This window comes from Scatophagus argus, chromosome 4 (genome assembly GCF_020382885.2).
Source record: "Scatophagus argus isolate fScaArg1 chromosome 4, fScaArg1.pri, whole genome shotgun sequence".
NCBI lineage: Eukaryota > Metazoa > Chordata > Actinopteri > Scatophagidae > Scatophagus > Scatophagus argus.
This window is the reverse complement of record NC_058496.1, coordinates 24,517,240-24,621,336: the sequence shown is the minus strand read 5'-3', so window position 1 is coordinate 24,621,336 and position 104,097 is coordinate 24,517,240. Positions and strand designations below refer to the sequence as shown.

The 104,097-nt window shown below is 39.1% G+C and overlaps 6 protein-coding genes across 16 annotated transcripts; 4 read left to right on the top strand and 2 right to left on the bottom strand.

The window, feature by feature from the left end:
- Positions 1-6,245: 6,245 nt before the first annotated feature.
- rufy3 (RUN and FYVE domain containing 3) lies at positions 6,246-24,853 on the top strand. 5 transcript variants are annotated; one of them, XM_046385968.1, is made up of 18 exons: positions 6,246-6,818; positions 11,803-11,976; positions 12,311-12,428; positions 12,660-12,761; positions 12,904-13,027; positions 14,315-14,379; positions 14,810-14,875; positions 14,972-15,041; positions 15,147-15,236; positions 15,649-15,732; positions 18,260-18,427; positions 18,970-19,067; positions 20,193-20,312; positions 21,931-22,054; positions 22,143-22,228; positions 22,324-22,351; positions 22,620-22,697; positions 23,077-24,853. In XM_046385968.1, exons 1-18 carry the CDS (start codon positions 6,557-6,559, stop codon positions 23,218-23,220), a joined length of 2,001 nt encoding a protein of 666 aa, XP_046241924.1. In that variant the 5' UTR covers positions 6,246-6,556; the 3' UTR covers positions 23,221-24,853. The 5 variants fall into 5 exon arrangements, with proteins under 5 accessions (XP_046241924.1, XP_046241923.1, XP_046241926.1 ...); XM_046385967.1 differs by having other exon boundaries at positions 22,140-22,228; XM_046385969.1 differs by lacking the exon at positions 6,246-6,818 and adding an exon at positions 9,083-10,049 and having other exon boundaries at positions 22,140-22,228.
- Positions 24,854-25,701: 848 nt separating this feature from the next.
- Positions 25,702-32,446, bottom strand: grsf1 (G-rich RNA sequence binding factor 1). Its single transcript, XM_046385966.1, has 10 exons — positions 31,878-32,446; positions 31,444-31,588; positions 31,031-31,186; positions 30,652-30,780; positions 29,667-29,805; positions 29,416-29,489; positions 28,881-28,966; positions 28,650-28,785; positions 25,950-26,001; positions 25,702-25,787 (listed from the first exon to the last, which is right to left on the bottom strand). Exons 1-10 carry the CDS (start codon positions 32,088-32,090, stop codon positions 25,784-25,786), a joined length of 1,134 nt encoding a protein of 377 aa, XP_046241922.1. The 5' UTR covers positions 32,091-32,446; the 3' UTR covers positions 25,702-25,783.
- Positions 32,447-35,223: 2,777 nt separating this feature from the next.
- LOC124057563 (tripartite motif-containing protein 16-like) lies at positions 35,224-37,522 on the top strand. Its single transcript, XM_046385962.1, has one exon. It carries the CDS (start codon positions 35,298-35,300, stop codon positions 37,038-37,040), a length of 1,743 nt encoding a protein of 580 aa, XP_046241918.1. The 5' UTR covers positions 35,224-35,297; the 3' UTR covers positions 37,041-37,522.
- A 579-nt stretch (positions 37,523-38,101) lies between these two features.
- Positions 38,102-39,647, bottom strand: LOC124057564 (E3 ubiquitin-protein ligase TRIM35-like). The gene has a single exon (XM_046385963.1). It carries the CDS (start codon positions 39,645-39,647, stop codon positions 38,244-38,246), a length of 1,404 nt encoding a protein of 467 aa, XP_046241919.1. The 3' UTR covers positions 38,102-38,243.
- A 2,819-nt stretch (positions 39,648-42,466) lies between these two features.
- mapk1 (mitogen-activated protein kinase 1) lies at positions 42,467-67,222 on the top strand. The gene is made up of 9 exons (XM_046385964.1): positions 42,467-42,849; positions 57,684-57,866; positions 58,927-59,116; positions 59,471-59,587; positions 59,847-59,961; positions 60,508-60,639; positions 61,422-61,531; positions 61,779-61,907; positions 63,774-67,222. The coding sequence occupies exons 1-8, from the start codon at positions 42,704-42,706 to the stop codon at positions 61,893-61,895; spliced, it is 1,110 nt and encodes a 369-aa protein (XP_046241920.1). The 5' UTR covers positions 42,467-42,703; the 3' UTR covers positions 61,896-61,907; positions 63,774-67,222.
- A 3,037-nt stretch (positions 67,223-70,259) lies between these two features.
- Positions 70,260-102,163, top strand: ypel1 (yippee-like 1). 7 transcript variants are annotated; one of them, XM_046385959.1, is made up of 6 exons: positions 70,260-70,277; positions 73,115-73,210; positions 79,781-80,065; positions 93,572-93,615; positions 95,817-95,925; positions 97,264-102,163. In XM_046385959.1, exons 3-6 carry the CDS (start codon positions 79,949-79,951, stop codon positions 97,351-97,353), a joined length of 360 nt encoding a protein of 119 aa, XP_046241915.1. In that variant the 5' UTR covers positions 70,260-70,277; positions 73,115-73,210; positions 79,781-79,948; the 3' UTR covers positions 97,354-102,163. The 7 variants fall into 7 exon arrangements, with proteins under 7 accessions (XP_046241915.1, XP_046241916.1, XP_046241912.1 ...); XM_046385960.1 differs by lacking the exon at positions 70,260-70,277 and adding an exon at positions 71,556-72,220 and having other exon boundaries at positions 73,119-73,210; XM_046385956.1 differs by lacking the exon at positions 70,260-70,277 and adding an exon at positions 71,556-72,220.
- The last annotated feature ends 1,934 nt before the right edge of the window (positions 102,164-104,097 follow it).

Genomic DNA, 104,097 nt, shown 5'->3' with positions numbered 1-104,097 from the left:
CTGTTTAACTTGACAGGTGCAACAGCAGTCAGCTTATAGAAAAAAAGTGATGATTATGATTGATGATTATTCAATTTGTATTCAGTGCAAAACTGAAAACCGTGGAAAGATAACAGGGATCTAAAGAGCAGCATCGCTACTGCCCTGCTTTCACTCTTAACCACAACATCATATTATAAATGCTGAAATGAAATGCCACAACTTTTAATATGAAAAAGACACGACTCAACTCATTTATTTATTAAATGAGATAATTCGACATCTTATATCTTCTTAAACCTTTAAATAAAATAAATGCACCCATTGACCTTTGCTTTGTGTTAATTGATTTCTCTCACTCCAAACGTTTTGTGGAAAAATGTATTCTAGCTAGCGAAGTCTTTCAGGAAGATTTTCGCTCCACCTCTTCTCTCATCTTTGCCAATTTCAGTATAACAATTTAACTTCGGTATGCTTTGCAGATATTCAAACGGTTTCACTTGACTTTTAAAACAGTGTAGCCTATGAAATATTGTCCACATGATGAGTGGCACTACTTTTTTTATTTAACATTCTAATGTTATTCAGAAAAATAAGGGGCATATTTCAGTTAATTTACTGACCATTAACTTAAATATTACATCTGCTACAGTTATATTTGCAATGAGTTAGTATACTAGCTACTTAGCAATTATATGCCAGGACACCCAATCATTCAAAAGATAAAATAAAATATTTTAAAATATTAAATTAAAATATAGATAGAAGATAAAATATTTTAGTGGCTATCCTGACAATGATGTTAGTACATCACGGTACTATTTGTTTGTGGGGGGGTTGTTTTGTTTTTTTCTGCAAACTTTTTAAAACTCTCTGCATACTTCAGTAATGCGCTTCAGTCTATTATCTCTCTTTATCTTGACAGTGCCTCTATCATCTCTCTTATAAGAAGAAAATGAAACAAAAGATGACATGACATCTTTAAACAGCATTATTGCTGCAGATGTTATTTATAATCAGAACTCAAGCTGACAGACACACACACCCATGATGGTTAACATGTTGCTTACATACACAGGCTTTACATCCAGTAGACACCTCAGGATCAATAAAGTATCTATCTATCTATCTAGTATGTAAGGAATTTGACTCCAGTTTTGTGTCCACAGTGTTATGCACTGATCCAAAAACTATTTTTGTATCAAACTGTTTCTGTATATTTTAAACAAGACAGTGCAAGGGAGCTGAGTGCAAAAAGTACTGGAGTTTATGCCACAAAAGTGCAAGTTGAATATTAATTTTGACCTACTTTTTAGCTCTGGTTTGATCTCCACAAACCAGTTGCACCAACTCTTTAACTCCTACGTGTGTTCAACTTCCTCAACCAGTTTTTAACTTTGGCTCTGATAAACCCGATGAACTTGAATTAATGGATTTATCAGAGCTTGTTTGCTGAAAACAGCTGCCCGCTAACACCAGCAAGACTGAACATCCAGCAAATGAGCTAACCGTCCACAGCCATGAAGCTCTACATAGCCACACATGGGCAACCCCTCTTTGATTTTGTCACTATGAACAACCTGCTTTAGGTTACGCTTGGTCATATGATCTTGTTAGAGTTCAAATATTTGATTAGTGAGGCTTAAAAGAAATGTTAAACGGTTTGTAATGGGGCTGTGCTTTAATAACATGATTGTTTCTTGATTGTTGCCTTTAACCTGCCATTAAGCATTAAGAAGAGAACATTTCAAAATTAGAAAGGACACATTCAGAAAGAGCCTTACACTGATGTTCTTAATATTCGATTGTTCAATAGCAAGAAACCTATTTTTGTGTGAGTGTGTGCGTATTATGCAACAATAAGGCTGAACGCTGCACACTAAGCTTGGTTGCTGTGTAACATTTTGTCCAAACACTGCACTGAGCTCCCATTTCTCACACTTTGGCTAGATTATGTGTAGAAGCCTCAAGGTAACATTTAACTTGTATGAAAGTCCAGTTTAAACATTACCTGCTTTGGATGTTAAATGTTTCAGGCGTCATTTACAGAAAGATACGCTCCAATAGACTCTTTTCTTGGGATACTTTTTGCAAATCTATGGGCAATTGCAGAAGTATATCCTAGATTTACATATATGTGTGGTGGTGGATGGATCATGACAATTTCCCCACTGCGGTACTAATAAAGGCCTAGCTTATCTTATCTGAACTGAAACCTTTATTTTTTATTAATAACTTACATGGTGAGTTTTGGGACATTTAAATATATTGCTTGTTGTTTAGATGTGAAGATGTTTGTGTATAATAAAATCCTATACTGCAGACTTTGGTTGCCATTATCTCATTATCATTATTATCATTATCAGAACTGTTTCTTTGGTATGGATGATTATAAAAGCGAATAATGTATCATATTTTGAATTTGTATATATTGTGATATAAAGTAAGTGTGTTCATTCATTGTCTTTTCAACACTTATATATGTACCTCAAAATGCCATAGCCAAAGGTGAGCGGCTGCTGTCTTGTGCTTTTATCTTTACTGCTTGAATTTTCCATAGGTTGAGATTTGTTCTCAAAACAATGTTTTATGTTTTTATCCATAACACAAAATATTTTTAAGGCTAACATCAGTCCAACATATCTGAGACTAGTTAGTGTGTGAACAGATTGTCCCTCATACATGAGTGTATAATGCAAAACAGCTGCTGTTTTACACATTTAAAACTCAAAGCATGTCAGCATTTTCATGTTTTCCCCCATGTACAACAGGTTTTATTCGTGGAAAAATGGCAGTTGAGAGAGAAGTAAAGGCAGAATTACATTCAGTTCACAGTCCACCAGCCTTACTTCAAATTCACTTTTAAAAGCCTACTAAGTATTTCACTTTATTCTCCCGTTACAGAAAGGTTTGCGAGGTATTTGCATCAAGTCTTTGTAGTTTGGAATGCATTCGATTTCACTACCTGATGCTGCTGCTTTGATCCCTGTTGTCTTTCCACAGGTTTTATTTTGTGCCAGCTCGTGCCTTTGATGTGAAATTGTTCCAGGAAATGTAGTTCCACCTCCTCTCTTCCACCTTTTCTCTAAAATTCTTCAAGGCATACCGTGACATTAAAATAGATAAAATTGTATGTACTTTTATTTTCAAACAATTCAAGAATGCACGCTTGCTAGCCATTAAATTAATTACTTTTTAATTCAAATGTATCCAAACAATTGTCATTTTATTGTTATTTGGATAAAATATTCAAAAAGGAAAAACATATTTTTTCTTTAAAATTTATCATCAGTTTCAGTGTTCATTGCTTTTTAGCCACACCACGCCTTGCAGTGGAATTTGCACCATCAAAAACTGGGATGTCAAGTTCCATTCTTGCTCACATCTTTGTTTTCCAATGTTGTTATGTTTCCTCCTTATTTCTTCGTAATCCTAATGCCCTTTTAGATTTCATATTCTAAAAAAGATGGGAGAAGGATATACCAGGGCCATGCTTTTAATGCTATTTTACTGGCTATAAAACTGAGCTAGACCTGGCGAATTAACACTAACATTTTCAAAATGTCAGTGTTGATCAATGTGCAATGTCTCCTATAAATTAATAAATAATCAATAAACAACAGTTATTTCAAATTAAGTCAAAATTGTTGGTTTAATTTCTCCAAATCTTTGTGTGGTGCCTTTGACATAAACAGAAACAAAACTCCATTCATAAAAGAGGACCAGTTGCAGTTGAAAGTATCTCAAGGTCAAACTAACAAACTCATATCGAGATAATTTGCTTATGCTAGACTGTTATTACAATACTGAAGCATTTATGCTAAAAGGCTAAAGGCATCTTCCAAAGAGGTTATGTTCAGCACGGTGCACTTATCTAACTGATGTTTCGAATTTTTGACTTCTTCCTGACACGCTGGCCATCATCTCCACGTTCAGATAAAATGAGTTCTAATATCTGCTTTTCCAGATGGCTATGACACAAATGTGTCGACCTAAAATCAATAAAGCTGTGGTCTTAAGCAATAGCTTTTGAAAGAACATCCTTGAGAGATGGATTCTGGAAAAGCGGGACATAAACATATATGACAGGACAAGTGCTTGATTAATGTTCAGGAATTCCATGAATTTCACAAAAAGTGCAAGGTCTGGAGCTGCACTGAACACTGTCATGCAACTTGATACTTTTTGACAACACATTAAAATCAAGTCATACTAGAGTCCTGATTATAAATGTGTACTATAGAAAGATAGTAAGAAAAACGCTGAATGCTTTAAATGTGTGCATTAGCTGTGGGGAAGAAATTCTCATCCAGATGTGAGGTTTCAGGGTACAGTAAGTTATGTGGCAGAGACCTGTGAGGGGAAAAAGAGAAGCTGAGCCTCCTGCTGTGGTCAGATGCAGCATTGGGCCCAGTGTTAACTTTAAAACACGCGAGCAGAACTTATTTTCAGGCCATATATTTCAGAAATAATCATTTTTAAATTCCTAATTAATGTACTTTCTGCTGAGCACATTATTCCTGTTTAATGTGTGTTATTTTTTTATTTATCATGCTTGTACTCAGCAGACTTTTTTACACTAACTGTTACGATTACAGAGTCGCTAATAAATTAGGTTACTGTCTGTTGGTTAGATGGCCAGTTAATACTATAGCCTATGTTGTACGCTAATATGCTGTATTACAATAAGTGCATGTCCCACATGTACATAATCAGTAGCAGTTAGATGCCAATATCACCATGCTCACACGCTCACAATGACAATGCTAATATGCTGATGTTTAGCAGGTGCAATGTTTGTCATGTTCCCATCTTGGTACAGCATGTTAGCATGCTAACATTTGCTTTTTAGCACTAAAGTCAAAGTAGCCTTCAACTGAGGCCTGTCATCAATTTTGTGGGTATTTGATTTTAAACTTAATAAGTGGACTAATTATATATTTTTTCATCTGATCACCAATCATCTATAAACAATGTTACTGATCCATGCATTCATGGCAATCTATCCAATAGCTGGGGAGACATTTTGTTCAAAATTACACATCAACTTCGTTGTAGAGCTAAGAGAAAAGTCAGAGGAGCACCAGGTAGGATTAAGGTAGGACAACTCTTGAGATATTTCAGCCTGGACCAAAGTAGCAGATTGACTGACAGAGCAACTTTGCCATCCCTGGTTGGCTGCTGCCTGCTGCCATCATGGGGCCTGAAAATGTAAACAAAAGAAAAGATACAAATGTATCTGAAAGATATATCCAACACTTCATTTCTTGTGTTTGAAGTTACCTGCAAACTCTACAAACTGGTTTTACAGTCATGAATATGTGTTGCTAAAGGAGTATTTCCTGATACTGACATACATGCATGGAGAAGTTTCTAGGTGGTGGCATTCCTCTGTGGACTGACTAATCAGTGCTCAAGTCCTTATGTTGCTGTTAATCTGTGACAAAAGACAGCCACATACAGATCAAAACTATATGTAATATGTTATTAAGATTACGTAATGCAGACTGTATGGTACTGTGTAAAACATCAGCTTACTGTTTCAATTAAAAAGCTAGTTCTTTCACATGCAGTAGAATATGTACCAAAAAAGTACAGAATGTCTTATTCTGCAAGAACTAAATTAAGATACTCCAAAAGATTGGAAAACACATTTCAAAGGCTTGAATGGCAAACCAATAACTATGTTTTTGTGATTTGTTTAATACTGGTCTTTTATAATGTCCTCCTGTCAGGTAAAGGACAACTTCTGCCATGTGTCCTGCATCTCCTCCAACTGCCCTGTTTATAGGCCATACGTCTACACCTAAATATTTATGATAACTTTAAACCCAACTGCAACCTTATCACATCCTTAATAGAACTCATTATTTCCCTTTTACACTCTACATTATTTGTAACACGGTAACTCTGAGGCAGCTTTTTTTCTTTGCTTTTTCTTTGCTTGTGTTGAATTGTTGTTTGTAATTTGCAAAATTTCAATCTAAACAGGTATCCTATATATGTTTTTACTGTGGTACAGAATCTTCCTTCAGGGTGAATAAAAGTGTGCTTTGTCTAAGTTCATAAATCATAAGCAGCCCTAAGTAGCCCTTAAGTTACAGGTTTCTTACAAATTTCCACAAAAAAAAAGATCGCTTATCAGAGAGTCTTACAAAGAAGAGATGCACAAGAGCGCCGGCATATATCGCAATGCATCATGGGAGCTACCAGGGGTTTAACGTTATGGATCCACTGCTGGTGACTCACATCTCTTTGTTTGTATCATCTCTGATTATCATGTCTACAGATTGCTGGACCGATGACGCACACGGCCCGCAAACTCTCGCGAATTTAGCAACAGATTTGACCAAAATTGCGAATGCATAGCTATTTCCGGGTCAGGAGGAGGCTCTGGTAACGAGGACGAAAGGCAGAGTGTTTACTGGAGAGATTTTGGAGTTATCTGACTGGTCCATTGATTGTTTTGCTAGTTACAGCGGTGCATGGCCGCAGTTGCTCAACGCACGTAGTTAGCAGACCCGCTAACTGACAGCCCACCCGCTGGTCACATGAAGTGAATTTGATCGGAGGGAGGATGGCGGAGCGGGATACGCCGCCGCCAGGAGACCTACCTCTGCAGTCATCTTCAGAGGTTTCATGTGCTGACAGACAAAATTCCTCAGATGAAAACGGACACGTTGACAGTCCAGATGAGACTCTCTCTCCGACTTCGGTGATATATTTCAAGGAGGCTTTAAACTCCTCTAACTTGAGATTTGGCAAGGCTGGGTCGCTGTCACCCACTCAGCTTCGACAGTATGACTTCAGGATCGAAAGAATCGACTCAAAGCGCAGAAGTAAGTGCTAACGAACTTCAGAAAAGTCCGGACAGTTACCTGAGTAATGTTAGCTAACCTCCTCAATAACCCAATGTATTTTGAATATCAGCTGTTCCTACAGTTTGTTGCTAGCTTGTTAGTGGTATTAGCTCACTTTTGACTGTCTATAAACAACTTCGTGAACGTAAACTAATGTCAACAACAGGTCTAAACTTCGTACAGTCGCCTTGTTAGCATTTTTCTGTGTCAGATCTCCCATGTGTGTCATGAGTTGTTTTGACTTGATAATCGCTTTGCAGCGCCAGTTGTGCTTGTGATACATGTTTGTCACCCATACGTACCATACATTTCACATGAACTAAATCAGCATTTCACACAAATGAAGACTGTAGCTTACTTCCGTAGTTTCTGACTGAGTTTCCACACTTTACATTACTTTCACATTGTCATTGTATGGTAAGAGCATTGTCTTTCTCGTTGCCGTATTCCATAGGTAAAAGCCACAAACATGAGCTCACACTGATGTGTCAGTAAGGAGTGTACCCTGCCTGTCTGTGCTGCTGACACCAAACCATTGACGCCAGGCTATTGCAATATGAAACTAAATGTTTGCCCAAACTCTGGATGAGAGTGTTTGTTACTGAAATTATAGGCATAACATGTAGTAGGTCCACAAAAAACATACATGTCTTGTGATTGCAAAAAATGCTCAATATTCAGCGGTGCTGGATTTGCCAGGATTTACAGCCTTTCCTCGTTGCATAATTGTAAATTGGATATCCTTGTGCTTGAGACTGTCACTCAGGCAACACATGCAATTTGAATATGTCATCTTGGACTCTGGGAAATGGTGGGCACACAATTTTTGGACACTTTATTAATTGAAAATATAATCTAACCAGATCATTACTGGCTTTTTGAGGCCAGTATTACATCTGTGCTATGGACTTCTGATAATGGAGGTTAAGTTGTTTTTAACATACAGAAAACTTTCCTTTCTTTTAAGAATTCTGACCTGGGACATTTTGCCACTGAAAAACAAATTTGTGTTCTCACTGGTGGACAAACTATACAACAATATATATGATGATATCAATAATGTCAAATAATCAGCTTTATACTGGCTTGGCTGAGTTATTGCTGCAGCTCTTGAAAACGGTCAAGAGGTGATTATTGATAATGTTAAGATAAACAGGAAACATGAGGAGACATGAAGGGAGGGGGTAAGCAACGAGGGTTCCTAGCTTGAACCAGAAATGTTGCATTGATTTGTATTGTCTTTTCCACAGGATTAAGAATTAGATTTTAAGAAACGGCAAATCTGATGCAACAGTTTGACCTACAGCAATTCTTTAATTAAATCAACTCATCAGGTAGTCAAAGAAATCTTGCAATTGTCTTTTTAAAGGCATAATATGCTGAATACTTTGGTTGCTGTTTGTGAAAACATAATTTAGAGTTCACCACTTCTCTGCAGCTTAGCAATGAAGAGCAGAGAATCAGAAAAATAAAATGTTACTTATTTATTGTTTCAGGTTTTGTGTGAATACAGTCGAAATGTAGGCTTCATCCTGCCTCTCTGCTCACTCAGACAGACCTGCAGCTCTTTGTTACAGACTGAGTGATGCACATAGTGGACCTGGTTGTTACATTTTTATAGAGTCCCGACCTCGCACTGGTATTGGCTCTGGGCTGCACAGAGCTACACAAAGGCTGATGCCCAGAAACGTCCAGACACAGCAAAGTACTAAAAAAATATAGAAACCCAGGCACAGGGCAGGATGTCCTCAGATACAGACACCACCACACATTTTAGAGGCTCATAAGTGATGACTGAGAGAAAATAATTTCGTATTTATACAATTTTTTAGGAAATTGCTGCAGTCTTACCCATTGAAGCCTCCATAAGACATTAGCATTTATATCATAAGTGCTCTGCAAATAGCTGGACACCTAAAACATGGCTGAGCTTAAGGCTGGTTCTTAAGGCTTCTCTGACAGAGTGAAATGGACAATGAGTGCTCTGAATGTTGGCTTGGTCATTTTGTCCACAATTAGAAATGTAGTGTTGGGAAAATTATTTTGTTTTCCTTTTTTATGTTTTGTTTTATTCGTTTCCTCTGATAGTACTGAATCTCATCCCCAAAATTTAATCTCCTCAAGTGTGGCTTCTAATTTTGTCAACATGCACTGGGTGTAGGAACCGTCTGTAGTATGGGCGTTTGTCTTTTAAGAGGTGCATTACTTGGTTTGCAAGTGAAAATAAAAAAAAAAAAAACACAAGAAGCATTCATATCCAGGATCTTTGGCTTTGTAGCCCTCTTTACTCTGCTGTTGCTGTTTTGCTATTCTGCTGCAGCCAGCTCAATAATTGCATTGTCAAATAACAGGCCTCTGTTTCAGGTCAGGGGACATGCTGTTGATGCTTGAGAGACAGATGAGTCCTCTGCTGCATCATTAGCATTGGCTGAGTACTCTAGGGGCCCCCCTACCCCCACCCCCTTTTCTTTTTGTTTTAACGCATGCACCATCTGCTCACGTGACATTGTGTTGCTGTACCCAGCACTGCTGTCAGCCATCTTGGTCAACACCCACCCAGTGCATTCACTGCGGTGCACAGTCCAATCAGAGCAAACCGGTGCTAAGCTGACCAGAGGAGGTCTGTGATTTTCAGCACGGTGCTCTCTTGCATTTTAAATCCCCAGTCTGCACAAAAGAGGGATAAGAGGTTGAAAAGGAGGAGGAGGTTTGGAGGAGGAGAGGGCAGGGCAGCCTTCCCCAAGACAGCAGCATATTTCACTCAGCTGTAACGAAGAGGAGAGGAGGATGCAGGCTTGAAGAGGAGGAAAAGCAGCTCCCTTTCAAACACCTGCTGAAAGCTGCTCTGGGCCTTCCCTGTCTTGGCCTTTTATCCTTTTTTGTTGCTCATTTCATCCTCTCTGATTTCTTCTTCTCTTTGACTCTTTTTTTTTGGGGGGGGGGGTCCTTTTACCGGTTTCTGGAACAAAAGCTGCTGCGCCTTTTTTCCCTCCTCGGTGGTGTTGGTTTTGCCTCACATCAGCTGAGTCATCATGTCTGATCTGACGCCTCAGAGCGAAACCCCGACTCCCACCACCGACAAGATCACCCAGGCTGCGCGGGAGACCATTTATCTCTGCAACTTTCGCGTGTCTGTCGATGGCGAGTGGCTTTGCCTTCGCGAGCTCAACGACATTTCCCTCACCCCAGACCCAGAGCCAGCCCATGAAGGTAATGTGGCAGATTAGCTCAGCGTCAGAGGAGGTTTATGGGCACAGCATGATCTCTGTTAGGGTGTGGTGATGCACAAGGTCCCCAAATGCTACGCGTTTCATCGAGTGATCTGTGATAATGTGTCCTGTTTGAGCTGTGTCATGATCGATTTCAGGGGAGACGGTTTGATGTCTGTTGGCAGGATGACGCTGCTTGTAAATAAGCAAGGGCCGGCAACAAAACAACCAGGAAGTACCGCTTGTTTTTGCCATGAGAATTTCTTAGTTTGCTGTGACAACTAACAGGTCAAACTCAAAACAATAATATATTTTTGTTTGTTTTCCCTGATCTTACGAAATATAGTATTCAAACAGAAGAAATAGGCGTGTTGTTGTTTACATGTTTTTCAGTCACTTGCAGAAGACCATTATCAGACAATGACAGAACCGTTTGTTTTGTCATGCTAATAATGTTGTGAGTTAACGATTCAACAGCGTTTATTATCAGGGATATTTGATACCGATATCTGATGTTTTTCGTTTAAATGCAGTACTATTACACATATGCACTCGCTGGCCACTTTATTAGGTACACCTTGCTAGTACCGGATTGGACCCCCTTTTGCCTTCAGAACTGCCTTAATCCCTCATGGCATAGATTCAACAAGGTACTGGAAACATTCCTCAGAGAGTTTGGTCCATATTGACATGATAGCATCACGCAGTTGCTGCAGATTTGTCAGCTGTACATCCATGATGCGAATCTCCCGTTCCACCACATCCCAAAGGTGCTCTATTGGATTGAGATCTGGTGACTGTGGAGGCCATTGGAGTCAATGCATCTGACTTGTTTGTTGAATATAAATGTCAGATGTGTTTATGTGAATTGCAGATTATTTTGTTAAATATCTGTAGCACTTGACAGTGTCACTATTGCATGCAGTTGTTTACAAGTTTATGTATCTGATTTGCATCAAATGTTAAAGCATGTAAATCATGTTGTTACATTCTGTCTACAAAGCTACTTAAAGAGCGCAGAAAACGTTCCTCATTAATCTTTATCCAGCTGTCTTCTGTTATCCCACTATATCAACTGTGTGTTGTGATTACCTGTACTGAGGAAGGCTTCTCCTAGCAATGACATATAGCATTTATATAAAATATAAATGTATTATATCTAAATGTATTAATAATCTAAACAAATATCATAAGCCTCTACTGTAGAGGTCCTCTTCTGAAAGCCCTGTCTGTGTCTCTGAACTGCTAATGTAAATAATGGATTAGGCCATGATGTATAGATGGATCATACCAGGAATTAGAAGAAGTACTAACATTATTAGGTTTGACAGATTTGAATCCCTAACTCTTCCATAGTTTTTGGTGTATATTAAAAATATTGAAAATATTTTTGCTATGTTTGGTTCTAAGTTACATATAAAACAATTTTTGTGATAAAAACATAACTTTTCTTGTTTTCCAATTTTGAATTTCCATATTATGACTATTTATTTTCAATTAGAACAGGGCATACAAAAAGAAAATCATACAAAACACATTTTGGACAGCCTCTCTCCAGGATAGAGCAATCATCCTCCTGGCTTGCAGGAGGCCAAAGTTTCCATATCATAACTTCTTTACTTTTACTTCCTGGAAAAATTGAATCTCGGTAAATTTAGCTCCTGACTGAGTGATTCCTGCTGGCAGACCACAGGAGGTTGTGTCATTACTATGAGGGCTTTAAGGACCTTTTCCTGTCCTTTTTTTAAATTTAGATCCCAAGGACCCCATCGCGATTGAAAGGCTTAACTTGATGAATATGGCCAAACTGAGCATCAAAGGCCTCATTGAGTCTGCTCTCAACCTTGGACGCACGCTTGACTCTGACTATGCACCTCTCCAGCAGTTCTTTGTTGTGATGGAGCACTGCCTGAAACATGGATTGAAAAGTAAGTAACGTACACACATGTCACCCTGTCATCTGTTCTGCACAAGTGGTGGATCATACAAGTCTGTCATGTTTGAGAATGGAATTTTGAAAATGTCCCCTATGATTGTTTTTGTACAGTTCAGTCCCAGAAGACATAAAAAACCTTCAGTTTTTGTAGTTATGAGGAATATTTTCCATCTGATTTTTGACTGATTACATGTTCTGTATAATGTAATTATTTTTAGTCATGTGTGTACGCTTCTAGTTTCTGGCGCTCATTATTATATGATGACTCTGTGACCCAAATTCTTCAAAATAGAGTAGCTCAGTCAGTACTGTGTTTCAATCGTTAGCCAAGAAGACTTTCCTGGGGCAGAACAAGTCATTCTGGGGGGCATTGGAGCTGGTCGAGAAGCTGACGCCTGAGGCAGGAGAGATCACTGCCAGTGTAAAAGACCTGCCCGGCCTCAAGTAAGTGTCTATCCTCCCCATTACAACTTAAGATTTTACTAATATTATCAATATGCTTTACAAAGTGTTTGTGCACAAAACAGTGAAACAAAAAGATTTGACTGCACATGAGTAACTCATTAACCCTTACGGGTTGTCATTGTTTGGTAACGATTGTAAGAAGTTGTTGTTTGATGTATTGTGTAAAGTTTCCAGTGTATTTATATGCAACCGTCCTGTGTTTGATCCCAGAACTCCTTTAGGAAGAGGGCGTGCCTGGTTACGACTGGCTCTGATGCAGAAGAAGCTCTCTGACTACATGAAGACCATCATCAACAGAAAGGACCTGCTCAGGTCTGTTTGTATCATACTGTGTTGGGATCCACTTGCATCGAGAATAAAAACCCAAAAACTGTTTTAGCACATGATGCTCGTTTAGAAATGAACGAAAGCCGTTTCCTGCTGAGTATTCGTTACCCTCATCTCCTCTCTGCAGCGAGTTCTATGAGCCGAATGCGTTGATGATGGAGGAGGAGGGAGCTGTCATCGCTGGGCTGCTCGTTGGGCTAAATGTCATTGATGCCAATCTGTGTATGAAGGGAGAGGACCTGGACTCTCAGGTGACTTTGCTTTCGTCTTCATTTCTGCCACCAATCAGAGCTGCGGTACTGAAAAAAAGACCAAATTCAGATGACACACAACATGACATTTGTGTTAACTGAAGTGCTATAAATACATATATTGGCAGCAGTATGCGAGACAGAGTAGAGGAAGCTATCACTGTCATTCAAGTTGTTCTGACTTTCAGCTTTTCAAGAATAAGAAACTGAAGTAAAGTGGTCTAATAGAGGTTTAAAGGTTTATCTTACTGTATAAGCACACAATTTTGCAGGTTGTAGCATTTACATTGAAATCACTTTAAACTTCAACACCTAGAGACAAACAAACCTCTGAGACCTGTGTACCATTGGTCTTCATAAGCCGTGCTTACTCTGTTCCCCCGTTCTGACAATCGTACAAGAAATCTAGTATCAGTGTCAGTACCAATGTTCAGCCCACATCATCTGGTAATATGAAGCATTTACAGATCCTGTCTTAAACTTTCCTATTTGTTCGCAAATTGGATGTCCCGAAGCAGCTGACAAAGCTGCCAAGCAAACTGTAAACATTCTGAGGCAACCGTTGGCTAGCATACCTCTGTTGACACAGAAACTGAATGCCTCTCTGGAGTAAACAGCCTGTTGACTGTGTCATCCCGACCATTTTCTCACTCAGACTCGTTTAGCCTTCCGCTTCTGTTTTTTTTTTTTTTCCCTCACTGCGAAGTGTTACTACAGCAAGTTGTTGCACCAAGTCAGTCTCAATTTTGTTTACATCTGCTTCCCCCCATGAGGCCATGTGAGAGGTCTGCTGGTGATTTACTTCCTCAGATCATGACACCGTAATAATTTCCTGTAGGTAGTGATGTACCATCAATTTAAAAAGTATAAAAAAGTAATATTACTATCATTTTTAAACTCCTATAGTCTGAGTCTGGCTTTAGTAATCTTCATATTCCATTAAAATGACATTAAAAACAAGCAAATGGCTGTGTTAAACTCAGAATTGTTTCTTTTGTAATTTGTTGCTTAGTAAACACTTACCATATAATTCTAAGTACAGGGAAGTGAAACCTCTTCAGTTACAAAGCTCTTGTTAAATGAATGTTGTACTTACTGATGAACTGACTGCATCAAAGCCGGGATGAAACATTTTGTATTCGAATGAAAGCGCACACATTAGCACGGATCTTCCAGAAGCACCATGTTGTCATGTTATTTAATTTTTTCCCTTTGTTGACACAAGAGCTGCAGGGTACCTTCAGTTGTCATTGATTTCCTGTTTTTATTTTTAAATGACTTCTGCAGGTTGGCGTGATTGATTTTTCAATGTACCTGAAAGATGGTGGACACAGTAGTAAGAGTGCAGAGGGGTGAGTGGTGCTTTCCCATCCATTTCCATCCACTTTAGTTGTCGTAGCATTGCTCTGCAGCTCTAAAAATGCAAAATACATAAAGTTATTTAAGATTACATCTGTTGCTCATCTGCTTTTTCTGAACCAACACCATCTGTTGTGTCCTTTTGTTTGAAGTGTGGACTTTCTGTGAGGATGAATCAGTAGGACGTATAACAAAAAAAAAAAAAAGGAGCAATGTATATATTTGTATTCTGATGCTTCAAACTTAAACCTATTTCTCATTACAAAAGTAACAGAAAATATTAGACGTCGTCCAGTGGGTTTCTGTCACTGATAAACAAGTCTTATTGTTATTAAAGTATTATGTATTAATTCAGACTTAAGTGTCTAACAGCAACATTTTTTAATGCTAAGATGGTGTCTTTCTGTCTTTGTGCTCCATCAGCGATGGTCAGATCACAGCAATTCTCGATCAGAAAAATTATGTGGAAGAGCTGAACAGACACTTAAGGTTTGTCACAGTGACCGCCTTCTGTCTTCGCTTTGTGCACCTTGTTTAGCAGCTTGATGAGCCGATGACTCATGCGTTATTTCTGTCTTTTCATAGTGCATCAGTAAATAACCTCCAGGCCAAGGTGGATGCTCTGGAGAAGTCCAACACAAAGCTAACAGAAGAGGTGAGAGATATTCAGAGCTGAACTTCAAAGAGAGCATTTCACGTCCGCACAAAAACGTTGTCTGCTTTTCTGCTTCTGGTTTACTGTTTATCTTTGCCTCCACAGCTTGCAGTGGCAAATAACAGGATCATCACTTTACAAGAAGACGTGGAGAGAGTAAAGGAGGAGAGCTCATACCAGCTGGAGTCCAGGAAGGTAAACATGTCATCAGTCAAATGAAATTGGGTTTTTTTTTTCCTCATTCAGTGTTAATGAGTTATGTTAATAATCATCACAAAACTCAACCAGAAGCTGTGAATTCAAAAACCTAAATGTGACATATAAAATAATAATTAGCTGAACTAATGTTTTAGAATCAGCTTTATTTTCATCATGCAATGCAGTACTGCACAATAAAATATAACATTTTTCACTGCATTAAGCGTCTGTTTGTGATTTTTTTTTTTCTATTACTCTCAAAGGCAACTTGGTCAGCTTTAAAGTTAACTATTTGTACGTTATAAATTTACAATGAAAATAAAAATCTTTGTTTTTTTTCACTCTGTGACATTTTCTACTGTTATATTCTACTGTCTACTTTTATTTTATTTACTTTTATCTTTTTCAGGCCTTAAGAAGTGACTCAACACCAGATGGACAAGCACTGGGTGAAACACGCAAGCAGCTCAAAGAGGAAACTTTGCTTCGACTGGTGCGTTTCAGGCTCTTAAAAATACTTTTCGACTCTTACTTACATTTTCATGGAATTCTGAGAGTATTTATATGTCATTTATACGTTCTTTAAAATATCAGGATAGGTGTTGTGTTGGTGTTATTATTATTATTATTATTATTATTATTATTATTATTATTATTTGTGTCTGCCTTCAGAATCAGCTTTATTGGCCAGGTTTGCATACAAACAAGGAATTTGACTCCAGTTAGTCTTTGCTCTCCAAGTACACAACAGACACTTAACATATTAGTGTAAGAAACCACAAGGGGCAGTAAGAAACATAAAAGATATTATATACAATAACGATAAAAGATAAAAAATATTATATACAGTAACAATGAAGAGAGAGATGGAATAGTGCAATGACAGTGTAGGTAGATTAAGATTTTGAAAATAAATATAGTGCAAGGCAGTTCAGTGCAGTAGATGCATAATAATATACTGTGTGGTCAGAAATAAATGATGTAGATGAGCAGGACATTTGTGATTGTCTTGTCCAGTGTAAGGATGGGGGGCTATTTCAGAGTGTTCAACAGAGTGACTACTTGGGGAAAGAAGCTGTCTTTGTGCCGGATAGTTCTGGCAAACAGTGACCTGTACCGCCTACCAGTTAAACAGTTTGTGACCGGGATGTGAGGGGTCTGCAGAGATTTTTGCTGCCCTTTTCCTGACAGGTCCTGGATGGAGGGAAGGTCAGCTCCAGTGATCCTGTCTGCGGCGCTGATCGTCCGTTGCAGTCTGGCGCTGTCACGTTGGGTGGCTGACCCAGACAGTGATGGAAGTGCAGACTGAATGATGGCTGAGTAGAAGTGTTCTTAGGCAGACTAACCTCTACTGGGCCTTTTTCTGGATTGAGTCAATGTGAGGAGACCACTTTAGGTCCTGTGAAATGGTAGATCCCAGGAACCTAAAGGAGTCTACAGTGGACACTGTGTTGTTCCGGATGCTGTATCAGTATCCTGGATCAGGCCAGTGACGATTGTGTCATCTGCAAACTTCAGAATTTTCACAGACGGGTTCTCTGAGGTGCAGTCATTTGTGTAGAGGGAGAAGAGCAGTGGGGAGAGGACACACCCCTGGGGGGCACCAGTGCTGATGGACCGCGCTTTGGATGTGATGCTCCCCAGTCTGACATGCTGTTGCCTGTCAGTCAGGAAGCTGATGATCCACTGACAGGTGGAGGCGGGCACAGAGAGCTGGGTGAGCTTGTGATGTATGGGTTTAGGGATGATGGTGTTGAGCGCCGAGCTGAAGTCCACAAACAGGATCCTGACATACATCCCTGAGGTCAAGGTGGTGCAGGATGTATTGCAGTCCCATGTTGACAGCATCGTCCACCGACCTGTATAGACAAACTGTGCTTCAGGTGACACCAGTCTTTCAAAGGATTTCATGACCACAGACGTCAGTGCGACAGACCTGCAGTCATCTAATCCTGTGATGGAGAGTTTTTTGGGGACTGGGATGATGGTGGAACATTTGTAGCAGGAGGGTTCTTCACTCTGTAGCTGCAGCTTCAAAAACACTCCAGGCGGTGCAATCAGAGCAAGCCTGCAACTCCAGCTTTGACTCCCTTGTCCATTTCTTCACGGTCTTTGCACAGGTTTAGAAGTTTCTGCCTGTAGGTTGGGATGAGATGAAGCAGACAGTGGTTGGAGAGTCCTAGAGCTGCCCGGGAAACAGCATGATAGGCATCCTTGAGAACTGTGTAACAGTGATCGTGTGTGTTATTTTCCCTGATGGGAATCTTGATATGCAGCCTGTACTGAGGGAGTTCCTGGTTGAGTTTGGCGCTGTTAAAATCACCAACAATAATGGCAAGGGAGTCTGGGAGTTTTTTTCTCTATGTCTGTTATCTGGTGGGCTAGCTGTTGTAGCGCTTCTGCTACACAGGCCGGCGGTGGAATGTAGACACCGACCATAACAAATGAGGAGAACTCTGGCAGAGAGTAGAAATGCTTGCAGTTTATAAAGAGAGTCTCTGAGTGAGGGCTGGATGACTTTTTCAACACTGTAACATTTGTACGTTTAATTAGATGCAGATTCCTCCGCCTTTTGTTTTTCCTGAAAGTTCTGTGTTGCTTTCCACACGGAAGAGTTGGAAGCCAGGCAGCCGAAGTGCGCTGACTGGGATGCGTTCACAGAGCCAGGTTTCAGTGAAACACAAGGCGACAGATCTGCGACAGTCTGAGTTCACCAGCGCTCCTGCTCCTTTCCCACGTCTGCATCTCCATGAGATTCCATGGAGAACCGCAGCGTCTCCAACCGAGATTTCTGTATAACTTGCTGGATATGTGACAATCGGAGAAAAAGTTCCTGTACAGGACTGCCTGGTGTTTAAGAGTTCCTCTCTGGTGAAAGTTGTTGGTGGAAGACTGCAGATAACATAATAAACGCACAAAAACAAACTAAGTACTAGAGAGCGTAGCACCTTTTGTATTTAATATCAGTGGTCTTCTGTTTGTGAAGTGTGTATCTGAGGTTAAAGCTGATCTGTGCGCAGGATGTGGAGAAAGAGCTGGAGGTGCAGATCGGGATGAAGCAGGAGATGGAGCTGTCCATGAAGATGCTGGAGAAAGACATCTGTGAGAAACAGGACGCTCTGGTTGAGCTCCGACAGCAGCTGGAGGACCTTCGTGTCATCAACCAACAGCTTAGCCACAAGGCGCAGGTGAGGCTTGTTTTCTCATGTTTGTGCAGGAAACATGCAGGATGCTGACCAATTTATGACTGGCTGGTGTGTCTTCTTTACAGGGCAAAACGACAAAAAGTCACCTGGTTTTCTTGTTTAAATATTTTATCAGTGAAACATTGGTCATGCATCGGATGCTAAGCTTCCCTTGCTATTGTTTTTCTACACTGCACTTTGCAGAAATCACTGGGCAGTCGGATCCTAACAAACACTTCTGCCTGTGTTTGAATGGTCGAACTGTGTCTTTTCCTATAAGACAGAAAATATTTGTTTTTAATCTCTGGCAGTGATGATTTAACCAGAAGAGGTTTATGACAATCAAAGACATGAATGTGCTTGGATCTTTTACTTCTGGAATCAGTGACGCTCAATTCACAAACTCTGTTGTAGTTACAGCCGGAAACCAAACTGAACTGAAATAAAAATCAATAAATGTGAACACTACTGAACTAAACTCTAACTAAACGCTACTTAAAGTAAACTATTGTTTTCAGTTGGCTAACATTTGTTATCCTCCTCAGAGTGCAGATGTCAGCTCAAAACAGAAGGGTGAAGCTATCACTCACCTGGAGGAGAAAATAAACCAGATGACAGGGACTGTGAAACAGATGGAGACCAGGTGAGGTTTTCTACAGCCGTGATTTCATTTCTGAATAATAATTACTACGGACAGAATCACAAACCTACAACAACCTCTTACTGTCCTGTTTTTCTCTCCCCACTTTCATTGTCATTATTTTTTATTGTCATGATTTTTAAAATCATTTAATCAGTGAGAAACATTTGGTGAAGCAGGCCAGAAACCTGAACTCAGCAGCAGGGAAGCTGCTGCAGCTGCAGCAGTAGCTCCCCTCCTCCCTTTCATAAGCCTGAATACATACAGCCCTGCCTAATATAGAAATAACCAAACTACGATGTTATCTTTTCTGTACGATGCTCCTTTGTTGTTGAAAATAAAACCAGTTTCCCACAACCTCCTGCAGTGGCTCTGCAGCATCAGCTTTGAGTAGTGTGGACTGAATTGATCCTCTAAGCAACCCTTAATCCTTGTGTTCTCTGACAGATGTGTTTGCCACATCAGGTTTAGAATTTTGTTTGGTAGGCATTTCTTACAAATACCCCATTAATGCTTTCTGGCAAAGGTAAGACGAGTAGGCATCAGGGTGTCTGAAAGTCCTCTGCGGACAGTCTTAAGATTTCATGGACTGTCAATTAATGTGCTAAAGGACATGTCCTGGATATTTTGGTGGTGGACTTGCTGTAATCTTATTCCAAAGAATTCAACCACTACCAGCTTCAATCTTTTCAACCAACAAAGACTGAGAGAATTAAAAAATAATAATAGAGAATCTGAACTGATGTTTGGGGGCTGATATCCAGTGTTGTCTTTTGGTGATTCGCAGTCAGTTGTACATGTCCAGGACAGGAGCAAGATAAAGCAAGAAGAAAAGGGCAAAATTAATTTATTAATTTTGAATTGTATGTGAACATAACATTGGTGTAAACTGTAGTAATCATTAGGCTAATAAAACAATAAACAAACACAGCCTGCTTCATCTTCTTTGGCTTAAGTTTCCCTGTTGACCTCGTTAGGCTTCAGTCTACAGACACTTGATCTTTTTGTCATTTTTACATTTTATTTAATTTTAGTTGCCATCTCTTTCTAGTCATGTGTTCTTTTTTTCATCAAGTTTTCATTTTACCATGAGTTTATGTGACACCCCACACCCACTCCCTAAAACAGATGCAAACAGGCTGAGAGAGAGAGGGATCTGGCTGTAGAGGCCAACCGACTCTTCAAACAGGACTTTGGAGACAAAATAGAGAGTCTTCAGGCGGAGGTGGAGCAGCTGAGGAAGCACAGGTAAAGTCTGAGTGTATGATAATGAGAAGCTTGGATGATAAGACTGGTTTTGTTCTTTATTCTTCTTCCTGTCAACTGACTAATCTTATGAAAGAAACCAACAATTAATTGCTCTGCTAAGTATTGCCTGAGACATCTTATTCCCTTGCGCCATAAAGCTTCATTGTTGTCCAAAAACAAATCAGTGTGAGCAACACTGCTGCTCTGGCATGTTCCTCCGTTACCATGAACACACCAGCTGAAAGTCACAAAGTACATTTTCTCAAGTACTGTACTGCAGTACACTTCTGAAGTACTTGAATGTTAAGATTTTATTTTTTTGGTTTGGGAATTTACTTCAACTTTTTAAAGGTGCCACAGGCATGGTAGGATAATCAAAAGAGGCCAAATTTCCAGCAATACTTGTACCATATAAAACAAACTTTATTGTTAGACCAACACGTTTTGGCTTGTGGTCTTCATCAGGGTCATACAGGGTTGGACAGCAGAAAGTATTGATAGAAGGACTAACGCAGTGTTGGTTTTGGTTTGATTTAGTGGCAAAAAGTAAAATCTGGAATATCGCCAGCCTCATCAATTGAACCGATGTCAAATTACTTGTGATTTCTCTTTATTGTTGCTGTTTAAAGCAACCATTACGGAGCTTCTTTCTGTAATATCGTGATACCATGATATTTTGTGAGACATTTATCATACTGTGAGAATTCTATATCCGTTACCTGTTGTGAAAATGATTTTGTAGCTGTCATCTGAGGCTTCCTCTCTGGCTTTGCTGAAGAGGATAAACTTTGGACTTGGTCTGGTTCCCAGGGCCAGAAGTGTCCTGTTCATGTTCTCTCTCTACTTTCTAAAACTCTCTGTGTAAAGATTTTTAAACCATTAAACCAGTGCTGTGTTGGAGCTCCCCCACAGTCTGGTTATACTTATTATTCTCCCAAGCAAAACCCCATCCAGTCGCTGACTTTGATGCTCAACCTGACCCCATTCTTACCCCTATTATTAATTTGCTCTGGTGTGGCTGAAATTTTCCACTTCAAAATGGTTGACATTGTTATTCATGGGGAACTCTGGAATAAAACCTTTTCAAAACTGAATTTTTGGTGCTTCGGTAAGCAGCCCACACACATCATGTCACACTCTTATAGGCCAGAAGAAGTTTGCATCATTGGGTCTGCATGTCACACAAGTAAATGGCCTTCTAGATCAATTTTGAAATGCAGTAATTATACTTTTACCATGTTTACTTATTTGTGTTTGGGTTATTTATCTTGAGAATAGATCAGGCATGTCAAACTGGTCCACAGAAGGGCCGGTGTGGCTGCAGGTTTTCTTTCCAACTAAGTAGCAGCACACCAGACTTGACTCATTTAATCAACTGATCTCCGTCTTCAGACAGCTGATTGGTCAAACGGTGTGCTCTTGGTTGGTTGGCACAAAAACCTGCAGCCACACCGGCCCTCCTGTGGACCAGTTTGACATGCCTGGATTAGATCATTTGAGTTTTGCGCTTCCTCCTTCCTTGTTTTACTTATTGATTATTTTTTTTTGTTCAAATGAAGCATGATTATTATGAATGTTGTCAGTGTAATCTTGAGTGCATTGTTTTGTCATGTTTCAGGTATAATCTGGAGCTGGAGCTGAGAAAAGAGCGAGAGCGAAGGAGTGAACATCATGTCAGCGCTGCTTCCAGACAGGCCAGCACTCCTCGGAGGGAGAGGAGACTCCCAGAGAACATACCAAAAGTAAACCTGTGATCAGAATTGTGCCGAATTGATCTTGTTACAGCTGTCTTCTTTGTCTTTATACAACATGTCTCTATTGCACCAGCAGTGTCCTCCAGAATCCCCATCAGTCAAAAGGGACAATGAACAGTTCCAGACAGGAGCAGAGGACAAAACAAGTCTGAGCTCCAGCTTGTAAGTAGTTTTAACAACTAAAACCTTTGAATCTGTATCATCAGTTGATTGCATTGTTTTTCTTTATTATTTATTTACTTCTCTCCTCCTTTAAGGTCCTTGTCACACCATGAGGATGAACAGGTGAGGCCCAGATGCATGAATAAAATGTTCAATTACATTATTGTAGCTCTGTATATGATTTGGTTTTATTGCAGTTAAAAATAAAGAGGAAATTCTGTAAGTAAAACAACAAGCTTTCAGTCCAAGCATTTACTTTTATCATTAATGCAGGTTGTATTGTAAAGACACAAACAAGAAGTGAAGTCACAGTTGAAACGGTCAACTAGAATTGCGGTAGTAGCATCAGCTGAATATTCAATGACATTAACTGTTAATTCACTTTCTGCAGGACGAATCGTTTGTGGAGATCAGTCAGCCTTCCCTCTGTACGATGTGTGAAGAGGACGACTCCCTCCTGAAGACAAAGGTGAGAGGATGGGACGTAACTGCGAACTCCTCGTCTCATTAAAAGTTAACAACGTTTAGTTCCACAATAAACAGAAGATGGTGTTTAGAAATGCTTGTAGTGGTCCAGTCTTATAGTCTAGTTTCTATACCTTTACTGAGAGAGAAACAAGCAATACCAAACTGACAAGCAGTTATCAAATTAAATGCCAGGTTATAACTTATGGGGTTTTAGTTTATTCTTTTCCAGTGATGCTTTAGTCTTACATCAGAATCAGAATTCCTTTATTTCTCCCCGAAGGGATATTCTTTCATGGCACTTCTCCCACGCGAAGGACTTTTCAGTCAGTTTAACTAGCCATCTTACCAATGTGTTAAAATGCTGTTCTTTCTTTCTGTAGAAACAGTGTAAGAACTGCAGTGGGGTTTTCTGTGAGAGCTGTGTGCGCAACGAGCTGCCGTTACCTTCCTCCATTCTCCCAGAGACTGTGTGTAAAGCCTGCTATTCTCTGCTACTCCAACAATACGTTTCAACACCAACTTGAAACAACTGTACATTTTACTGCTTTACACGGTGATCAGACACATGGAAACCAGAGGCATTGATTTGTAAAACTGGCACTGCAAAAACGCACTTTTTGACTTCATGCCTTGAGGCACTGAATGATGAAAGATCTGATGAAGTCCTGTGAGTTCTGAACTTGCATTTTAGTTACTTTAAGTTAGTCTTGTCCAAATATATGCCATTCAGAGCTGTTTAGATGCAGGTTTTCAGCACACGTTTAGCCATACTTCTTCCTTTTCTGGTTGAAAATGTGAGTTGAGCTGCTGTGGATTTTTTTGTGTGTGTGTGTGAAAACCTGCAACTCCAGAAATCTGAAAATGGCACCTGATTATCAAAATCTAACTTGAATCAAAAACTGACTTTTCACAATGTCCACTAAGTGGATTATTGATTAGAAGGTCGAGCGGCAATATTTTTGACCTCAGTTTTAAAAGATGAAAAAGGAAAAACTGGACTTTTTTGTCATGTCTCTGTAATTTTAACCCTAACTGCTCTCAGTTATAGCACAGAAGCTAATTATACACAATTCAGTATGTGATGTATGCAGTGATGAATGAAACCTTTCATTCTGTCATTCAGATGAAACATTGATTTTTTTCACTCTTTTTATTCTCAAAGTGGTATCTGATTCAGGGAACTGCTGACAAAATCAAATATTCCAAACCTAACCTAACCAAATGCTTTATTATACTATGATATTAAACACAATTAAAGATCAGGAAAAGACAAATACTGAAGTTTTATCAAACGTTATTACAACCAAAATCCTGGACTGCAAGAGTTGAAGAGTCTCTTATCAAACTATCGATACATAATGGACATATCATCCAGCTTTGGTGTTCAGACTGCAGAGGAGATCTGATGTATGTGAAAGGAATGGTTTGACATTTTGGGGAGCAAGCTTATTCTTGATATGATTCTCATGTCTGTCTGTTCAGTATGAAGCTAGCAGTCAGTTAACTTAGCTTAGCACAAAGACTGGAAACGTGGAGGAAACAGGTAGCCTAGCTGGAGTCTTGAATGGGCTAATGAGCAGGTAGGCTCTTGGCTTTGTGACTGAGCCATACAGTCTTTATGCTAAGCTAACTGGCTCACTGCTGCGACTTTATATCTACCATACAGACACAAGCATTTCTCCCAAAACGTCAGATGGTTCCATTGAGTTCAGAAAACTGAATATACTCGGTATCATTTTCTTTAATGCTGTTGCTGTTGTGTTCTGTATTAGTTGTAGCATTAGTGGCATAAACAAAATGACTTAAAAATCACCTGCTGACAGTTCATATTTTGTCACATCAGAGTCTGGTTTATCTCACAGCCTGTCAGTTAAATCAAAAAATTCAGCATTCAGATATTTAGGTTCTAGTCTTTACTCTGGATTATTATCATTATCATTCTTTTTTTGGATGTCATAACATAATGGCACTTTTAAATGCAAAGCTGATTTGAAATGGGCATATCAGTGCATCTTTATAACAGCTGTTTTTTATTTTTTGTTGATTTATATGAAGAATAAGTAGAAGCTCAGTTAAACATCTAGTTGTTCTTGTTGAAGCCAATTAACAAGAGATGGAAATGCTTCTTAAGCAACAATAAACTTTTATAAAATTTTACATCCGTATGACTGGATTATTGTAACCTGTGTTTTGCTTCACTTGCAGGTGGGCCCGTTATCAAAGAATGCTTAAAATTTGTCTTTTCATTCACCTCCAGCCACCTCATTTGTCCTCCAGCAATTAGTTTTGCCATTTAAAGCAACCATTTTATTTTTCTTACTAGATTTTGGATAGCCTGAGATGACACATAAGTAAGTATGTGTCATCTCAGAGGTGTTCAGTGGGGTTGAGATCAGGACTCTGTGTGGGCCAGTCAAGTTCTTTCACGCCAAACTCATCCAACCCTGTCTTTATGGAGCTTTGCTTTGTGCACTGGGGCACAGTCATGCTGGAATAGAAAAAGACCTTCCCCAAACTGTTGACACAAAGTTGGAAGCATAGCATTGTCCAAAATGTCTTAGTATGCTGAAGGATTAAGATTTCCCTCCAGTGGAAGTAAGGGGCTCAGCCCCTGAAAAACAGCCCCATCTTACACCTGAATTCAGTAACAAAGAGGAGTCCCAGTACTTTGGTCCATATAGTGTATCTGTTAAAATCTGTAACCATCATTCTGTACATAATAACTTTAATGTTCACACTGGAAGCCACGTTTCTTTTGAAATTCAGATACTTCTCAAAGCAAAGAAATATAGTAATATCAGCTTTCACATTCAGGATCAATTCTGTATAGACTGAATTATAAGATTCTGTTGTATTTTCACTCTCAGCTATGTCTGAAATGCAGCACTAGCCTGTACAATCAATGATCATTTCAAGCAAACTTTAATTCCTTGGTAAAATACACCTTTATTAAAAGTCACCTATGCTGATCTTAAACTGTAATTGGATGGAGACAAGTGAGACAGTTTCTCTTGACACCAGGAATGTTTATTGTTTGTACAATTCTGACTCAAAATAAATAGAATACTCCAGCATCTGTTTCGGCATTCACCTACAGGAAATACAACATGTTAACGTGGGGAGTCAAATTGTAACCTCAGATACAAAATAGGTTTATTTGTCACACACACAATCATACACGGTACAATGTGCAGTGAAATTCTTTTTGTCCCTGCAAATGCAAACTGTCTGGATGTAATACAGTGTTTCTCACCATCCCTCAGATTCTGGTGCAGAGTTCATGAATAACTCGATGTATCTGTCTCCTAAAACGAGAAGGTTCAAACGTTAAGTGAAACTCCTGCAGTGACCAATGAATGGCAATGATTGTTATATCATATTTATATCGGAAAATGAAAACCTGCCTCAGAGATTGTCTGCTAGTATTAAATCTCAGGCATTTAACACACTTGGTGCTAGAAAAAGTGGGTGAAATGTCATGACTGACAGCTGAATGCTGCTCATGATTGGATCAGACAAGTGTATGGGCAGGAGCTTGAGCCACATCCTGCTTGACCAGCTGCTGTCTGACAAAAGGTACAGCAGTATCCGCTGCCATTCCACCACATGACAGAGCAACTCCAAAAAGAAACTGTTTTCTCACAAGCCTTTTTGATTTTATGGATCTCTGTTATGCTGCTTTTACACATTACCACACTGCAACCCTAATTCCCATGATGACTTAAATTTTCTATTTCCACTGTGACTTATATTTTTCATGTTATACTAAATTGCATATACTGTACATATTTTCTGTCCATATGTGTGGAGTTACAGTGGCTTGCGAAACTATTTGGCCCCCTTGAACTTTGTGACCTTTTGACACATTTCAGGCTTCAAACATAAAGATATAAAATTGTAATTTTTTGTGAAGAAACAACAACAAGTGGGACACAATCATGAAGTGGAACAAAATTTATTGGATATTTTTAACTTTTTTAACAAATAAAAAATGAAAAATTGGGTGTGCAAAATCATTCAGCCCCATTGAGTTAATACTTTGTAGCGCCACCTTTTGCTGCGATTACAGCTGCAAGTCGCTTGGGGTATGTCTCTATCAGTTTTGCACATCGAGAAACTGATATTTTTGCCCATTCCTCCTTGCAAAACAGCTCGAGCTCAGTGAGGTTGGATGGAGAGCGTTTGTGAACAGCAGTTTTCAGTTCTTTCCACAGATTCTCAATTGGATTGAGGTCTGGACTTTGACTTGGCCATTCTAACACCTTGATATGTTTTTTGGTGAACCATTCCATTGTAGCTTTTGCTTTATGTTTTGGATCATTGTCTTGTTGGAAGACAAATCTCCGTCCCAGTCTCAGGTCTTTTGCGGACTCCATCAGGTTTTCTTCCAGAATGGTCCTGTATTTGGCTCCATCCATCTTCCCATCAATTTTAACCATCTTCCCTGTCCCTGCTGAAGAAAAGCAGGCCCAAACCATGATGCTGCCACCACCATGTTTGACAGTGGGGATGGTGTGTTGAGGGTGATGAGCTGTGCTGCTTTTACGCCAAACATAACTTCTTGCATTGTTGCCAAAAAGTTCGATTTTGGTCTCATCTGACCAGAGCACCTTCTTCCACATGTTTGGTGTGTCTCCCAGGTGGCTTGTGGCAAACTTTAAACGACACTTTTTATGGATATCTTTAAGAAATGGCTTCCTTCTTGCCACTCTTCCATAAAGGCCAGATTTGTGCAGTATACGACTGATTGTTGTCCTATGGACAGATTCTCCCACCTCAGCTGTAGACCTCTGCAGTTCATCCAGAGTGATCATGGGCCTCTTGGCTGCATCTCTGATCAGTCTTCTCCTTGTATGAGCTGAAAGTTTAGGGGGACGGCCAGATCTTGGTAGATTTGCAGTGGTCTGATACTCCTTCCATTTCAATATTATTGCTTGCACAGTGCTCCTTGGGATGTTTAAAGCTTGGGAAATCTTTTTGTATCCAAATCCAGCTTTAAACTTCTCCACAACAGTATCTCGGACCTGCCTGGTGTGTTCCTTGTTCTTCATGATGCTCTCTGCGCTTTAAACAGACCTCTGAGACTTTCACAGTGCCGGTGCATTTATACAGAGACTTGATTACACACAGGCGGATTCCATTTATCATCGTTAGTCATTTAGGTCAACATTGAATCATTCAGAGATCCTCACTGAACTTCTGGACAGAGTTTGCTGCACTGAAAGTAAAGGGGCTGATTAATTTTGCACGCCCAATTTTTCGTTTTTTTATTTGTTAAAAAAGTTTAAAATATCCAATAAAGTGTGTTCCACTTCATGATTGTGTCCCACTTGTTGTTGATTCTTCACAAGAAATTACAGTTTTATATCTTTATGTTTGAAGCCTGAAATGTGGAAAAAGGTCACAAAGTTCAAGGGGGCCAAATAGTTTCGCAAGCCACTGTACATGTTTTAGTGACACTTTTCTATACTTTGTTAGATTTTATTCCTTATTCTTATGGTTTTATTCTATTTTGATTTTAATATTTGTTTATACATTTCCTGCATGTGTTAACACAGAGTCGGCTACAGCTGTATTTCATTACACAGACCTGTATTGTATAATGACAATAAAACTGAACATATTGCCCTAAAATAGGAATACACTCCAGGACGGACGTGTACACAGACATCTACAGACACCCCGCACGTGTACCAGTTCAATTTATACTACTTTCTACTTTCCTCTGACGACAGAATTTACATGACAGGAACCCGAGCTGATGCAGAAAGAAATTTTGGCTTAAGGCAGCACCCAGGCTACACAATTTTCAGAATTTGTTATTTGAAGATAAGACCTGGACCTGCATTAAAATTTAAATTAAAAACAAAAGTGGTGGAAAGTCTTACACTCTTGTCAAGAATATTATGGTTTTGTTTGTTTGCCACTGTTAAAGGCTCTCCGGCAGGCTCACCTATGTACTGTTTGTTTCTGGACATGGCAGCCACAGTGTCCTGGTGGCATCTGAAGTAAACGTCTGCCTCTCCGTTCGGTCTCCCGTTAGGACCATACTCAATCTGGATCTTAGACACAACCAGAGGAGAGAAGAACTGCAAGAAGAAGAAAAAAACACATTAAAAGTGAAGTGCAAGTGACCGCTAATGTAGCAACAAAACAGCTTCAACATGGTCAACCGTTGATATACCGTAACAATGTCTTCACCGGACACCTTGAATGGAAGTCCTCTAATATGTACGCGATGAAGCATCAAGGCCGAGTTCTGAGGGGATCCTGACGGAGCAGACAGGAGGTCAGTTTACACCAGGATAAAAACACTTTTTGACAAATTTGTTAAGAGAGAGCAAAAATTAATTAATTATTAATTAATTAATTAAAAGTATGCGTAAAAGATCTCAGCATTTTACCATCCTCTGCTAACCTAATTGATCTAATATTAGGGCTTTCATTTATGCTTAAAACAACAGTTTTTTGTTTTTTTTTGTTTGTTTGTTTGCTTGAGTATTTTTCAGTGGAAACTGGTAAAAAAAAACAAAGTTTTTTAAAAAGGAACTGGTCTGTTTAAATCTATTTTCACCACATTTTTGCCCTGATTGTTTTACTATTCCTTTCTCTCAATCATTTTATGACATTTTTTAAAAATAATATAAAAATATACAGCATGTTATTTTGCTACAAAGTCAATTTAATGAGCCCTAAAATATTATCTCCTAAATTCTCACTAGTTCCTGGGTTGCTCCTGATCCTCTTCTGAGAATGAATCTCGTCGCTTCTGCTGGGAAACACTTCAATGTATCTGCAAATACAGACATCAGGCGATAAGCAACAAACTTACAAATATGATGAGTAAATGAAAGAAGAGGTTATTGATATATGAACAAGAGCAGTACGTAATTCCTGTTGGTCAGAAACGTGAGGGGAATGGATTATAAAGCCAGTCCAGGCCGCAGTGTGAGCATTTGCAGTGTCTTACCTATTTCCAATGACCTCTCTGTCTCTCTGCAGAGCTTCATCAGCCGCTTTTTGAGAAGAAAACTGTACAAAGGCATTTCCAGTGTGTCTTCCATTGTAGTCTGTGACGATGGTGATCCCATTCTCGGCTATATCCAAACCTGAAGGACACAAGAAGACCCTGAATTTTACTTTGTCAGTAAAAAAAGAATTTTTGAAGATTTGCATATCAAAATCATTCTAGTTTCTTTTTGTACAATCGTAATTTATTTTTCTTAGACCTTGACTAAACTTATATTTTTCATAATACATTACATTGCAAATACTGTACATATTCTCCATGTATGTGTGTGTGTGTGTTAGGTTTAGTTTAATCCAACCAAATGTAAACTGGGGCAGCCTCGTAACCTCTCCAGTCATATCTGTCTAAGAGAGCATATTAATTCAAGTACAGCACTTAAACTGAACTTGAATATTTCCATTTTACTTTCCATTTCCATATGTCTACTCCATATAATATAATATAATAATATCTCTGATGAAAATACTGTATCTCCAAATGACTTTACTTGAATGTTTCTGATAAACTGAAGGATGAAGTGTTATTTTTATAGGTCAAGAAAATCCTCCTATATTAAGATGAATAAACTAAAACCTTTGAGGGTTAGCAGGAAAATGTGTCATAAACAGGGCTGTTTTTCTGAAGCTCGTATAAGCTGACTCATTAAGAGTTATGTGGTTCTCCTGTGACAGCGACACTACAAACACATGATAATCTCACAGAACGTGATGCACAGCTGCAGAGTGAACTACCCAGCAATATATAAAGTAATTAAAATGAGCTCAGTCTCAAACATCCAGCAGTAAAATACAACATGCTCATTATTGCTGCAGTAACACTAATCCAAAACATCAGATATCATAGCACAGCACGGACAGAAAACATTTTACTGTACAATACTACACAGTTCTTACTTCACAGCTTAAGTATTTTTGATTCAGTTAACCTGAAAAAAAGTGGACAATATCAGCCTCAGTGCAGGTGAAGGGGAGACCTCTGAGCCGCACCACCCCATCTGGAGACTGGACGGATTTTTTCAGGATGGCTTCAGCATAAGTGTCTGTTACTTCATACACTGCAAAAGCACAAAGAGCAGAATGTGAGAATCTGTTTTTATGATGATGGTGGCTCCTGAGCATTGACAGCGTGACAGTGAGTGCGGAAACTGCTGAAACTGAAGCAGTTAAATGGAATCGAGCCACCTCCACTTTCATTATTTACACCTGTGATTTTCCCTGCTACGGTATGTGGCAATGTCTTTATGGAAAAGTCCAGTCGGCATCTGTATGTCATCCTTCCACAGCTCAGGTTACCAATAAACAAACCTTCGACATAGCGTGGGCCGAGGTACTGTCGGTGTTTCTCCAGAGCTTTGCTGACATCCTCCTTATGCTCCATCTCAATGAAGGCTCGTCCTGAGGGCCTCCCACTCCTGTCCACACTGAGATGGATCCCCTTCACCCCATCACGGATTCTACAGTCTAGAGCACAGAAAAACTACATTTTTTAACATAATCTGATTTTGGTAACTTACTTGAGGTCGGACAATCAGGACACCAAATACAATATATATATATACACAAAATATACTGGCAATATATGGAATATATGTGTAAAAAACACATGAAAAATGTATCCGTAATAAGCAAATTTCTTTCAATAATGTCAACCCGTCCACATATCAGTGGGGCTCTAAGTGTGAACATTACAAACACTTTTCCCAAATGAGAACACTCACCTGAGAAGAAATGCAGCAGGTCCTCAGCTGAGCAGGACCACGGCAGACCTTTCACATGTAGGATGAAGACCTCCTTCTCCTCTGGCTCTGAATCAGACTGATAGGTCGGCAGCGGCGGGTATTCATCTTCACAAGGTTCTCCTGCCTGGAAGACAAAATGACAAATTGACGTTTTAGCCTGAAACTTGCTGAAGCTTCCACAAAGACTGTTGTACTTCATCAGATACTTAAGCCAAACGTTAAACACGTAATCTGTCACATTTCAAACATATCACAGAATTTAACTCATTATTATTATTTTGTTCTCAAATATCAAAATGCCATCATGACGATATGAAAATAAACATTAGTTGCAGCCCTACACATATAACTCTTGTGATCGACCCTGACAGGTGATGCAGTCAGTAGCACCACCGCAGTCACCAGTCACTGACCTTAGTGCACAGGCTGGACCGGCTGGTTGTCACAGTGGACTGAAGCAGTCTTTGCACACACACCGTCCGGGCTGCCGATGCCCATGATCGCTGCTGAATAAACCCACAACGGCCTGACAACAGGCCGACTCTTGTTCTGATCCCTGTCGAAAACGTTACCTGTCTGACTGCGAAACACCGCTGCAGTAAAAGCAACAGAGATTTACTTGACATTTTTACCGAGCCTTGCCAGATGTCTAATGCAGCTGTCTCTCAGACTGGAAGCTAGTTAGTTTGGCTAGCTAACCGGCTTAGCGTGATGTTATGGGGGATGAACTGTCTCACGTGGTTCAGACAAGGGCAACACTCGAGCGGCAGCAGAAAACGTTCTCAACTTCCGCTTAACTTCCTGTGTCATCACGTGACAACGGAATGAATAAGGTGTTTCACGCTTTTCATACGTGATTAACATCTGTTGACTTTTATCTCATAAAAAGCAACACATATATAACGCAAGTGTCAAACTCTACAAAAAAGGGATTCCAACGAAGTGTCAAGTGAGTGACTTCCTCTTTCTCATTCCGCACATGTTCGTGTTTAATGTACACTGCCACCTAGAGGTTAGGATGCCATCAAATCCTCATAATATCATGTCACACCAATTAAATGATTTTCATTCCTTCAGTTCATGCAGTCACACAGAGGGACCCTGCTTCAGTGTTTGAGATACAGATAAAGATATTTATCAGGGAAAATAATTTAGATACTGCTATGACTGTTACCATGTTTGATTCTAAATGTCCCATCACGTCTTCTATTAATATTCAAGTTAGGCTACTTTTAGTTTTAGCTGCAACAGGAGATGGATTGTTATTCTGAATGTAGCCTGAGATATGATAGCATTAAATTAAAACTCTAACCCAAGATGAGACACAAGATCAGACACTCTGTCTGACCAATGTGCAAAATTTAAACCTTTAAACACTCTTTTAAACACACCTTTTTTGGAAAGGTTTGGAGTGTTGGTCCACTTTACAGTTTCAAATAACAGAAATCTCTTGAATGCATCATTCAAATGATTTGCTTCATCTGATCAGCCCCAAACATACTGGTTGATGACTGAAGTTATGCAATTTACAACAATAGCAAAAACAGAGGAAAAAGAAAAAAATAATTTTAGGCAGCCGATATTTGCCATTTTTTATGCATTTATTTGTTTGTTTAGATAGATAGTTAGATACTTTATTCATCCCCGAGGAAAATTCACAATGTTTGTTGACTGCTTGTTTAAGCTCTAAATGGGGTTGTGAGCCTTTGCTGAGATCATGAGACAAATGTTTTGAACACAGGTGTCACTTCTTGGCAGCTGCTGTGATTCCTTCTGAATGCAGGTTCTTCAGGACATTTGTAGGACAAAAAAAGGAGGACTTGGAGTGAGTGTCAGAGCCATTGTCCAGGATGAAACGACAAAGACCCAGGAATACATCAGGAAGATGCCCCCCAGAGCAGCTAAGAGAATACCTGCAGGCAGCAGAAATCTGGCAATGATAAGGAGGAACGGGATGAACTGTCATGGAATGACGAGCCCTTGCACAGCCTGTGCCACCAACAGATAGTATCTGGCTGGAGAAGAATTGAAGGACCGGTCCACATGTGTTTTGTGGACTCAGAAAAGGCATTTGACTGAGTTCCCTGCGACATTCTGTGGGAGGTGCTCCTAGAGTATGAGGTCCAGAGCTCGTTGCTGAGAGCCGTGCGGTCTCTGCACAACCGGACTAGGAGTTTGGTTCGCATCGCTGGCAGAAAGACCTGTTCCCAGTGCATGTTGGCCTCCGGCAGGTCTGCCCTTCATCATTTTTAGGCGCAGCGGAGGGTGTTCGGTTTGGGAACCACAGAATTTCATCTCTGCTTTTTGCAGATGATGTTGTCCTGTTGATTTCTTTGAGCCAGGACCTTCAGCATGCACTGGGGAGGTTTGTAGCCAAGTGTGAAGTGGCTGGGATGAAAATCAGCTCCAAATTCAAGGCCATGGTTCTCAACCAGAAAAAGGTGGTCTGCCCCACTGGAGGGACTATGTCACTCGGCTGGCCTGGGAATGCCTTGGGATCCGCCCAGAAGAGCTGGAGGAAGTGTCTGGAGGCAGGGAAGTCTAGGCTGTGTTTTTAAAGCTTGAAATCATTTTTCATGTTTGAAGTGCTGCTACTGATGAATTATTGCTGGAATAACTTCAGTATTTGTTGACATGTAATGTTTACATGTGTCAGAAAAGATATGCATTTGAATTTTTGGAGTGACAATATTTAAATAAATTTTAAAATAAATATTTTAGAATATTTTTAGCTTTCGTTCAGGACTTTTCTCCTGGACAGCAATGTTTTATCATTGCTCATTAAGCCTTTTTTCCTTGAGTTTTTCTTTTGTTTTTGTTTTGTTTTTTTGTTTTTTGGCTCCCTCCCACAATCCCACCATCTCACGCCCCCTCAACCCACTTATGCTTCTCGCACAGCACTGATCCTGCCACAATGTCCAAGTTGACGCATTTTGTCCATGGCACATGCAGACAAAAAGTTGGTGCTGATGTTTGCACAGCTTTCAAGTCTCTGCATATGAACACGATATCTGCATTCAGAGTCCAGAGTGGCTCCACTGTAAACGGTCCACTGCAGCCTGTCCATCAATTCAGTGACTGCAGTAACTTGTCCTGATGGAAAACCAACACATCTCTGCTGTTGCATGTGGACGAGGTCATGCAGATAGCAACAGAGCTCTGAAGCTCAGTTTTGGGGTTGTTCTGTAAACACTTTTCTACCAAAGAATAAATATAGCACCTTCTGTCAACTCATATCAGAGAGTAAGGATTCAGATGCAGATTTGTTTGTTGAACAGATGCATTTATTGTTATCAGGCTGAGTGAATAACCAACCAACACAAAGAAACATCACCGAGCAGACAAGCAGAGATGCAAAGACAACATGAACTGCAGCTACATTCAACAAACACATACAAAAGAAACATAGAGAGAAGGGAGGGAGGGAAGGGAGTCAATCAGTGATTATTGACTACTCCTTTAAATTGTTGTGAAACAATTTGGTGTAAAAATTACATGTAGTTGATTTTTTTCAATGTTTCCATGTTTAGCTTTTTATCTTTTAATACCATATAGGGAGTGTTGCCATGTGACCCATTTCCATTGGTTGTTAGCTGCTTGTCCATTTTCTGTGTGTGATAATTGTGCAATCCTATGCTGTGTAATGACAATAAAGTTGACCTTTGAATGCTGAAGCCTTGATAAGTCTTCTTCCTGCTCTCAAACACAGCCAACTCCAGTCTGTCCATATCTTTCTTTGTTCCCTCCCCTTCAGATTTACAGTTTGAGGATGGGTGTAACCAACATGGTGCTGAAGTGCAAGAGCTGATAGGCCCGATTCACTGCGGAAACACATGACGTTCAGATCAAATTTCAAGCTAGTTTGGTTGCAGTCATTGCCACTGAGAGGAAAAATGGCGCAGAAAGGAATTCAACTGGACCAGGCAACCTTCTCTTGTTCGATCTGTCTGGATCTACTGAAGGATCCAGTCACTCTTCCCTGTGGACACAGCTACTGCATGAACTGCATTAAAGACTTCTGGGATGAAGAGGATGACAAGAAACTCCACAGCTGTCCTCAGTGTAGGCAGACCTTCACACCGAGGCCCGTCCTGATGAAAAACACCATGTTAGCAGTTTTAGTGGAGGAACTGAAGAAAACTGAACTCCAAGCTGCTGCTGCTGCTTATCTCTGCTATGCTGGACCTGAAGATGTGGCCTGTGATGTCTGCACCGGGAGAAAACTGAAAGCCTTCAAGTCCTGTCTGGTCTGCCTGGTCTCTTTCTGTGAGAAACACCTCCAGCCTCATTATGATGTGGCTCAGTTAAAGAAGCACAAGCTGACGAAGCCCTCCGTGAATCTCCAGGAGAACATCTGCTCTCGCCACGATGAGGTGATGAAGATGTTCTGCCGTACTGATCAGCAGTGTATCTGTTATCTCTGCCCTGTAGATGAACATAAAAGCCACGACACGGTGTCAGCTGCAGCAGAAAGGACTGAGAGGCAGAGAGAGCTTGAGGTGAGTCGACAAAGCATCCAGCAGACAATCCGGGACAGACAGAAAGATGTGAAGGTGCTTCAACAGGAGGTGGAGGTCATCAGTCGCTCTGCTGATAAAGCAGTGGAGGACAGTGAGAAGATCTTCACTGGGCTGATCCGTCTCATGGAGTACAAAAGCTCTGAGGTGAAGCAGCAGGTCCGATCCCAACAGCAAACCGAAGTGAGTCGGGTCAAAGAGCTTCAGGAGAAGCTGGAGCAGGAGATCGCTGAGCTGAAGAGGAAAGACGCTGAGCTGAAGAAGCTCTCGCGCACAGAGGATCACAACCAGTTTCTACGCAGCTACCCCTGTTTGTCACAACTCAGTGAGCCTACACACTCACCCAGCATCAACATCCGTCCTCTGAGGCACTTTGAGGACTTTGTGACAGCTGCTGTGTCAGAGCTCAGAGACAAACTACAGGACATTCTGAGTGAGACGGGGACAAACATCTCAGGCAAAGTGACTGAAGTGGATGTTTTACTGCCACAACCAGAGCCCAAGACCAGAGCAGAGTTCTTAAAATATTCACGTGAAATCACACTGGATCCAAACACAGCAAACACACAGCTGTTACTATCTGAGGGGAACAGAATAGCAACAGCAGTGAGAGAACAGCAGCCTTATCCCCATCACTCAGACAGGTTCACTGAGTGTTGTCAGGTCCTGAGTAGAGAGGCTCTGACTGGACGTTGTTACTGGGAAGTGAAGTGGAGAGGGGAAGCAGTTTATCTAGCGGTTGCATACAAGAATATTAGCAGAGCAGGGAGCTGGAATGAATGTGGATTTGGATACAATGACAAATCTTGGGTGTTTTATTGTGACAAAAAAAGTTACACCTTTTTGTACAATTCAATGCAAACTCGCACCTCGGGTCCTCAGTCCTGCAGAGTCGGAGTGTACCTGGATCACAGTGCAGGTATTCTGTCCTTCTACAGCATCACCGGATCCATGACTCTCCTCCACAGAGTCCAGACCACATTCACTCAGCCTCTATATGCTGGATTTTGGTTTTGTTGCTCCTCTGGAAACAAAGTTGAGATTTGCAAGTTCAAATAGTCAGACCTCATTGAGGGGATAGTGGATTTAATTCTGTGTTTTAATTCTTAAACCTATTTTGTCTTCATGTTTGTTGCTGAGAGCTGATTGTTGGGGCATTTCTTCACTGCAACAGAGATCAGCTGCCATTCAAAAATTATGACATGTGACGTCAATGTGAGCGTGTGAATTTTCTTCCATGACCATGTAGTAAGGTATTATAAAAGTGTAACTGTCAAGATCACAAACAGTGAGGAGACCATTGATTATATTCTTCTTCATAGCTGAGATTCTGCTCAAACAACCAAACTGAGGGTGCGGATGACGTAAATGTGGGCTTGAAATCACTGAAAAAGTCTTTTCATACAAAGCTGAAGGAAAAATGTGAAAGTCATATGAGAACATAACTGAGGGCGTTTTCCTCCTGAGGTGTACATGTTTAGACCAGCATTTGTCTAAACAAAGAGAAATGATAGAAAGTGGAAATAAAATGTTCAAAATGAGCAAACTGTGGACAAAATGCGTACTTTGTCTCCATCTTGTGATGATTGCAGGGAGAAGAGAAGTGCAACCAATCACATCCCGTACATTCAATAATGTTGATGACTTTACGTGAGCATGTTGTCCCTGAAAGCTGCATTATGAACACAACACAACAGTGAATCCATTTCTTAATCAGTGTCGTCTTCTTGTCTTCCGTGAAAATCTGAATTCTCCTTCAGAGCAAATCATTTCAGACACCCACCACTACATCTCTGTCCCTCGGTCCCTCAGTATTGTCTGTGTGGGACAGACAACACAGATTCTGATCATGCAGTGAAGCTGGAGGAGGGTCAAGTTTGACCCGCTTTTAAATGAGATTTCTGACGCTTTTTAATTGAAATAACACAGATACACGCACACACACACACACACACACACACACAGTGAGGTGCAAGCCAGCGGGACAATCACTACAACTCCATCAGCGCTAAACAAGTTGGATGCCTCCTCTCCAACACAGCAGGCTTCATTCCTCACGTTTCCAGCTGTCAGGTCAAAAAAGTCAAATTAAATCTGTTTTAGATTTAAAAGAAAATACAAAGACAAACAGGCCCAGACTGATGGTTTGACTGTAAAGTGTGATAATGACTTTAGAGTCTAACGAACCTCAAACAGTCATGAGTCAAAACTGCTGATGGTAAAAGCTGGAACAATTAAATTACATCCCTGAACAGAGAAAAATCAGAAATCAGAGAAATCAGTGGGACAGATTTTGATATCAGCGGTTTTAGCATCACCAGCCTTTCCAACAAAGAAATATGGGAAGAGTTTCTCAGTCAAAGTGTCTTTGTAAGTGTAGATGTGAGTCATGTCTTCAGGGTCATAGAAGGACACCTCCCCCCTGTCATAGTCCAGCTGGACTCTGATCCTCTGGAGACTCGTCTTCTCCGTGTGTTCTCTAATGCGATGTGTTAAACACCAGACTCCATATTTTGGTAAAGCATATAGCTCCCTCTTCCTCTCAGCTGATTCTTTGGCCAAACCTACAGCCCAGACAGGATGATCTCCCATCTCCACCTCCCAGCTGTGTTTCCCTGAGCTGAAGCCCTCAGAGCCCAGAACATTTGTATACTTAGTGAATCTCTCTGGGTTGTCAGGAAGCTGCTGGCTTGTGCCTCCATGTCTCACACTGGTCAGATCATCAGACAGATGGAGCCAGCGGCTTGCAGTGTTTGGGTCCAGAATGACAGGACTGAAGTGGACCTTGTCCATCTTGTCCCAGACTCTGAAGGACAGGTTGCCCAGGTGTTTGGCCACATCTATGAGCGCTCCTGAGACCAGCTGTGGATCTGACAGGGAGCACTGGACTCTGGCTCTGGACTGAGTGGCTTTATAACTGCTGAGGAACGTCATGTTGTGTTTCTGCAGGTCTTCTTCAACAGCAGAGATGCTGTCTGACAGAGAGGAGATCTGCTCCTGAATCATCTTCATCTCTCTGCTGATAGTCTTCCCCTTCTGCTCCTCTTCCTCCCTAAGAGCTGCCAGTCTGGACTCCTCTTCCTCCTTCAGGAACTGGTGGAGCTTGTTGAACTCTGCTCTGATCTGCTTCTCTGTGGACAGCAGCTGCTTCTTGGAGTGTTGAATCACTTCATTGTATGTCTCCTCCACTTGTTTGTATTTGTCCCTCTTGTCCTGCAGAGACTCTAAGTCATATTTCAGCTGCTCCTTCAGGTCACTGACTGCTTGTTCTATAGGAACCACCCTGTGACTCTGATGGAGACAAGACTCACAGACAGGACACACAGCTCTCTGCTCGTCCTCACAGAATAATTTAGACTCTTCCTGATGTTTACTACACACCACCTCCACCTTCTTCTCTGCTTGTTTGGTCTCAGATGATCCAGATTTCTGTCTCCCAGCAAAGAAGTCAGCGAGTTCCTTCAGTGGAAAATTCACAAACAGGAAATCTTTTGAGGATTTTCTCTTACAAATGGGACAGTTTTTGTTTCCAGTTTGTTCCCAGGATTGTTTCAGACAGCTTGAACAGAAGCTGTGGTTGCAGCTCAGAGACACAGGACCTCTGAAAGTCTCTGAACACACGTGGCAACTCAGGAAACTTTCAACAAATGCAGTTTTCGCAGCCATTTGTTATTGAAGTTATTTTTCATGAACTAGCCTCATTGAGTTATGTTATTTGCTTTATTAAGTTCACATCTTCTGAATGTGTTTTCTCACACCCTGTGATGGCATCTTTGTGCTGTTCTAAAACCTCGAAAATTTATTTTCATTTTGATTTAACTCATTTCATTCGATGAGTCATTGGTTAAATTAACAGCAGGAAAGGCTGTCATGTCACTTAGTCAGCAGCAGAGGGAGGTGTGAGGATGTTTGTGAGAGTTAAATGTTTTCCTTTTGATTCAAAACAACACACTGTATGGGCAGTTGTTTTCCAGACAAAAACATATCAAATGGCTTCATGTGTACAAATTATGATTTTGCATGTTTTATTTCATCAGATAAAGAAAAGATATGGTCTCAAACTACCACAAACAAGGACAGCCTTGTAGTATTTATTTTTCATCCACAGTAATATGTCTGCACGACTGTTCATTTCATCCAGCTGGGCTAAATATACAACATGTAAACAAAAGTATCCAGACACACCTCTTTATGGGGCTGTTTTTCAGGGGTTGGGCCCCTTACTTCCAGTGAAGGGAAATCTTAATGCTTCAGCATACCAAGACATTTTGGACAATGCTATGCTTCCAACTTTGTGGCAACAGTTTGTGGAAGGCATTTGATCCAAGTTAACTTTTCCATTCCTTTTCCATTCCACCATGACTGTGCCCCAGTGCACAAAGCAATGTCCATAAAGACATGGCTGGATGAGTTTGGTGTGGAAGAACTTGACTGGCCTGCACAGAGCCCTGACCTCAACCCCATCCAACACGTTTGTGATGAACTGGAACAGAGATTGCGAGCCAGGCCTTTTCATTCATCAGTGTCAGACCTCACAAATGCTCTAAGGCATGGACGAGCAAAATTCCCACAGAAACACTCGTGTGGGTACACTTACTCAAAATCTTGTGGAAAGACTTCCCAGAAGAGTGAAAACTGGTTCGCATTATCTTGCATTAGGTTTACATGCCCGAGAATTAATAATAATACCTTTATCCTCTCCCTATGTGAGGAACATTTTACAGAAAAGTGATCTTCAGCAATGTAATAGCCTATCCCTCTCTGTAGCAGGTAGAGTGCAGTGCAGTCCACTAAAATGCATGTAGCTCCAAGATATTCATACTTACTTCATGGATTCTTAATTTTCTATAAATACTTTTTTCTGTATGTTGAATTTGAAATTTTTCTGTAATTTCAAGTATTACGTGGGATGAAGTAAAATCCCAAGAATTTGCAAATCTCAGTTTGGGAAGGGTCACAAGGGGGACTCTGTTTACCAAATGTTAGTCATATTACTGGGTAGCTAACATGCATAAAATTGTGCTCTGGATCTCAGATACAGATGACAATTGGATCCATCGAGGAGATAACTGTTGTCAAAAGCCCTGGTGTGTAACAGCCTTCCAGTGCACACCACACTGTAAAAATACTAGACAGTACTACTTTAAACATGGTTATTATCACTTTGAAAATCTGGCAACAAATTAGTCAACAGTTGGATTGGACTTCTCTGCCCCTAGCTGTACATATTTATTACAATCAATTCTTTATCCAGCCAAGACTGATTCAGAATTTTCTGCCTGGCACAGACAAGGCCTATCCTGGCCAGGTGACCTTTGAGTTGATGGTCTGGGATGGGTAACTTTTACAGGTTTTTCAGGTTTCAGGCTAAGGTAGTGACCACAGACTGAAGACAGTCTACGAGAGATAAACTACATGATGCACTAAACATAACAAAACACACTAGAAAAGCAGCTTCTCCATTTCCAGACACAGTGCAGTGTTCCTACTGACCAAATTCACATATTGGGAAGGTCAACCCTGAACTGTGATTTCTGCAGAGTCAGTCAGTCAAGATTACATGAAAGGAAACTGCAATTTGTTTTTCCCCAGGGGCATGAAAATCCAGCCAAAGTGGTAAGTCTTTACTTAAGTAGTGTAATTAAGCACAGATATGAGGTATAGTTGTACTCTCTTTGATGGCAATTAATACTTCTGTGCTTCTAGGCCTTTTGAAGAGAAATATAGCAATTTTTACTTCACTACAATTCTTTGACATTTTTAGTTTCTAGTTACTCTATAATTTAAGGTTTTGTAAAATATGATGTTTTATTGATGGAGCTACCCAACAGTATATACAAGCTGAAATGGTTAGCTGATTAATCAACATCAACAGAAAATTAATTCACCACTATTTTGATAACCAATGGAATCATTTTTCATGGAAAAAAAAAATCACCATTAAAATTTCTCCAATGTGACCATTAGTTACTTTTAATTAATTTTTAATTCGACTCTCTTAATTGTTCCACTTGTTTAATAATTGTGAGGTATGTACAATTAGTCGGACAACACAAGCACTGTGAAGGTATGTCATGGGGCTTGGAGTAGTTGTGACTGCACCTTTTTCCAGAATTTTTAAGAACCAAACAATCAGTCAGTTAGACAGAAAATAATCAGCAGATTAATCAACTCTGAATCAATATATCAGTCACAAGAGCCATTTTTATGCACTGAATACAGTACAGTAGTGAGTACTGCTTTATGTTTATTTTCCTCATTATACAGTCCTTAAGTCCTTCATGCTTCGCTCACCAACGGATCTCCTTGCTGTCGTGCTCGTACTGGACTCGAAGCCGTACCTGAAGGCAACATTTATCACCTACCCACCCCCCAACCACCACCATCGCAAAAAGAAAGGAAAAAAAAAAAAAAAAAAAAAAAAGGAAAAAGGGAAAAAAATAGAAAACACTGGATCACATGACCACCTCCGTTATTTCCTGCAGCAGCAACCTCTCTGCTACTCGCCCCTGCCTGCCTGCGACAGCACAGCAGTGGTGTGGTCGCTGTGAACGCATATTAACGGAAAGAAAAAAAACACTGCATACGTAGTGAAGGCCTCTGCCACATTGAAAGCCCTGTTTCAGTCACGGCGACGACGGATATAAACACACACATATATATTTTTCTATTCTCAGTTGCTCTTTTTTATTTGATAGCGTTGTAAAGAGCCAGTCCTCATAATGGCGACAGCTGCGGTGTCTGCCCCTGCTGGCTGCGGCCCCAGCCCCGGGTCTGGAACGGAGCTGGTTCGCGGGCAGGCCTTTGACGTCGGGCCTCGGTACAGCAACCTCTCCTACATCGGGGAAGGAGCCTACGGGATGGTGTGGTAAGTGTACCCGAAGACGATGCTTGCCTAGCTACATATAGAGAGTTCAGCGTTACACCTTTCATTTCTAGCTCGACGTAACGATAGCTCACCGATATCTTGTCTGTGGGAACAACTAAATGTCATGTTTTAGCTAGCAAGTGTTAACCCGATGGTAGTTAATGAAGACGACATCCGTTTGCTAAGAAGGAAGATTAAATCACTGCTGAACTGGCTGACTTTAAGTTCACATTTGGTGGAATTTTGCGCTGTAATTACGACCAACAAGAAGTCAGTGTACTTAACCTGAAAGTCTACTTTATTCATGTAACCCTAGGCACCACTAACTTGGATCAGATGCCATTTAAATCGTTTTTACCTGAGGATATATCGCATCTTCTACTCTTAAATACAGCGTACAGCTTTTGAAATGAACAAATGTGGTATTTTGTCAATACTGTCTCTGTAACTGGCACCGACCGGGGTGTGTGCAACCCTTCACTTTAAAGTTACAGTGATTTTGGTTGACTGCGTGCTTCATTTTTTTTCAAATTCAAATTAGTAACTTAAAATACTTGATCTTTGAATATGTAAGGTCTCAGTTGTTTATTGTGATTTTTGCACTACTACATCTCGTGTTTGTTCTTCATCTCCATGGTACTCATCCACGTTAGCTGTACACTCTGTTTAGCTTATGGAGGCGATATTTGCATAATATGCCAAAAGAATGCATTACAGGACTACCTCAAGGGGTTTTCCTTTTACATTTGTTTCAATAACTGATTGTGATGGCTGGCTACACTATGTAGTTGGGGGAGTTAATATGACATGCTTCTTGTCAAGTAGTGCAGGAATGAACTCAGCAAAACTCGAGTTATGCACAGTTTTATTTATGGAATATAGTTTTTAATCTCCTTCTACTGCCTGACTGCTATCTTAAATGAGTAAATGTGTAGTATATATTTTAATAAAAAAGCCGACAAAGTTATTTTAATTGACTCAGATTATATTAACTTGAATCCCACTCTCCTCTTTCAAAAACACTAAATCGTGTCGTTTCTTTGGTCTGTGGTAACAAAGCTGACCTTAAATGTTCACATTGTACTGTATTACATAATATTTTGTCCTTGTGTCAAACAGCAGCATTGTAGTTCTTTTCCTTCTGTGCTGAGAGGAGCTTGGTTTTCTAAGAACACTGATTTGACACATAGCCTGGCTGCACTGTGGGGACACAGCAGGTTGTTGAGCATCTTTTTGTTGGCAAAATGGAAAACTCACCAAAAGCACACTGCCATGACTGTCACTTGTGCGATCTCCTATCAACACATGACTGGTATATTGTGTAGCTCAAGGTTATCAGACCAGATAAAACACGGTTAAAGCCCTAGTGTTTGAAGGATCTTAAGTTGTAAAGAGTTGTCTGTGAGCTTCTTGTAGTTTTAAAAGAACAGTGCTTCAGTAAAAGTGTTGGAATCTGTAAAGTCATAGTCACCAAGGAGCTGCACTTCACATCAAAATAATTTCAGAAATTCACCTTTGATTATATTAATGTTTAAACAGTTAATTGAGTTATTATGTCCAATTCTGACAGTTGATTAAGTATTGAAGTAATTTAAAGGGCACAATCTATATTATATATAAAATATCAAATATATGCTGTTGCTGTGTTTCTCCTTCGTGTCAGCCTATCTAAGCCAATTACTTCATAGTGATGGCTTACTGTCTCAATGTGTGCTCAATAAATTGTGTTAAACTCTTGGTACTAGATAATAATGCATTTTGATTTCCTGTTTCCTTCACAAATGGTGATTTTTGTGTTGGTACAACTGTTTTTTAAGCCTGGCATATTTACATTGATGTTGATTTATTAAGGACAAACGGGTAAACAAGACTGTAGGAAATAATTTATGGAAATGGGAACAATAACTGAACATAAACAGTTAGTTGATGTGATGGACTGGACTAATGATTCTGTCAGTTTTGTTTAAAAGGTATTCTGTTTTTCACCTGATTGCCATCATGGATATTAGTTTAGGTTCACAAGAACAGTAGAACAATCAACATGATGAATGACAACTTTATTCTCAGTTTCTTCTATGGCCTACCTGAAGCTCAGCTCACACAAAGTGCTATTTTTGTCATGAGTAAAGCTGGAAATGGTTTCATCATAGCCATCAATTAATGTTGATATGCTACAAGTAGTAACTTATACAATGTTTCTGTCACTTTTAGGCTTGATTCTCATCGTTGTGGTGTTTCTGTATATCACCTAATCGTCATTTAAAGCATGTGGGCAGCACTATGACGTTTTATTCCATGAACTCTCTTTTAGTGGTGTTTTAGTTAAAGTGAAACTGGGCTGAACTCCTTGTGTTATCTGTTCACCCAGTGCTGTTGCTAGGTACACAGTGCTTTCTGGATATTGCAAATTCTAATTAATGGGATAATATTTAGATGTCTCTTTTAGTAATGATAAATTAGAGCATTAGGCACAGACAGGTCCATCATGCTTTACTAAGGTTGCAGGGACTCTCACCTTTAGTTGGGCTTAGATGAAATATACAACATAAACTCTGGAGAGCAGCAAAAGCCATATAAACAGCCCAGTGCTGTTGAATTTTTACTATGAACTTCACTCATGTCTCATGTTCATGTTAAAGCTTAGTGCTGTACTTTGGTGTTGTTTCTGTATTTTTGGCATGCTCAAAGGCAGTTGGAGTGGGCGATGTGTCAGCCTCAGCCTCCTTGCACTTGTCTTGCTGCGTTCTTCTTGATACCTGTAGTTTTGAGTCAGTTGGTCATGTTGCTTTGATGTGCAGCAGCCAGAGAAAGTGGTGCAGCGTGTACTTCATAGACATCCTTTGGTTTGCATCTCAAGTATTTTTAAATTGCATCAGTTCTTTATCAGGCTCTTTGTGATGGAAGCGCACCACTCTATACTTATGTTACCATTTTGTAAATGGCCTCCCTTGGACTGTATTCAGCAAGCATTATGAGAAAGAAAATGTGGCTTTACTGACATATTTTATCATGTACATTTTATGGATTTCAGACATACAGGGTTTTAACAAAATAAGAGAACATTTTTCATTTTTGGTAGCTCAAAAAACCGTCAGGGTGGTGGGGAGCTGGACCCTAACCCAGCTAACTACGGCCAAGAGGTGGGGTACACCCTGGACTGGTTGGTAGCTTAAAAATGATCCATAAATTAAAAATGATTGGTCTACAAGAGTTTGGTAATTCATGCTGATTTTCAGCAAATTGCAAGATTGTTAATACTTAAATCCTGAGGCGTGTACTTCTGCAGAGATGTGCCTGCACATTAGAACTGACTGATATGCAAAAAAAGGGGGAAAAAATGTGGTTATGCTCACTTTTGAATTTCTTAATTCTATCAAAAATAAATTAATAAGTAAAATGACAGTGATGTGTTTTTTTTGCTGAGGGAGATCTGTACCAAATAGGCATGTTCCTTTAAGCCTGGTGAATATGATTTATACGCTGGGGCAGCTCTGTAGCACCACAGTGCTTCATGTAAAATGGTTAGTTGCACCATAATTTACCTTTATGAAAAAATTACAGCTCCTGCGATTTACATATTGCACATGACCATATTGTGATTTCAGTTAATAGCGCTGTGCTGCTACATATTTACACAGAGAGTTTATGCTATAACTTTTTGTTTCTGTATGTCGCAGACTACTTAACATATGCACAAGAGTTTTAATTGAATAATGATTCTTTTTTTTGTTTTTGTTACATTTTGAGTAAAATCTCTGACACACTGTCTGGAGTGCTGTGATATCTGATATCAAATGGTCAGATTTTTTAACTGCCCCATTTAAAGATTTTGTTGCTTCTTTGTGGAAAAGAAAAAAAGGAGCTAAAATGAACCCTATGGTGTTGCTGGTTCAAGCCAAAGACAAGCCCAGACTCCCTCACAACGGCAGCTAGTGCGGCTTAATTTCTGGACATTAAATTTGTTAATTTTAGCTGCTGTAGATGTAAAACTTGTAAATTGTAGTGTTGAGTTGTTGGTACAAAGAAAGGCCTGGTAATTAGTGTGTGTTCTAGAAAGTTTTGAATTTGTTCAGTATATGCTGTGATCTGTTATTTTTTGACTGCATGGTAATAGGGTGGTCAACAGTAAGGCATGTCTGTCTCATTTTCAGAGTAGGTCTATTTTTGTTTTCAATAGCCTCTTGTTGCTGGTAAGGCTGTTCCAAGTCAGGGTTTTCCAGTGGCTGAGGGCTGTGCAGATTGAAGGTACACTGAGCCTCTTAACACAAGCCTCAGTTCGTGCTCATCATCTGCTTACACAATCGCGAAACACTGTATCATCCTCTGTGATGATTTTCAGAGGCTGCTATGGCATACTTTGCCTTTTCAACTCGCCCACATGAATAGTTAGATCATGGGGGAATGCTGCTGAAGTGGCTCATGTTTGTAAAAAGTTTTATATTTAAAAAAGATTGGCAGTCACATTGCATCTTTTGGTGAAAATGTAACACACTGAACAATGAGATGTAATATGATTCCTTTCTAGTAACCTTTTTGTTGTTTGGTCATTTTTGTTATTGATAGATTGCATGAACTGGTGTTGGTAGTGGGAGAGAAAAGGATGGATCAGTGCATCTCTACAATCTATTGCGATACCTCAACTCAGGAAAGTCTGTCTCCTGATACCAAGTACCAGTCCAATCCTGCTGCCAAATGTAAAATCTGTATACTGCACTGTATAAGGCATCAAGCAGTCAGGAATTGCTATGGTACTGAATGTTCACTGACTTAATATGACCGATGGATGAAATATTGAATTTTACATTGAAATTGACAAACAAGCTGTATTTTAAATTGACAGATTATGTCATGGACAATACCTAATCTGCTTTTTAAGGCCAGTATTGTGGTAGATCACTGATCATTACATTTTGAACAATACTACAGGCCCAATATCAGTGGATTTGGTGTCATATTTGCCATGTGAGACTGAATGAAATGCTATTGCAATGAAATAATACTAAGCAAATGTGACATGACAAGGCTGTAGCGATAACTGATACTGCGTGATTTTTTTTGTGATTACTGTCATCACTATCGTTTTTTTTTTTTTTAAAAGTGTCTCATGTATTCCACTGAGCAATATATTTCAGATGAGAGCTGTTGCGCATGCCCGGTCCGGAACACAATACACTGATTTGTCAACGAGTCAGGAACACAGCCTCTGATTGGTCTACAAATTCCACTCATGTCAGGATATCAAATACAGTGGATGGCTTACAATATGCTAACAACAACAATAATTCAGCGTTGAAAAAAATCATGGAAGACATTCAGAGTTGATGTATCATTATGAATTTATTTCACAGAGTTGCTGGAAGGACAGTGTAGTTTAAGACTGGATTACAAAGCTGCTGAGAATGATTTGACTGCACCAGTGCCAACATACAGTGCAAAGCAGTAATGTTAACCGTTCTTGCTTAGCTTGCTATGCTTCTAGAACATACTTTACCTGTCCAGCAGATTGGGAAAGAACAGGCAAAACTTTTCTTTGTCTCGAGAAGCTGTAAGGTTTATTAACTGACATTCTTCTGCCTATACTGTACATTTAGTGATTGACAACTTACTACTACTCCTTTTCTCTGCTCAGTTTGCTCTCTGCTGCTACTCTTTGTCACTCACTCAGCCCCACACTCACTATGCACCAAGATGGTTTGAAAGCATTTTTCCCAAGAGGTTAATTTGTAACTAACAATAATTTCAATTCTTTTGATGAGTTGATTATTTCGTACAATTAATCAGTTAATTGTGTAGTCTAGTTTATTACAGTTTCCCAGAGCACAGTGTGACGTCTTAACTTGTTCTGCCCAACCAACAGTCCAGAACTCAAAGCTGTTATGGTTACAGTGATGGAACGGCTGAAACCAACCAAATGCTCACATTTGAGAGGCTGCATATGGTGATTTGGGTTTAAGCAATTACTTTAGCCGCATTTGAAAAAATGCACTGTGGCATTGTGGCATGTGTAGAGTCCAGACAAAGCTCACCAGAACATTTTATGAGAAATGGAGGGTACTTCTTTGCACCAAAGTGCCATTTAACACATCTCCAGTAAACGTGTGATCAGCAACTCAAAATCCCAAATATAATATTTTTTGTCATTTTTGTCCTCATTCTGGCTTCCCCCGACTCTTTTTCATCTTGATCTTGACTCCTTGACCTGCCTGGTTCCTTGCCATCGCTGATACTTTGCTTCGTTCTGCCATGAGCCGTCCTCTTGAAATGCCACCGTGGCGCTCATCTCCATAGCAACCCCTCTGCCTCTGACATCAGTACCACCACTCCACAGCCAATGGGAGAGGGAGGGAGAGAATAAGAGCCTTGACACTGAAATCCTGTTGTGCAATTCAGAAGATGTCATTTGTGTAATTTTGGTGATTACGCCAGCTAAGACGAGCACAACGACTTCTGGTTCAACAAACAAGTAAAAAATGTGTACACGCTGCTGCTTGTTACATTGAAGCTGTTATCGATGTTCATCATCAGAGCCTAACGGATGCATTTTATTACTACATGGCTGTTGCCTGTTGGCCTTTCATGTTTTGCACCCTCATTTCTCAGAGAAACGACTAATTGAAATAATCACCCACCTCTTTGCTTAAGTCACAATTGGTTAAGTTTTCTGCAGCCTTGACTGTTGTGCATAGGTAAATTGTGAGACAAAACACATCTTTGCATGTGTTTTAAGAATTTCCCTTTGGGGATAAATAAATAGAGGAATTCTGAAAGTAATAGTTTTAAGTTTTAACTTTGACATGGGCCTTACAACCCCTGTGGCTGATATTCCAAGTTATCAGAAAATGTTAGATATGTTGTTAATCAAAAGACAGCAAACAGATGTGGTTGATTTTCTTTCAGCGTTTTAGAAATGTATCAAGATTAACAGTGTTAATTAATTAATTGTCCTCTTTTAAGGATACAAGAAATTGTTTCATCTAGTTGGCAGGATTTTGGTGTGTGCAAAATAAAACCAAATGAATGTGGTTGAATGTGGATAGCCAACTGGCAGTAGAATGTGCGACCTTCCTGATAACAAGTTCAAACAGAGATACCAAGGTCCATGTGTTTGGACAGCACCTTGGAGGTGGAGGTTATACAGCAGTTATATATTATATGGGAGTGGCAGAGTGAAATAAAAAAAAAAAAAGTTAAGTGCTTTTTGTAGGAGGACTGCTGTACTTCACTTAAGACAATACAGTATTTACAGTGTTTTTACTCTGTGTGGGTTCCTTCTTTCACCACTGATGTGCCTCCATCTGCAAACCAGTGTTTACTTTAAATGCTCACACTAAGGGAAATTGTTGTTGACCAATGGATCAGATGGAGTTTACAAACCTTTTAAGGTTGCACAAAGGGACCATTTAAGCTCATCATAAAAATGTGTTGCTGCTGGACTTCTCTCACAGTGGACACAGCTGTTATTTACCCACCTCATTTCTTTTAATACCAGTGAGGTTCTTTGCGTTCAGTTTGTAATTCAGATGGGTGTGTGTCTAGCCAAGTTTACTTTGGGTGTTGAGGTAAATGAACTGCTTATGTTTATCTGGATGTCATGCTAGGTAATGTGGTAAGGGATTCTACAAGTGTAGAATCAAGTAAATATACAAACAGAATAAGAAAATATGTGACTTTCAGTGATACCTAGCTACTGCAAAAAGTAAATCTACTAAATAGTGACGCCCTAATGTAAATGCCAGTGTCAAAGTATGTAGTATCTATAGATGGACTGATCAGGATCTATATAGATTGATATCAAAATTATATAAAGGAGGTGCAAAGCAGTGCTAGGAGGAATAAGTTGGTTCATTGATGTTTCCTCATGTTGCTAGTAATGATTAGGGGCCTGTATTGAATATTTTTGCACTGCTTTCTACAGTGAAGTATATGTTGTTGATCCCATATTTGGACATTACCTTTACTGAAACAAAACCTGACAGCATTACTGTAGTATAAACACAGTAAAAATGTTTATTGTATTCCGAGATTTTTGTAGTGGTGTGTCTTTCTTGTTAACCCAGGAAAAGAAAACACTAAAATGGCTAATAAAATTAATCAGTTTGCCTTACCAGTAGCTTGTCCGATGTCAGTTTCCCTCATTATAAATAGTTGTATATCATCAAAAGCTTGTTTTTGCTCCGATATTATGTGTTCATGTTTTTTAACATGGAGGTGCACCTATGCATTTTGCAGAGCGAATAGAAATTCACAAGGCTCACAAGGTCCATCACAGAGCTAGTTTATTTTATAGAGCTCATTTTGTCATACAGGCATGCAAGCTTGACAAAGAAGCCCTTGCAAACATCAACACCTCATAGTGACTTTGCCAAAAAAACTGGTTATTGTGGTCAATATAAACAGGAAGTGTATTGTGATTAGCAAAAATAGCAGATGCAGCCAAATTCTGCAATTGTTTCCGTGGTTAAATCCGTAAGTAGAGAACAGAATTGGTTCACTTCTTCTGTGTGTACCCAAATTGTGATTTTACTTGGCTGAAAACTCGCAAACAAAGAATCTTCTTTTTTTTTTCTGCACTCCACCATGTTGAGTGAACTGTTGTTGGCGATGTCATTGATGCCTTAGGCTTTACCACTGAGACCTCTCAGATACACCAAATGATACTTGTCAGGTCTAAGAAAAAGTTGTAATTTTATTGATATAGAAACAAAACAGAATTATAATAGAATGCAGGTTCCCACAAATCGTGTCGAATAAGCCAGTAGATTCATGATTAGGAAACATTGGGGAAAAGTTACAGATTTCGGTAGCACCTTCCTCAGTTTTTTTTGAAATGTAAATTAACCAACAATTATTTTCATTATGGTTTAATCTGATCTGATTTTTTTTTTTAAACTTTGTTTAGAAATTTATCTTTAGATACATGAAATATTGTAAAAATGCCTAAGGATCAGATCAGAGCATCATCTTATGTGTAACCAAGAGTCCAAAAGCCAAAGATGTTCACTTTTAATCTAATTTGCTGTCAATTACAATCGACAAATGAAGTCATTAACTTTAATTGTAGCTCTAATAGAAATGTGAAAACGCAGACAGAAAGAGATAAAATGTAATTAACTGTAATTAACTCATACTAAAATAATGTTCCTTCGTGTGTGACTTTGATTTGTATTTTACCATTACTTTACATCTCAGATGTGAGTATTGTACTATCATTAGTAAAAGGCCATTATCTTAAAAGTGGTAATACTGACCGCCATTCTGACACATTCACTAATCAGTGATGTGATAACCCCCAGTGTCTGGGTGTCGCATTTCATAGTACATGTATATCAGTGCTGTATGGTGTGCTGTAAATGGCAAAATACAAAGACCTTCTAGTGGTGTTATTTGTAGCTTCCAACCTGATGCTTAAGCTCATGTTGCCTTCAAAGTTGTTGCAAAACATTTTGTCTAATTTGTGCATAGACGTTCATATCTGCACTTTTTTGTTGCCTTGAGGCATAGTGAACATTTTTTCTTCCTTTAACCCAGCCCCTTGAACATCGTCCTGGTAACTGCCATGTTGCGTAACACAGCGGCTGCAGTGTAAAGCCTTGTATTCACATCTCCTTGGAAACAGCCCCCCCCAACTAGGCACTGAGCATGCTCAGAAAACAATACAGAAACAGAGGAAACATGAAAGGAAGCTCGGAACAGATTCCTCCCCTCTTACATACAAGAGGCAAGAGCTTGCCTCCAGAGCATCTTTATTAAGATAGGCACATGGGTTACGTTATATGGAGGTCTGACACTCTGTCTGACCTGTCTGACATTACATTTAATGGCATACCTGTATGTATGTGAGTAAAAGTTCGTACAGAGACATGAACCAAAGTTAGCAAGACCTCAGGAGACAGTAATGTAGGCCTGTATTTGTAAGTGTTTGCTGTTGAATTAACAAGCGATTTCCAAAAACAAAAAAATTATCTTCTTTTCATTATTTTGAAAAATATATGAAGCAAAAAATACAGAAGACTGAGAAACCATATTCATATTTGTAATGCTGGAACTACTGACTTTTGAGATTTTTTTTTTTTGCCTTTTCTTTTTTAACCTAAAAATAGCATAAAGATCCAGTTAGCTGAAGGAAATTAAAGTAGTGAAATGGCTCCAACTTCACTCTAGTCAGCAACAGTTTGAGTGCAGCTTCCTATTGGATCAAGCTGCAAAACATTGTTTGCCGATGTTTTTACAGTGAGGAATTACAGTCAACTGAGTTTGACATGTGCCACTACCGGCTGGCTGTGAGCATCGAGCCAGGTCTTGTCTCCTTTCTGCAAGAAATGGCAGATTTACATCAGTAAAAATCAAAACCATCAAAAACTTGATTCGAAAGTCCTGAGTGTGTGAGAGCACCGTTCTCAGCCTTCAAAGTTTGCTATGCATAATTGTCTTAGAAAACAACATGTACTCACAGAAAAATAATTCCTCTCAATCATAACTTGTGGCCCACGAGATGTGTGTGATGGGGTGACCTTGCCCTCTGCCTGTATTTTCTTACTTTCCTGTTATTTTGTTGTGTTCAGAGCATTTCTTGGTATCAAGTTGCTGGAGAAAGATAGTTGAATGTGGACTCTCATTCCTACATTGTCAAGTACTGATGTTTGAAGCTGATGACTATTTGACAACCTGGGAATGAGAGTCCACAATCAACTGTCTTTCTTCACAATCACTGAGTAGTGTGTCCATAAACTGTATCTGACAAATCCTTTAAAGTTCACGTTTTAGTGACTCTCACAGTACACTGAGCAAAGTATATTAACACTACACACTCAACTTGTGTACTTTGTACTTCCTCAGAAGGTTTCTTCTGTTAGACACCAGAGCAAACCCACAAAGAACTGACGGGCTTGCCTCAGTAAGTGTGGTGAAATGTAGCATGAACTGAGTGTGTGTTCACTTATGTCTGCACTAAACACTTTCTCCTTTTTGGAACATCTCTCTGCAACCAGTGTCAGAACATGCTTTTTACATTTAATTAAGACGGGAGAAGCAATTTTAGCTGTTAACCCGACCATTATTTTTGTGAAATACATTTACTAGTTCAGTCTGTACAATGTTAGCACAGTAAAACTGTAAAAAAAAAAAACAAAAAACCTTAAAATACACAGCGGGTGCATAATCCTGTATATAAAACTCAAATTAGGCACACATGTACCTTTTAACCATATAAACTTATGCAGAACTAATAAGCCAAATTGTATCTTTTTTTTATATATATAAAGTTGGAAATGAGAAAGCATTGTTAGCATTGTGTGAGCTTACATCAGGCATGAGAAAAAGCTGGCGGATGCTTGTACCATTGACTGTTCTTTAAATAGTCTGAAGATATGTCTGTGCCAAACTGCCGTGCCTTGGATCAGATGTTAGGGAGGATGTATAAGTCTTGTAGCTCTCTGCTTCTCTGTATATGAGGGTATCTCCTGGTGTAGAACAGTTACATGGAGAACTATTTCCTCCCACACACACAGACGCGCACACACACGTCCCTCTCACACAAGTGGAAAGGAAGGTCACTCATATTTCCCTTGCAGAAGGTTGGCACACTTGTGTTTACATTTCAGTCCCTACACCCCCATCACTATAGCAACTCGTTTTCTTATTTTGTCATACCATGTGGGTGTTGTTCAGTCATTTCTGTTCTTTGTAATGTGTAGAAATAAAGTCGCTGTTGGCTGAATAGAAATGATGAAGCTTAAGAACTTGAGGAAAACATTTATGTTGCAAGTTTTATCTGTTGTCCTGAAGCACAGATTTATTGGGTAATTTCAGTTTTGTGATGTCACCAAATGGCAGAAAGTTACAACACTTTGAGTCCAGATGACTTTTAAATCCAGGAAATCTTGGAAGCTGCCAGCTGTAATTTGCATTTCTTGGCAGTAGGTGGTGAGTGAGTTTTGTTGTGTCATTTCCTGTACATTGAAGATGTCTGGCCAGTTTTTGTATCCAGCCGAACAATAAATTTTCATTCTTCGTGACAGACTTCAAAATAAGTGGACTGAATTTCTGTCAATATGTTATATCCTCAATATTTGTATTATCAAAAATCCAATAGTTTCATGTAATTCTGTATTAGTCACAGCACTTGAAGGCAACACTCAGACACTTCGTTTCTTTTTTTTATTTTAATTTTATTGGATTTAAAAACTTACATAGTCGCTTTTTGGAATTAAAGTTGCTGTGCACGATGCAGGTTTAGACCCTAGTGTGTTAATTCAAAATACCTTGTGCTGAGTAAGCATGAGGAAGTTCAAACAGCCGTTATGCTGGCTGAAAATTCAGCGGACATGTCTGTACCTGGAATGGTGTGGAGGAGGCGTCTCATCACAGGCAGGGCCAAGCAGAACTGAACGATTAGTCTGCTGGGTGTAGACACACTCAGACACTCAGTCATTTTACATATGTGGAGCAGTGACTCTATTTGTTAGTTTTTATTGCATTATACTTAATTTGCACAATAGGATGTGGTTGCACGATGACTTGATCATCATAATGCAGTTATAGTTCTCTCAAACACCTAACACACACCTGAACATACCAGCTGCGAGAAAACTGCTGTTTCAGCAGTGACACAACAGAAAACAATTAAAGACATGCAGAGTAAACAAAAATCCAGCGGTCACAATAGATTGTAGGAATTATAGCAGAATGTACCAGGAAAATAAGTATTTTATTTTTATGTAGAGCATCCTGATTCAAGTGCATCTGACTTGCTGATAGTGGAGCGTGTATCTGTTGCAAACCAGGCACACCATTGAAAGCAAATGTCTTAAGGTGTTAGGTTATATCTTGACTACACAGGTCAAATTCCTTAAGAATATATGACTACAAGAAGAAGGTAGGAACCTGCAGCAATCTTAAACTCGTGTATTAACAAACTGTTGACGGAACGTAGAAGAAGTGTGGCTGCAGCTAGGAGCTAGGCCAGTCCTTTCACGACCGTAAACAAGAGCTAGTTGAGACAAAGAGCAGCCTTAATGATGACAAAGAACAACTGCAAATAGCAAAGAGATTGTGACATTGTCAGCCTCCTGATTAGTCAAGCAGCAGAGAAGAACAAACACCTCACAGCTCAGATATGAAGCTGCAGAGAAATTGATCTCAAGTACAAAAAAGAATTACAACAATGAGTAGGCTAAGACAGTGTGAGTGTCAACACTAGATACAGTTCAAAGACAGAGAATTATTGAAATGCACTTGGCCGGCCAGTGAGAGTAACTATAGTAACAAAATGAGAAGACATGCTGTGGTCAGCACTCGTTTGTTATTTGCCAAGCGATAGTCTGTTTGTCCCAAACACATTTTCTGTAGCCTGCTTGGCTAAGATATTCCATTGAGAGTGATGGGATGCCATTACAGCCCTGCAGGTGACTATGGCATTTTAGTGGAGCAAAGAGAAACTGTCTTGTGTTTCTCTGATCAGCTCTTCTGATTGACCACTACAGTTGAATTTATTTATAATGAATAGAAATAGACTTCACTTTATTACATATTACATACTTTATGTCCTTTTTATTTTAGCTAATGGCCAACACCTCATGAAAAGATCAGTGAGTAGTCACAGCAAATAAGTGTTTATCCAGTCAGGATTTTATCATTTGCTGTATAAGTTATGCCTGTGTTCGCTGGGTTTCAGATGTGGTTATTGTACAATGTGGTCAGTGTCTCATTGAAACACTGGAATCCGAAAATTAATTTTTAGGCCTTAACTAATAAAATGCAGCTGACCAATTATAGATTACTGGATGTTACCTTATTCTAAATGTTTTAGTGTAATTCAAAATATCACTTTGTAAAGCAAATTGTTCCAGTTTGATGAATAATCTTCCTCAGGGAAAAACTAGCTTGTGCTTGCATTGAATTTTCAACTCTACAAAACATTGAATGTCAGGACTTAATTTAAACAAACACATTGTTGTTCAAGCTCTAGTCCACAATATGCTGCCCCAAGCAGGGATGGTCTCTGAATTCAGCTGAGCTGTGTGTCATCGTACCTAAAAGAATGCCTTTGGTCAGTCAGGTATCAGCACTCGGATAGCTCTTGTGTACAGTAACATTTTCTGTGCTTGAGAGTTATGTTGTACACCTACATTGCTGTTCTTACTTCGATCTAACAGACAATGCGGTGGCCTCTGCGGCAGTTTTCTGCTCCACACTGCATCAAAGGTGTATCTGCTAATGCAAACCAAGTATTTCCTCCAGTAAATGCTTTCCACTGGCTAACCACAGAAAGGAAGCTGTATTTGGCACCGAGGTTAGTGCCTGACCGCTGCTGTTTAATAAAACTTGGTCATTAAATTGTTCTGTTCTTTCACGTCAGTGGATCGATTGAGGGTAATGGTGAAAGAAGAGATAAAGAAATGTTTACTGCAATTTGTTCAAACAAGCGAATCTCCAAAATGTTTTCTAGTGTAGCAACATTTGCTGTACCTTTTTGTTTTATCATGGGTTTTGTTGTACCTTCATCACAAGCTTTTAACAGTAAGGGCGGTTGCTCTCAGTGCAGCTCGACGCAGTATCCCAAGCGGAGTTATTAGTATGCACCGGTGCCATCCCATGCTTTTTTGTAACTGGAGGATTGTGGGTATCGGTGAGGCTGCGCAGACGAGTCTGTATGAAATATATGAAACAGAAAAGTCAGTATCACTATTTCTGGCTCTTCAGAGGAGTTTAATGTTACTTATGCCCTACACACTTTCCACTTTCCAAACAAATATTAAAACCTTTGCTCTTTTAGCATTGATGTATAATTGTTGACTTATTGCTGTTTTGTTTTTTGTTGTTGTTTATACATTCAGCTCTGCCTATGACCGGGACAACAAGATACGTGTGGCCATTAAGAAGATCAGCCCCTTTGAGCACCAGACATACTGCCAACGCACCCTGAGAGAGATCAAAATCCTTCTGCGCTTCAAACATGAGAACATTATCGGAATCAACGACATCATCCGCACGCCAACCATTGACCAGATGAAGGACGTGTATCCTTTTACATACGCTCTTCATGTTTTGACAGTGCCTGATACATCAAGATACGTTCTCATGCATTTTGTGTCTTTACAGTTTGATTTATTTGTAATCTTTTTATCTTGCATTTCAGGTTGTTGAGTGTATAAGTAGAATATATAACTATACCTGTATGTATTTGATTACATTTTTGTGTTACCCGTGAAGTTGGTCTTACACTCCAGCATTTGTAGTAGAATAGGGTTTTTCAGTTATATTCATTGCATAATAGCCTTCTGTCAGCACATATTTGGCAGAGAGGCTCTTCATTGTAACTCAGCAGCAACAGTAGCAAACTGGTTGAGTCTGTATTTGCTGTCAGCGTGTGTAGTTTACCACTCTGCCTTACCTAAAAGAAATAGATGTGACTTAAGCCCGTGGATGATCAGCTCACCGCTTTCTGCTTGTCAGATAACATGAGCATTCACTCAAACAAAAACAGTCAACCGTTCCAGACTGTCTCCCATGTATAGAAAATGAGCTTTCTTCTACCAAGTTAGGTGAAGAATCCTTGTTGTTCAAATATTGCTTCCATGTGTGTTGTAGCTACAGGAGCACAAGCTCATTTAACTACCCTAACACCTCAGGGACGTAGAGATTTGGCTTAATTGTGCAGGTTTCCCAAAATACTAATCATGTCTGCAGTTGGCTTTCTTTTCATTGTTCTAGCAGCCTTCTGTAACACCACAATCAAGATGAATGTCGACAATTGCCAAAATGTCCAATTTGAGTGTCCCTGTAAACCCTGAATGTAGTTTGAATGCTAGTGCTGGACAGTAAAACCGAGCAGTCTGTGTAAAGACATGCATTCACCGCACATATTGATATACAGTACATATGTATGGAGTGTCACAGCGTTGATTTTGGTTACTTTTCGACTTCAATACTTTCAACTGCCCAGGAATATAAGCTTGTGGTCCAGATGGGAATAAATATGTCACTTGTGCGCGGGACAGATTTATATACTTTTAAGATTTATATTTTTACTATGGGCACATATTACAATTCAAGTTTCTTTAACTTGCGACTGTGCAGATATATTGTCCAGGATCTCATGGAGACAGACCTGTACAAGCTCCTGAAGACTCAACACCTGAGCAATGACCACATCTGCTACTTCCTCTACCAGATCCTTCGAGGGCTCAAGTACATCCACTCTGCCAATGTCCTGCACCGTGACCTGAAGCCTTCCAACCTTCTGCTCAACACCACCTGTGATCTCAAGGTAGTGTCTCCTGGGCTGTTTCTTTTGGGCTTCATTTTCTATCAGTGATATATCATATTCTGTTTCATATAAAACATTTTATGATTATTTTCATTCCAAAACTTACCAGCTTTTGGTCTTTTCTCCTCTTATTAAATTTTTGCCCATATGGTAAGGCCTATTCTACCTAAATTCAGTTGGTTTTAGATGAATTTTAGTATCCCAGTAAAGGTAGTGCTGGTAGAAACATTTCTCTAAACATTGGTTCTAACCTGTTAAGATTAGGTTTTAAGTTGTCAGTGAAATGACATTCAGTTTATTTTGATCCTGTATTTTCTAATGTCTTTCATTGTCCTTTAACTCATCATTCTGCAGATCTGTGATTTTGGTTTGGCTCGTGTGGCTGATCCTGACCACGATCACACTGGTTTCCTAACAGAGTATGTGGCCACTCGCTGGTACCGAGCACCTGAGATCATGCTCAACTCCAAGGTGAGTGTCCTCACCTGTTGTAAACTGCTGACATGCCTGAAGTCGGGAATAACTGGTAAATCTGCTAGGGAATTTATTGTTTCTTTTGCCACATCTGGCTACTATTTCATGAGCAACATCTGTTATACCAGATTTAACTTAATACTGCTTGCATTTATGCTATGTTATTACTGAAAAGGGCCCAATTCACCAACTGATAATATATTAACTTTAAATATACTGTAGTCATGACTGTGTCTTTTGTACCCCTCATTCTCAGGGCTATACCAAGTCCATAGACATCTGGTCAGTGGGTTGCATCCTGGCTGAGATGTTGTCCAACAGGCCAATTTTTCCTGGGAAGCACTACTTGGATCAACTTAACCACATTTTGGGTAATGATTCTTTTTATATTTCGTGTTTTTAGCATTGCTGTTTTGCTGTAGTATTGTTGGTTAAATGATTAGTGAATGTTCCTACATAGTGAATTCCTACATAAGAATTTTGGAATATATTACAGGAAACAAATAAAGAAAGAAAGAAGAAAACATGCCTCATTCATTTCTTGTAAAACCCCCACCACTTCATGTTTTCAACTAAAGTAAGATGAATGTGAATCCAAAATTCAGTGTCTGTTGAGTCTCTCAAAATAATTTGACCACTCCAGACTTGAGCTACAGTTTCACACTCTGTAGCTGTTAATATGCATTTATCAAGTCCTACTTTTTGTGTCTTGGTGGTAGACCACATATTGCTTCTTCCATCTGTCATTTGTTGCGCGTTCAGACTGTTGTCATTTTTTCTCAAGAAAACCTCCCTACAAAGCTGAAAACTTAAAGCAGGGACAGTGTGAATTAGTAGAAAGCATGTTTCATTTAGAGTTGTGTCCTAGCAAAGAGTCATATACAGAGTCAATACTTAATTTTTTATCTTCTCCTCAGGGATCCTGGGATCTCCCTCTCAGGAGGATCTCAACTGCATCATCAACATTAAGGCCAGGAACTATCTATTGTCGCTGCCTTTGCGCTGCAAAGTGCCATGGAACCGCCTCTTCCCCAATGCTGATCCCAAAGGTCAGAGCCGACGATATAATCGATAAACACCATCCCCACTGAGTCAGAGTTTCTAGAATATTATCAAGAGGATGTACTGCAGACAAGGAAGAGTTACCATCGCTAAACCATTTCCTGAGAATTTATTTTAGAATAGCATTTTATGTGAGGCACAGGTGGTGCAGGAATTGAACAAAAAAAGAAAGAGTTATGTTTGGGGGTGGGAAGCTGGGGAGGAATCGTGTTCGAGCCACTGCAGTAGCAACTGCTACAGCTACAGCAGGTACTGATTTGGGTGGGATCTGGAGGATTCTGAGCATGTGTAACACCTTCATGATGACTTGTCTGTCTATATAAGGCTAGACCAACACTGTTGTCACACAGTCTACAATAAATTCTAGTAGTAGAGGAGAGAGGAGCTGGGACAAGAAGGAAGCATGAAGGAAACTTGCTGGATTAGTAGAATTTAACTCCAGTTCTTTCAGCATTACTTAATCAGTTTTAATGTTTGCAGAAGAGAAAAGGATAATTTAGTGACAGTACATTATTTTATTTTTTTATTATTTGCTGCTCATCCAGTTCCGCTGTGATTTCAGACTACAGAATTAGATTATTTTGATGCTTTAAATATGAAGCAGCTCAATAATTTAGTCAAACACGCAAGTCAAGCTTTACGCCTTAGAATAATGCAAACAGCAGGTATTGTGTCATGGTGCCCTCTAGTGGACAGGCAAGCTCACTGTTGTCTGACCTAAATTAAGGCCTTTGTTGCCCAATTAAATGTTCTCATCCCTGTGTTGCAGCTCTGGACCTGTTGGACAAGATGTTGACCTTTAACCCTCACAAGAGGATTGAGGTGGAGGAGGCCCTGGCACACCCCTACCTGGAGCAATATTACGACCCTACAGATGAGGTGAGATGGTCTGTTAGGTGTTGGCTTACATGGTTGCATGTGTCTGTCTGGAACGTACATTATCTTTTGTTCATGAAGATACCATGTTCTCTGTTTTTTCTCATGCTATGTTCCTCCATTCCTCACATTTTAGATGTGCAAATGATATTTACGTAACTGAACAACGGTGAACATTTTTTAAGCAAGCTGGTGCGCATGATGTAGCTGCTTAGTCATATCAACATGGCCTGTCTCCTTCCCTGTGTAGCCTGTTGCTGAAGCCCCATTCAAGTTTGACATGGAACTGGATGACCTACCCAAAGAGACATTGAAGGAGCTCATCTTTGAAGAAACTGCACGTTTCCAGCCCGGCTTTAGGTCCTAACATCTCACACAGGTAAGTCCACACCTGCAGTCCAGCATAGAACCTGAAAACCGACTTGAGGAACAGTGTTCAGAACTGCAGTCAACAACAGAACAATATTACCAGTAGCTGAACCGAAGTCTTCTATCAACCAACTTTTCATGGTCGAAAAGAGCAAGGTGTTCCTCGCCACAGTCAGATGCTCCCGCCTCCGCTGCACTGCAGTAGAGTCGAGTGTCCATGATGACAACTACTTTAAGCAATAAAACTGCAAGTGAGTGGTGTTTCAGCTTTACAAAACTACTGATTCATTTGTGCTAAATTTAACAACTCACCACTCATTAGCTGAAGTAAAGCCCTCACAGAGTACACTATAAATGTTGCTTTTGTAAGGAGTGAAGTAGAGGTTCTTCACCAGGAGAAAATGACATAAGCCATCTGTCAGTCTGAACTGGAAGTTTGCACCAACACCACCAAGCATAATTGTTATTTACTGCAAAAAGAAAAACCTTACAAAGCCTTACATTTGTACTTGATATCAGGATTTTTTTTGAAGTTGTAGCTCAGCTTCTGGAGGCAGGACGGGCATCTATCTATGAACATGACAAACAGTGAGATAGTGTTTCTGCAATTTCATTGTATTTGCACTAATTTGCACACATACTTTTTATATTTATTTTATATTCTGGATATATTTTTCCTTCTATATTCATTGTAATTCATTGGCCCGTAGAGTTCTAATCTTGATTTTGATGAAACCCTGAAACTAGATGAAAACAAGTTCTGTGGCAATTAAAGCATGTTTAATATGGAGAGTTGGCCCAAAATGCGTCAGTGGCCTCCATGCTGCCTTCTACTGTTGCCTGTTTTCTAACGTGTGTGTGCAAAACCTGCATATACTGTATACTCTTATTTTGGCATTAAATTTGTGTATTTTATAGAGGTAATGTTCTTGTATTGCTGTTTTTTTTCTTTAGCAAACACTTTTTCCAAAGTATTTCTATATGTTAGTATGTAATGTGTCACAGTTAACAATAAGGGGGTTGCTGGCTCATACATTAATACTGTATAAAATACTTACTCTAATGCAACTTTTTTCACTCTAACAAGAATTCTTGTTATTAATCTTCTAAACGTTGCATGACAAAGGTCATTTTTTTTTCCAGATGCAAGCAAAAATTACAAGCGTACTGGTGCTTTTTAATGGAAAAGAATACATTGTGGGTATCGGCACTTAACAGTCAATATTATCCAAAACCTTTATTAAATAAATTATTCTATTCAAAAAAAATGCCAAATATAAAAGAACAAGAGGAGATAATGTGATAATTCCCCACACTAATGACTCTCCCAAGATGTGGTGTCGTGCCACCTGGTCTCTTCTAACCAGCTGCTCTGTGACAGGCCTCTTGCTGTGATAACAACCATCAGTGCTACATTTTATAGCCTGTCATCCGCTTTGTGTCAGCGTATGTAATTACCGCGTTTCCTTTCTGCAGCATTTCAGTGCAAAACATGAGTCTACTGAAAAGGAACGGAGGGTGAAATCTCCTAACATTAGAGCAGCAGAAAGCGCATCTCTGCTCTCTGCAGCAGCAACAATCTGTTTACAACGCGTTTCACGCCTTAACTTCTTATTTTAGTGCTTGTAACTTCTGGTATTGGTTGTTTAACTTCACACACCAGCTGTAGCAGCGTGCAGCTGTAGTAACTTCGTAACTGACCCGACACATTTCTCATTAAAGGGGTCCGAGTAGATCTTTATATAAGGTCAAAAGCAGAAGAGAGCAAAAAGGCTTTGAACGTGATCAGTTGGTGACTCTAGCTGCATATATACATATGTATTATAAACACAATTTTGACAAGTCATCATACGATCGCTGTCTCCTCTCCCTCCAGATGATTCTGTGGACTGGCTTCTGCGTTGCCACTGCTCCTCTGCGCCTCCACACTGTTGCTGTGATATTTTGGTTAGTTTTTTTTTTTGTTCTTTTAAATTTGGTTTTTATTTTCCTCTCCTGTTGTCCACATCATCTGGATTCCTTGGGTCTCACTCGTCAAGTCCACTTTGCTCAGGAATGGCATCAGGAATCAATCAATCATCCTCTGTCTCTTTCTTTTTCTCTTTTCTTTTCTCTCTCTCTCTCTCTCTCTCTGGGGGGAGGCAGGGGGGTCATGTCACAGCTTACAGTTTGGGGGTGATTTTGCGTTTTAAGCCAAGATAAACAATGTTTTTGTGTGTTTCAAAAGGCATTTTGGCTCTGGTTATTCCAATTCAAGACCTTTTATGTCCAGTTGAATGACAGTGATAGTTGTGTTTTTTGGTGCAGCTGTCGTGGTTATAACTCTGCCTACATTGCACAAACAACAGTAGATTACTTAAAAGAATCATCCATCATAAAGAAGGTTTTTTGGATTTTTGTTTTTTTTTAAACTAACCTTTGTCGCACTGTTACAAGGGATACCTTGATCTTTCTTCTCTCTTTATCCCTTTGAAGAAAGGATAAACACAGATTAAATCAACTGATTTATGCAATGGAATGACATAATCAGCCAGAGACTTTGTGGGCCACAAGCCATCACTTAGTGTTGATGAGGATATGTATTTTAACAAAGACCTTGTATTTTAATCCTTAACACACACAAGGTTCAAATGCAAATATATACAGAAATATAAACACATGCACACACACATACATACATATATATATGTATATATATCTATATCTGTACATATCTAGATATATATATCGAGATATATATATATATATCGATATATGTAGACAGATATAGATATATATACATATATAGATATAGATATCTATATATGTATGTATATATATCGCCCAAAGAGTCTTAAGATATTTTAATGGCAAGGTTGATGATAGAAGGGGAGTCAGATGAATTTATAACTTTTTTCCTTACATTAAAAACATAAAATACCCATTTTTCATTTCTCATCGGCTTCAGTAAGATGTCAGGTTGTATAAAAATGCACCAAATTACAGGTGCTTTGAAAGGTTTTCGCCATCAATTTTTGCCTTAGCCATGAGAAACTAAAGGAAAAGTCTGTTTATTTCATACAAGTCTGTATGTACAGGATGATATTTTTCATATGGGGGAAAATTTACTGCGTCAGGACAAGAAATCAGTTATTACACAGAACTTGTCTCGTCTGGAGGAAGTGTTGTCGTGCCTCCCTTTTTGTCCTCTTTCATGTTTTCCTTTCTTTTCTTCATTATCTGTTAATCTCTCTCTCTCGCCTTGTTAGAATAATACTGTGCCCTTTGCATGACTGTTATAAGCTCTGTATACAAAGACGACGATGTTAAGTGCCACACAAGCCAGGCAGATCCGCCGGGAGTGCGCCCAGGCTCTTTCTGTTCCACCTTTTGTGGTATATCACACTTCCCACTCACTTGGTGCTTTTTGTCCCGTTTCTTTATTTCGCTTCAGCGTTCCCTTTGTCTGTTTTTATTTGGTCTCCGTTGTTGTTAAAGTCTAAAGAATTACAATCTCCTTGTTTATTCCAAACTCCATCTGCATGTTAAGATCGTCTTGTTGTGGTTGCAAATAGGAGAATAACCATATATCTGTATTTATATCACAAAAACCAACAAACATGTTGTTTCCTCAACCTGGGAAATGAGATGCTGGCATGATACAGTTGAAATAATACCCAAATGTTAAAGATCTTTTTTTCTACATTAAATGCTTTTTGTTTTTTTCTTTTTTTTGGTTTTTTTTTTTTTTTTTTTTTTTTTTTTGCTTTAAATTGCACATTTTTATTTGGGTTGGCATTGTCATTAGCAGCAGACAACTGCAGTAAAAAGAGTACCATAGTTTTATTTTTTTGTCAGCAACTGCTGATTAAAGACTGTTGAATTTGAAGATTTAATTTCGAATGAAAGAAATTGTGACTTTAAAGATTGGTGGAAACTAGCATGCCAGAGTCGCTGAGGCTTCATCAACCAACTGTGTTGTGTCATTGCAGTATCACTGCAGCATCTAATGGCTGTCATTTTAGTTTGTTTACAAGTGGGCCTCAAATAGAACTTTTATGGTATACCTAGCCTTTTTGTTAGATTACAGTACTGCATCAGTGACCTTATGAATGAAACAAGGGAGTATTATTTACGACACTATAGGATCTCGATGTGGATTAAAGTCAAAGTCTACCTTGATAGATTCTTAAAGAATCTGGCACTTACAGTGAGAAATTAGAGAGGTCTAAGATTTGACAGATTTTATTTGTTCCAATGATGACGACAATGTATGCAGTCTGTGACAGAAGTATTGGGCGAGCTGTATACTCACAGTTTTTGTATTTTATTCAGAAGATGAGTGTAGCTCAACTCAACTTTTGATTCTTCTTCTACATTTTCATACCTGTCAAAAGGCAAGTTTGAGTTGTACTAACATTTCTCTGAGGGCAGAGCTGCTCTGGTTGAATTAAATCGCAGTGGACAGAGCCAAAGAATCACAGTTTAACTTTGTGTTTTTCTTTTGTTCTGGCTAAATAATATTGGACTGAAACAGAGTAGAATAGTCTTGGCTAAGGAAGCTAACGCTCTGCTGAAAAGTACTCAAGCCATAATCAGTCAGTCTGTTGCACCTCTGACCACACCCAACAATGATGTTCCGGCACCGACATATCCTGGTCTACACTTCTGCATCACTGCCAGATTAGAAGTTAAACCACTGGAGGTCAGCAAAATCAAGATTTCAGATGTTATCAATTAGCTCTTTAAGACTTCAGATTAACCTTTAATTATCTAAGTAAGCTAGCAAGCCTTCCGACACATGATGGTGTTCGGGATTTGTTGGAAAATAATGAGCAAGTAATGCCTTATTTTATGGGTCAGTACATTCTTAATACTCCTATGAAATCGCACGGTAAAAGCTATTTAATTTGGTACTAACTATATGCAAGTTACCGACCATGTTCAGTTGAGCTACAACAAAGAATTATTTCCATCGTCATTTAATCTGTTCATTATTTTTATGATTCATCCTTTGGTATAGAGGAAGTGCTGGGATTGGCCCGAAACCCAGAGATATTAAGCTGACAGTGATATGAAATCTACAAATCCCTGTAAATGACCTGCGTAATTATTTTATGTTGATCAGATGTTGTTCAGATGAACAAAAATTTGAAATTTGTTTCCATGCAAACATAAAATACAATTTCAATAATAAATGACAAACTCTCAAAATCATTTAACTCAATAGAATAAATTCAATATAATTAGTGCCAAATTGCATAGTTCTCTACAGGAAACTTCCAAATGAAAATACTTGAAGATGATGGATCTGTAAAAATAAAGTGCTGCCAAAAAAAAAAAAAATATATCATCCAGATCTATGAAAACGTAAGTCCCCTCTCTGCACACAACCGAAAAAACTAGTTTTTTTGGTTCTGTTTTCAGAGATTTAACACATCTGATGACTAAAATGTTTGACCAAAACTCCACTGCAGAAATGGCAGTTTTTGCACTCACAGATTTCACCTGAGCAGATGTTTAACGTGAGGTAAAAACTCTTCTGTCCCAGTACTCCTCACACTCGCTGTATACACCCATCTGTAACACGATTATTAAATGCACTTGCTTCTACAGTAGTTGGAATGGGACTTGTAATCCGAGGTGCCTGCCAGGACTTGACTTACTTGTAGATAGTCTTTTTTGGGGGGTTTGGTTAGAACAATAAGGGCACTGGAAACCTTACTGGGATTAGTTGTATAAACAAGCTTCTGCTGAGTTCTTTGTGCAACCTGTCTGTTTGTGCCTTTTTTGATAGTCTTGATATCCAAGATTTGATGTGCAGCTTTTGTTTAGTCAGGAATCCGTTGTAATCGCAGTATACGCTCTTAAAAATGAACACAATCAAGTCAGGGGGTGGGAGGGATTGGGGGTGGGTCTCCTTATCTTTCAGTTATGTAAATTTTAAAGAGATTTGTTGCCACAGCTGTGTGATTTGTGACTGTATTGAAAAGATGAAAAGCAAACATTTATATATATTTTTTTTTTTTGCGTTGCCCTTTTTCCTTGAGCCTCTTTTTTTTTTTTTTTTTTGATGTTTTTGTGCAGATATTTTTATTGTAAAATGAATGTTTTGTTTCTATCGGACACTAATCTTGTTTGAGTTGTCTCCAGTGGAACTACTTCACTCTGTATGTTTTGATCAGTATAAACCTATTATTGTGTAGTACATTTCTGACAGAGGAAAAAAAAAAAAAGATCCTTGGTTGTGTTTTAAAGTTTCCTGTTTGACCTGCCATAGAATTTGTTTGAATTGATTGGTCAGTCTTATTTTGCTGTCGTGTGAAGGATTTGACTTGAACGAAGCGTTTGCTGTTATTAAAGACTGACTGCCACTTTGAAAATCTGTTTTTCAATGTTTTTTTTCTTTTCTTTTTCTGGCAACCCTGCCATGACCTTTAAATAGATGTTCATTAAAAACACTGTACCTTCATTAACATCTCTGAAGCCTCTTTGTAAGCCCAAGTGCTAGAAACCACAACACAGATTTTGAGAAGCATTAGAGATGACTTTACCTGCTGTCAGCATCTATCATTACATATGGAATTGCAAAATAAAAGTTTCTTGGAGCAACACAGTATACAGTTAAATGTGTTTAATGAGAAGAATGAGCATTCTTAATAAAAATGGTGTATAACTCCAGAATATGAAGTGTAGTTATTATTCTTTGCCCCTTTTTCATTTTGCAGTGGTATTTTCTTAAACGTAACGTAATAGTTTGACTTCAGGGGAATTTTTTTGTGTTTTGTTTTTTTGGTAAGAGTGACATGAGATGACTGATGGCACCCTCACAGCCAACAGCCTCTTAACATTAAGACTGGAAGCAGGGGTAAATGCTAGCGTGGCTTTTTCTCAAGTTAATGAAATCCAGCTCTTCACACCTTACCTTATTTTGTTATGTCTGGAAGCAAATGACTTCCTGGACAACAAAGCTTCAGGAAGTTGCTTCACGTTGTTTCCAGTCTTTATTCTACATTCACTGTCTTCTGGTTTAAGCTTCATGTTCACCAGACAGAAATAACTCTGGTGCCATCCTTCTCAGCCCCATTTTGGTAAGAAAGTGAGCAAGTGGATTTCCTGAAATGTCAGAAATATTTCTTAAGAAGTCATAAAATAATATCTCAAATGTTTTACAGGAGACAAAGTTTTTATCAAGCTGTTTGCTGTCTTTAGTATTTATAAATCTCAAGCACAAGGAGTATGTTAAGTAAAATTATGTCCTAAATTAAGAGTGCCCCATGCAAGACTTGAAAAGACCTGTTGTCTTTTCAAGTCTTGTACACTAAAAACTCTTATTGGCAAGTACATAGGATCCAGAAAAAGAAAAAAAAATCTTCACTGGTGTGTTTTTCCTGGCTTACATATGTACATATACTATATAGACAAAAGTATTGGGCCACCACACAGCTTTGCAGCTTTAACAGCTTCCACTCTTCTGGGAAGACTTTCCACAAGAAGTTGTCTATGTGGTGTATATGCTCCGAGGGCTGTTTGAATACACAACTTGTACCTGATGAAGGTCTGAGGAACAAATGTTCAGAAAATGCAAGATTCTTCTTCTTCCCTCAGCCAAATTTCTCCTTTAATTTAAATGTTTCTAAGGTCACAATTTTACCACAAAGCTACAGAGAACCTAGAACTTTTAAAGGTTTTATTTTACACAACTATAGATCTCACTTCATACCTTTTATGCACAGAATTTTCATTAAATTCTTAGTAAAAGTTTCAGCATGAAACTGCACACAATGGACAATGATACCTCTTTAAAAATAAAAATATAAGGACAAGTCAAATGCTGTGTAAGAAAAATCCCAACAATCCTGCATACTGTGGTTCACTTGTGTACTTACTTTATTATTAACTATGTTTCAGTCCTGGATCAATACCAGTGTGGTTACTGTCCATATTTAGCACACTGGGTAGTGGCTATGACCACTCCACATTAAATACAGTTTCTTTGTCAGTATCACTAGAAAAAAATCTGTATGTTCATTATCAGAGCATTTATCCAGTCAAAAGTGACCACCAGGTCAGTTTTTAGTGCTGCTGCAATGATGATGATTCCAGTAACTAGAAAAGGAAGCACTGATATGATAAAGTAAATCTTGATAAGCATTTTGAAGTTTTAAAGGCTAAATTTCAACAAAAATGCACATCAATATACGCAACAATACTCAATAGACTGGATAAATAATAAATAGGATAAATGCTAATTGAGTAATAAGTATTGTATTCGTTGTGTCATTCAGGGGGCGCTGTTGTACCGGCAAATGATATACTATATAGCCTACTGCAGTCTCCTTTGTCCAGTAAGCAGTCTAAATCATGTCATTCACTATTGGAGCGTAGAAGTCAAAACAAGGTCAGAATTCCATGCATTTCCTTTGATTATAAGAAACTGAAGCTAACGTGAGTTGATCGTGTCAATATATTGGACCCTGTTTTCCTATTTAATACAGCAGTGAACATGAGCCTCCTTTTAAGAAGCAGGGTAAATCCGCATATATTAATGCATTAAACTACAACATATATACACATTTTGACCTACTTACTTTATAAATTTAGTATTTAAATCAAATTTAAAAAATATCATGTATATAGATAAAAGAAACTGCCAAAATTATTTTAAAAAGTAAACTGCTTCAAAATTGTAGTGTGTGAGAAATGATCCCAAAAAAAACTTTAACTGGTTTTAACCGCGACATTAATATGTATGATACAAATACAGTGAACACCAGTATAAAACATCAATCAACTGTATCGATTTTGGGGGGCGTTTGTTTACTTGCTCTTCTTGACCACGTGCTTGCAATGCGGCCACGCATGCGCGCCATGGGTAGACGGTAGACAGCTTTTGGCACGCGTCAGTGTCGGTGGCGCGCACAGCCAAAAACAATCCTTAGCCACGCGAGCGCGCGGTCCAAAGTCTGACCTCGAGCTGATTGGCTGTGGACATCTAGCCCCACCCTCCGTCACATCGCATTTGTCAGGTTGAGATTCTTCTTCTCTCCGATTGGACGCTATTTGTAGAACCGGCAGTGTAGCTAGGCTGCTGCTGCATTTACGTACCTCTTCTTGGTTCAAATTTTAGAGTTGTTGTGGTCGGAAGTAGCAGCTAAACGGTATTCAGCAGACTTTGTTTTAAAATTCTGGGAGGCTTTTAAAGCTACGTAACAAGTAAAAGCTGAATAACGAAAACAAAAACATGAAAAGTTTTCGTTATGTACACAACAAACAGTATTGGCAGCTGTTGACAATGACGTCAATAATTTCTGCGTCAACCCCTAAGGAAATAAAATAAATAAATCCACGTAAATCATTCGTGACAAATTGTAATTTAAGTTTCCAGACTGATTTAAAAGCCTAAAATACGAGTCATCAGGCTACTTTTCTCCCATGTAAAACTGAGACACTGAAAAAAGTGTGCACGCGACTGTAACAGCTTTGTTCTTAGTTTTGCTTGTGGATGTTTTCTGGTTATAGAAAGAAAACGTGATCGTGAAACGTAAACAACTGAACTGGTTAGGTAGACATTTATGTTTTTATTTTATTTATTTATTTGTTAATTTGACATGTTCCACGTGGATGCTCTTTTGCGCTGAATTCTCAACTCTCTTATTTCCAGCAGCCTTTAAAGGCAACATCGGTAGTTGAAATAAAACACCGTTTTCACTGTTTGTTTATGTTTTAGGCATAAATCCGCTAGCGCAATTCATTCCAGCGAGAATTTAACTACATTAAAACACATCGGACAGTCTCACGCAATAGATTCACGGTCGTGAAGTTATTTCTGAATTATTCAAAGAGCGCTGCGCATCACAGAGCTAATTAGGATTTCAGTATAAATAAGGCCGCAGACAGGACAGCTCGGCCTGTCCTGCCGCTGATGTCGGAAAGCTAAAGGTATAGGGGTTAAAATCCTTCAAAAGGCTGCAAGCTGCTCCGACATGCACACACTCTGATCCAATTCACAGATGGGACTCTATTCAAGCCGGACCCACGGAGTTATCCTACAGATTTCACGGTTTAACGCGGGAAGTCATTGGTTCATGAAGGCAGTGAAGATCCACCGAGGAGATTTGATGTGTTTGGAGACTTTTTAATGGCAATCGGCCCAACCTAAACAAGCTGCTGCTGCTGCTGCTGCTGCTGCTGCTGCCTTTATCCCGTATGGGACTGTGACGGTGTCTTTATTTATTCTTTTTTATACCAACATCGGACTTTTTCACAGTTCCAGCGGAGAAACAAATTACTTCACCGGGCTGTTTTTTGTTTCCGATGGGGGGAAGGCAAAGTGTTATTAGGGTGAGTGGAGAGCTAATGACCTACTGGAGGACACGGGTGTTTTTTTTAAGTAAAATCACTGTAATAACTTCATCTATGTCCCCTTAGAAAACTTTAGAGTGTGGCTGTGTGTAGTGAGTTTGCAGCTGTTAAGACTTTATGGTGTTTTATGTTTGTTTCCTCTTGCAACCAGGAATTGATAGTTTATATTTCATCATACTTAAACGGATCACAGGATTAGGCTTCTTTTGTTGCAAGATCCATGCAGACCCACCAAACTATGCATGGAAATCACGTAAATATTTAAGTACCAATCTAATGAAATGTGCATTGTTCTGTTTAATACCTAGAATCTAGAACATCTAGAAACTTAAAGTGTGGTATTTATGTCGTGGTTATAGACAATTTTTCATTCCCTGCTCCTCCGGGATGACACTTCTGTAGGTTTCATATCGTTAAATGCCTAAAACAACCCGCTTACAATAATTACAGGGTTACAGTGTCTCCTTTAATGAGACACGTTTTGCAATTTGATCTTCGAGTTACATTCAAGAGCAAAAGCCCTGACGTGCAGATCTTTTCAGCTCAGTTTGCGCTATCTCTGTTATGGTCACCATCATCATCATCATCGTCGTCGTCGTCATCTGTGCGCCTCTTTGGCTGCAGATCTCGGTCAGTTTTTGGGGGGGCTTATGATGCCACGTGAACAGGGGACAAAAACACAGGGAAAGGATGGATTTCATAACGCTCACGCGCACACAGCCTTCACCTCTGAGGGAAGCTGCGATGTGCAATGTTGTGTTTACATGCATCCTAATGGTGAAGCAACACATCTGAGGGTTTCTAGGTATTGCAACATAACATGTATGGCTCATGCTGCGTTGTCAACGTTTTTTTGATTTTTTTTAATGAAAGGCAGGAAACAAAAAAACAATCCATGAATCGCTGTTGACGCGCGTCCTCGACGCCAGGACAACAAGGGTAGGACGAGTGCAGGCATTTGTGTTTGGGGTAGGTACCATATTCATGTTGTATTTTAAGATTTTTTTTAAAAAAAAATATGCAATTCATGAGATTGTATTCCAGCTGTGGATTCATTCCACATCAGATTGATGCAGCATTGACATATAAACGGTGTAGCAGCAGGGTGATGTAGAGAAGGTGGTGCGGGCGAGCAGGAAGCTGATTTTACTTATTCTAAAATAACAATTCTAGTATTGTCTCACATGCCTAAAGAAATGCTCAAGGAACTATTGATCTGTTTCTAAAATTAACTAATGGGGGCAGGCTTGTATTGGCGCAAAACTTCACTGTGTGTTTTTCAGGAAATATCATCCAATAATACTCTCAAAGTGTTTCTGTGGTGTTCAGTTATGGCTTATGTTGATGTTTCCCTGCTTTGTGTGTGCTTCTACTCCCGCATGACGTCCAGACAGTATGAGACGGTATGTTTTCTTTGTTTTTGTAACCTCATGAAACCTGTCAGGTTTCCTTTTCGGAAAGGATAATAACACCATTGCCCATAATGGCACATCCACATTCTTTTATTAATAATTTCTCATGCAACTGGTAATTTAAGTGAAAATGTGTCGAAAACGCGCTGAAAGCAAATATAACTCTGCCTTTAGTTAATACAGAAAGCTGCAAGTGTGAGAAACAAAAACTAGTATTTTTCATATGAGAGAAAGAACAGTCAGATTCAGATTCTCATCTTGTATTTATTTACACATCCGGGTATTTGTGGGCTCCCTCCTCCCCGCAGTGGCGCGTTCAGCAGCATGGGAAATAATTCTTCTGCAGTAACAAAACAATAACTTTTAAAGCTTTGATTTTTTTTCTGAAACTAACTTATATCATTTAATTTGTTTCTTGTAATAAATAATTTTCAACTTTGTCACGCCCACACCCTCAATATATGTGATAAGTTTGAGTTAGTGTTTTACAGCAGAATAAACACTAGAGGCAACAAATAGATGTGTTTGGAACTTCTACTTCTAAAATATCTTGACCTCCATTTTAAACTAATTAATTTGAAAAAAAATGACTCGCCTAAATGAACAACCTGAAGGCTGATGTGAAACACACATGGGAAACAATAAAACTCAGATATGCTTTTATCAGGTGGTGGGAAAACAAGTAGAAGATAACAAATAACATATGCAATAATGCGTGAGCTACAATATCACTAAAACATTAAATTAATGGAATGTTCAATGATTAAATAAATAAAGGATGTTATTTCTACCTAATTACTTCTCTCAACCTGGTTTCCATCTTTCCCACGGGACCCTGAAGGCAGCGGAGCCACCAATTGGCCAGTTTGGCTGTCGTTCTTAGTTCAATCTCCCTCCCACGTGGTGACGTTTCCGTACCAAAGTAACCAGGCCAGTCCATTACGCACACAAAAGACACAACAAAAGCCCGTGTTGGGAAAAATGAGATCCGTCAGCACCCAAAGGACACAACAATAAGTTCCCATCTGGCAGCATCACCCATGGACCAGAGCCTGGGACGACGACAATCATTTATTTAACTAAAAAAAACAAAAAAAACATCCCTCAACAAAACACCTCTCTCTTTCTCCAGCAAGCAGTTTTCCACCAAGCTGCGTTTTGCTCAGATCTGATCCAGGTGGTGAGTACAGCAGCAGTGCAACGTTTACCTAAAAAAAAAAACAAAAAACTGAAAGTAAAGCAGCAAACATGATTCTAGTGAATCACAGACTGCATCAGGCTCGGACAAACAACATAAAGCTGCCAGCACAGCGACACTGTTGCACTTGAGCTGGCGTCGTGCTCTTTGTTGGAAATAAACACATAGAGAAGAGTAGATGGGTGAGAAAAGAGGAAGGAGAGATGTTGCAAAAGACTGTAATGTCAAGATGAACTTTTTCAGAATGTAGAAATTGCCGTTAAAACGCATGATGTGTCATAAATGCGTTGTTTTTGTGGTTAGATTCAGTGGAGTCTTTTGTCTGGACGCTCTTCTTCCTGTTCGTGGTTACCAGAGACGCACAGTGTGCTGCCTCTTTGTTTTCACTTTGCTCACTTTGACTATCAGCTGTTCCTGCTGGGTTACCTGTCGACTCAGCTCAACTCTCCTTGTTTATGTTGTTATCCTTTTGTTTATCATTCAAAACAACATCGTTTAAATCCAAACCTTGACCTGTTGTCTGGTGGTGAAGAAGGCTAAAACAAAGGAGAGACGAGTTTTAGTATCAGGAAATTATGTGATAAAATTCATAATTTTTAAGCATTTTTCAGCTGTTTTGGTTTGAGGAAAATGCAGAAAACGTTCAAGTGATGCTATAAAAAGTGAACACAAATAAGACCATGTGCTGTCAAATACCCACGTCAGCAACATGTCTTCACAGGAGACACAAACAAACAAACAAACGGCTCCTCAGACGTTACTTTTCCTTATTTGGCATTTTTGAAGAAAAAGGCAAGGTGTGTGTCATGTCACAATTGTCAGTGCGTGTGTGCGTGTGTGTGTGTGTGTGTGTGTTTTTTTGGGGGGGGGGTGTCTGAATGCAAAAATTGCATGCTATTGTCTGTGTGTGTGTGTGTGCGTTAGAGAGTGAGAGTGAGTGACAACCCTCTCTCTATAGGGATATAGGGATGGACTGCACAAAACTGACTTAATCACTGATGGCAATGATGTTGAAGTATGTGACACTTCTAAAACTCTTGTCTGTGTGTGTATGTCTTTACCTTCTCTGTGTGCATACTGTTGAGGTGAAACTGGGCTAATTCATGCAGGATTATGCATCAGGCACCTGCGTAGATTACACAGTATGTATGTAAATATGGCTCATCTGGGGCCACTGGATCGGGCTGCCAGTTTTCACCTCTGTACATTTCCAGTCATTTAACGTCTGTGTGTGTGTGTTTATATGTGCGTGTGCATTTCTAGAGCAGCCATGCTTCACGTCAGGGCTGCTTCCTGTTGAGTTGCGGAAGCCCCTTTGTTTTCTTGTCTGGCTGCGGGCTTCTGTCTCGGCGCTGCTCTTCCTGTTGCAGCACATTGAGCTTAACTGGAAACTTCTGGAGCTGTTGAAGCTCGTTGCTCTTTCACATTCAGGGATGCAGCTTGGTTGTTGTTTTTGTTTGTTGGGTTGTTTTTTGTATCGAGTTGCAAGTTGCCTTTGTTATGTAACTATTGACTCTGTGGTTTGCATTAGACAGTGTACCTTTGGAGTTTCTTTAAAGGATGTGTTTTGTTTTTTTGTTGTCAATTCAACACTTAGATTATCAGTTGAAAGATGAAAATTAAACCCTGACATTTTGATAGCGTCTGCCCTTTGTTATGATTTACAAATACTCTTCCAGAAGAAGTATCCGATTACGAAATATGACAGAAAGTATTATTTTGTTCTGAATCTTGCAGTAGCATAAATACAATATGAACAAAACCCTACTGAAGTATTAAACATTTTCATATGACTAGAGCTTCATCTAATTACTGTAACCTCTGCCTGCTTGGTCTTTGCCATGGAAAACAGATCCTAAGGTGCACAGAAAGTGTATTTTGTAATATATTTTTAAAGTAAATATGAAGTGAAAGCCATTGTGGTCAATCCTTTTTCAATTGGTTGATCTGATAAATAGCACCACCCATAGGCAATTTGGTTTTAATCAACAACAAAAGACACAAGATGTCATAGTCCCGCCTTTCCCCCGTTTGATTGACAGGTGATCCATTAGAACAGTACGGCCATTCACTTGTCTTCCGTGGTGATTTTTGAAAGCATGCAAACTTGTGATGCTACAGTTTATTTCCTACTTACATAGGCGATTGGTCTTGATTGGATAGCACTGCAGATGTTTCCTAGCAACTGATTTACACATTCTTGAAGTCTGCACTAGCTTAGACATTTGAGTTTAACTAGTTTGAAATCACCTTGCAGGGCGGACCTAATAGCTGATACAGCCCAATCCTCAAAAGCTTAAAGGTAAAAGTAGTACTAGCAAAATGTACTTTTCATATCAAAAGTGTCATCGTGTGAAAAGGGCTACTTTGGTCTCGTACAATCACAGGGTAACAGTAAATGCTAAAACAAATATGCTAAAAAAACAGACTCAAACTGACTGTAACGGCAGACACCAGTATCTAAAGTTAGCTAACATTTAGCCACCTGTAAGTTAGTTGGTAGACACGTAGCTATAGGAACATACAACAAATAAATGTCTATGGGTAGACAGAACAGTTAGTAACTAGCTGGTGAAGAAAGCTGATCAATTAGCAAATTGAGATTATTTTTCTGAGGAGTTGGTGGAAACCAAAATAGAGCAATCACTCTATCAGTCAGTCAAATTTTATTAATGTAGCACCTTTTGACCAAAGTATTGCAATTCAAAGTGCTTTGAGTGACTCACCAGCTAGTAATAAGGTGGTCTGTAAACCATTAAGTAAACAAACTGGCAATAAATGCTAAACAAAATATCTAAGAAAATAGAGTAAAGATGATGACAAAAGAGACAGCAGGGAGTAAAACATCTCAAACATATATACAACAGAACTGTATTTTAAGTACACTGCTTAAGTAAATGTACTTACCGTAGTCACTTTTCATCACTATCTGCAGTGCTGACTGGAGCTCAGTGTGTTTAAATCACACCAGATCAAATCAAATTCAACTTAATTTCCACTGTGCCTTTTGAGCAAGAATGCAATGCAACTAGTAAAAGGCCTATTATATGAAAAACCTCTGTAACCTCCAGTCTCAGTGTCCATTAAAAGACACCATCATCTCTGAGCACAGAAAGCAGTGTTTACTGGAACAGTCCTTGTGTAAAATATTGCCTTTGACAGCTGAGCCTTTTAGTTCCACTGCTGTAAACCACAGACACAAACACACAAACAAAATAATTAATAATGATAACTCAGCAGAGAAGATAAATGAAAGGGTCATTAAAGGCAGTGGGACGCATCACGACTAATGTAGCACCCTACAAAGGAGAGAAACAAAATGTAATATTTAAATGTGTAAAATGAAAGAGATTGGTCTGTTTGATGCTGCCGTTCTCAAACTTAAAAGTTGTATTTGGGCTTTTTTTAAGAGGAGGAAACATCGATTCCTTGTCATTGAGATCTTTTAAGGAAATTAAGTACTTTTTGAGTCTCCAGGTTAAAAAAAGGACTTTTGAAAATACACCAACACACTACATTCCAGGCAATAGGAGGTGGAACAGGTTTTCATTTTGTTGCATATTTGGTGCTGTACACCTGCAGAGATGTTTTTGTCAGTCTGAGTCCCTTTGTTAAAAGGTCGCACATTCATTATGTCTTGACTGCATTGTCTCATCGGTTATTCTAGTCTGTCTATGAACTGAACTGGTATGCATTTGTTTCTGTCGAGCTGAATCTCATGTAGGCATGCTGAATACATCTCAGACATGAAAACATGACAAAGCTTTTGTTCAGAGATATTTTTTGTGCTTAAGTGTAGAATGTGTTGTTTTGCCTTCTGTCTGGCCTTTTTTCACTTTTACAATGTATTTCCACTTTATTACAATGGGCATGTTTTGTCTGTTGCAACTTGGGATATTTCCGTAGTTTTGGCCGTGGCTCCTATTGTTCATGATAAGATCTGGGAGTTAAACAACATCACTAACAAGAAGTCCAATGAGGGAAGAACCACAAGCACTCAGATGATTCGAGAGATCGTAAACAAACCCTGAGCTCAGCCAAACTTATTTGTAAACTCAAACTAGCTGTTATAGTTTACAGACTGACTTCATGGTTCAGCTTTGACATACTGTATTTATTGTAGTTGTGTGCAATTGGGGGATGTAACCAATATTTCAGATGCTCTCACTTTCATTTCTAAACTAATAAACGACGGTGGGATAATCTGGCTTGCTTACAACCTGTCTGATTGTCTAAACAGCTACATTTCTTACCCCACCTGACTTCTGAACTTGTTGCAGCAGTGTAGCCATATTCCCACATTTAGTAAATAATCTGGGGGTTGCAAACTCTTAATCATAATTGAGAGAAATCATAGCTAAATGTACACAAATACGACCCAAATTAAAACCATCCAGAATGATCAACCTGCCAACAATCTGCAGATGATAATTAGCCACTTGGCTAAAACTGGTACATGTCAACTAACAGCTTACTTTTGCCAAATATGAAACTACCACAGAAACTGATCACTGATGTAGTATTTCCTGTATATTCTTTTTATTTAGAATGACAGGACTTCACATAATTATCCAGATTTCAAGGCTAAGTTTATCATCGTTGATGCAATAATGATTGAGAATAAACAGAATTACTTAAATTTGTAAGCCTCATTCCCGTTACAAACCATGAATGATAAAATAATTTGAGGCCAAGCAAAATATATTTTGTGGTTTCACATAAACAACGGTTTGTTTGACAGGTCAGAAGTTACATCACCGTGCAGCCATGTTGATGGTCAACAATACGCGATTGTAATCACCTAATAGATTATTGTAATCAAATGAGCTGTGCTTATATTGGAAATGCAATGAAGTCCATGTGCTCCAAAAATAGAAAGTATGCAACATGTCTCTGACCACATCCCTTCTTTTCCGTTTCCCCTCGCAGGTCTGATTTTCTCCTGTGGTGTCTGTGTGGAGCGTGCCACACACCCACTCCACAACAACGACGGCTTTTGCTTGCATCTTCCAGTGTTTCTTCTGTCAGCAAGTTCAGCAGAGCTGCAACTCTTCCAGTGCCAGCCCTGACGCCAGCGAGGAGCCCTGCCCCACTGACATGGTGAAGATGACCAAGTCTAAGACCTTCCAGGCTTACCTGCCATCCTGCCACCGCACCTACAGCTGCATCCACTGCCGGGCACACCTGGCCAACCATGACGAGCTAATCTCAAAGGTACAACAGCTGCACATGCGTTTGCTATCATCCAGTCACCCCCATCTTTCACTTACGGCTCCCAGGAGCCTTTTCACATGAAGTTCAGTGGGTTTGTCTACAGAGCGCTTTGGAGTTGTATTACAAATCTTCTACCACCTATATTTGGTGCCATTATCAATGTTACCTGGAGAAAAACACACATAAATGTAAAAGATAATTGAAATATACTTTTCATATGAGTGTGGACCGTTCAGTGACATTATAAAATATATTGTAGTAGTAAAATCATTTCATTTCACTGTAATTCCTCTGTTGTGTGTTCAGTTTTCATGTTCAGTTTGGTGAACATTAACTTGTAAAGTTCTTCAACATTAAACTGTCTTTTTGTTTTGACCACTGAGCAGTTATAAAGCAAGAGTTGATGGGCCAAATCTATGTATAAAACACACTGTGTGAGCAAGTTGTCTTGATAGCGACCACTCTATCTAGCTTGCTAGTTGACTCTTGGCTAACTTGGCAGTTACACCTGGCAGTGGCACAATTCCAACTGACTAGCATGTTAGCAGTTAGCTGACAGCAACATTACAGTAGTTTGCAAACTGTTTCTAGCATATTAATCGCAAGCTTCTTTCTGGAATGGCCTTGGATTTATAAAGTTCACAGTGTTGGCAAAAATTACTTATTTACACATGGCACAGACATTCTTTTAAATTATTGTTTTAGCTTGTGTTTGGTTCTCGACCCGCTCCTGAGAATCATAGGCTAGATGGATATTTAGCTGCTAAATGCCGTACTGTACACCAGCTAGTTCCTAGATTTGTATTTTCACCACAATGGGTTTGTTACAGCTTTGAAAAACGGCTAGCTGTTGCTGCTGGAAACAAGTGTGATGAGACTGATGTGAATAAACCTTCGTCTCTACCAGCAAATGTTTTTACATTACATACAGGCATTTAATTCAGTGTTAATAGAATAAATGTTGATCAGTGTAGCTTTAAAACAACAAGTCGGAGCAGACTGATTTTGTTAGTTTATAACAAAGTTCAGTAAAGTTTTATGGGGTCTTGCAATCTTATCCAGTTTTTCATTATTCAAACACTGATAAATTGACAGAGTGGATATCAAAGTGTCTATTTTGGTCTTCTTAATCATATTTGGATGACATTATGAACCATGATGATAAAATTTGACAGTGTCCTTGTCATATTTGGAAATTAATAAATCTGTGCTCAGTTAAACTGAATCCTCACTCAGCTGGGACCCAGCAGTGATTGAGTGTTGTCCTGTGGTATTAGCTGTGGCAAATGACACTTGGGTTTGACAGCAATGCAATTTTATTTGATGTTCACCTGCCTTATTGCATCTCCAAAGCTCATGTACCTGTCTGCTCTTGCATCCTCATTTTATTTCTGCCGATAAATTCTCAGAGGCTTTGATGACAGCCGCTGCTGACATTATTACTGAAGTCTTTTCTGTGCTGTGCAGACGAGTTGGCCAGTCTTTTAAAGTCTCACTGCCTTGGCTATTTTTGTTTCTGTCGCTGCGTTCAAGTAAAATTAAGGAAAAAAGCAAGACTGAAAGACTCAGAGAAATGGATTGCACTCAGTATGCTTCATACTGCTGAATTTGGAGGTCAAGGCCACAAAGTTTTATTTTAATTATTTATGAATTTATGGATTATTGTTTGATTAACTGATTATTTCTTTTAGTCTGAAAATGTTGTAAAATAAGGACTAATGAAAGCCCAAAGGGATTTAGTTTATAATGATATAAAAAAAAAAATACACATAGCAGATAAGAGAGGCAAATTCATCAAAATTCACTAATAGAAGTTGTAGTTTGTAATTTTTGATCTCTAGTATTGGTAAACTTATGACTTTAAATAACCGTTTCCATTCCTCCATCTTAAAATCTTATATGCATTTTGACTTCTTTATCACGCTTTGCACCAGTAAACTAATCCTGTTGAGCGTAAACATTCTGACACGTTCTGATTTCATGGAAATAAGTTGTTTGTCAGTTGTTTAATGCTGCTTCTCTGTCAGACTGTAGTTAGAGAAACTCATCTCTGTGAGACTGTGACCTGAAATTTAATCCAAATGATACTTATGATAAGTGTCAAAGTGTCTGGCAGTGCTGGTCTGAATTTAAAAGAGTTCTTTTAAAACTAATGTTCAAGAAAATGTGCTAGATACAGATCTGATAAAAAAGGTGGACTAGAAAGGATTTCTGAGAGCAAAGTTGAAATACTACTGTAAACAATCCTTCACATTGAGCTCTGAGTTAAAGGTTCAGATACATGGCTTCATGACCCATCAAGTGCAACATGATTGAAGTATGTATTTGTGAAAGAAACTTAGTTTTCATTTGTAGCTGTGCTGTAGTATGTCTCGTTGTGTAGACATGTTACGACTTTTAAGTGCTCTTTCACCCATGTATAGTTAGTGGAAACAAGCATAAATTCTCATTTTATTTTGCAAATGTCTCATAAGTTAGCTTATGAGTTAGCTCTTTTTCTAAATAATCCTTGCTCAATCATACATTACTGAAATAAATTGATGTGTGGCTTTAGCACTGAGTCCACCTTTGAACTATGACACCAAAATTTCCCATTCATTTGTATGAAGATGGGTTGTTGGGTACATATGCAAAAAAAAATCCACTGTGGGCTCCTCATGTGTGGACACAATACCAAAACTGCATCAGAGCTAAATGCTGGGGTTGCACTGGTCACACTTTTTGCATGGAGTAAATTCTTAATCCAATTGCCTATGTCTGCCAATTGTCTATGTGATGAAGCTGAGCTCAGGAAATTTCAACTTAAAAATAAAATTATCCTTGTCCTTGCTGTCAAGCAGACGAATTTGCTCAATTATTTTCACTTTATCATTCAGTATATTTGAACTAAAAATTTGCACTGGAGTCACACTAGAGTCTTAAATCAAGGAAGTTGTTGTTTTAGCTAATGCAATTTCATAGACTTTTTTGTTTTTAACATGCATGTTTCTGTTTTTTTTTTCTCTACCCAACCTGCAGATCAATATCCGTTTGGGAATAATAAAGTTACTGAATGAAAAACATCAGATGTTCCCCCCCTAAGTAAAAATAACATTCGAAAAAAGTAGGTGGACATCAGTTTTCTTTATTTCTCATTATCTCATCTTTGATATTGTTCTAAATGTCCCTACAACACTGGACATTCCTAAAAAAAATATGTTCTATCACCGCACGCTGAATCCACTGTGAAGCTGACATGGAGCTCATGACCAGTTTTGTCCTAACAGACCTCATTTTAACCTCCTTCATGATTACGACTCTTAATAAGTTTGTGCTTGTCTACTCATAAATCATCCCACATCGTGTCCTCAAAGAGACACTAAACAAAAACCCAAAAACAAACCAAAGAGTCATTTTGCAGTCAGATCACACAATAGGATGCTAAAGATTTAGCCCATTTGCCCAAAATGTTATTGTCCTGCCACGTCTGGGCATTTATCTGCCCACAGAGAATGACGACTCTGAACCTGAGCAAAATACAAACTGCTGAGAGGGAGCTGTTATGTCTTGTGGTTCCTTTTGTTCTGAACCAAAACAGCATGTCAACGTCAGAAACAGGTATTAAAGTCAACATTGTCCAAACTGTTGCTGACATTTGGAGCCACAAAACATGCAAAGCTGCCAACGTGCTCCTTTAATATGGACTGTAAATCCACAGCTGTTGAGCAAAGAGCGAGTAAAGTATATAAAACATCAGATGACCCAGAGCTGCAGTGACTGAAGCAGTGACCTTTATGTGTTTATAATAAGATGGTGACAGTATGCTCCCCGTGCGTTGCATTCTCACCACGCACTAAGCTGATTATTCAAATGGCAAAGATGATCAATCTGCGCACTTGCCATCTACATGTCGAAATCTATTTGCCTCCTGCAGCTTGGTGACTTGGAAGCTCACAGCTTGTTAGTGCAAGCAGGGAGATGAGCTCGGTAAACAGCTCTGTCCACCAGACTGTGTTGTTCCTTTCAGCGGGATCAAAACACTCAAGATGGTAATTTTGGAGTTGTGAAGTCTGCACAACAATTATTTTACAGGGTTTTAATTGTTAAAGACTGTCGTAAATAATGCTGATGTGCCTTTGGCTCAAGAAAGGGACTATCCTCATTTATCTGCTGCAGACTTCACCTGTCTTGAGCCGTGTCAGATATGTAGATTTATTGTCACTCAGTGAAAAGATTGTGACAGCACAGAATAAGGTGTTGATCAGTTATGATTAAAGTTTTGGATGCAGTGAGGGTTTATTGGCTCCTGTGTGGGAAACTAAATTATTTCTGCTTCAAATTTTCACTGAATGCATAAGAGAAGAAGGGAAAATGAATGAGTTTAGCAAATGAGGGTTATGCAATATCCATTAGTTCAGACACAAGAGTAATGCCTCGAAGTGCCTTACACGTTTAGGCTGCTATTGTAAAACGACGGAAAACATTTCAACTTAATAGCTGAGTATAAAAGTTAATGAACTGACATTTTACATGGTTGTTTCATTAATATTCTGATTAATGTTATTAAATATTTTTGGTTGAAATGCAGAAAAATGTTATAATAATCACACAACTTTTTGTAATTTATGTATCAATGGCTACTAAGGTTATTGAAGCTGGGACATATTTTCAGTACAAATCATGATTAGAAACACACTGTATGAATTCTTTTTTTATATCAAATGTAAAAGAGAAACCAAAGTAATTGAAGGCAGGCTGAGGCTTAACAGTGAATTGCTGGCTGCAGTTTCATTTTTCAGTGAGCAGAGCTTCCACTTTCTTGTGATTCCACATGGCCTTGAATGAACAGAAGAGCACTTAGTGGGGAATAGAAGGAAATGCTTTGACAACTCATTGGCTGTGATGCAGTGGATTGAAGTCCACCCACAATCCACAATTAAGCGTGTATCAAAGCACCAAGTACAGATCAGATGTTAAAGAGTTGGTTTGTAAATGAGTTTTTTTTTCTGGAAGGTTTTGCAGTCAGCTGGCAGATATTTGGGAATGCTCACTGTATTGATGACCTGTGTGCCTCAGATGCACTCTGAGATGCTCTGACTATGTGCAGAAAAGTCAGATGATGGTGGTTTTCCATAGTAATGTCATCAGAAACAAACATAACTATAGACTTTATTTTAAGTTTTAAATCATTTATATATCATTTAACACATTTTGCTTCACATGCATATAAAATCTTAATTTTCTCAACAAAGAAATAAGTCCAAACTCGGCTTTCCTTCTTTAGCTACTGAAATAATTCTTCTTCAGCTGCATGTTTGACCTCTTCACTGTGACTTTGACTTATTCTGAGTACTGACAGTTGCTTTCTAAGTGACGTACAGCTGGGACAAGACATATGAGTTCAGGCGTGAGGTTTGTGTGTTTGTTTTATTAGAGTCACGCCACATTTTTCGCTGAGGTTGCTCAGAGCTTACACTGGAGCAGGAATGTCGGAGAACCAGTAACACCAGAGAGTTTCAAACTGAGAAATGCAAATGAATTACATTTATAACTGCACAGTGGCCACATCCAAGGGAGTTCCCAAAGTATAATGTCTAAAAGTCTACTGCACTGGAAAACTTTAGCAAGTATTTTTTATTTACAAAAACATAAATTCAAGTCATCTTAAATTATGGTGTACTGTTAAGACATTGCTAATAAAATTACATCAAATTAATTCATAGTGTTTCCCACAGCTAATGCGAACATTATGACAACAAGTGGCTTTTCAGAGTGATGGTGTTAAAGGGTAGTTCTGGGGATTTTGTTTTTTATATCTGGGCCCTATGTTAACACATTTTAGTGTGTAAATGATTCGGACTTAACCAGAAGTTTTGATATTGGTTCAGTAGATAACCTCAGCTGGCAGCCACAACATGGCTGCAATGCAACTCCAACTATCAAAGTGACATCCACTAAAAGTGCTTTTTTTTGCCACCCACTGGCTGAGATTGTTGCTGTAAATGTCTGACAAAGTTGTGGTAAGGACACCTACTGAGACAGACCATTTTGTTAAAGGGTAAAATACTATTTGTTTAACCAGAGACACAAGTCTCCTCAAGCGGAAGTATGATTATGAACCCTTGCAAGATGAGTTATTGTAGTTGTTGCCTAATCTAGATTGTCGAAATCAGCTACTTTGGAAATACACTTTCACTGGCAGTTCCTCTGGGTAAACTTCAAACTCCTCTCTTCAGCTTTGACTCACATTTTCAGATTACAGATTACATTTTGTCCTTAAAGTGGTGTATTTCTATTAGGAAGAGCAGGACAACAGACAGTCTTTGACTGCAAACACTGTTCATATGTGCTGATTTTCACTTCCTCATGTGTGCAACAGTAGATGAAAGGTCAAAATTAATTAAGTTAGTGTCAAAGTGTTAGTGTTTTTCCATTTTTAATCACTTTAAATTACATTGAAGTACATGAAGGTTATAATTAGAAGTGAAGTAATTAACCAGTATCAGTTTGTTGTTGGGTGGAGAATCAAGCTTTGCAAACAGCTAGTTTTGGTTGTCCTCTATGATGATGAAAACTAATGTATTCAGTTTTTGGGCTACTGGTTTAGACAAAATGATCAGCATCAATAAGCATGAATAGCTTACAAATGTGTTTTCTTTGTAGGCAGCACAGTCAGTAGGACATTTAAGACTTAACTTGAAAACTGAGGCTTCGAGCTTTTCTATCGGCAAGCATCCACCCTGTTAAGTCATACCATGTCAAGTTTCTGCTTGTAACTCACCTCTGACTTTTCACTTTCTGACCTCAGCATTAAAAAGTCACAGACCACTGCAATGAGGAGAGTTGACTAGGTTGTGTTTCTTTGTTTATTGTGCCAGTCCAATAAGATGACTCTTGACAAATGGCCTGAATAGTCTGAACAATCCACTTTAATAATAATTGGATTTAATGAAGGGATCTTCCTTGAACAGGCTGTCTCCTGGAGGTTTGACATGGTAAACATGTTGCAAAGATGTATGTGGCAAATCACACTTCTGTATCTGTCTGAAAGCATATGACAAGCTCTTAGTTTAACAGGCTAATGGACAAATATAACTCAATTGCACATTGTTACAAATATAACTAAATTGCACATTATTATTTTCATGCAGGAATAAAGGGGCAATGCAGTTTTCAGTTGTAGTGCACATTGTACTAATGCAATACAAGCTTCACAGATAACATCTCAAAAACTAAAGCTAATACAGGAACTAAGTAAAATAAATAAATACACATTAGAAGTAATAAAAGGGAAGGAAACATTGTACAAATATTGGGAAAAATGTCATGCTGTGCAGTACTTGAAATACATCATTGGGCTTTTGAAGATGCAGTATGTACAGCAGACAGCCTAATTCGTTTAACCAGAAACTTAGAAACATTTCAAAACTTTCCTTCAAACTTGTGACTTTTGTCACACAAGTGGAGGAAGCTGCATTTACTCTTGTGGCAGGTTTTTTACAAAATTCTTTTTTGCAAATTAATAATTGCTAACAAATTGTAATTCAAGAATAACTCATGAATAATTAAACATATTCCTGACATTTGCTCTGAATCTGTTAAGAGTTTAGTCTGTCATGCATAATTGTGGAACACCATCCACTGCAGATTGAACATCAGTCTTATTATTTTTCGGGCTGCCACTTAGGATTATTTTCACCATTGAACACCATTTTGATTATTATAAAATAGTAAAAAGCAGGAAATGTTCACATTGAGAAACTGTAACTAGAGAATATATTGCACATTTGCTTCATAAATGATGGAGCATCATAACATAGATTAGGATCTGAAAATTGTTTTATTTATATCTTGATTTTGATCACAATACTCACAGATCTATTAATAAGCCCTCTGTGCTCTGCCACACGTCGTTAGTATTTGTGTGTTCAGTAGTCTAAAGCAGCATCACCGGTCCACAGCATCAACCCTTCTAAGCCGATTATGTTACTTAGGAGAAGATGACACCGTCGTCTGGTGTTTTCCACTACACATTGCCAGGGGCCACTCGCCCTGTCCATGTTTGATTTTCATCCCGTGTGAAATTTGTAAGTGCTTCTGTGCTCCAGTGCCACATTTCTTTATTAACTTTCTTGACTGTGCACAAAGCAGAGACAGCAGAAACTAGTTACCCAGCCATGCTAACAGCAAAGGGAGATGGTGGGAGAGCTCTGCAGGCTCTGGCAGATTTCTCCCCACAGTTGCAGTTTGAGTGCTGGAAATCTCCTGAGCCAGGTATAAAAAAACTCTTTCCCCTCCCCAAGCTTATGCTCAGAGTCTTCGAGGCATGCCAGCCGGCGAGCAAAGATGCAGATGGAGCAGCTCTAAAGAGAGGATTAACCTGAGCACACGGGCCAGAAGGAAGTATGGCAGGCACTGTCTGCACCTCCTCCTCCCCTCAACCACTAAACTATACATGTTTATTACTGTACACCTGAATAGAGATGATGGAGTTTTCTTCTTGCAGTAAAACTTGCTCACAATTTAAAATTAACACTGGATGTTATTGAGGCTGTGATACCTTGGGATTCCTCTGCCATTACTGATAAACACGGATGCAACTTTGACTATCATTACCAGTTAAGCTGCTCATTACTTTCTTTATTAGTCAGTCAGTTGTTTTCTCTATCAGTTGAAAAGTAATCAGTTTAAAATGACATTAAGCAGAAAAGCAGCCTGTCTTCACACGTTGGCACGATTTTCTTTTTCCTTATTCACGATCATAAGCTGCATAAAAGTTGCAAAGGGAGACACAAATTTCTCCACAGTTTACACCCATGATAACTGTGGCCACTCAAAATTTCTAGTAATTTTTGCAACAGTGGATCTTCAGTTTAATGTATAAATAGAAACACTTGCTACTAACCAATAAAATGCTTAAATACCGGTTACTCCATGAGATGGTGGAAACTCTCCAGGTGAACTTCAGTTAAATTAGTCCAAGTGACTAACCCATGAATTTAAAAAGGTGTCAGTCTCATGTAACAACATGTTAATATTGCTTTCTTTTGATCTTGAAAGTAATGCTGTAAGGTACTTATACAGGCATAATGTCAGAAATAGAGACAGAAATGACAGAAAATGAGCAGTGATCAAATCCTTGCAATTCTTTTTGTGTCTTTGGTTTTAGAAAGACTCCACCCTTCATACTGTTTGTAAACAAGAGTATTGGTCTAACTGCAGCCACAGTGACAAAACATAATCACTGTCTTGGCATTATTTCACTGTAACCCTACACATGCTGAACCCAAAAAGTATAGGCACAAATATCTGACTTCCATTGTTATTGTCATCCTGAGCACGCTGAATCTCTTCAACGTCGCTGTCAGTTTATCTTATTGTCAGATATGGGTTACATCCTACAGCAGATAGGAGCACCATCTCCTGAGATCAGATAGCACGAGCAGCAGTTGAGAGCAGAGCGTGAAGGCCTGCAGTGTGAACGTGGTCCTGGAACGGGACGATGCAGCCTGAATACTGAGGAGGAGGACGAGTGTTCTGTTCAGCACCTTGGCTTCATCCCACCCATCAGGCTGATGGAAGCCCCTGTAATGGATTGATCACACTTTTCTTTCCATTAATGGACGCAGCTCCCTTTGGTCCCCCCCCCTACATTGGACACCTACCTGCCAAGGCACTGACTGTTTACATATGTTCGAGGTAACAGTGACAGCACAGCCTAGTCTTAACCGTTTCCCACTTTTCTAAATGTCATAATTAATCCAAAACTACGTCCACAAGGTTTTTATTAAAGTAACCGAATCACTGTTACAAGTTATTTGATGTGGGCTGAAATTCAGAGATTTGGAGGTAGGCTGCATTAAACATTTACTCATTGTGAGTATGTTAGCATGCTGACATTAGCATTTATCTCAAAGTAGGAGGCTCACAGAGCAGCTGGCATTGTTGTATACTCCTTGTATACTCCTAGTCCTGTTTTTTAAGTCATAATTAAATCGAGTGTATCCCAAGTCAGCATATTTTATCAGACTATTTGTGCAATACTTTAATTTTTTTAAGAATTTTGTTTATTTATATATTTATATGCACACATTATGGCTTTTAGGGTATGTTGTGTGATCCAAATGTAACTTTTAAGAGAAGATTAATCCCTCAACAATGGCTAAGATGTTTCAGATTGAGGTCAGAAGTTTGTTTACATCAGTAAACACAGTAAAGTAAATAATCTCATGAAGATTTGTTTTATCATTATCTTTATGATACTGTAATATATTATGTGTGTGAATTAATCTCATGCTGTATGCTCACGAAGACTGGGCCTTTGAATTAACTTAAATGTTAGCCAACATGTAACGTTACTTAAACAAAAATGATCAGATGCACTAGCGATATTTTAGATAGACATATTGCTGGACATAACGTTAGGTTGTAAATATCACGTTTAATCCTCAAAAATACTTCCCTTAAATTGAACTGAAACAGATTTTGGGTTTAACAAGTTGAACCCTCACCTACCACAGACAGCATCTGTTGAGACAGATGGCAAAAGTCGACCTCAGCAGGTTTGTTAATAGCTTCAAGTTAATCTGCATTTCACAACTTGGTTTGACTTTCGTCATCCATTTTAAGGACTGAAATAAAATCCTTCTTGTGACTTTTGGTGAAGTCAGATGCAGTTTGTCTGCATGCGAAACCACCAGAGAACTTGCTGCTCTCTGCAGTTGAAGCTGTTAGCCTCATGGTGTGGATTTTTATTTTGTGTGTTTGGCTGAAGGAGCAGATTTTTGTGTGCAAGGTATTGTTTCCTTCAGGCCCATGTGGTCAAGAGGATTCAGGGATTTTGAGATTTGCTTTGTAGAATTCATTTCTTGGGAACAAGCATTTAAAATGAGTGCAATTGCAGCAGCTTAAGAAAATGAGCTCTGTAACCGCACTCCCGTTTGCTCATGTTTTATTAAGCAAAAAAAAAAAAAAGAAAAAAGAAAGAAAGAAAAACAACGAACAAAACAACTGTTGGAGTACTGATTCTCGCAGCACCCTTACGTTTTAGAAACAAATGTAAGCATGCTGGTCGTCTAATAGAATTTTTGGGAGTCTGGAGAGTTTTAGTGCAGCCCCAAAAGCTGACTGGCTTCTGTCTGCTTTCTGAAATCATGATCCAAGTGGGGTTATTTTGGTTTTTTTTTGTTTTTTTTTTGTTTTTTTTAACTGATCTTGTTGGATTTTGCTGTTAGATCCTTAACGGGCTGTGTGACAAGCATCCTCTTGCTCCTGATGTTTTGCTTTTCTATGTTTTGGGGGGTTTTTTTGTAGCCAAGTGAAGGTGCTCTGGTACAGAGAAAAACACAGCCAAAGTAAAAATAGACGGTGGGAAACAGATAAGGGCAGCAAGAGATGATGCCGTCCCTTTTTGCCAGTGGTTAAGTTTTAAGTTGATGGCTGAGCCACAGCAAAGCACAGAAATGACACCCGCTCGTGTCACATGGAGTAAACCCCCTCCCCTTCCCTCCCCTCCCTGGACTAAACACTGAGGGGAGGACTTGTTGTTGACTCCACAGGGACCGACCTAGTTCCCTCTCACAGTTAAAGGTCACATGTCTTGTGGCTCAGGGCTGATTGTGTGCGCAGACTTCACTTCAAACACAAACAATGAATTTGAGGATGTAACAGTAAGACATCAACACCTACAGTGACAAGAGAAGGGAGCAAAGAAAAGAATAATAATCTTCTTTTTTTTCTTGAGGTTATTCCTGAATCAGCTCCAAGCCAAACTCCTATTATCTGAAATAAAACGTCCAGTTTTGACAAATGCTGACAGCTCTCGGGCAGTCTAAAATCATCCCCTGAGCCTCAGTGGTGGTGGTGGTGGCTGTGGTCAGCGGAGGAGGCAGCTGCTGCTTCTATTATGCTGTGTTAGCTCAGTGCCCTCAACCGCAGCCACCAACTTATCAGCCGCACTCATTTGCAGTGGAAAAAGTAAAGCTGATTGGGGCCTGTCTGCCCACTGAGGATGACAAGACTGGAGGAGAGAAGTCTGGCATGCTCTGTCGTCACCTACTGTGACGGCTTTACTGCTTTCTGTTTACATTAATATACAGTAACGTCATGTGTAGACTCAGCGGCAGGCAGGCAGCAGGATATTTCTGAAGCTACTCTATTCATCACAACTACATGATTGCACTTATGTTTTGTATTAACTTGTGTATCTGTTTATTATTATCTGCTGCTTTTACATGAAGTTCATATCGAATTGACTGCATTAATTCCTCAGATTTATTTTGGGAAAGCAGGACAGAATAAAGGGGTTCAGTCTATATTCATTTATCTGTTTTCATCGAAAAAATTTGCAGTTGCAATTTTTATTGTTAACCAGGTCGATCGTGTGAATCATGTCAGAGCAGAGTTTCATTCATTTCAGTCACAGAGCAGATTGGACCATCCTCCAATCAGATGTTGAGGTTTTGCCTGTAACACCTTCCTCTGTGTAAATCTGCAGAGACATTTACGTGCATCTTCGTTCCAGCCTTATGGGAAAGGAAATTCATTAAACATGTTTATGAAGCCTCAAGGACATACAGACTGCATTTTGGTGAGAAATGCTGAATGTAAACATTACAGTATTTGTTTACAAGAAAACTCCACAGGGTACCTTTAAAATATTCCGCCGTGCATGTTCTCTTTTGGGGTTGACTGGGATGTGAATCATTAAATCAGAGTTCAGTATTGTAATTGTAATTAGCTGTGTGTGTGTGTGTGTGTGTGTGCGTGCACGCGCGCAACTTACATAATATGCTACTGAAATATATTGTCTTGGCTGTGCTTTTTATTGACATTTCATTCACATAGCTCAGATCCTCAACATTGTTCGGGCATTAAAGGCTCTTCTTCTATCAGCTACTAAGATGCTGTTGTTACTCTGAATCTGCTTTGATGCCTTGAAAAGACGGTGAATATCTGTAAGACAGCATGTCAACAGTGAAGGTTGACATCTTTGCAGAAGGGAAAACTTTGAAGAGGGGAGTGACTGTTATCAGATTTTTATCTAGATTTCATGTCATCTCAATCATTTGGCAAGTAACTTCAGTGAAAACACAATCACATCAATATTGCACCTGTTTTTTGACAACTTTTTTGACATACAATTTTCCAGCAAATATTTGGTAGATAAATAAGTATTGGTAAGAAATGTGTAGTTTGAGTTTTCTGCTCTGATGTAACAAAGGAAGTGACAGGAATCCACCATCAGTCCTCAAGAAATAACAACTGGATCTCTGTTGTCATTGAAGTTGGCGTGGTGATGAGACTTTGTGTTCAGACTTCAGCACCTGTCTGAGACTCATTTTATTTCCACACCTTCAGGCAAACTTGTATGTGAGAACCTTGATAAGGTGGAAGAACAAGTATGCACGGCAGTTACTGGGAGAAAAGCACCCCAGAGTGTCAGTTGCTGACATGCTCGTACTCAGCAGTGTGGTGCAGCTCTGTATTGTCTACTTACATGTCTTTCTCTCTCTCTCTCTCTTTCAGTCATTTCAGGGCAGTCAAGGAAGAGCCTATCTCTTTAATTCAGTGTAAGTATGAGACCCACACCTGCAACTGGTACAACATCATTTATTTGGACCAGAGAGAAAATTTTGCTGTGTTGCTCTTTTAATGCATTTGGTTTGCTCCAGCAGTAAAATCTGAAGTGATCTGAAGCTTGTAAATAAAAACCTAAACAGACTAACGAGAAGCTCAGTTGTAGAACACATGAAAAGAGTTCATTTGTCTTCCCTTCGCCTAAGCCTACTGCTTTGCTGCCACACAAGTTTAGTCTTGTTTTCTGAACATGGTCTGCTAGTGTTGTGCTTTTACTAACACAATACAACTGTTTACCATTGCTGCCAGGATGACTGCACATATGTCTTATACACATGTCTATGTTAACATATATGAATATAAAGAATTTCCCTTCGGGGATAAATAAGGGAATTCTGATTCTGATTCTGATTCTGATGAACAAAATTTAGACCAGTTTACAGGAAGGTGGACCCACAACAATACAGGGGTACAACCACTTTTACTAGCCACTAGGTAAAGGTTCCGTCCACTACAACAGAATTCTCTGCACATGTTATTCCCAGTAGCCATATTAAATTATCTGTTTCAATAAACACATTGCACTACATAAGATTCTCTCAGCAGATGCTTTACAATCCTCCCTACCACCATTTAAACACCCATGTTGGAAACGTTTTGAGGTTCATCACGTGGACAGCAGGAGCTTGAAATCAAACCGCCAAGTTTGAATGAAACCGGAGCGGTTAGTGTCGCAAACCTCCCCCTTTGTCAGCACCAGCAGTGACAAGGAGCGTAATGCATTCAGAGTTGGTTATTCTGACTTTGTAGAAAATGAGGGAAGGAGTCTAGAAAATCAGTAAAGTACAAGTACAAGTTTTTGGGTAGAATTTTTTGGTGTACACCTATAAATGGATTAAAAAAATAACGTTCATATTCCCAAAACGGTAGGTGGAACACTCGTAGATATGCTGTAAATTGCCAGTGTGAAGGCAAAAGGAAACTGCAAACTGCAGTCTGTACAATATCATAGGAAGTCAAAACTAGTCTGATTCCACTTTGCCAGCTACACCCAGTTAGTGCTGATTGAGTGATAACATGAATGTTTTTTTTCTAAATCCATTCCTAGCTACTTGTTGAAATATAGTCACTGAAGTGCTTCATGAACAGCCGTTATATGTAATCTAGACATGTGAACAAATCTAGCCCAGTTTTAAGCTGTACGTGTAGATGCTTTGATCTGCATGTCACCAAATTAAAACTTCCTGCTAAGCTGAGCTGATAGACTTGTTTGTGGTCTTTACTGAATGTTTCAGTCCATGCTACAGGAACTGCTGCCTAGCATTCATCTCTTTAAACCACTTGTAGTAGTTTATTTCTTGATCGGTTAGTTTTCGCCTCTCAGTTGCAGTGAATCACACAGAAGTCCCCCGGTGTCAGGCTGCACCTGCTTTGTGCCACTCGTTTGGATTACATTGTTCCCACCTGTCGGAATGAATTGAATGAACAGGCTGCAGAGTCCATATAAATCATTCCAAAAATGTTGAGTATGAAACACTCAAAATCCAATGAACAGAGCCTATGATGGTTTAAAGTAAAAAAAAAAAAAAAAAAAGAACTTTAGCCTAAAAGGAGCTACAATTGGTGGAATAGTTAAGTTCCACTTAAAAGCTAATCAGCAACATGGTGTTTACTGGAAGGTTGTAGTATATTGTTTAGCAAGAAAGACAGTGCAAATATGAAAATAATTCCTTAAAAAGAAGGTTTTCCTGAAGAAATGAGTATTTGAGTTCTGTACTTCATAGTAGCATTATTTGTATTGGCAGTGTACTATTTCTGTTTTGTTTATAATTTGTTCCCACACAAATGTAGATGCTCAAAAAGTGTCAGTAAAGTAAATGTTCCAAATGTCAAATGGGGAGACTAATTAATGTAGCCTTGTTGTTTTAGCTTGATGGTCACATATTTTTGACATCATGGAAAGACTCTCAGGGACTTCCTTCATCTATTTTAAGAAGATAACCAAAATTGGTCGCATCTCATCTATCTGTATCTTTACGTATGGAGAAATAGATTGATTTGAGATATATCTGAACTGGGATAGAATAATCGTGGTATCAGCATGCAGTACTTCACTTTTAACATGGACCGTTCTTCACAATAAGTACGGTACTTTTATGAGTGACTTTTTCTCCACTTTCTGCCTAATCTACAGGGTGAATGTCGGCTGCGGGCCAGCGGAGGAGCGGGTACTCCTCACAGGTTTACATGCTGTGGCTGATATCTACTGTGAAAACTGTAAAACCACCCTGGGTTGGAAATATGTAAGTCAGTGCCTCCTTAAACTTTAACCTGAGCCCTTTTACTTTCCTCTCATAATGTATTTTGATGCACCACTTAATGGATGCTGCTGTGTTATTGTGCAACTGTATGGTTTCTTGGCTACCAAGGGGACAAATTATGCTATTACAGGTCAAAAGACCAAGATTGGTCTTATTAAACATTGCTTGTTAAAGCCGTGGTGACATTTTTTTCCTTTTTTTGTTGCTTGTGGTTTTATTTAGGCTTGAGATTGAGTACTCTGTTGTCTCCTAGCGCCCAAGATAATTACAGTTCCGAAAGGTTGGCTGCAGACAGCCAGACTGGTACCTCTGAGAGTCTACAGTGATTAAATGTCAGGCCATTTTGAAGAGGCTTGTCTCAGTAATTGTCTGAAATGACTATAGAAGGGTGTAAAATAACTGAATAAAGTATAAGACAGGAACTCACTTAAAGCTGCTCCTTCAGTGACAAAAACAATTAGAGATTGTGAGAAAGGCCCGGAAGCAAAGCAGAGCGAAGCTGCTTTACAAGGCAAAGCAGGCTGAGCAAATATTGAACATGCAGACACAGTCTCACATTGACATCCTGATTCTCCCGAAGCACAGCAGGACTACTGAGAAAACATGCCAGCAAACATACAGACCTTAAGGAGTAAGTTTAGACATTTGAAAGAGGAGATTTGGTCACTGGAGGAAACCGTAAAGTTAAGTTGTTTTTTTTCTATAAAATCCTGCTATAATCAGATAAGAAGGCCGGAAGAATAAATGTATGCATGCTAGTCCTACCGCCTGTTTGTTTTGACTAGATATAGGAAACACTGCTGAGTTATTGAAAATAGTTTATTTTATGGTCTATATTTCTTCTGCAGTGCTGTATATGCTGTAAAATAAAATTTTCTCATCTTATTTAAAAGCATCTAAATTGCCTTTTGAAGACTTCAGTAACATTTCACAGTGCATGTCAAAGTTGTTGTATGTGCGAGACACGACAAAAGAGTTTGCCATTGCAAGAGTTTGTAATGACTGATCCATGGCGGGTCAGTGGGATTAAGTAATTAAAATAATAATAAATAACCTAAAAATGTAATCACATTCATTATGAGGTTTATTTATTGCTCAACATAAAATATGTATATTCAGACATCTTGACCATAATTTGAAATTTTTCTGTTCATGTAATTAAAAAAAATATTGACCTAACAACGACTGATGTCAGATTTCAACATCAGTATCGATCAGGCTCTAGTGTGGACAACAATTGGTCTTGTAACTTAAGTTTTTCTCTCTTTTTTTTTTTTTTTTTTGTTTTTGTTTGTTTGTTTTGTTTGTTTTTTTTAACAGGAGCATGCATTTGAGAGCAGTCAAAAGTACAAAGAGGGAAAGTTCATCATCGAGCTGGCTCATATGATCAAGGACAACGGATGGGAGTGACGCTCCAGCTGCACTATGTCTCTTTCTGACCTGGGAATGCTCTTTATTGAACTGCGTGGAGCGTTGTTCACACACACACACACACACACACACACACACACACACACACCCTTACAAATAACCCTCCACGAACCTCCACCCCTCGCCTCCTTCACGTGCACACACCCACCTGCTCATTGTGAAACTGAATAAATGACGTAAAAAAACGACGACAATGAAGTGGGGCAGTTGTTGAAAAATCACGTCACAGGAGTCCTGTCGTTCCTTTAAAGATTGTGTGTTCTCCTTCGCAGCTCCGGAGCTTCTGGGTTTGACCCAAGCCCACTCACTCTCACACCCTCTCGCCCCTACCGCACCACGCTTACAAGTGATTGTGGTGTTATGGCGACCACTATGCGAATGGAGATGGACTTCACTGAAAGGACATTTCTTTGTTTTCTTTATTTCGCCCATCCAGCGAGATGAATGACTTTGATGACTTTCGTTATTTTAATGTCGTTTGCTGTAGTTTTAACTTCTGGGTTTGATAAGGTTTTGGTTTGATGGCAGATGGATGTTACTGGTTAGCATTTTATTTCCCTGTCAAGTCCGTTGTGTTTTGTTTTGTTCATTCATGTTTTTTTGGCTTGTTGTATCTGTGCCCATAGCTGAGTGTGTTTTTCTTTGCTAATGTCCAAATGAGCGATCAGGGACAGAGGGGAAAGGGAGTTTATCATAGTTACAAATATGTAGCAGCATTTGTTTTGTTGTTTTTTTAAGAAAAAAGTGGTTAAGGATGGGAATTGCAGTAGTGTGGGATTTTATTCCTGGTAATTTTTTTTCTTTTCATTTTTACTTCTTTTTTTCCCATTTTGTGCATTTTCTTTATACCACCCCCTCTGGTACTTTTCAACACCCCAAAAGCATTGAAAGCAGGAAAGCAGCACCTAGTATTTGTGTGACAGAAATAGATTTATCTATATACATGCATACATACACATATATACATATACATATACACACACACACGCACACACTTATTAAATATATATAGATATATAAATATTTGTAGTGTTTGGCTAAATGCGATTGTGGCTGGTCCCATTTTGCAGCAGTACCATATGTGAAAAAGACATGAAAAGGAGCAGAAATAGTTTCTAGACTGAGGAACCTGAAATCAGTGTCCACATGTCATAAAACATTAGGACAAACTGTCTTATTCCATTGTCTAGTTATTAAACAATTACAAAATGAATACATATACACATACTATGATTACATATCCATACATACTATGAGAATGTTTGTAGTACGTAGATATTGGAACATGGATACTATATATATATATATACATATATATATATGTGTGTGTGTGTATATATATATATATATACACAAACACACACATATATATATTTGCTGCCATGCACATATGTATATATGCATATGACTGTGTGTGTATATGCATTGTGTATGTGTGGTCATACATTAAACTGTGGCACACTTGAACAATGCTACTTCGTTTGCACTTTGCAGAGGCCTTTGGTTCATCTCAGTTTAGAGGCAAAAAGTTTTTTCGCTCTCATCTGCTTTATTAATGGCCTTCTCACAGATAAATGATGGATTGTTGGAGACGGAAAGAAAGTTAGAGCTGGATGGTTTGAGGGTTTTTGTTGTTTCTGTTAAGACTGTAGTGCGGTTAACAGCTGTCCAGTAATTCGGTTTGATTTTATTTAAATTTTATCAACAAATTCTGCTTTTCCTCTCAGTTTTTGCTCGATATAGACCTCCTTTCAGAGAGAGAAGTGTAGTTACAGATTCTTTGCTGCTATGCTAGTAATCCCTCCATTTCTTCCCACCTTTGTAGGTATGTTGCACTTTATTGCTTCTCAGTCGCTCTCTCTCTTAGAGCATATGAACTGTCTCCTCTTGAGCAGCATCTGTGCTTTGCCTCTAAGCCGTATGAATCTTGTGCCTCTTCAAAACATGAACGGCCTCCCCTTTCTTTTTCCTGTTGTGCAGTGCATAACTCCGAAAAATGTCATGTGAACCGATGTGTCTTCCCCCTTTCTGGTTCAGAGTGGCCCTCGAAATATCGTTCTTCACCAAATCCTCATAGAGCTCCCTGTTTTTTTTTTTCTTTGAGCAGAGAGTTGGTATTCATACATGTATATTTTCTATGTTAAGATTTAGAGGTGCAAAAACAGATGGATATTCAGTATATTATTTCTCAGATTAAAGCAGAGAGGAAGAGGTTTGGAGAATGCGGGATGCCCAGGGCTTGTTGTTTGGCTTTTTATTGGACAGATAAAAAGATGGCAACAGGTCGAGGTGGGGCGGGTGGCACAGGAGAGATTTAAAAATCAGCAGTGATTGATTACTTTGCCGGCAAGGTCAGTCAGATCACACGACCTTTATCCTAAAAACGATGACAATGCAAACCCTTAATAGTTAGCAGTAATACCTACTTGAAAATATAAAGACATAAACAGCTAAGATATTGGCCCGTGTTACAGTTTTTGTACATACAGTAACATATTTAAGGTTTTATACGTATTTCTACTGGGTTAGTTGTTTTACTTCCCCAACTTGAAGCACTTTTGTTCACTGTACCTCTGGCTGTGTGTATCTATGTGTGTGTGAGTATGTGTGTGTATGCGTGCATGTGTACATGCATGCATGCATGCACACGAAAGTGAATGTTTAGTTTCTTTTCCTCAGTTTTATTTCTCTTTTTCCCTCTTTTTGGTTTGGAAATGTTTTTATTTGTCCTTTTGTTTTTTTCTTTCACAGCTGTTTGGTTTCACTGTCTGCTCGAGAGCCAGGTTAGTTTGCTTGGAAGTGATTTATCCCCCTTTTTTTTCTGTTAGCTTGTTTATTTAGCTTGTGTGGTGTGAGCCCGTTAGAGGGCTGGTGTTTAGGTCTCTGCTGAGCCATGTAGACGTTGAGGGTGAGCTGGAATCTCCCACCATGTCACAGGGAGAGCCTTTACCAAGACCCTTTCTCCACCATAGTCAGTGTCTCCTGTATAGAGGGCTTTCAGGGGATGAAACACACTCTATGGTGGCCATATTGGAGGTCCTTAGCTCGGCTGTTGATATAAGATTGTATTTTTTGAGAACATTTTTTGAACAAAACTTAACTGTTAATTCCCTGATCTATTTGATTTATTATTTTGATAATAATAGACTGTTAGTGACCTGAACTTAGCTGCTACATCCCAGTTCTGGGGCTCTCTCTATTTCAAGACTCCTAATAGTACAATTAAGTCTTGTTCTAACTTAAAGATTCCTTCAAATGCAGCATTAAAAAAGCTTTTCAGTCTTGCCAGTGTTATATCAATGGTGCATTCAAGCAGTTTTTGTCAGTTGCAGTCAGGATATATGGATATATTCACTGATATTCAAGGTCCGGTGGTCACCATTGCTGGTAAACAACTGGTAAACTACATTTCAGAAACTCCATTATCACACGACTTGCCTGAGTTTACTACAAGGTATTCATCGCTTCAACAGCCATTGTCTGGTCTTAAACTTGAAAACTACTGAGACTGAAAGTTTGATGATATCACATGATCTTCCTCGGAAAATGTAGTTACTCAGTAATGGAAGTGTTTGAACTGTCATGTTCAAACTTCAGGTTGTGAATGTATGCAGCAATGACAAGTCGGTAACTCTGTCTGCTGGGGAAGAATATGTGAACCGTTATACAATTGCTTCTTTCCATTTGACTTTAGAAGAAGTCAAGCAGCGCCTGAATGTACCATTGGTTTTATATCTGTTAGGCTACAGTCTCATTTGGAGAGGATGTGCGGGAGGGGTCTGTCCGTAAGTTTTTGCGAAAGACACACCAAACGTCCTGCGTCCTGCAAACGTTACAGCTCGTGAATTGGGATTCAGCTTTTAACTGGTCAGCCTTCACTGTCAGAGAAAATGGCACTGGTAGCTAAATTTGGAAACAATAACAACAAACAACCTCTGTTACCAGACCATTCACGTGTGATTTCATAATTACCAAATGGACCCACGGTAGTCCCACTTTCCTCTTAACTTTTACACAAACGCGGCCTGTGTCTCTAAAGGACCTGCAAGATGGCGCCAGCAGTGGCAGCTGGGAGATTTGTGACCCAACTGCCGAGCCTCTGTACCCTCCCTCCAGTCAGTCAAGTTAAACCCACAAAAAGCAGTTGCCAGTGTCACCACCGGTGTGTACCAAATAAGAACTAGGTTCTACTGAATGCATCAGTGTCATGTGTCAGTGGGTAAGATGGAAGCCAGAGCTCGTGTTTGAGTGTCTCCTGGAGATTCAACTGCTATACCAAAATTCTAGAGGAGAAATCCTGTCACTTATGACATTTCTTTCTTTCTGTAGAATGTTTTGATTCTCTGAACGTAACAGCGTCAAAGCAGCCTGGATGAAAAATGTAGATATTTGCTGCTGAAAACTGTTTACTTTTTATTGTTATTTTGTTTTATTGTGACACTGGCTACCGCGTTTTTGAGCTTTGTACTGTCTAATATGTATCTGAAAGGATGTTGATCAAAGGCAAGATGGGTATACAGGGGAAAAGACTGTACAAGTTCTTTTCTTAGGACTGTTAAATTACAGTTTAAGGTCTAAAGCATGTTGTATTTATAATGGCTATATGTCGTGCCTGTTTTATTATTATTTTTTCCTAAATTTAAAATCAAAAATATTATATGCTTTTTATTTGACTACATTGCTTTGCATTCTGTCTTAGTAAAGCCATGTCACATCTGTTTTCACTCTAATGTAAACTATCAGATATCACAATAAATTTTCAATGGCATTAAGTTGTGGATTGTGGAAATCTGTCTTTCATTCATTTCATTTCACGTCTTTCAACATTTATCCAATAACATTCGCCTGCCTCTGTGTGATTGACTGGCAACCAGTCCAGGGTGTAACCTGCCTCTCGCCTGTAGTCAGCTGGGATAGGCTCCAGACCCCTGAGACCCTGACGGATAAGCGGCATAGAAAATGGATGGGTGGTTGGTTTTGTGTAGTAATTTTGTTGATTGTACATATCCAGTGGGTTTTGTTTTGCAAAGCAAAATGAACACTGGTTGTAAATAATGTGGAAAGCCACAAGGACATAATGAAAATAACAGAAGAACATCAGCATATTGCAGGAACACAGAGCTGAGAAAAGGAACTTGTGTATGGAGGTTGTGATATGTGTGAAAAGATGATGAAATTAAGTTTGACAGTTTACCACGGAGGTTGAACTTGTGATTAAATATTACAGGCCTGGCAGAAAATATGTCAGCAAATACCCTTTAAAAGTAAAACAATTACTGAAGCATGAAATTCACTGGTTGTCCTACTGATGTGTGAGTCTCGGACAGAGGGGAAGTGGACAGTCTCAGGATGGCAGACTGTCAGGTAATTAGATCAAAACTGAGATCTGCAGTTTCCTACTGATGGCATTTTTTTCTTTTTCTTTTCTGACTGACCTGGAAGTCTGTGCGGTTCATCGACTTTCTCTTCACATGATCTGACTGTGCCTACATTTCTGTATTTAAAAATACAGGTGGGCTTGTCACCATTTAACTAAAACGATCTTGGTGCCAGTACAAAAACCACGGGTTATAGCAATGTCAATGCAATACAAATTTGCAGTAACTTTATTTTGGAAACATGAACATGTTTTATTACTTTTTTAAATAAATAACAGTATATGCCAGAAGTGTGCCATGTTAAAAACATTAGGTCTGCCTGACATTAGGGAGGCATTCTGATTTAGATAAGGAAATTTATGATAAAAAAAAAATGTATATAATACCCAGTATTTTGCTGAGCATCCATGTCCACCTTTTACACAGATTATCAATGCTGAAGACACATTTCACTTAAAGATATTAAGAACTGAAAAGAAACCACTGGACTTCTGTCATCCTAGCATTTTCTTTATTAAACTTGGGAAAATGTGCATTAACAGACAAAATGTCACTAAAGGTGTGATGATTGTGTTAGGTGCCAGCTACAGCTGAAACAATGTTCTCAACATGATTCATATGAATTGGAATAGAGCAGTGTAACATTACATTTCTCATCTGGCCTCTCAAGTAAGAAAAGTCTGTCTGTATTGGTTCCTTTTCATTATACTCCGCTTTGCTTTTTCCACATTTTGTTATGTTACAGTCTCATTCCAAAATGGATTAAATTAAATTTCTACCTCAAAATTCTACACAAAATACCTCCAATAATTTGCTTGAATCCTTGAGTTTTTTGCAAACTTATTAAAAATGAAAAACAAAAAAAGGTAGCATGTACATAAGTATTCACATCCTTTGCCATGACACTCAAAGTTGAGCTCAGGTGCATCCTGTTTCCATTGATCATCCTTCAGAGGTTTCTACAACTTGAGGTGAGTCCACCTGTGGTAAATTCAGTTGATTGGGCATGATTTAGAAAGGCACACACCAGTCTATATAAACCCTCACAGTTGACAGCACACGTCAGAGCACAAACCAAGCCATGAAGTCAAAAAGAATTGTCTGTAGACCTCTGAGACAGGATTGTGTTGAGACACAGATCTGGGGAAGGGTACAGAAAGAGTTCTGCCACATTAAAGCTTCCCAAAGAGCACAGTGGCCTCCATAATTCATAAGTAGAAGAAGTTTGGAACCACCAGGACTCTTCCTAGAGCTGGCTGCCCAACTAAACTGAGTGATCAGGTTAGAAGAGCCTTAGTCAGGGAGGTGACCAAGAACCCAATGGTCACTCTGACAGAGCTCCAGT

Bases quoted from the DNA above. Each gene is read 5' to 3' on its own strand.
- rufy3 (XM_046385967.1), top strand. From the start codon at position 6,557: ATGGCGGAGCGGGATACGCCGCCGCCAGGAGACCTACCTCTGCAGTCA. The intron at 13,028-14,314 runs GTGACTTTGCTT...TGACTTCTGCAG, and splicing joins GAGAGGACCTGGACTCTCAG to GTTGGCGTGATTGATTTTTC. The intron at 14,380-14,809 runs GTGAGTGGTGCT...GTGCTCCATCAG, and splicing joins AGTAGTAAGAGTGCAGAGGG to CGATGGTCAGATCACAGCAA.
- grsf1 (XM_046385966.1), bottom strand. From the start codon at position 32,090: ATGTCAAGTAAATCTCTGTTGCTTTTACTGCAGCGGTGTTTCGCAGTC. The intron at 30,781-31,030 runs GTTTGTTTATTG...GTGCTTTTGCAG, and splicing joins CGGCCCACGCTATGTCGAAG to TGTATGAAGTAACAGACACT. The intron at 29,806-30,651 runs GTTAACTGAATC...TGTGTCCTTCAG, and splicing joins TATTGTCCACTTTTTTTCAG to GTTTGGATATAGCCGAGAAT.
- LOC124057563 (XM_046385962.1), top strand. From the start codon at position 35,298: ATGACGTTCAGATCAAATTTCAAGCTAGTTTGGTTGCAGTCATTGCCA.
- LOC124057564 (XM_046385963.1), bottom strand. From the start codon at position 39,647: ATGGCTGCGAAAACTGCATTTGTTGAAAGTTTCCTGAGTTGCCACGTG.
- mapk1 (XM_046385964.1), top strand. From the start codon at position 42,704: ATGGCGACAGCTGCGGTGTCTGCCCCTGCTGGCTGCGGCCCCAGCCCC. The intron at 59,962-60,507 runs GTAATGATTCTT...TCTTCTCCTCAG, and splicing joins TCAACTTAACCACATTTTGG to GGATCCTGGGATCTCCCTCT. The intron at 61,532-61,778 runs GTGAGATGGTCT...TTCCCTGTGTAG, and splicing joins ATTACGACCCTACAGATGAG to CCTGTTGCTGAAGCCCCATT.
- ypel1 (XM_046385959.1), top strand. From the start codon at position 79,949: ATGGTGAAGATGACCAAGTCTAAGACCTTCCAGGCTTACCTGCCATCC. The intron at 80,066-93,571 runs GTACAACAGCTG...TCTCTCTTTCAG, and splicing joins ATGACGAGCTAATCTCAAAG to TCATTTCAGGGCAGTCAAGG. The intron at 93,616-95,816 runs GTAAGTATGAGA...CCTAATCTACAG, and splicing joins GCCTATCTCTTTAATTCAGT to GGTGAATGTCGGCTGCGGGC.